Here is a 144,179-nt window from a genome sequence, read left to right as displayed (position 1 = left end):
GATTCGTGGACATAAGCTTCTCAGTCTCAAGAAAGTTTATTATATTCGGACTGGGATTATGTTCAAGGATCCTACGGCAAACAGAATTTAGGGATATTGGTCTGTAATTTTGAGGGCCCATTCTTTTACCTTTCTTATACACGGATCAAAAAAAGTTTTGCATCGCCTCGGTTCCGAGAGTTCTGGAACCTGTACAGAAATTGGAATATAGATCAATATAAACATCATTTCCGCCCTTTTTATTGCTCATGAAAACCACACATAGCATGTTGTACCACCATACATCGAGACCTTCAGAGGTGGTGGTCCAGATTGCTGTATACACTGATACCTCTAATATCCAGTAACACGTCCTCTTGTATTGATGCATGCCTTTATTCGTCGTGACATACTATCCACAAGTTCATCAAGGCACTTTTGGTCCAGAATCTTCCACTCCTCAACGGCGATTCAGCGTAGATCCCTCAGAGGGGTTGATGGTTCACGTCGTCCATAAATAGCCCTTTTCAATCTATGCCAAACACGTTCGATAGGGTTCATGTCTGGAGAACGAGCTGGCCGCTGTAGTCGAGCGATGTCGTTATCCTGAAGGAAGTCATTCAGAAGATGTGCATGATGGGTGCGCGAATTGTCGTCCATGAAGACCAATGCCTCGTCAATATGCTGCCGATACGGTTACACTATCGGTCGGAGGATGACATTCACGTATCGTACAGCCGTTACGGCGCCTTCCATTACCACCAGCGGCGTACGTCGGCCTCACATAATGCCACCCCAAAATAGCAGGGAACCTCCACCTAGCTGCACTCGCTGGACAGTGCGTCTAAGGCGTTCATCCTGACCGGGTTGCTTCCAAACACATCTCCGACCATTGTCTGGTTGAAGGCATATGCGACACTCATTGGTAAAGAGAACGTGATGCCGATGCCGATCCTGAATGGTCCATTCGGCATGTTGTTGAGCCCATCTATACCGCACTGTATGGTGTCTTGGTTGCGAAGCTGGACCTCACCATGGACGTCGGGAGTGAAGTTGCGCATCATGCAGCCTATTGCGCACAGTTTGAGTCGTAACACGACATCCTGTGCTGCACGAAAAGCATTATTCAATATGGTGGCGTTACTGTCAGGGTTCCTCTAAGCCATAATACTGTCAGGGTTCCTCTAAGCCATAATCCGTAGGTAGCGGTCATCCACTGCAGTAGTAGCTGTTGGGCGGCCTGAGCGTGGCATGTCATCGACAGTTCCTGTCTCTCTGTATCTCCGCCATGCCCGAACAGCATTTCTTTGGTTCACTCCGAGACGTCTGGACACTTCCCTTGTTGAGAGCCCTTCCTAGCACAAAGTAACAATGCAAACGCTATCGAACCGCAGTGTAGAGGTTGGCCACCAAATCCTGAGCGTTTTTATCAGTGACTAGAATATCGTTCAGACAGTTCACTGCGCTGGTCACATCCCATGTCAGCTGTTCCAAGTACCGATGAAAAATAACCAGAGCACTGGCAGTCCCAAAAGGAAACCTGTCAAACCAGTTATAGCCGAATAATTCAAACAGAGTGTTAATGACCAGAATGCTGTGTGATGCCTCGTCCAGAGGGAGCTGAAAGTAGAGTAAACGTCCTGCAAATCTGTCTTGGCGTAAAACTTGCCTCCTGTGAGACACGCCATACTGTTGTCTGCTTTTAGAATTGAACAGGCGACGATGACAGATTGTGGCCTTAAAATCACCGCGAATTCGAAGGGCCATTCGACTTTTCCGCAATAACGATGGGGGCAAACCACTTACTACTGGTGTTAGTGGTGAGAGTGCCTTCATCTTCGAGGCACTGTGGTTCCACCTGCAACTTATCTCTGAGAGCTGATGGAACGTTTTGTGCTATGAAGAAACGGGGTGTGGCAGTTGGAAGAAGAGTGACATGCACCTCAAAACGAGTGACACTGGTGGTAGTGTGAGAAAAAACTGACTTGTAATTGGAGCACAGGTCGCTTAAGTACGAACTATTCCCTGACGGCTGAATGCTGTTGGTAGAGTCATGTACTTCCGAGCCCAAAGCATTAAAAAATCCAACCCAAAGATGTTTGTTCCTCTTTCATTGTTTATCACTAAGATGCATACCGTGAAGGCAGTAGAAAGATACTGAATGCGAGCCATGAACTGTCCTTTAACTTTGATAGTATTCTTGTTGTAACTATGCAGACACTTGGAGAATTACTATAGCTGAGGTGAGCCCAAATGGCCATAAGTCTCGCAAATCCCAAAAGTCGTGGAAGAACCTGTCTCAGTCTGGAGCTCCACTGGGACTGTGCTGACTTCCACCTTGAGTGGTAAGAGTCTGTCAGATATAGGGACCACAGCATGGGAGCATAAGTGTTGGGTACCTCTTCAGCTGAGGGGAAGAAGGGGCCATGCAGACGTAACCTCCATTCATCTTGAGTGAAGATTGGCTAACTTCCGTCTTGTATCCTGTCTTGTTGCAGGAAAACCATTTTGCGATAATAACACTGTTGCCATGGGTGAGTGATAAAACAGTTGCTGCATGAGAGTAACCATTGTGGATGATGTGTGTTGGTTGAGGGCTTTCCAGCCACAGGCAAATCAAAATGATGCGAAGGCCATGGATGAGGTTGGGGCCAACTACACTCCTGGAAATTGAAATAAGAACACCGTGAATTCATTGTCCCAGGAAGGAGAAACTTTATTGACACATTCCTGGGGTCAGATACATCACATGATCACACTGACAAAACCACAGCCACATAGACACAGGCAACAGAGCATGCACAATGTCGGCACTAGTACAGTGTATATCCACCTTTCGCAGCAATGCAGGCTGCTATTCTCCCATGGAGACGATCGTAGAGATGCTGGATGTAGTCCTGTGGAACGGCTTGCCATGCCATTTCCACCTGGCGCCTCAGTTGGACCAGCGTTCGTGATGGACGTGCAGACCGCGTGAGACGACGCTTCATCCAGTCCCAAACATGCTCAATGGGGGACAGATCCGGAGATCTTGCTGGCCAGGGTAGTTGACTTACACCTTTTAGAGCACGTTGGGTGGCACGGGATACATGCGGACGTGCATTGTCCTTTTGGAACAGCAAGTTTCCTTGCCGGTCTAGGAATGGTAGAACGATGGGTTCGATGACGGTTTGGATGTACCGTGCACTATTCAGTGTCCCCTCGACGATCACCAGTGGTGTACGGACAGTGTAGGAGATCGTTCCCCACACCATGATGCCGGGTGTTGGCCCTGTGTGCCTCGGTCGTATGCAGTCCTGATTGTGGCGCTCACCTGCACGGCGCCAAACACGCATACGACCATCATTGGCACCAAGACAGAAGCGACTCTCATCGCTGAAGACGACACGTCTCCATTCGTCCCTCCATTCACGCCTGTCGCGACACCACTGGAGGCGGGCTGCACGATGTTGGGGCGTGAGCGGAAGACGGCCTAACGGTGTGCGGGACCGTAGCCCAGCTTCATGGAGACGGTTGCGAATGGTCCTCGCCGATACCCCAGGAGCAACAGTGTCCCTAATTTGCTGGGAAGTGGCGGTACGGTCCCCTACGGCACTGCGTAGGATCCTACGGTCTTGGCGTGCATCCGTGCGTCGCTGCGGTCCGGTCCCAGGTCGACGGGCACGTGCACCTTCTGCCGACCACTGGCGACAACATCGATGTACTGTGGAGACCTCACGCCCCATGTGTTGAGCAATTCGGCGGTACGTCCACCCGGCCTCCCGCATGCCCACTATACGCCCTCGCTCAAAGTCCGTCAACTGCACATACGGTTCACGTCCACGCTGTCGCGGCATGCTACCAGTGTTAAAGACTGCGATGGAGCTCCGTATGCCACGGCAAACTGGCTGACACTGACGGCGGCGGTGCACAAATGTTGCGCAGCTAGCGCCATTCGACGGCCAACACCGCGGTTCCTGGTGTGTCCGCTGTGCCGTGCGTGTGATCATTGCTTGTACAGCCCTCTCGCAGTGTCCAGAGCAAGTATGGTGGGTCTGACACACCGGTGTCAATGTGTTCTTTTTTCCATTTCCAGGAGTGTATATGGACGGGCTGTAAACACTTACAAAGGGCCGTGTAATACTGCTGATGACTGTAGTGACTGCTCAGAAGCCCTAATGATAGGGAAGTAAGTCTCTAGCATGAGATCCTAGAGTTTGAGGAGGTGAAGTAAGGAAGTAAGGAAGATTGGGTTTCATGTCCCGTCGACTTCAAGGTCATTAGAGAGAGCACAAACTCCTATTGTGTCAAGAATGGGGAAGGAAATCGGCCGTGCCCTTTCAAAGGAACCATCCCAGCATTTACCTCGAACAATTTTGTGAAATCACGGAATCGGGATGGCAGGACGCAGATTTGAAATATCATTCTCCCAAATGCGAGTCCAGTGTGCTTATCACTGCATCACCTTGCTCGGTAGTGTGACGAGGTCATTATGGACCCCTTCATCTAGTGAATGTACAAGAATCATGTCTCTGACAAGGCAAACAGCGTAGGACAGTTTACATTGAGGGTTAGTACATTCCGAGCGGTCTAACGCGCTGCAGTCATGGAGTGTGCGGCTGATCCCGGCGGAGGTTCGATTCCTCCCTCGGGCATGGGTGTGTGTGTTTGTCCTTAGGATAATTTAGGTTAAGTAGTGTGTAAGCTTAGGGACTGATGACCTTAGGCGTTGAGTCCCATAAGATTTCACACACATTTGAACATTTTGTTAGTACATTGGAATCAATATTCACGGGATAAACCCTGCAATTTAGCTACCTACTCTCTGTAAACTTGTGATAGCTAAAAGACTTATGGCGGGCCACCACAACATGCACTTGAGAGTCGAAATATTTTGGTAAACCAGTCTCTAAGTGATCATATGGGAGGGCATGGGGCTCCACTTCAGGGTTGGGTTCCTGCAGTAAATGATAAATTTCCAGACCTGCACAGGCCAAGAAGAATACTCGCTGCTGGGTGTCACCTATGACAGGCAGTAGAACGTTGTTCCATTACGGCTACATATTTCGCTCAGGGCTCAGTCTTCAGATCAAACAACTGGAACGGCAGCGGCGCCCATCTAAATCCTGTCACCAGTGGATAGATGCGGGACAGCCAGTTGGACAGCTCTGGGTTGGACGTGGTGATAGCCGCCGCCTTGTCGACCATTGCGTGCCTGGCCTGTTGCATGTTCTGGAGTAGTAATAACACCTGAGAAGTAACAGCCGAGGGGTTAGACATGGTGGGGTACAAATTCACTATAAAGGTCTTCGCGACGTAGGAGTCACACGCATGCTGACACTGTCTACCTGGAGTGTAAAACACCTGTAAAAATGTTGGTTCATGAAAAAATTCCTCATGGCCACTTGCTGAGTCCTGCACCGGTTGAGGCGCAATGAGAACACAGTACAGGTAAATAACGTATAACAGTTTTATTGAAAAGTACATAAACCAAAATACTGACCCGCTGGAGAAAAACTTAATCACTTTAATAACTTGTGAAACTCCATGATTAGCACTGAATTTACATTAGTGAGAACTTAGGCTGAAGGCTGTAATGATGAAACAATCAAAGTAAACATTCACTCGGAAGTACGAGGGTCACTCCAAAAGAAATGCACTTTTTTTTGTTAAAATACAGTTTTCATTCTGCATGTGTGAAATTTTTACAGCGTGTACATACATCCTTCCCGCTTGTTTTCAAACTTAGCTCAACATGTTACCGTGAGTGGCGCCGTCACAGCATGTCTTCAAGATGGCTGCTACACTTGACGTTCGTCAGAATCAACGTGCTGTTATAGAATTCCTGTGCTGTGAAAACGAGACAGTGGGAAACATCCACAAGAGGTTGAGAAAGGTGTATGGAGATGCTGCTGTCGATCGCAATTAGTCGGTGGGCAAGCATATTACGTGATGAAAGCGGGCACAGAAATATTGAGGATAGTCCTCGCAGCGGCAGGCCTCATACTGCACACACTACAGACTATGTGCAGAGAGTTAACGAATTGGTGACTGCTGACAGACGCATCACAGTGAACGAATTGTCAAGCTACGTTGGGATAGGGGAAGGAAGTGTTTGCAGAATACTGAAAGTGTTGGCGTTAAAAAAGGTTTGTGCCAGGTCGGTTCCCAGGATGTTGACAGTGGCTCACAAAGAAACAAGAAAAACGGTATGCAGCAAACTTTTGGCACAGTACAAGAATGGCGGAGATGAATTTCTTGGAAGAATTGTCACAGGTGATGAAACATGGCTCTATCATTTTTCACCAGAGACGAAGAGGCAATCAATGGAGTGGCATCATGCAAATTCACCCAAGAAAAAAAAAAAATTCAAAACTACATCCTCTGTTGGAAAAGTTATGGCTACGGTGTTTTTCGATTCCGAAGGACTCTTGCTTGTGGACATCATGTAAGGTGTCAGGCACATCCAACACCTTCCATGAAAACCCTGACATGATAACCAAATCCAGTAGTATGTCACATAGCTCCCAATAAATCGTGACATTAAATTAACCAAAGTAATACGAGTAACGAGTGAGCAAATGGAATACCACAGACTAACACAAGAATGCCTAAATGCATGTCATACCTTCCCACCGTAAGACAGACGCAGTTCCGAGGGGAGAAACGAGAACAGAAGCCGAGAGCAGAACCGTGTTAAGTTAGAAGGCCCTACGATAAGGGACGGACACCCACGTCGCCAGCTAACCGTTAGGACCACCCCCCAGCCCATGTTAAAAGCTAGAGCCTTAGCGTGAGACTTTTTCGCGTCTCTGTTACGTCAGGACCACCCCCAGCCCATGTTAAAAGATAGAGCCCTCCAGAAAAACAGTATAGATCTTACGATAACGCTAAAAGGACCACACCAGCTGCAAGTTTTAGCGTGAGACTTTTTCGCCTCTCTGTTACGTTGCAAACTTTAAAAACATTGCCCCACCATGAAAAGTATAAAGTTTCTCATTGGATAGACAGAATTTTTGTAGGCGGAGCTTAAGGTTAACATTGAGACCCTGATTGGTCAGATGAAAACACAGCCAGATAGATTTTTTAAACCAACTTCGGTAAATTGTAGTAAGGAGAAGTTAGGAGAGAGTTGCTTCCGAGACGGCGAGGTGAGCAGAGCTGTTTTGCCCGCCGCCCCCTGACGAACACCGACAAGGTAATGAACGCACGCGATGCCGCATAACAGCGCATAAAGTTTCACTCAGAACTGCAGAAGTCTCATCTGTTACACCCCCTTTTTGCGTAATACTAGTGTCGATCGTCAATTAAAGCTCATGGTGTTCACATTTGCCACTTGAAGTAAAAAATCTGAAACGCAATGATTTTTCTGTTATATAGTTATTGAGAAGCCACATCAGCCACTGTAATTTACGACAAGTTAGATAAGTAATTAAAGATAATTGAGGGTCACTGTAGACCATTTTGATGGTTTTCTCTCTTGTGAAACTTAATTTAAACCTAGATTATAGATGTGATGTGACATAGGTCAACCTTCGATCCATTGTAGAACTTGGAAACCCACTCAGGGAATATTCGTTCACATTTTTGTTGAACGCCGTTGGTTTTTATCATCCTGTATTAAAACATTTCCTTTTATCAATAGTGCAATTTATAAACAATGTTTTGTGAGTAGAATAAAATTTCCAATGGTAAACTTAACTGCTTTTTCGACGTTATTTTACCATCTAACTAAAAATAGGAAAGCCTTGAACCCCTTCCACTAAATTTAGTTAGTATTAAGATTCTTTTACAGGGAGTGCAGTGGAGCTGACGCTGAAATCATTAAGTATTTGGTTATATCATCGCTAGTCTCACAGAACTCTTCTGAATTCTACATGTCATGTGTGGTCTAGCGTCTCCTTACCAGCAACAGGTCCCAGGTTCAAACTAATCAATTCCCTAAAAAACACGCTCAGAGCGTCGTTGCGCGAAAGTGGTAGGAAGACACGATATAGAACAAACAGACACCACGCAGAATGTTAGAATCATGCCAAGTGGAACCACCATAAATTCTGATGCATATGTGACGACACTGAAGAAACTTCAAGCTCGACTGAGTCTTGTTCGACCATATCGGCAAAAGCAGTATGTTTTGCTGTTGCGCGACAATGCACGGCCACATGTCAGTCAAAAAACCATGGAAGCGATCACAAAACTCGGATGGACAACACTGAAACTCCCGCCTTACAGTCCTGACCTGGCTCCATGTGACTATCATCTCTTTGGGAAACTGAAAGACTCTCTTCGTGGAACAAGGTTTGAAGATGATGACTCCCTTGTGCACGCTCTCAAACAGTGGCTCCGACAGGTTTGCCCAGAATTTTACCGTGCGGGCATACAGGCGCTGGTTCCAAGATGGCGTAAGGCAGTTGAGAGGGATGGAAATTATGTGGAGAAATGAAAATAATGTTCCTAAAGGATGTATCTACACACTGTACAACTTTCAAACATGTAGAATAAAAGATAGATTAAAAAAAATAGTGTGCATTTCTTTTGGAGAGACCCTCGTAGAAGAAAGTAACGTAATGGAGGTCCACGGCCGATAGTAAATTCCTGGTCATCTCTGATCCAGAGACCAAATCCTACTGATAGTGACGGCAGATAATGATAGCTGCCTTACTTACTGGGGACATTGCACAGGTACCCTTCGTGGTCAAATATAACAGCGCAACTTTCATGCTTGATTAGTATCTGCATTTGTGTTCAAGCAAGCTTTCCCCGCAGTGTTTCTAAATTTTTGTCCAGGCCCTGCAGTTTGTAACAGAACAAAGTCGACCGGTGTGAAGGTAATTTGAGCAATACCTCAAGGAAGTGATGTAGGGCCGTTACCCCGAAAGTAAATAAATGCAGCACATTATGCATGAATAGGCGAAGAGATCCAGCACTGTTCGATTACATTATTGGTGAAAAATAGCTACTGTTAAACATCTAAAAGAAACCATCTGGAACGACTGAAAATAAATTGTAGGAAAAGCAGATCCCTAGCTGAAATACACTGGGAAAAATTTTAAGAAACGGTAATTTATCCATGAAAGAAATTGCTTACAAAAAATATGTAAGAGTGATTATTGAGCATCACTCGTATCTATGGGACCCTGTACCAAGTTAAATTAACAGAGAAGACAGAGAAAACCCAACGAAGACCACTGCGTTTCGTCACACGATCGTTTAGTCAGCGTGAGAGCGTTACGGAGATTCTCAGCAAACTCCAGTGGCAGAGGCTACGAGAGAAGTATTGCGCATCACGGAGAGGTTTGCCGGCGCACGTACCAAGAAGAGTCGAGCAATATATTACTTCCTATCACATACGTCTCGTGAAATGACCTTGATTATAAAATCAGTGACGTTAGAGCTCATATCGAGGTTTAGAGTCGATCATTCTTCTCTCGCTCCATTCAGAAATGGAGCAAGGAAAGGGGAAAAAGGTATTGGTACCAGCAGTACACTCGGCCACACACCACCTCCATGTATCAACTCACTGCAATTTCATGATGCACTTCTATTTTATAAAGAAAAAGTTTCGTTCAACTCCGATATAATTTCAACAATGCTTATGAATTTTATGTGTTATTCCAAGCCTTTTTGAAAATTTGAATAAATTTCCTTACAAATACGTTTCATGCATAATGGTCATATATCTCCATACAATCACATCTCTGTGAAGGTATTTAACATAAAACACATATAGTCTAACCTTCGGATCCATATAATTTTTTCAAACATGTTGTCACCTTTACTATACAGTTTAGTTAAGGATTTCTTAGGTGACGTCAGACATTACTTCTGAAGTTCACAGTTCTGCGTAACAGTGCTACGAAATGACTTTTGTACCTAAACTTATTTTAAAAGTTGAGAAACTCAAATAGTGTTGTAAATTTTAAGAAATAGAATAAGAGGTGTGATAATGAATATGCTTCAACTAAGCTACGATATACCGCCTCACACCTACGTCGCTATACCAGTCTAATCACAGCCTTGAATTTGTCGTGCGCCACCTGGGCATAAGAAGTGTTCGTTAACTTTTGAAGATACGTTTGGAGTAGCAAGCTAGTTGAATTTTGTGGCTGGGACACACGTATGAAAAGTTATTTTTTAAGTCAGGTCCACAACTTGCGCGCTATTGTTGATTATTGATTATCAATTTATCGCGTGTAAATATCGATCACAGAGTCGATTGCCAGTATAACTTTTCCGGCTCCGCTATGTGACCTGACTCTACTGTTAGAGCCCTTTATATGAGACAGCAACAGCCAAGTTCAAAATTTGGGATCTAGCATCCATATGAATATTCCCAGCCTAGTACTAGTATCAACAAGGACAAGAACTTCAAGACGCCGCTCCCATATCGGAATCTGTTTTCCGCGATATCGCCGACTCTTACTAGGCGGACTCTGATGTGTAAGTATCACGACCAGATTAGTTGGATTACCTCACGGAAAAAGCCAAATGAAAACCTTTTAAGTACACTATGTGATCAAAAGTATCCGCACGCCCCCAAAGACATACGTTTTTCATATTACGTGCATTGCGCTGCCACATACTGCCAGATACTCCATATTAGTGACCTCAGTAGCCATTAGACATCGTGATAGAGCAGAATAGGGCGCTCCGCGGAACTCACGGACTTCGAACGTGGTCAGGTGACTGGGTGTCACTTGTATCATACGTCTGTACGCGACATTTCCACACTTCTAAACATCCCTAGGTCCACTGTTTCCGATGTGATAGCGAAGCAGAAACGTGAAGCGACACGTATAGCACAAAAGCGTACAGGCCGACCTCGTCTGTTGACTGACAGAGACCGCTGACAGTTGAAGAGGGTCGTAATGTGTAACAGGCAGACATCTATCCAGACCATCACACAGGAATTCCAAACTGCATCAGGAACCACAGCAAGTACTATGACGGTTAGGCGGGTGGTGAGAAAACTTGGATTTCATGGTCGAGCGGCTGTTCAGAAGCCATACATCACGCCGGTAAATGCCAAACGACGCCTCACTTGGTACAAGGAGCATAAACATCGGACGATTGAACAGCGGAAAAACATTGTGTGGAATGACGAATCACAGTACACAATGTGGCGATCCGATGGCAGGGTGTGGGTATGGCGAATGCCCGGTGAACGTCATATGCCAGCGTGTGTAGTGCAATTAGTAAAATTCGGAGGCGGTGGTGTTATGGCGTGGTCGTGTTTTTCATGGAGGGGGCTTGCACCCCTTGTTGTTTTGCGTGGCACTATCACAGCACAGGCCAACACTGATGTTTTAAGCACCTTCTTGCTTCCCACTGTTGAAGAGCAGTTCGGGGATGGCGATTGCATCTTTCAACACGATCGAGCACTTGTTCATAATGCACGGAGTGTGGCGGAGTGGTTATACGACAATAACATCCCTTTAATGGACTGGCCTGCGCAGAGTCAACACCTGAATCCCATAAAATACCTTTGGGATGTTTTGGAACGCCGACTTCGTGCCAGGCCTCACCGATCGACATCGATACCTTTCCTCAGAGCAGCACTTCGTGAAGAATGAACTGCTATTCCCCAAGAAACCTTCTAGCACCTGATTGAACGTATGCCTGCGAGAGTTGAAGCTGTCATCAAGGCAAAGGGTAGGCCAACACCCTATTGAATTCCAGCATTACCGATGGAGGGCGCCACGAACTTATAAATCATTTTCAGCCAGGTGTCCGGATAGTTTTGATCACGTAGTGTAACAGGAAAACCACATCTAGAAGCAATAGGAGCAGTAGGCATTATAATTTCACACGAAGCGTGATCAACAGGCACAACAACAACAGCAGATCCTGGAATAGCCGTCATCTCGCAGCTGTTTCACCATGGATGCTCAAGAATTACTACGTTTTTGGTGAACACTAAAATCTCCTCTGTAAAATTCATAGCGAATTCCGCAACATAGATCTTGAGAAAATCTGCTCTGTTGCTGCGTAAAAAAAAAAAAAAAAAAAAAAAAAAAAAAAAAAAAAAAAAAAAAAAAAAAAAAAAAAGGAAGTATAAGAGGACCGTTATTGTTCACAATGTATATAAATGATCTAGCAGAAAGCGTCGATTTGTTCACGGGTGATGCGGTTGTCTGTAACAAAGTGGTAACGCCAGAAGATAGTATCGATTTGCAGAATGACCTTCAGAGGATTGATGAATGGTGCAGCGTCTGGTAGTTGACGCTGAACGTAAATAAATGTAAGATACACAGGAAAAGAAAGCCATTACTATACAACTAGTATGATGTAGATGTAGATGGATAGCACTGCCCGCACTATGTCGCATTTCTGGCAGTGGGAATACTAGTCGTGTGAACGACGTGGCAGCTCATAACACAGATGACTATCACAGCCCTACTATTGTGTGGATTCGATGTTTTCCAACTGCTGTGGAAAGCGTTCCACAAAAGGATCCCTTCACTTCCATCATGAACTGCCTACTACAGAGAGTGTGGACGCCTACTGTCGATGTGATTTTTGGTGTCCGTCGGCAGACGGTTTGCTATGGCTCTTGATGATTCGGATGTTATCGGTCTGGGGATACTGTTCGAAACAGCTACTCTTCTCTGTGTTCATTGCTAACAGCACGACCACGCAGGCATCTGCGAAACGTGCAACCCAAAATAATCCAACATTATGTGACACTATGACGATGCACTACCACATGTTGAATGCACTCAACCAACTGCTGAGCACAAATAAACAACTACATCTGATTTTTATCAAATGGTTCAAATGGCTCTGAGCACTATGCGACTTAACTTCTGAGGTCATCAGTCGCCTAGAACTTAGAACTAATTAAACCTAACTAACCTAAGGACATCACACACATCCATGCCAGAGGCAGGATTCGAACCTGCGACCGTAGCGGTCGCTCGGCTCCAGACTGTAGCGCCTAGAACCGCACGGCCACTCCGGCCGGCTGATTTTTATCCAATAAACTGAGTGAAGCTGATACATATGGCTGTCATAACGAGTGGGATGCCACAACTGCTTGGCCATACATGCAATTTGACTGTGACTCGAACTGAAACACAAGAGTGTATTCAAGCTAAGAATAAAGAGAACACGCTAATCATTATACATAATTGTACAGTTCTTTCTTGGTTAACATCTTAGTGCAAAACCGATAATCCAGACATTTCCAGACATATCGTTATGTAACATTTCTCCACTTTCTTGATATGATTCTTGCTTGATTAACCTATCGCGAAACTTTGATTGAGTGATTGATTGATCTGGGGAAGGGGACCAAACAGTGAGGTCATAGGTCCCGTCGGATTACGGATGGACGGGGAAGGAAATAGGTGGTTCCCTTTTAAAGAAACCATTCCGGTATTTACCTGGAGTGATTTAGGGAAATTACGGAAAACCTAAATCAGGATTGGCGGAAGCGGGTTTGAACCGTCGTACTCCCGAATGCGAGTCTTCCGCAACAGCTGTTATAATGAACTGATTTTTACATATGATTCTGACTCATTTTGTAGCCGTTCGTGGAGTCGAACTCAACAGTAAGTATAGAGTATGTGTATAATGGACAATCAGTTTTCTGTGTCCTACAGAACATATTTTCTACAGTCAGTTCTCTGTATTCCACAAACATTTTCTACAATTAATGTGTTCTAAGATGCAAATCTTTCAACGTACACAATGTGCACGCAGTGTTAAAATAGAGATATGGAAAGTGATACGACTGCAAGTTATGCTCATGCTTGGTACCGTGAAAAGGAATTCTTTCTGTTTCTCGTTAGCACAGCGGCGTCTGAGTCACCGCCGAGCAACTGACGCATTCCAGCGCAGCTCATGACAAATAGTTGACTGCAAAGCACTTCCGCAGGTCTGACTCATGTCTACGCGGTAGCTTAGTGATTTGCAGAACTCTACCTTTAAAGTAATTTGTAAGCGCTATTTTACGAATGCAACCTCAGCGAGGTGGTTGACAAAACAAACTTATAAAAAAAGTATCTGTTAAAAACACATTTCACACAGTGAAGATTTACTTAGATTGCACGGAACAGACTTACTTAGATTTAGTTCCTCCAATGCTAGGTATCATATCAGGCAACAAGTTTCCTTCAACGATCTCGATCATACGCCAGGTTTTCAACTCTCTCCCAGTTCATGTCCATGCACAGAAGATCTTTTGAAAAAGCGGTCTTCCTCTACTTCTTTATCCGTCCGTTGGTTTCCACAACAGTGATGATTTGGAAATTCTTCCATCTTTCATGCGTAGAACGTGTCCCGCAAGCTTCAGTCTTCTTTCAGCAACAATTCTGCGCAGCGTACGTAGACCACTTCTTCTCAGCACTTCTGTTGAATCATGGATCATTGAGAGAGTTGAAACTCTTAACAGCGCGCAGGCATAGCTCTACCAGATATTCGTCGTGAGGTAACTTAGCTGTCAATGTGAAGAGAACTAATCAGGCTTATCAGGAAAACCATCCATCATTATATGGACACATTCCAGCAGCCCCAAGGTTGTGGGCCAGAAGAAGTTTCAGCAAGGCCACTTCAGCGTTGCAACAACAGCAGTTACAGCATGGAAACAAATGTGGGTTACTCGAATTGAGAAAAACTCGACCTGGCCACACCCTTAGGAAACCATCCAACCTGGTCGTGAACGGAATTGGACCGTGTGGAGATCACTCAATCACTTACTATCTGGAGTTGGAAGACACAGGAGTAACCTCCAGAACTGGCATTTTTCTGTGGATATCACCAATTGTGACTGCAGAGAAGAACGTACCATGGAACACCTACTGATATGTCAACTATACGCAGCATCTTGCACAGAAGAAGATATTCAACTCGCGGCTTCGAGCGCAATTCATGTCGCGAGATGTTGCGCACCAGCAGTGTAGGTTAATAATTCTTTCTCTCTTTTGTTGTTAATAGTAATTACCATGCAGTGTGTTTACTTCTGGCTCGAGTAAATAACAGATAGTAACTTGAATCGTGGTCGCGATAGCTGATACTAAAATTCGCCTCAAGCATCGTCGCTGTAAAATATTGACCGTGTATGTCGATTTTGTTGACATTTTCCATGTCTCACATGCGTGGATGGCCATCGGTAGGATGATAGAGGAATACAGCCGAAGCTTTGCCGACATACTAATTGCTTTGTGGATTGCATTCGTTGGAAGATTTTTCCAATTCAGCTGGTGATGTCTGCATCTACGTCCCACTTATTACAGATAAGTCTGCCGAGATACGGAAATCGGCCAACACCTTGTAGTACCTTCTGTTGCACTGTAATTTGAGTAGATACATTTCCACTTTTTATGCATATTGTTATTGTTTTACCACTGTTTATTTTTATCCCTACACAGCTGGCCATTCCACCCAGCTTGGTAGTCATTGGTCGTAAACTTTGTGCGATTTCTGACAGAAGAACAATGTCATCAGCAAAATCTATATATGTAAGCCTGATTTGCTCATCCAAACGTATGCCCATGTTGGAGTTGTCCACAGTTCTTCTCATTACGAAATCTACGATTAAATGAACAGTCATGTTGATAAAATGTATCCTTGTCTGACGCTTCTCAAAATATAGAGGTGTTCCCATCTTCTGTTCTTATGCAGCAACTCGAATCTAAATACAGGTTTCTGCAAACATCAATGAGATGTTCAGGAATTCCATGTAGGCTTAGAATATTCCAGAATGATTCTCTTTGTATACTGTCAAATGCCATTTTAAAGTCACTACTGGCTCATTTTCGAAGTTTTAAGCAATAACTGGGTTGGACTGGTTAAGGTTCTTTGAAGTATTCAACTCATCGCATGTGATAAAAAATGTAGCACAAGCAAATAATAATAAAATGCCTCTTTTATTCCACAAAATATTTTCGTGCGATTATGTTTTTTCTTCCAAGAAAATGCAACAGATATTCTTATCTTCTCTCTGATCTGAACGTCTTTGTCATTATGGAAGGTATCTGACTCAATTTTTCAGGCAAACAAACAAAGATGGGGTTGACAAGACGGAAAGTAAACATCGTCGCCATGTCAGCTGACAGTGTTTGCAGCCTTAAATTATGGAATAATGTGTGTGTAGTAGCGTGTTTCGTGTGAGTGGTGATAGGTACTGAGAAGTGAATGAACAGCGTGGCACTAACTATTTACATTATTTAACAACATTTTTGGCAAAATGGTACCTGTGCACTAGAGCTCAAATCGATTAAATTGAATTGTTTTAAACCCTGTCCTTCTAATCCGGAGGAAGAAGGCGCCTATCTCCATTTTGCCATCGTGATTTAGGTTTTCCGTGGTTTCCCTAAATTACTTCACGCAAATACCACGAGGGTACTTACTAAACGGTCCATTTACATTAATGTGACCTCCGCCTACGTTCGAGTCAACGTGCAATACCATTCACAGACGGCAGGTGGCATCTCAAGCAGTGGAGATTATACAGGGTGATTCAAAAAGAATACCACAACTTTAAAAATGTGTATTTAATGAAAGAAACATAATATAACCTTCTGTTATACATCATTACAAAGAGTATTTAAAAAGGTTTTTTTCACTCAAAAACAAGTTCAGAGATGTTCAATATGGCCCCCTCCAGACACACGAGCAATATCAACCCGATACTCCAACTCGTTCCACACTCTCTGTAGCATATCAGGCGTAACAGTTTGGATAGCTGCTGTTATTTCTCGTTTCAAATCATCAATGGTGGCTGGGAGAGGTGGCCGAAACCCCATATCCTTAACATACCCCCATAAGAAAAAATCGCAGGGGGTAAGATCAGGGCTTCTTGGAGCTTCTTCCTGTCGGTTAAATTTCGCGTCTGTAGCACGTCATCTTCGTGGTGTAGCAATTTTAATGGCCAGTAGTGTATGTAGCGCCAGCAGCGAAGTATGGAGCAGCAGGTGTTACGGTACGGGTTTTTTTTTTTTTTCCTGGTTAGGATGTGATCCCCTCATTGCGCTTAAGAAACCGCGACATGCCGAAGGATATGACCACATTTTACAGCATTGTGCACTGCATACAGCAGAGGAATATTTGCATTAGTCTGACAGTGCACCCTGTCATAAAACAGCATCTATGAGGCAATGGTTTCCATACAATAACATTCCTGAAATGGACTAGTCTGCCCAGAGTCCCGACCTGAACCCAGTGACCGCCTTTGGCATGATTATAACGTCGACTTCGCTCCAGACTCCAGCGTCCAAAATCACCAACTTCTCTGGTTTCATTCTTGAGGAAGAATGGGCTCCCATTCTTCCACAGACATTCAGACACTTCTCTGAATATGTCCCCAGCAGAATTCAAGCCATCATATATGCGCAGGGTATACACACCCCATAGTAATATCTAGTAATAGGTGCCCAGATACTTTTGACCAAACAGTGTACATCCACATCTACAATTCAGTTATATCCACATCTGTTCTCAGCCAATCACCGTGAGGTGTGTGGAGAAGGGAACATAATATATCAGTATAATTTCTGTCATTATTATTCTATCCGTGGACCTTGTACGTGGAGAAAGAGTGTTGGTACGGCTACCTATAGGCTCGAAACGCTATTTTACCGTCAGGCTTATTACGCAAGTTATATATGCCAAGTAAATATTGTTTCCTTCACTCGACTTGGAACGTGCGCGCTTGAAACTTGAAGCATAAACTTTTCCGTGATGTTCAACATCTTAAAAACAAAAGAAAAAAAGGAGTGAACCACTTACCCGCGCAGCCCACTTATGTGGAAGTTTTAGGCATTTTTGGAAAGAACTCATTAATGTTAATTGCACGTCTTGCTTGTCATATCTCCATATCTAAGTCTTTGACCATTTCCAAAACGCTCTCGGGCCGACAAAAAGTAATAATAATGAAATGAAATAAAAAATACAGCTTTACGAATCTTCGCCACCTCATCACTAAGTACGTCTTCGTAAGGGTCCCAGATCGGCAAATCAATGAAGAATCTGTTGGGCGAATGTATACCTCCATCGTGATCAAATTGTATCCCTAGGACTGTTGTACAGGCTGGCCAAAATACAAATAGCCCCGAAAATAATTATAAGACTGACGCCGAACTGCCCTTCAGAGAAAATGCTGGAAACTGTGATTATCGACGTACCAGTCGGATGCCGTCGAATGTGTGTGCATGGTATTTCGCATAGGCTCAGTCCCGTCTACCTCACTGTGTCATTACGTTTGAGTGACTGAGAGAAGCAGACGTGTTTAGTCACCAGTTGAATGCAACACAAAATGGTACTGATGATAAAAACAGTCGAGCATTTCTGGAAAACGTGTGCAGAACTGTCTGCTTAAGAGTTTAAAAACTGGAAGTGTTTTGGTAAAACCTCCAGCAGAACCAGCAGTGAAAGACTGAGTGCCAAAATGGTGCCAATAAAATTGTAGCTATCTGAAAAGAGTTCTGACATCGTATCAACAAATATTTTCTGGGGAAGTTTCATTTAGTCCACCCTGTTTTTTTCTCTCTCTCTCTTTTCACTGGTGCCATGTCCCGCACTGACGCAGGGTCGGCATTGTTAGGAACGGATTTAGCAAGATTAAGATGAAGGGGTGGCCGGATGCCCTTCCTGCCGCCACCCCATACCCCCCGGGACAGAATTAGTGAACCCCAGCTGTCTGCGTCTAGTGTAATTCATGGAATAGTGCGAACATGTTCAGATGTCGGCGAGTCGTGTAACTGAGGCGGAATATAGGGACAAGCCCGCTATTCACCTAGCGGAATGTGGAAAACCGCCTAAAAACCACATCCACGCTAGCCGGCACACCGGCCTCTTTCATTAATCCGCCGGCCGGATTCGATCCGGGGCCGGCGCGCCTACCCGAGTCCAGCAAGCAGCGCGTTAGCGCTCTCGGCTATCCTGGCGATAGACCACCCCGTTCTTTCCCAGCAAATAAAATAATGCGGTCGTTCCCCCTTATATCACTTTTAATTGATACCGTTTCACTCGGCGGTTGTTATTGATTCCAGTGGTTGCTCAGCTTGGTGTAGTTATACAGAGTATCGTAATTTTGCTCCTATTTAAAGGGATTTTAATACGTTGAGGGAGTGCTCGCAATTGAGTAATCTGCGAACATCATTACATAACTATCTACTTATCGCGATTGTCGATAGTTGTCTAAAATATCTCTAATAAGTTTTCGTGCCGCGCTTGCAGGAGATAGACAGAAACATTGAAACACCAAAGATACAAAACACTACCGTGGCTAATACGGTGTAGCAAAACCGTTGGTATTCAAAACGACTTCCAATCGTCTCGGAGTGGATAAACACAGGTCCTGCATGGTTTTCAAGAGAATCTTATAACATCCCTCCTGCAAAATAGTGGCAAGGTCAAGCAACGATGATGGAGGTGGCTAGAGATCACGTACCGTTCTCTCCAAAGTAAACAACAGAGGTTGTATGGTATTGAGATCTGGCTACTGTGCTGGACGGGGGAGATGCGACAGTTCATCCTCGGGCTCACAAAATCAGGCCTCTGCGTTTGTGTTCAAACACGCATTTATCGCAGTGTTTCCATATTTTTGACCAACCGCTTTATTTTCTGTAGAAAATGGACGTCACAGAAAGGTAATTCAGCGACACTGTAATCAGATGTCCGACAAGTATCATCACTCAGTACTGTGTAGCGCTCATGCCCGGGCAGTGCAGTAGGCAGTGTTTTGGTCAGAATACTAAACTTCGAGCGTTCGATTCCAGGTCTACAAGTAACTTGTTTCATTTACTAATTTTGATCTGTGCAATAATTTTGTATCAAATGGCTCTGAGCACTATGGGACTTAACATCTATGGTCATCAGTCCCCTAGAACTTAGAACTACTTAAACCTAACTAACCTAAGGACAGCACACAACACCCAGTCATCACGAGGCAGAGAAAATCCCTGACCCCGCCGGGAATCGAACCCAGGAACCCGGGCGTGGGAAGCGAGAACGCTACCGCACGACCACGAGCTGCGGACTAATTTTGTATCACACACCGTTTGTTAAACAGTACATACCTTACATCATTACTTTTTTAACGTTGAAAATGACAATTACTGACCAGAAATTTCAAAAAGTATTAATAATTCATCGATCAAAAATAAATCATCTGCCATAGAGCAATGCTACGCTCCAAGTGGGCACCAAAAATTCGTCCAAATTCTACTTTGGCTGTTCCCGGAAGCCGAACAACCTGTGTCAATGACCAATAGATCGTCAGCTAGAGGGAAATGCTGAGCAAGTTGCTGCAAACGCGGAAGCTATCGCAGCATGGAACGACCGAGAGCCGAAGTCTGCGAGCGAAGTATAATTATGTCATGTAAACCGGGGGATACCGTCACTTTAGCGACAAAGCAGAGTGTCATAAGGGACGCTAGGTACAACGCGACAATAATTTTTCATGCGCTGAACCAGTAGAAAATAGCCTCTGAAATGTGAAGCTGTGGAAGTCTGAAGTCTCTAGGATAGCTGACAGCGAGGGAAAACCAGTATACATCATGTTAAAGCCATCCCCACCGCCGCAGAGCTCTCTGGAAGCGCCAACATAAATATCCCACCCTTCTTAACAAATGTCTCATTACTGAGTGCTGATTGCCGACTACCCAGAGCGTAGTCTCAACCCTTGTTTCAGTTGCAGCTATTCAGTGAAAGAGGAAGTTATGGAGGTCAACCCTGAGCACAGCTATAGCTACCTGAGATCGTCTACAGAAACACGAATATTGCTAGAAGAACTCTGCGGCACTGCCAACTTCCGAGGCAACACTGATGGGGCACGGAGGTCGCCATCAGCCTGGAAACCTGCTGTGTGACCTGGATGCTGTCCGCCATCCGCCTTCGAGGGGGGGAAGGGGGGGGGGGAGCACCGTCACCGATGTTCTAAACAGGGAAAGGAAGAAAGATTGGGTTTACTGTCCCATAGACATCGAGGTCATTAGAGACAGAGCACAAACTTGGATTGTACCAAGGGAAGGGAATCAGCCGTGCCCTTTCGAAGGAACCATCCTGGCATTTTCCTGGAACGATTTAAGTAAATCACAGAAAACCTAAATCTGGGTTGTCAGACATGAGTCAGAACCTCTGAAATGTGAAGCTGCAGAAGTCTGAAGTCTCTAGGATAACTGACAGCGAGGGAAAACCAGTATACATCATGTTAAAGCCATCCCCACCGCCGCAGAGCTCTCTGGAAGCGCCAACATAAATATCCCACCCTTCTTAACAAATGTCTCATTACTGAGTGCTGATTGCCGACTACCCAGAGCGTAGTCTCAACCCTTGTTTCAGTTGCAGCTATTCAGTGAAAGAGGAAGTTATGGAGGTCAACCCGGAGCACACCTAGCTACCTGCGATCGTCTACAGAAACACGAATATTGCTAGAAGGACTCTGCGGCACTGCCAACTTCTGAGGCAACACTGATGGGGCACGGAGGTCACCATCAGCCTGGAAACCTGCTGTGTGACCTGGATGCTGTCCGCCATCCGCCTTCGAGGGGGCGGGGGGGGGGGAGGGGAAGGGGGGGGGGGGGACAGCCACCGATGTTCTAAACAGGGAAAGGAAGGAAGATTGGGTTTACCGTCCCATAGACGTCGAGGCCATTAGAGACAGAGCACAAACTTGGATTGTACCAAGGGAAGGGAATCGGCCGTGCCCTTTCGAAGGAACCATCCTGGCAATTTCCTGGAACGATTTAAGCAAATCACAGAAAACCTAAATCTGGGTTGTCAGACACGAGTCGGAACCGTCGTTCTTTCGAATGCGAGTCCAGTGTGTTAACTACTGCGCCATCCGACCTAAACAGGGGCTGAGACCCGACCCCTGCGAGCCAGCGAGTACTTCGGCTGGACCTGGGGCGAGACTCCTGTGTGCAAATCTTCGACATCAACGAGAGCACTCTGGGAATTGATAAGAAGAGCTGGAGGCCGTCGGACTGCATGGGTCGACGACCGCCCAATGACGCAACAGAGACCAATCGACGCTCTGTGTTGGCAGCACTGCAAGTCGAGCTCACGCCGCCCTTTGCTGATGACAAGGCGCTGCTCAGTTGGCACGGCTGTGGCGCAGCGCTTTGGAAGACAGTCCTGTATTACTACCTAATACACTGAAGCGCCAAAAAGCTGGTATAGGCATGCGTATTCAAATACAGAGATATGTAATCAGGCATAACACGGCGCTGCGGTAGGCAACCCCTATATAGGAGAACAAGTGTCTGGCGTAGTTGTTAGATTGGTTACTGCTGCTACAATGGCAGGTTATCAAGATTTAAGTGAGTTAAAACGTGATGTTATAATCGGCACGCGAGCGATGGGACACAGCATCTCCGGGGTAGCGATGAAGTAGAGATTTTCCCGCACGACCATTTCACGAGTGTACCCTGAATATCAGGGATCCAGTGAAACATCAAATCTTCGACACCGCTGCGGCCGGAAAAAGATCCTGCATGAACGGGACCAATGATGTCTGAAGAGAATCGTTCAACGTGACAGAAGTGTAATCCTGCCGCAAATTGCTGCAGATTTCAATACTGGGCCATCAACAAGCGTCAGTGTGCGAACCATTCAATGAAACATCATCGATATGGGCTTTCGGAGTTGTCTTTACTGCTTGCTCAGGGACTCATCAGCAGATCACCTACAGAATTCGCCATGTTACTTGCACAATACTTTACATGCAACTTCAAAGAAAAATACTGACTGGTGCTGTGATCAACGTAGCACCCTTAGGAGCAGCAGAGATGAAGTCACATCAGAGCATGCACAGTCGAATACACACAGCTGCCTCCCTTATCTGATTTGATCGTACGGCGACTGACCGTCATGTCAGCACTCATCACTGGTTTCTAGCTATCGCTGAGAGGACGCTACAAAACATGTTTTCGTCCTTTTTCTTTGCATACCAAACACATTCTAAGAGAAATGGCGTAATTTTAGTGCGATTTCTGTTTCGCATTTGAAGAGAAATGGCATTATTTTAGTGTGATGTTCACAGTGTGCTGCAGCACATTAGCACATGATCACAGGGAGCCACTGGTGCCAATACTAGATATCACCATCTCCCTTCTCTCTTCATCATACAACAAAAATATTACGCCAAAGTACCACCTTAAAATAGCACACTAGTCGGTTCGGAGCTCTGTAGATAGTCAAGAAGTGATATCAGGCAGTCATGTAACTCCCTATGGCTGACATATGTTATGACAGTAAAATGGTGTGTAAGTGACCATCAGTTATACTGAATTAGAGCAACAAGAAAGGTCGACTTGGAGACATGACCAAATGGCAGAAAGCAGCGATCACGTTTGGGTGTGCCCATGACCACACTGTTAATGAAGCTGACACATAACAATGTGGTCTATCCAGTGTGTCTACAAGGAATGGTGTACCACTTGTAGCCTTGTAACATGGCGTAAGAACAGTGGTCATAGAAAGATCCCAACCGACAGGGACCAAAGACGAGAGTCATGCATTGTCGATGGCTGTTGGTTTCAAACCCTACAGGGATTCATGCTGACCGTGAATGCTGATCCGTCTTAATCAGTTTTTGGGCGAACATTGTGACAGGAACTGCATGCAAATGACGTCTAATTGGGTACCTCACAAAAGGCCATTGCTTGTGGCGGCACAGACAAGTTGCATGTCTTTGTTGGGTCAGATAAAACAATTCTGGACAGTAGCTGGCTGGAAGCGAGTTGTGTGATCCACCGAATCTCGATTTTACCTTTTTTCAAATGATGGAAAGGTTGAGTGCACCTATACATGCTCTCTAAGTGCGCCAACCGTCCAATGAGACGGTTAACCCGAAAAATGTGAGTGTCCAAAGTACACTGTCCTTAGGCATGAAGTATTACACATCATAGTTAATACTTTAGGCCATAGCATACTGTGTCAATTCTTTTTCTTGTAGTGCCTTCCAGATAGTATAAGCAGGTCTTGAAATCAAACAGATTTGGTCCAGAAGATTAAAGTCACAACTGAAGGAACTCAAACACATTCTTCAAGAAGTTCCCATTAGTACACATTGTAGGAGGTGAATTGTATAGTAAACAGCGCAAAGCAGATTTATAAAATTACTCCATATAGAAGAGGAAATCTAAAATTTGTCACTAAAATTTAGTCAGGTGTCATTTGAACTTCGTATTTATCTCTAGTAAAATTCTGGGGAATGGACTTATATGCAAAATAATTTGTATTTTGTTCACTGTAGCTGATAACAATGTGGCATGTTATTTTAAAAGTTATAAACGATCTTTTATATGCAGAGAAATTATTTATGCAATAACATTCCATAAGTGCACATTAAAAGCCTCTATACTATATTTGTAGCATAGATTTACAAACATATGATTAGTCAGTGCAGTTAGTGTCATTGCTATCCAGATTGTAATGTCTATTTCAGGCTTTAAATTAAATGTTAAGAGGAGATTTAGAACATCAATATCTTGTCTTGGTTGTTTTAATAGTTAATACTGAAATATCCATTAGGTTTCTTGATTTTTTTGTTAATTTGTAAAGACAAGATTGAATATTTTTTAAGAGGATATCCATATAGCCTATATTTTCCCTTACTAATTTGATTCTTCATGTACTAAGTCTCTTTCAATGCATATATCATTTATGAAATTAATAGGTACAAATTTTACACTACTTTTGTACCAAAACACCAGCCTCTGGGCATCCGCACAACTCTGTGGAAATTATTATTTCACACAATATTTTGAAAACATAATATTTATTTTTGTTCTTCAAGACACTGTCTAGTAAGATATAACATAGCACAATTTAATAGTTCACCTTGTGACAACGCACGCTGGAATAATTTTAATTCCCTCTTGTTTTGCCATCTGCCTCCTTAAATTCTTTTTGTTACTTTTAACTAATTATCATTTACATACGTGAATATAATCTGCATTTCCATAAAACAGAAAGATTGGCCCTCAGTTTTAAAGAATATAACACCAGATCTAATTTTATGCTTAGTGTTAAGTATGTAATTGATTTTCTAATTTATTTTGACTGTTACTAATTAGTATCTTTCATTATAGGGTGAAATCAGTGATAGTTCTGCAACTTAAATTCTATTGTTGACATATAAACAAGGATAAATTCTGTAATAACTGTAAACATTTGGAAGACAAAGTACTAGTAATCTTAAAGTACCTATTAAGCTCTATTCAAAAACGTGTTAGCAAAGGCAGCCCCTCGTTAATTCCAAAGTAATTAACAGTTTTGTCAAAAGTATTGTTTACATAAATATATTTCTTAATTTGACGATTTAGACAAATAATTTGACATAAGCCTCATAGTAGAAGAAACTACTACAAAGAACCAATTTTTCGATGTATTCAGTTAATTTAATGACTTAAGTTTTAATTGTAATTTCTGTAAATTTTACTTCGAATAATGTGTGGTTTCAGTACTGATTATAGTGATGATATATAAGAGCCCGATTTTTGGTCACGAGACAGTCAGTCCACAGCCGAGTTTAGGACGAGGAATCTGTGTTGCGTAGAACGACAACAATGCTTCAATTTAACTCTGAAATAAGTCTTAAACAATTAGGCCGTGTGTAAAAACCAATGACAGTGACTGCTCCATATGTACCTGATTATTCTTCAAGAACTGTGAACTTTGTGGTTAGGTTTTACTGCTTGTAGATGTTCAACAAGAAACTATTGTAGCACTATGTGTAGTTTCACCTGCAAACTATTAATGAGGTTTGTGGAAAGTTTAAACAGTAGTGCACTGGTCATACACATATAACTGTGTATTATTAGAGGGTTGTGCAAAGTGCAAAGTACTGTAAAATGTAACTGTGCATATATCAGCTACATCATTTAAAGTAGTCAGTGTCGGAATCCACAACCCATTTTTTGCCAGTGTAGCAACACAGTACAAAGACACCAAGGACAATCAACAAACATCAATCAACGAATAAATAAAAGCAGGTGGGACCGCCACAAACTTGAAATAAATTCTAAGATTTTTTATTTCTTTGTAGCTGATTCCGCATTTTGGTGAAACATTATCAATTTTAAAGATGCTACATTATTTGAAACTAGCTTGTTATGCTGCTTTATAGTTCTATTTCTGTGTAACGTGTTTGCCAAGAAAAATAAAACATGACTTCTGTTTTCTCTTCTGGTTTTTCCTCATATTCTGTCTCTTAGTTTACTATCTCACAGTACTTATTTTCAACATTTCCAGCACATGGCTCATGTTAAATAAAAAATTTAGCGGTGTTCTGCATCAAGTAAACAGTGGCTGAAGTAGGTGGACATAGACTTGTATTCTCCTGATGGATAAACCATGCTAAAGAACGAGTAGAAATCGTGGTGGTTATGCGATCTACCTAAAAAAAGAGAATTAATTTTGAAACTGTGGAGGAGGTGAGTGCTTTTTCAGTGGAAATGTTACGTGAAGTATCAGCAGTGAGTACATGAGATTTAAGTGTCATATTTTTAGCTCTTTATTCAGCAGAAACACAAGGCAGTGCAGCAGATGAGATTATTAATATAGTAATATCTGTATTAATGTCTGTATGTGAAAGTACTTGCAAATACAGGGTGTAATGGGTAAAAGTGCAGATATTTCTATTGGTGACTGAGGATTGTGTACTGAACAAATTTGCATAAGTGTTTATGTTATTTGCAGACTAATAATTACAGCCATTACGAGTCATATGTTTTTAGGTTGGTTAGTACCTCTAAGTACATGTGGCAAGCCATTAGTGATTATTTTCTCCTGGGCAGCAGGTCTGTAGTTGAACTGTCATTGCAAGAACACATAACGGCTATTCCATATGGGCAGGTGTAGTCTGCATAGTGCTGCAGCATGACAGTGCAGAAAAAATCAGGTTTTAAAGTTTGTGACATGTTTGAGGGAGGAATATTCAACACAGAGAAAAGAAGCAACCAACTCATTGATGTGTGTAAATTTTGAGGTACCACATATAAAAATATCTGTACTTATACCTGTTACACCCTGTATAGATGTAGGATAATTATTTATAACGATTTAAAATTACATTTCCGGTAGTCTACTAATAATAGCACAGCATATGTCAGGAGCTCATGCAATTCTGTTTTTCTTTGCATAAGAACTACTAAAATGAAGCGACAGCCCAGAGGCTTAGGAAGTTGTATAGATAATATAGTTCCCTCATTTGAATTGTAGCACCTCAAGTCATATATAACTGAGACTTGGGTGTCTGATCACTGGGTGTTAGTTCTTAGAACCAATCTTTCAATAAATGGTAAAACTAACTCAGTACGTTTGTCAGGGCAAATAATGTACATGGCAAATGAACAGACCCTGAAACATCTAACTTTCATTTAAATAATTGTAAGAAGTTGCAACTATACTGAAAATATTCCACTGATAAGTTGATGATCTTCTAGAAACACTGTCCAGAATTGTTAATATGACATTACCCCATAAGAAATTAAGTGAGAAAAAGACAAGTAGATTTAAAAAACGTATAATGAAGAGCTGCTGAAGATTAAGAGAGTGTGAATTTAGTAGTATAATTGGCATTGAATTACAGGCTCTGAGGTAATAAAGAAAATATGCTTAAGAAAAATAAAAGGTATGTCCAGACCTTGAAAGAAGACAAGTGTAAAAAGAATGTTGCAGTAATGCTCACATTTGAAAATAAGATCTGAACCCTGTGGGACGATGATTAATAGTGTAACAACAAAAGGAGTAAACAGAGAGGATGTAGCGATCTGAATGCTACCCATTACAATAATCTTTTTTACTGATGAAGTACAGGAAATAATAAAGAAATTCAACACTCCAACGATAGTATTGCTTTCTGCTTCAGACTGATTGAGATGCAAGATATTTGTAATGCATTGAAAAATATGAGCAACTGCTTCAGTGGTGAAGTTTAGGAATTGAATTCAGCAGTGTTACAATGTAGACCAGTTCACCTACTAGAAGTATTGATGGATGATGTGAGCACATGCATACAGCAATATAACTGAATAAAGGAGAATTTTACAGTGTTATTGGAAATTCTGTTGAATTACTTAAGTCTTATTTTAGTAGTGGAATGTAGAAAGCTGTTATTAATGGTATATAGTCCAGGTTCTTCCCAGTGCATACTGGTGGTCCTCGAAGTTTCATACTGGGTCCATTCATATATACTATTTGCATTAATGACTTGCCATTTAACGATAATGAGACCAGCTACTTGCACATATTTATTTGCCAATGACCTATCTGTCTGCAACGTCAGAAACAATAGAGATGCTGAAATATAAAATGGCTCAGACAGCTTATAATACTGAAGCTTGGTGTAGTTTAAATTCCCTCTGTATGAATTAAGACAAAGCACAAGTTCTAGATAGTAAGTAGAATTATTACACACATTTGGAACAGGAATTAAGAGCTGTTAATTTTCTTGGGATAACAATTGATTTCAAACTGCACAGGGACAGGCACATAGAAAAAATTATAGTTAATATTAGTAAAAGTATACTTGCTCTCAGAAAACTAAACATTTCTGATACTATTCCATTACTGAATTTTATTATATCTTAATACATGAGCTTACAATATGTAACACCATTGTGTGGAATCATCTAAAGAATGCATCTAATGTATTTAATTACAAAAGAAGGAATTGTGGTTAATATACATCATGGCACTTAGAGCTTCTTGTAGACATAGCTTCAGAAATTTAAAAATTCTGCTTCTGCCATATTTCTATATCTTGCAGTGAGTAATGCACATCAAGGGCAACTACTGCAGATAGCAGCAGTATGGCATGTGCCATATGAATAATTTCTGGAATAAACATGATCTGGTAACAAAGAAATGCTTTGTACATAAATCAACCTCTTCATTGTCATACTACAGTGTATCAGGGAGCTACCAGTTCAATGTGCAAAAGGAAAATCACAGAATTTCTATCATAACTGAATTCTTATGCAGCTGATGAATTTTTTATGGAGACCAAGCAAATGATTCAGATTTTGACACGTTTATTATTGTAGTTGTAGAATTAAGAAGTGCTACATCAGTGTGCAGTAGCGTGATGCAGTGTTTTATTGCATTTGAAATGTGTTTTAAATATATGTAATGCTGCAAAAATTAATAATTTGTTATATTATTATTATTATTAGTGGTGTTTTGTCCTTAAAGAGTGCAGTTAGACTAAACGACATGGCCAATTCCTTTTGCTGCCTTCCTTGCTGCCCAAACTTCCCTCATTCACACGCTGCATTTCTGTTTCCAGTCCTCTGTCCATGCTTCTTGTCGGCTTTGTGTCTGCTGCTTCATCTTGGTTGCCCTTTTGGTTGCCCAGGTTTCTTTCATCTTCCAGCTGTGATCTTGTTTGCGTTCTTCTGTCCATTTTACGTCTGTTCGTTTGTCACAGTGTATCTCATGTAGTTTATTATTCTTAATGATGTTTCTGAATTTTGTTCTGTCATTTATTGTGTCTGGTGTGATGTTGAGTTGGTTCAGGTCGTTCTTTACCTCTGCCATCCATTTGTTGTTTCTAGTGGTTACCCAGTCAAAGATCTGTTTGGTCAGTCTGTGTGATGTCCATAGAATTGTAGTCTGTGTTTTCTAAACTTTTCTGTGATTGTCTCCATATGTTTCTATAGTTCATCTTTAGGTTTCTTGATCCATATTCCATTGTTGTTAGTTGCGCCAAATATTTTCCTAAATATTTTCCATTCTACTTTTTCTAGTTGGCTGATACGTGTATGCCCTGGGATTAGTGTGGTCTGTGCTGCATATAGTGCTTTGGGGAGCACCACCATGTCGCAGTGGTATAATTTGGCTTTTTGTGAGATACACTTCTTGTTGTAATGATTCCACACTACTTTGTATGCCTTGTCCACTTTAGTTTTTCTTTCATGGTTTGAGTCTCTGCTATGTCCGTTCATTTGTAGTGTTTCACCAAGGTATTTGAAGTTTTACATTTTGTAAATTGTGCCATACTTGGTGTTCAGAGATGAGAGTGTCTTTGTTCTCATAGGCTGTGTCTTTTCGTAAGAGATCTGTAATCCAGTTTTGGAAGCGATTTCATGTAGTTTTTCAATAGCTTCTTTTGTTTAGTTTGTACCTTTTGTGACGATCGCCAAATCGTCTGCAAAAGCCAAGCATTTAATCTGTAGGTTTCCCAAGGTTATCCCCTGTTGTGATATTTCCCATTCTTTTATTTTTTATATATGTATATGTTGTATGTGTGTGTTCCATACCTCTGTTAATGCTTGTGATGTCTCGAATGATTTCTGAGGTATGTACAGAAATATTAAAATTAAATTCAGTATATACTCACCAGCCAAAATGTGTAACTATGAAAAAATCTGCTATTGTGTTCTCAGCTAGGGATTAATTTGAAAATTTGTTTAAATATAGAGTGAAATTAAACCCCTTAAGTAGAGTTTTAATACAGATGTAATTAATTATAGTAGTTACTGCAGCATGTAGAAGATGAGTAATATTAGTGTATTCCCCTGGAGAAGTTTCGTCTTGATACATTCTTAGTAATTTTTTACTCTGTCACAAACTTATCGAAAATGTTTTAATGCAAAAGTGTGAGATAGTTTTATCATTTAGATATGTAATGCAAAAATAAATTTAAATGGATGTTTTAAATGGTTTGTTCCATTGAAACATCTTCAAAACAAAGGAGATTACTGCATACATGAGCATAAGGCAGAGCATACCAATGAATTCAAATACTTCATCAGAAAATACAAACTTATTTTTAAGAAAGGGTGAAATTAGCCAAGAAAGTCCACAAAGACCTGTTAATGTCAAGCACTTCCTCTAAACATAAAACCATATGGAATATTGTGAATTACATTAGGGGAAGAAAATTCAATATCACCTAAAAAAACTATTTAAATTCTAAAGGTAAAACTATTGGCAGTGTGAATGATGTTCCTAATGATTTCATCTCATACTTTTCATAAATTGCAAATAATTTCATATGCAAAACAGTAAACAAAAGGTCCATATTGTCTCTCAGCAACAACTTGACAATATTATTATGTTTATCTCCAACAATATAAAATGAAATTGAAAAAATTATGAAAGTAAAACTTTGGAAGATAATATCTGCTGGTCGAATTTTACTTCATAAATGCTGTCACCTCATTCATAAACATCTGTCATACATTATCAGTGCTTCATTTACAAAAGGTATACACCCTTAGCCACTAACAAACGGCAACAGTAGCACCTGCATACACAAAAGCTAAATGAAATATGAGAATTAGTTACTGACCGATCGCCATCCTTTCTGTTCTTTTAGAAGTGTTAAAATATGCTGTATTTACTCATAATAGATGTTTCTCGGAAAAATAAAATTATTTTACCTTCCCAGTTTGGATCTGTACAAATAAAACAACAGTTCATTGTTTGATTGCATTTATAGCGAACTGCAAAAATTTAGCACACTAAAACAGCCAGCTGTTGGTCTTTTCCATGATGTGACAAAGGGTTTTGACATGGTTAATCACTCAATTCTACAAATAAATGGATGTGACAATTTATGGGTTTATGAAATTGAATGAACACATCGACTCAATTATAGGAAAGGCACGTGGTAGATTTCATAGCATTGGCAGGATACTGCAAATGCAGTCAGTCCATAAAAAAGACTACTCACAAATCGCTTGTACATCTCATCTTAGAATACTGCTCTTGTATGTGGAATCCATACTAAACAAGAACAACCAAGCATATTGAATTTATTCAAATAAAAGCAGCACAAATAATCAGTTTTGTTTGGCTCAATGTAGAGCATCACAGAAATTCTGAAAAACTTTAATTTGTAAAATATTGAAGATGGATACCTATTATTCCGTGAAAGTCTACCTACAAAATCTCAATAAACACTATGAAGTGAAGATTCTAGAGATACTCTTTTGCCCTCTACGTCTCGCTCCTGTATGGACCACGGAGACAAGGTTAGATTAATTACAGTGTGCACAGAGGCATTTAAGCAGTTGTTCTTTCCCCACTGCAGGCATCAATAGAATTAAAGGAAACCCTTACCTGAAATGCAGAGCAAAGTACCTTCCATGCACTTCTCAGGTGTTTGCAGGATATGTATGTAGATGTAGAAAATCTATTCTAGTATATGATATGTGCTACTGCTCACAGTTGATTTTACAGCTACCCAAATGGGAGATGACGGTTTGTTGAAGTCATAAACTATTCAAAATCTGGTGAAGAGCTACATTCAGAGTCAGTCATAGGCAGAACAGTGAATGGCGTTCCTCAGGGGTCAGTCTTTATTCCAGTTTGGTTCACTGTCCACAGAAATGATCTTCTTGTCTGTTTACATAATGCCAGTTCCTTCCTGTATGCTGGTGATACTAATATATTGACAACTGGCAGCAAAGGTATGTCAACAAGAAACTAAAGTACTTACCATCCGAAATGTTGGTTTGAGGCAAATAGGTTACTTAATAATCTTGATACACAAAACAGTGTGCCTGAACTTCCATACTACACAAAATTTCAATGCAGAAAATCCTTCTGTAGCCTTTTGTGAAAACAAGCAGTTAACAAAATTCCTTCTGCTCTACATTACTGATGTACTTAGCTGAAAACCCCATATTGAAATGACAGCTAGGAAGTTGAGCAACATTTGCTTAATGCTAAGGACAATAAAAGAAGTGGTGAATACAGATACCTTGAAATCGATCTAACATGCATGCTTTGAGTCGCTCAAGTCCTATGGTTTAATTTTTTGGGGCAAAAGCACTGAATCTCAAACCATTTTCAAAATGCAAAAAAGAAGCCATAATGCTAATATTCTTTAAGGGGAAACTTGAGCACTGCAGACCACTCATCACGCAGCACACGATTTTACCACTTCCTTCTCGCTGCAAATCTGAAATAAACTGCTTCGCGTGACAAAATTTAGACAAGTTACGCACAAGTAAATAAGTCATGGTCATAACATAGAACAAAAAGTCAGTTGCAGATAATAATAAGTAAGACAACATCGTGTACTGATAGTGTCAAGTGTATGGCTATAAAGCTTTGAACAGCGTCGCACAAGAAATAAAATTAAGTAAATCAGAGGCAAACTTTAAATCCAATCTAAAACACCTAATATTGGAATAGTGTTTTTATTTTGTTAAGGTGCTTAAGAGAATTCAACTACAGAAGTTTAATAGTGTGTAAGAATTTGATGACGAAGCATGTCTGACATATTAAATTCTAGTGCCCTCGTAGGCCTCACTATGTAGATGTAATATATCTTTGCTTAATTATGTATATGCCTAATGTTAATTTTTAATTACGGAAACCTTCATGATGTAACGTAAATTCTAGTAAAATCATATTATAGCTATTTTGTGTCAGCATAGACTAAAATAGTCTAGAAATGGATTTAAAAAATTGTGCCATCTAAGTTTCAATTATTACTACATCCAAATTTTGTTAGGCTGAGTCTTCTACTCGATTGAAGGGTTTCGTCAAAGAAACTCATAAATTTAATGTCATAGCTTAGTGTACAGCTTAATTATAATTAGCATCGTAATACGTTAAGTTAATGTCATTTAATTGTGTTGCGCACTTAAATGTAGATCCCTGATTTCTTTTCCCATCCCAGCGATCACCTTTCGTAAGATCCATGGTATATGACTAATCTAATCATCTCGTAAATCACGCACTATCACTTCATCACATTGACATGTCTCATTTGCTCTGTACAAGCCTAACATAATCAAGACCCTTCGTACAAATAAAATGTATGAATGAATGAAATGAAATGAATGAATGAATGAATGAGAACTACGGTCTGTGACTGGCACCCAGTAACGCACATAACATTCTTGTCAATATCACAAATTCAGCCCTAGCGATAAAACAAAGAGTGTTCGGAAAAATTGTTGTGATAGTAATCTGTCTGTTCATCGCTTGTCGTCTATGGCAATGATTATGTGGGAATAATAAAAGGTCAATTTCAAAGTGAAAATTTATGCTGTATAAAATCTGTGTTGGGGACAGTGTAAGCGTTTCTCTTTGGTAGACTGGTGGGAACCTGCTTGAGTAGTAAACTAAGGCGATGCTTGTTATTTAAGTGAAGGTTTGCGGATGTGGTAGAGGTGCAAGGGTAAGCCCAGTACATTGAAAATGTTTGTGTAGGGCGATTAAGTTAATTGCCATGACATGCCTGCACTTTCTTCGCAATGGTGGTGTTGCCGCAGCAGCAAATTTTTGCCTGCTGTCAAATTGATCTTCTGAAAACAAGTTTAAAGGAACATTTGTAAATTATGTGTACTTTGTCTTGGCAAATAATCTTTGTTACTTTCCATTGTTCAGTCATTTAAGTAGTTGGCCTCGATTTGTTTAACGCTTGACAGAGAATGTGGATTGGTAACCCCCATTTGACAGTAGGTGTAAGTTATTTATTGAAATCCAGTTGCTTGCTATCCATATTGGCCAGTTGTGTGCACACAAAACTTTATAATACGTCTTCTAATTGTTATTGATTCCGATATCACGTCGGCTACTTAGTCTTGTAATGCTGCTATGAGGTGAGGAGGACAACGGCAATTAAGTCGTTAATTCGTAATGTATCAACGAAGCCAAACTATTTCAGCCAACGAGAGAGTTCTACTTGCTATTTAAAATCTTACACATCATGGGAGGTAAATGTAAGTCAGTTGAGGTGTTCAACCACCGATCACCCATTTCATTTTAGCAAGGTTAGGAATAAGCTCCTAAAGATGTTCTAGTTTTGTCAGTTTCATTAAATGTAATTTGGATAATGCAATGTAGGACATTCAGGATCAAAGGTCACTGTTTGAATACTGAATTGGAAGCTAAAGTAAATTTCAAATATAAATAAGTAGTTTAAATGTATCTTCTACTGCTGAGGTATGAAACAAGATGTAAGTTTTATTGTCAACAAGAAAATGGAAAAAAATTATATCCTGTTTATATTAAGTCCGACTATAAGAATTCACCACCATTATTAGAAAGTAGTGGCTTACATAGTCCTCTCCAGCTATTGATCTAGATTTCTTACTGTGACCCTAAAACACATTTAGGCAGTTAGTGGACTGATTCTCTTACAGGTATGGTAAGTTCATTCCATAAATGAGGTAGTTCTCAGTTTTAAATAATTTATAAAACTGATAGGAAGTTAAAGTACTGTCCATTTTTAGTAGTGATACTGAGTTTGAAATTAACATAGCAGTGAGTGGAATGTATGCATCAGTATCCTTGTAGTAAAATACTCCATTTGCTGTTTATGTAATACAGTTCAGAATTTACCTTGCAGTTTCAGTAGTGGTAATGGTATATACAAGGAATCAAACATAAAATGAAGCTGTACTGCAGATTAGTCTGTTAACACCACCTTTATTTTGGATTTCACATTTCTTGGTTTTTCCTATTTATTCAGATTGGCAACTTCCTACCTAACCAATGTTGGTGCACCACCATAATAAAGACTGTGTATACATTGTCACATGGTTTTAAAGTGATGTTAAATTTGAATGATTAAAATTACACAACTTAACAGAAGTGAAAGTTAAACTTGCTTATATTGAGACACTACAAACTTAGTTGTGTATGAGAAATGATAGAAAAATTATTTGCTGCTACTGAGCAGGGCAAGTAAATTGCACAAAAATATTGGACAAACTGAGCATTAAACATAATAGTAACAGAACTGCAATGAAATTAGTTACAAAAATTCAGAAACGCTACAGAAGTATAAAAGGAATTGGCATTAATTCGATGTGGAACAATGAGAACACAGCTAGGAATGATGGGATGAGAACTTGAGAAATATAGTGGGGGTAGAGGAGAAATTAACACTACCGTGTTCACAGAATTCCTGCACAAGCTATATCCAGCGTTTGAACAGTAATACTTACATGAAAAGTAACAATTAGTGTGGAAAGCCTAGGAGGTCATGTGTCTGTGCTAAAACTCACTTGTGCATGAAGTGTTAGATGAATGCATAACATGTGGTTAAATTTGGTGTCCCTGTACAATTCCTTGCCATAGAGATGTGGATGTAAGTACATACTGGAAGTGGTTGTAAATCTGTCATTTGAAGATGTTTGAAAATTACCCATCCTTTGACCTTTGACATTCTCCAACATTTAAATGACATGAACGGTACAAAAAACTCTTGTTCCTTTGAGTGTCCTGGATGGTGATTGTGCAATTATTAGCCAGTGAAACCTCTGCCACAGTGGACCTGTTGGCAGTACTAATCCCTGAAGCTGTCGTAACAGGCACCTCACAGATGCAGAATCATACAAAAGCTGGAAGAGTGGGAGAGCAAAATCCAAGGAAAATCTTAATGATAAAAGCCTCCACCAAGAAACGGACTGTCACTTCACCTCTCTTGAAGAGAAGATATAGTAGTCTGTCACATCTGTATTGGTCATACCTACCTCTCACAAAGCCAGTTACTACATCAAGAGAACTGCATCTGCAGAACAACCCCAACAGTCCAAAACATCCTTAAAACATGTAAAGTCTCACTTACACTATGGCATAGATCACATCATGATGAATTGTTGCCACATATCCTAGCTAGTACAATCAAAGCATCTACATCTCACTCTTTAAAACCCAAATTGTACCTCCATATACTTTAAGTGTATGTACATTGTCAGTTGCCCATAATACATGGAATGAATTTTCATGATCTCCTCTTGTGGTGATGCAAGGGGATGAAGGAAATAGTCCTGAAATGTTTTTCACACTGGCCATATTCTGGAAGAACCTTTGTTCACCCACTTCCTCCTCCCACCAATCTACCTACACCTGTGCATGTTCTAAATTCTTTTCTTAGTAGTCTCATTACACTGTTTGCCATAATTCTTGACAGCATCACAGCTGTTGACCCAACTATCCATATCGCTCCCAGAATGTGTCTACTGGCACATTATAAGGCTGAAGGGATCATAATCTGCTATTGAGTTCCTCAGATACCCCACTCAAATCAAAGGAGTTGCCCACGTACCTTATCTGCTCAAATCATCAAATATTGGCAGGAGGGCAGTTGGAGAAATTGAAGTTGGGTTTCTCAATTCATTCATTAAAAGATTCCTGATAATGAGATGTAAATGACAAATCACTGTGTATGTAATATGATGTGGGCAAAATTAGTGTGGAGGTATAAAGCTGAAGATATGTGGAGTGTGTCAAGTACGTGATTACAGATTAAATCTGCTCATAATGTAAAGAGAATTGTGAGCTCACAGAACAAATATAAAGCTGTATAGTTGTAGTGAAAGAATGATAGGGAAAAAGTGAGTGCTCAGCATGTTAATTTCTGTGATTCAGAGAGACTGTTATTGTTATACCAGAGTTGGCCGAGATAGGCAGGTCAAAAAAGTTGCATGTTTGTGAAATTGTGTAGGCCTAGACTTGCAGCTGGTAAGGCAGGAATACTCTCTCCCCTTCTTCTTCTTTTCTTTTTTTTGGGGGGGGGGGGGGGGGGTGGAGGAGGAATAGATAGATAGATATACTGTTTGGTGAAATGTTTACATTTGTGAAATCAAAACCATCTGATGTACCATTTGCTAGTGTGTTCTCCTCTCTGTGTGTTATAACTTTCTGGGATCCTCCTTAGTAGGCTGTCAACAAGGTGGCCAAGCTGTTGCTCAATCCTGCCCTACTCTGTAGTGAGAACCATTCTGAGGTCATCCAGTGTGCAGAAGATTCCTCTGACACATTAAGTTTCGGCTAGTCCCAAGCATGTTCAGTCTGGTTCATCTTGGCAGAAAATTCCATTCAGTTGATTCTGGACTTGTGGAGGAAGGTATTCTTCAGGCAGATGCTGAGTGTTCAGGATCCTCTCAAAAGATGAACCCATCGCCAGAATGTTGCCTGTTGGGTTGGAAAATAGGTTGGATTATGCACTCTATTTATTGCACAGTCCTCAAATTACTGTTGTTACTAAAGACAGGTGTCATATATTCATCCATGATACTGGCCCAAAGCATGACTGACAAACCTCCCTAATGAATCTTGGGTGCTACGTGCTGGAGATATGCATTAGTATATATCCTCCACATTATCAACAAGACTTTGTCTGTGAAGGGAGATGCTTGCTAATAATGGTTTCCATAGGGAGATGCTTGCTAATGATGGTTTCCATTTAAACTTTCCGGCCATTCTGATTTAGGTTTTTCTCTGATTTCACTAAATCGCTTATGGCAAATGCTGGATAGTTCCATTGAAGGGGCACCACGGCTGCTTTCCCTCCCCATCCTTCCCTAATCTGATCTGGTGCTCTGTCGCTAATGACCTCATTGTTGATGGGACATTAAACACTAATCTCCTCCTCCTCCTCAAGGCATTTGCATCCTATTTGGGTTAACACAGCTTGGTTGCTCCCCAGAAGACAGCACACAGATATGTTGCATTGGCGTCAGAGTACCTACAAGGCATAATTTATAGGTAGCTATCCCATCAGTATTGTTGATTGTGGGTGTCCCCTATGATGCAGATATTCAAATGTTTCATCTCATGATAGTGGTTGAATGTTCAAATGATGATGCTGTGGTGTAACTTCCAATGCTGACAATCCTTCTTGCTAGAAAGTAACAATATGCACAAAGTCATAGGTCAAACTGACCCTTTGAGCCATACCACTAGACTCAACAGACAAAAAGGCTGTGAAAAACTTCGACCAGTTTGTTAAATAATGACTTAATTAGTAATTGTAAAACTGAATAAGTTTTTATCACTGAAGAACACTCGCTTTGGCACAATGATATATGAAGCAGTCTTGTGGAGATCAGTGGACCATGCATTACTAATACTCAGCTACCTGTTAAACTTTCCTGGGGAGGGGAGAACAAGGTCATGTAGAAAATGGCAGTTTAATGTCTTTATTCAGTTAAAGATTTTTCAAAAATGAGAGCAGCAACACATCTCACTATGCATGCATTTTGTTTTCTCCCTCCTCACAGTTCTGACCCAGACAATGTGGTAACTTGTTCTTACTGGCATTTTATGTAATTTTACTCACAATGTATAAGGGGTGCATTGTGCTGCATCCACTTTTACAGCAAGATTGTTTTGGCCAGTTAAAATGTAACTGTTTTTCTGAGAGGTTGTTGATACTTTGAGTTAATGTTGGGTACAATGTGGCTAAAAGGCTAATAGTGTATGCAGAATTTTTTTTTTTTTTTCTTGTCTGTCTTCTTGTGAGTTCGAGCAATTAAAAGTATTGTGTTAGTTTTGGGAATTTTTTTCTCTGTAGACATCCTTTAAATAATTTGAAAGTTCCTTTCATTTCCAGTAATAACCATTTCTGTTGAAATAGTCATCTCCATGTGTTTCTTTTCATCAGCTGACTAATGGCTTTATTCATCTTTTGGCACTATTTCCACCGATCAGAGTGGCGCAGTGGTTATCACACTGGACTTGCATTTGGGAGGATGACAGTTCAAACCTGCATCTGGCGATCCTGGTTTAGGTTTTCTGTGATTTTCCTAAACTGCTTGAGGCAAATGCCGGGATGGTTCCTCTGAAAGGGAATGTCCAAATTCCTTCCTTAATCCGATGGGACCGATGGCGACACTGTTTGGTCCTCTCCACAAATAAACCAACCAACTTCAGCATTGTTTCCAGAAACTTGTTAAGTATGAGTACTAGTAAGCAGTTGAAAATGTACTTGCATGTGGCAATAGTCATGTTAAGACTTTACTTATCTTACAACAACTGAACTGATTTCAATGTAAACTTTCTAAATTCTGAGAGGAAAAGTGAACTAGAAGTGTTATTAACAACATATAACTTCGAATCAGTGATCAGTTTCCCTACATGTATAGCTCAAGACAATAGCATGCTAATAGATAATGTATTTGTACAGAAAGAGGATGAAAACACACATGCTTTCCCCTAACAGGGTGTACAGTTTATAAACCATTAAGTAAAAGTGTGAGGTGGCTCAACCACGTATCTATAGAGCACTTCAAAGAAAGCTTAAGAAATGTTAATTGGGGAAATGTATATAATGAGCCAAATGCTAATAATAAATGCAACATATTTCTTGATAAATTTATATTCCTTTTTGAACATTGTTTCCCAAAGAAAATTACTAAATGTAACACCACACGCTTTTCAAAGAAACCTTGGATTTCTACAGGTATTAAAGTGTCTCCAGAAAGAAAAAGGAAACTTTTATGATACAGCAAGAACTAGTAAAGATCCAAAAGTAGTTTTACACTATAAAAATTATTGTAAGATACTGAGAAGAGTTGTAAGGAAATCAAGAAATATGTATGTTAGAGAAGAAATTAACAACTCCAGCAATAAAATCAAATCAATATGGAATGTTGTTAGAAGGGAAACAGGAAAAGTAACCTCTGGGGAAGGTAGTATTACTATCAAGGAGAATGAGACCATCCTAACCAACAGTACACAAATGCTAATGTATTTAATAACCATTTCTTAAGTGTAAGAGAAAAAAATTGGTCAGAACAGTTCAAAAGAAAAAGCCAGGCAGTACAGTCAGTTTGAAAAAATTGTTAGATTTTCACCAAACATCCTCTTGTGAAATAAGTAAAATTATTAAATCTTTGAAATATAAATGTTCTGTTGGGGTAGATGACCTCTCTAAGATGATGTTAAAACAATGTGGAGCAATTATAGCTGATGTTATGAGTCATGTATGTAATGCATCACTAACTCAAGGTATTTCCCCAGACAGGTTAAAATATGCCATTGTCAGGCTGCTCTACAAAAAGGGGAACACCACAGATATCAATAATTATCGGCCAGTATCCTTGCTTACAGCATTTTCAAAAATCTTGGAGAAAGTAATGTACTCGAGTGGTTAGCCATCTCAACAGTAATGGGATACTTAGTAAATCACAGTTCAGATTTCAAAAATACTGTTCCACTCAGACAACTATATAAAAGTTCACTGTCCATATAATAGTCTTTAAATAGTAAAATGTCACCAATAGGAATTTTCTGTGACTTGCCTAAAGCATTTGATTGTGTGACTCATGACATTATGTTACAGAAATTACAGTTCTATGGTACAAATGGAATAGCATATGAGTGTTTTAAGTTGTACTTACAGAAGAGGAAGCAAACAGTTTCCTTATATGGGTCAAGTGATTTAAATAAGTTTGCCACTTCATCTAACTGGGGTGAAATTACATTAGAGGTTCCGCAGGGTTCAATCATGGGTTCCCATCTGTTCTTGATATATGTGAACGACCTCCCTTCCTATCTGAAACAGGAAGCTGAACTGTCAATTTTTGCTGGTGATAAAAGCATAATTATTAATCTGGCAAAAGAAACTCCAATTGAGAGATACAAATAAGGTCTTTGGAAAAGTCATTAATTGGTTTTCTGCAAATTGGCTTGCTCTAAACTTTGAAAAAACACAGTACATCAAATTTCCTGCTGCAAAAAGTACAGTTCCTTCAGTAAATATAACACAGCAACAGTAGTCAGTAGACAGGGTAGAGAATACTAAGTTTTTGGGTGTACATGTAGATGAGAATCTTAATTGGAAAAGTCATATTTTGGATCTTCTAAAGCGACTAGTTTCTGCAACTTTTTCAATCAGAATAAGTGCCAATTTTAGAAATTAGTAAGCTGACATACTTTGCATGCTTTCACTCTCTGATGTTGTACGGAATAATATTTTGGGGTAACTCAACATTTAGACAAAGTATTCACTGCTCAAAAGAAAGTGGCTAGAATAATGTCGGGTTCATAGTCACACATCTTGTAGGCATCTTTTTAAAAGCTTGGGAATTCTCACAACAGCCTCACAGTACATTTATTCACTAATGAAATTTGTTCTCAACAATGTGGACCAATTTAAAAACAGTGACATTCATGATTATAATACCAGAAAAAAGAGACTTACACTATTCTTTACTCAACCTGTTTTTGGCACAGAAAGGGGTAAAATATGCTTTTTGTGTGTGTGTGTGTGTGTGTGTGTGTGTGTGTGTGTGTGTGTGTGTGTGTGTGTGTGTGTGTGTGTGTAAGTAAAAAAATCTTGTTTCATATGTGCATTTCTTGTGCACTTGACATGTTCCACATCATAACGGCTACTGTACTATGCGATTGATGAATCACGCAACTAACCAACCAACCAACCAAAATACTATCTTGTTGTCCAAACCTACTGGTAACATGTATAGCAGCCCACCTCTCAATTGTTTTGCCTTCTTCCTTTAATCTGACCAGGTGTGCATCCCAACACTTGTGCAGTACTTGAGAAAAGGTCACACTAGTGTTCCTTATGTGGTCTTCTTTAAAGATAACTTTCCCAAAATTCTCCCAATCAATTGAAGTCAACCATTCACCTTTCCTATCACAGTCCTCACATGCCCCTTCAATTTCATATCACTTTGCAACATTACGCCCAAATATTTAAGTGATGTGACCGTGTCAAGTAGGGCACTATTAATACTGTATCTGAAGTGTATGAGTTCTTTTTCCTACACATCCACATTAACTTAAATTTTCCCATTCCTGACACCAACTAGAAATGTAGTCTGTCATCTTGTATCCTCCTACAGTCACTAAACTAAGACTCCTTCCTGTACACTGCAGCGTCATAAGCCTGCCCACCCTGTCCGACAGATCATTTATGTATATAGAAAGTAAGTGGTCCTATCACACTTCCCTGGGGCACTCCTGCAGGTACTCTTGCCTCTGAACAACTTGCTGTCAAGGACAGTGTACTGGTTTCTATTACTTAAGAAATCCTAGAGTCATTCACATATCTGAGAATCTGTACTATTAGCTTGTACCTTTTAAGTCTGCATTGAGGTACCATGTCAAATGCTTGTCAGAAATGTAGTAATATGGAATCTGACTGTTACCCTTCATCCACAGTTCACAGTACAGCATGTGAGAAAAGGGCGAGCAGAGTTTTGTGCAAGCAATGCTTTTTAAAACCATGCTGGTTCATGAACATGATCTTTTGTTCTCAAGAAAATGTATTATATTTGAACTGAGAATGTTAAGATTCTACAGCAAACCATGTTAGGGATATTGGTCTGTAATTTTGTGGGTCCATTGTTTTGTCCTTCTTATTTACAGGAATCGCATAGGCTTTTGTCGAGTTGCTTGGGACTTTGCACTGGTTGAGATATTTACAATAAATGCAAGATACATAAGGGGGACAGTGCTGCAGAGGTCTGTGTGTAATACTGAATTGGGATTCTATCCACACCTGGTGACATACTTGTTTTAAAGTCTTCCAGTTTATCTACTCCAGGGATGCTTTGTCATCCATATCAGACTGTGATAGATAGTCAAACGATAGTATGTTTGTATGAATTTTCTGTCTGAATGATTCCTTAAATGATAAATTTGAAACTTTGGCTTTCCTTTTGCTATTTTTTTACCCCCACATCAGACTGGTCAACAAATGACTAGATGGAAACCCTAGACCCACTTAGCAATTTTATATAGGACCAGAATATTCTTGGGTACTCGACAAAATCTTTTGCTGAGGTATGATTGTTAGTTGCAGTATGCTTTGCACATAGATCTTTTCACAAGGCGTATGAATCTGTACTAACCTTTGCCTGTCGTCATTTGCACATTCTCTTTTGAACTAAGAGTACAACAGGCTTTGCTTCCTTAGAATTTTCTCAATTACATTGGTAAACCGTGGTGGATCCACTTACAGGGCACATAGTCATCCGTACCACAATTTATAATGTGCTTAAAACTTTTCCCATAATTCTTCTGTCCATCTTACTGGAACTAAGTGATGTCAGTTTGCTGTCTGATAGAGATGCTAGCAATTCTTTCTCTGCTCTTTTTAGCAGAAACACTCTTGTAGCGTTCTTGACTGATTTATCCACTTTTGTAACTGTGATGACCTCATGATCACCACCAGTCCCCATCTCTGTACTGATGGTCTCAACAAGTTCGACCTGTTTGTAGGTACGAGGTCTAAGATATTTCCATTGCGTGTGGGCTACTGAAATAACTCCAAAACAGTTTTCGGAAAAATGTTCAGAATTGCTTTACAAGACTGCCTGTTGTAACCCCTACAGTGAGTCCACCGATGTCCCAGTCTATACTCGATAGATTGAAGTCGCCTCCAACTAGTGTTGCATGATTAGGTATTGATGTGCTACTGACCATTAACTTTTGAATGACTCTAGAACTGTGATAGTGGAATCGGGTGACTGGCAAAAACTTCCAACAGTTAACTTTTTTCACTTAGGCCTGTTATGTGACCAGATAACTTCACTGTCACATTCAACTTTGGCCTCAATAGAGAGAATATTTTTGTCAACTGCAATGAAGACACCCCCCCCCCCCCTTCCTCATTCTTGTGGCACTTAATACATCCCTGATATATGTTCCATGTCTCGCTAAATATCTCGGAGCTTTTCTGCTTCAGGTTTCAGCGAATTTAGTCCCAAGAATAATTGTAATGCATGAGCTTTTGTGAAGAGCAGTAAATTTGGAAACTTTGTTATGAATACTTACACAGTTTACTGATAAAATTTTGACAGTCAGTGTCTTTACCTAAAACGCAGTCTGAATTCACTATCTGTATTTCAGCTGCCAAGTGTTAGTCAAACTACCACCTTACCTAAAAAATAAAATTTAAAAAAACTTTAAAAAAAAGTGCACTCCACAGGTACTATGCTACTAAATTAGCTGCTTCCTTTGTGTAGTGGACCGCAGACCTGTCGAGGGGAGTTCTAAAATTCCCCACCCAATAATGCAAGTCCAGGAATCTGTAGCAAAGACTGTTGATGGAGCTTTTGGTTGAGATCCTCGACTCTGCTCCAAATCGAAGGCCACAATCAGCTCTGGGAACAATGCTGCAAATTTCAAGCTCTGCTTGCATCCGAGATGGGAGGCCAGCAGCAGCCTTTGCCAGCTTGCCAGTGCGAACTAAGAATGGCCTCGGAACAGATGCAACAGCTGTCATTAGTGCTGACATGAGCCACAACTTGCAGATGACTGCACCCTGCATACTGGAGAGCCACCAAAGACCACCTGTACATCTCAGATGAGACCCTCTGGCAGACATACCAAGTGCACATTGGCTTTCTTTTGAGCCCTGAACAATAAACAATTACCTGTATGTCAATTTTCATTCTTTATTAGAGAAGGTTAACAGTTTATCGTTGCTTCAGAAATCGCTCCTTTTGTTGTGCTGAATGTTTCTGTTAATTTTTGTTCTAAAGATAATGTTAATATACATCCACTGATTCTATACATGAAACATATTTAAACCTAATTATCCTATAACATTGCTGACCAGCCACTCCTTTTGTTGTTATAGTAGCAATTGAATTTGTAATAATTAAATTTGAAATGCAATCTTAAATTACTGTTATAAGAAAATTAGTTGCATTTGTTCAGTGACTGTTATTCTTTTCCTCCTCCAGGCATCTTGCAGCTGCACCAATTTTGGTGTTTGTACCGGACACTCAGATGGCTCATGGAGGTCAGTCTGCACCAAATGATGGCTGTGTTGAAGGTGTCAGTGCCTCAACCTCACAAACACCTAATGATGAGTCTCCAGATGAAAAAGATTCTGTGGATGGTGCTACCAGTACTTTTGTGAACTCTCAAGAGGATAGAACAGATGCTACAAACACAGCAAATACAAGCACTGGTGATGCTGCTGTCAATTCGCCCATTGCAGTACCTGGTCAGAAAATAGATTGGTCCATCTATAAATCAGAAGTAGAACGCCTCAAAACATTCCGCAACTGGTCAGTTTCCTTCATGGACAAAGAAAAACTAGCTGCTGCTGGATTTGTGTATTACTGGGGCAGTGATGGTGTGAAGTGTGCTTTTTGTCACGCTGAAATTGGACATTGGGTTAGGGGTGATGATCCATTCCAGGAACATAAGAAATGGTCTCCCACATGTCCTTTTGTATCTGGGTTTGATGTTGGTAATGTACCAATAGATGAATCAACATTACCATTTCGGCCTCAGAAAAATCGTGCTTGTGATACCTGTGGAATATTTGGAATGGATGCTCCTGCACCTGGAGAGCTGATGGGTAAGCAGTTATTGATGTTTGTGCAGGGATCAATTGTGGCCAGAACTACTGATTCATTTTTATTGTCACTGGAATATTAGGGTTGTTCATAGCCGAATCATTTCATAAGAATGGGGGTGGGACATTAGTTTTGTGTGTTTCATGTGGTGGTAAGAAATGAATTTGAGCTACAGAAACATGTGAACCAAAGTTCTAAAATTTGTGTGATATGGATTAATTTTTGTATTGTCATTACTTACATCCTGTTATTTCATAGTTGTAACTTCTGATGCAGTACAGTATGAGAATTTTTCAGTGTGCTAAGGCTTTGAGGATAGGTCTGATGATTTAACATGCATGTGTATTTGCACTAAGATTTATATTTTCTGGGAATAGATATAAATTATTGTTTCAGTACACAACAGTTGTGCTTAGTAACTAAAAAAAAAGATAATTTTGAAACGTAAGTGTAAAATGACACCATTGAGACTTACCTCTAAACAGATGTTGGCAGTACTGTAGTTAAGAGATTGTTCTTTCCTGTATGGTATTAGGTTAGTGCAGAAGTTCATAGTGTTTTCGTGAGACCTTAACTTTTTCCGACGAATTGAATGTTCAAATAATTTACGGGTTTGCTGCCGGGTGACGTCGTCGACCACCGTCGATATTTCAGCAGGAGCACACACTGCCATTCTCAAGGAACAACTGCAAGGAGGAAGCAATGTGCACGGGAAATTAATACCTCAGTTCACAGAGGAGAATCAAGGAAAATACCACACATAGAATAAGTAACCCCAAAGCCAACACACAACCAAAGAAAACCAACATCAGAAATATCGATAGTGACTATTAATCAACAGGTGAGGTAGCACTAATTCTGTCCCTCTGTTTTTTGATGAGAGACAGAGCCAGATTCCAAGCAGCAGTTAGACAAAATCCACCATCTCTGTTTACAAGGTTGCTTGATAGTTTGATTTCAACAGCTTCCTTAATGACACTATCCAAATAGCTTGACATGCAAGCCAGAATCTCCGTGTTGTTTTATTCCATAGTATGACAAGTGTCGGCAATGTTCTGCAATAGTGGATTTGCTCGGATGTTGTAAGCGTGTGCTACGCTTATGTTCAATACACCGGTCTTCCACAGTCCTGATTGACCAATGTATGACATGCCACAACTGCAAGGAATAAAATAGACACCAGCCAACCAAGATCATCTTTTACGGACGCCAACAGGGCCTTAATCTTAGGTGGTCGAAAAACACATTTCACATCATATTTCTGCAAGATATGGCCAATCCTGTTAGAAATGCTTCCTGCGTAAGGCAAAAAGGCTATCATCACTCACCCGTTGCACGGAAGGCTGATAGTGCAACGCACGTTTGATCTGCCTCTCACTATAACCATTCTGACGAAAGGTGACTTCGAGATGTGATAGCTCAGCTGACAAACTTTCAGGGTCTGAGATAATGTGGGCCCTGTTAACCAAGTACTCCTTCACACTTAGCTGGATGGTGCCAACCATCAGCTCGCAGATACAAGGCTTCCTATAAACTGAATGTCCCAGTGTACCATCAGTCTTCCTTCTGACCAGCACATCAAGGAAGGGAAGGCATCCGTTCTTTTCCACCTCCATAGTGAACTGAATATTGGGGTGGATTGAATTCAGGTGTTCCAAAAACGGGTTTAAAGTCTCACTGCTCTTCGTAGTACTGACCATTGAATAAAAAGTAAGTGGAAGTCAGAACATTTCGAAACAAATTTGTTAACTCTACACCACACTTAACCTCAATTAGCTGCAACAAATCATAGGAATGCAAGTGAAAAGAGAAACCATATCAAAACTGACTAAAATATCAGTCATTCAAATGCAATCGCTGCAATTGACGTAAGAAATCTGCAGAGTTCTTAATGTGATGTTCACACCTACCTACTAGTGGGCTGAACAAACTAGCAAGATGTTTAGCTACACAATATGTTGGAGCACCAATATTAGAAACAATGGGCCTCAACGGGACAGCCTCTTTATGGACCTTAGGGAGGCCATATAGTCCAGGTGGTACAGCACAGTAAGAATTAAGACTCTTGATAGTCTCCTGTGACAAAGACTAATAACCTCCTAAAGAAAAGTTCTTTCTCTCAACACTCTTAGTAGGGTCAGCACCAATTTTGCGATACACCGAATCGGAAAGTAGTCACTGCGTCTTTTGAATGTAATCGTGCTTGTTCAACAAAACCGTGGCATTTCCCTTGTCTGCAGGTAAAATAACATCAGGATCGACTCGGAGTAAACGTAAAGCAGCCGCTTCAGCTTCTGATTTGGTGTATCGCAATATTGGTGCTGACCCTACTAAGTGTGTTGAGAGAGACTAATAACCTCCTGAAGAAATATTCTTTGTCACAGGAGACCATCAAGAGTCTTAATTCTTACTGTGCTGTACCAACTAGATTATATGGCCTCCCTAAGGTCCATAAAGAGGCTGTCCCGTTGAGGCCCATTGTTCCTAATATTGATGCTCAGACATATCGTGTAGCTAAGCATCTTGCTAATACGTTGAGGCCACTAATAAGTAGGTGTGAACACCACATTAAGAACTCTGCAGATTTCTTACATCAATTGCAGGGATTGCGTTTGAAAGACTCTGATATTTTAGTCAATTTTGATGTGATTTCTCTATACACTCTCATTCCTCTCTGTGATTCGTTGCAGCTAATTAAGGTTAAGTTTGGTGTAGAGTTAACAAATTTGTTTCGACATGTGCTGACTTCCACTTACTTTTTATTCAATGGTCAGTACTACGAAGAGTAGTGAGACTTTAAACCCGTTTTTGGAACACCTGAATTCAATCCACCCCAATATTCAGTTCACTATGGAGGCCAATTTGTTTATGGAGGACTCTGAGGAATGTGCGTTGGAGTCAGCATCCTTGAACCTGCATGTTTTTTCCAGGTGTGTAGATGATACTTTTGTTTGGCCTCATGGTAGTGAGAATTTAAACCTGTTTTTTTGAACACCTGAATTCAATCCAACTGAATATTCAGTTCACTATGGAGGTGGAAAAGAATGGATGCCTTCCCTTCCCTGATGTGTTGCTCAGAAGGAAGACTGATGGAATGTTGGGACATTCGGTTTATAGGAAGCCTACTCTCACTGACTTGTATCTGCTAGTTGGCACCATCCAGCTCAGTGTGAAGGAGTACATGGTTAACAGGGCCCATGTTACCTCAGACCCTGAAAGTTTGGCAGCTGAGCTATCACATCTCGAAGTCACCTTTCGTCAGAATGGTTATAGTGAGGGGCAGATCAAACATACGTTGAGTTATCAGCCTTCTGTGCAATGGGTGAGTGATGATAGCAACGAAGTGGCACCTAAGTCTATGGCCTTTTTGTCTTACGCAGGAAGCATTTCTAACAGGATTGGCCATATTTTGCAGAAATATGTGAAATGTGTTTTTTGACCACCTTCTAAGATTAAGGCCCTGTTGGTGTCCATAAAAGATGATTTTGGTTTGTGTAAGACTGGTGTCTATTGTATTACTTGCAGTTGTGGCATGTCATATATTGGTCAGACAATCAGGATCCCCCAGGGGTCCACAAATCTTTTGTGGATACGTGCGTAGCGAGCACGGGACCTCGAGCTAATGTGGCCCTCCTTCCTTCCTGGGCTGCATACCTCCCTTTTCCGCATCCTTCCCCATCCCCCATTTTCGCCCCGCCCCCCCCCCCTCCCCCCTCACCTCCGCCTCTTTCTTTCCCTTTCTCCCCCTCTGGGAGTATGTTTTGTGCCTACGTCCGGAGACGGACACTCGAAAGTGTAACGCTTTCTTCGCTTTCTCTGCTTGCAAGTCTTCAGCCTTCCTTTGTCCTTCCCTTTTTCCTTACCTCTTCTCTTTACCCTTTTCTCCACTGTGGCGTTTGAGACCTCTCTTCTTTCCTTTACTTTTCTTTGTTTTACCCTTTCTCTTTTTTCCTCCCTGTGCGTGTCTGAAGGCCGACCCAGGCATTTCCATGCGTAGCCGGTGACGGGGTAACGCGTAATTCCCCACCCCGGGTAGACAGGTAGGACACGTACGTACCCCCTGGTAACGGCCAGGCCCAGGGAGGGGTGATTACCCGAGCTGATACCTTCCGAAAGTGCCGATTGGTCCCTCTGTCCGTTTCTCGGGAGGTGTGACATGAGGCAGGAGTGCCCTCAGAGAGGGCCCCCACAAGGAGGAGCGCGCCATCGGAGACGCCGGTAATCATGGGGATTCTTCCGCAATGGTTTCCTCATCCTCCACTATGTCTGCTCACAAGCGTAAGTTCACTGAGTCTCAGCCCCAGACAGTTCTTCCATCGTTGCCACAGCTCCTTGTTGTTTCTCGGTCTGACGAAAGTCAAGACTTTTCCACGGTCAACCCTTTCATTATTCAGAAAGGTGTCGACGCAATTGCAGGTCCTGTAAGGTCTTGTTCCAGATTACGAAATGGCACCTTGTTGTTAGGAACAGTCAGTGCCCTCCAGGCACAAAAATTGCTGCGTACTTCACTGCTCCACGCCTTCCCTGTCCAGGTGGAAGCACACCACACTTTAAATTCCTCACGTGGAGTCGTTTATACACACTCCCTCGACGGATTGTCGGACGAGGAAATTCAACACTACCTCTCTGACCAGGGCATAACGGCTGTTTATAGTCATGAAAAGGGTTGACACAAACATCGTTCCAACCCGTACTGTCTTCTTGACATTTGACAGAGTTACTCCCATCAAACATAAAAGTGGGCTATGAGAAAATTTCCATTCGCCCCTACGTCCCAAACCCTACGCGTTGCTATCAGTGTCAGCGATTCAATCATACCAGCCAGTCCTGTTCCAACCCGGCCAAATGTGTTAAGTGTGGCAAGGATGCCCATGAGGGTGAATGTCCACCTCCATCTCCTCATTGCATCAACTGTATGGGTGACCACGCTGCTTCCTCTCGAGATTGCCCCATTTTTAAAGACGGAAAGCTCATTCAGGAAATCAGAGTGAAGGAAAAGGTGTCGACCTTTGCTGCTCGAAAATTATTCGCCAGTCGAAAGCCCACTGTGCCTCAGACAGGAAAATACAGCACTGTCCTTGCCTCTCCTTGGCCAACAAAGGAGGCGGCCACACAGACTTGTGATCTCACCTTTAGTGACACGGTCGTCAGATCGGCCAGCGCAAAGATTGCCCGTTCAACCTCCCCACTTTCGCCTGCTCACTCTATGGCTCACCGTTCATCGGGTTCTGCTAAATCTCGATCCCAAAAGTCAGACACCTGGACTTCCAAAAAAGAGCATACTCGTGAAGATTTTTTACGTACCCAAACTTCACAACCATCGGTTCCTCCATCATCTAAACATCATGTTTCCAAGAAGGCTAATAAGAAACCCAGTTCCTCTCCTCCTCCGCCAAGGCGTGTCTCATCTACAGCACCACCTGGCAGTAACCGCCCTCGGCCATCTTCTGTGTCGCCGAGGCGCACTGCTGGCGGCCGATCGCCTGAACAACCTATGGATCAGGATCTTCTGCCTTCGGCTGAGTGCCATTCCACGCTGTCGGTCGCAAGCTCTGAGCAGTCATTGAGTTGAGGGCAACCTTGGTCACATTCTTCCATTTTCTGTCCACCCTATGTCCATTATCCATTGGAATATCCGCAGCATTTGAGCCAATCGGGATGAATTGACGATCCTCTTACGATCCTACTCGCCGGTCATCTTCTGTCTTCAGGAAACAAAGCTGCATCCCCACAACCACTTTGTTTTCCCCCATTTTCAGTCAGTCCGATTTGATCTCCCCTCTGTTGAAGGCACTCCAGCACATGGACTCATGATTCTTCTCCATGATACTCTCAATCACCCAATCCCCTTAAACACTTCCTTCCAAGCAGTCGCTGTCCGTCTTTCCCTTTCTGGATACACCTTCTCTCTTTGTACTGTATACATTCCATTGTCCACACCAATGGCACGAGCTGATCTCCTTCATCTTCTTGGTCAGCTTCCACCCCCCTATTTGCTGGTTGGGGTCTTCAATGCCCACCACCTGCTTTGGGGATCTCCACATCCTCGTCCGCGTGGCTCACTATTGCTAGACATCTTCCACCAAGTGGATCTTGTTTGCCTCAACACTGGGGACCCTACATTTTTGTCTGCCTCCACGACAAATTCTCTCATTTGTACCTTTCAGTCGGTACTGTTCTGCTAGCTCACCGCTTCGAAGTGTTCGCCCTTGCTGATACACACTTGAGTGACCACTTTCCATGTGTCCTTCAATTGCAGCCACAACTGCCATATATGCACCTGAGACGCTGGAAGTTTGCCCAAGCCGATTGGACACTTCTCGTCTCTAGCGACATTCGATGACCGTCACTTTCCTAGCGTCGACGATGAGGTCACTCATATTACAGACATTCTTACAGCTGCGGAACGTTCAATCCCTCGCACCTCCGAATTGCCCCGCTCCCCCCCCACCCCCCCCCAGTTCCTTGGTGGAACGAGGCATGCCGTGACACAATACGTGAGCGGCGACGTGCACCTCGCGTTTTCAGACACCATCCTACTTTGGCCAACTGTACCCGCTATAAGCAGTTCCGTACGCGGTGCCGCCGCGTCATCCACGATAGCAAGAAGGCAAGCTGGGACTTCTTTAGCAGCTCATTTATCACCTTCACTCCCTCCTCTGAAGTTTGGAGTCAGATTCGACGCCTAGTTTCTCCCTGGTCTCTGGGCTCACTGTCGCGCATGATACATTAGTGGACCCCGTCGCAATTTCTAACTCACTGGGTCAACGGTTTGCTGAGATTTCAAGCTCTTCAAATTACCCGCCAGCGTTTCTCCCGAAGAAATGTGCAGCGGAAGTGCGACCTCTTGCTGTCTCCTCTCAAAATCGCGATAGCTACAATACTGTTTTCTCCATGCGGGAACTCAACATGCACTCTCTTCTTCTCGCTCCTCCGCCCCAGGACCGGATGGTATCAACATTCAAATGTTGCTGCATTTATCATACCATAGTCTGCGTTACCTCCTTCGCCTTTATAATCGAATTTGGACCGACAGTACTTTCCCCAGATGATGGCGGGAAGCTATCGTCGTTCCTGTTCCGAAACCTGGAAAGGACAAACATCTCCCCTCTAGCTATCACCCCATTTCTCTCACGAGTAGTGTATGTAAGGTTTTGGAGCGTATGGTGAATTGTCGTTTAGCTTGGTGGCTGGAGTCCTGCAGTTGACCATCTTGTTGCTCTCTCCACTTATATCATGAACTATTTTCTTCAGAAACGCCAAACAGTAGCAATATTTTTTTGATCTGGAGAGAGCATATGATACCTGTTGGAGAACAGGCATCCTCCGCACACTGTTCTCTTGGGGCTTTCGAGGTCGGCTGCCCCTTTTTCTTCATGAGTTTATGGCAGAGCGCACATTTAAAGTGCGCGTGAACACTACTCTCTCCCGTACTTTCTCCCAAGAAAACGGGGTACCCCAGGGCTCTGTGCTAAGTGTTGTACTGTTTGCCATTGCCATAAATCCAATTATGGATTGTCTCCTTCCTGATGTCTCGGGCTCCCTCTTTGTGGACGATTTTGCGATCTACTACAGCTCTCAATTGACCAGCCTTCTTGAACGACGTCTTCAAGGCTGTCTCGATCGCCTCCACTCTTGGAGCATCGAAACAGGCTTCCGCCTTTCTCCCAGTAAGACTGTTTGTGTTAATTTTTGGAGTCGTACGGAGTTTCTTCCACCTTCCTTACATCTAGGACCTGTCAACCTTCCGTTTTTGGACGTCGCTAAATTCTTGGGTCTTATGTTTGACAGGAAACTGTGCTCGTCCTCCCACGTTTCCTATCTTTCGGCTCGCTGTCTGCAATCCATCAACACCCTCCGTGTCCTGAATGGTACCTCCTGGGGAGTGGACAGAGTGGTCCTGCTCTGCCTCTATTGCGCCTTAGTGCACTCGAAATTGGACTATGGAAGCATAGTTTACTCCTCTGCTCGTCCGTCTATTCTTCGGCATATCGACTATCCACCACCGTGGATTACATTTAGTGTCTGGAGCTTTTTACACCAGCCCTGTGGAAAGCCTTTATGCTGAGACTGCTGAACCTCCGCTGTCCAATCGGCGAGCAGTCCTTCTGAGTCGTTATGCTAGCCATCTGTCTTCCATGCCTGCTAATCCGGCCCATGACATTTTTTTCGACGCCTCCTTGGATTTAGGGTACTCCCTACTACCACCGGGAGTCCGCTTCCGTCAACTGCTCCATTCTTTCCTTCCGCTTTCCTAAAACCCTCGTGATAACTTGGGATACAGCACCGCCTTGGCTCCGTCCCCGGACATGCCTGCTCCGTGACCTTCGTCAATTTCCCAAGGATGGTACCTCTTCACTTGTTCATCGTCGGGCATTTGCTGCTCTATGTGCACAAATGAAGGAAGCCACATTTATTTACACTGATGGCTCGAAAACATCGTTAGGTGTAGGGAGTGCCTATATTGTTGGCGACACCCCAAATCGATTTCGGCTTCCCGTCCAGTGTTCGGTTTATACTGTGGAGCTTTACGCTGTTCTCCAGGCTGTCCAATACATCCGTCGCCATCAGCGGATACAGTATATTACCTGTTCAGATTCTCTCAGCTCTCTCCTCAGTCTCCAAGCTCTCTACCCTGTCCACCCTCTGGTCCACCGGATTCAGGACTGCCACCACTTGCTCCACTTGGGGGGCATCTCTGTGGCGTTCCTCTGGATCCCAGGATGCATTGGTATCTGTGGAAATGAGGCGGCCGATATAGCGGCCAAGGCTGCAGTCTCTCTTCTTCAGCCAGCTATTCGCACGATTCCCTTCGCCGATCTACGGAGTGTTTTATGTCGTCGTGTTACTCTTTTATGGCATGTACATTGGTTGACACTTCCCAATAATAAATTGTGGGACGTGAAAGCTCTTCCCTGTGCGTGGACCTCTTCCTCCCGAACGTGTCATTGGGAGGAGGTAATTTTAACTAGACTCCGGATAGGGCACTGTCTTTTTAGCCATCAACATCTTTTAAGTGGTGATTCTCCCCCACTCTGTCCCCACTGCTCTCAGCTGTGGATGGTAAGACACATTTTACTTGAGTGCCCCTTTTTTACTCCGTTACGTGTCCGTCTCCAGCTGTCGCCTGATATATCTTCAATTTTAGCAGATGACGCACTCAGCCGATCGCGTTCTCGAGTTTATTAGTGCCAGTGAGATGACGTCAGTCATTTGAAGCTCTTTTTGGGGACAACCAACCCCCTTCTATAGTGGTTTTTTAAGCTTTCCTTCTATTTTTAGTTTCTCCAATTTTTTGAGTTTCGTTCCCATTTCTGCCTTTTCCTAAGTCACAGACTGGGCGCTAATGACCGTAGCAGTTTTGTGCCCTAAAACCACAACAACAAAAAAGACAATCAGGACTGTGGAAGACCGGTGTATTGAACATAAGTGTCACACATGCTTAAAACAGCCGAGCAAATCCGCTATTGCAGAACATTGCCTTGACACTAGTCATCCTATGGAATAAAACAACTCTGAGATTCTGTCTTGCACGTTCAGCTATTGGGATAGTGTCATTAAGGAAGCTGCTGAAATCAAACTATCAAGCAACCTTATAAACAGAGATGGTGGATTTTGTCTAACTGCTGCTTGGAATCTGGCTCTGTCTCTTATCAAAAAACACAGGGACAGATTTAGGGCTACCTCACCTGTTAAGTCACTATTGATATTTCTGATGTTGGTTATCTTTGGTTGTGTGTTGACTTTGGGGTTACTTGTTCTACGTGTGGTATTTTCCTTGTTTCTCCTCTGTGGACCGAGGTATTAAATTCCCTTGCACATTGCTTCCTCCTTGCAGTTGTTCCTTGAGAATGGCAGGGTGTGACAGCGGCAGTGATCGACGATGTCACCCGGCAGCAAACCCATAAATTATTTGATCGTAGAATTTTCGTTTTGCGTGTTCATATTCCAGTTGCTATAGGTTTATTTACTGTCTTTTTTTGTTCATACGATAGTTCACTGTTGCTATTTGATTTTACATGTTGTCATTTGGAGGTAGTGAGTGGAACTGTGGATGCTAGTAAATGGAATGTCAAGTAATGAAATCGGAACATTTCCAACTTTCTTCTGTTAATTCAATAGAGGGCTGACTGCAGAGCCCTCCAGAAACATATGCACCAGGTATGGGGATAGTGCCATTGGACAGAGCACAGCAAAAGAATAGTTTATTCATTTTGAAGAGGATCGTTTTGCCATTAGTGACTCCCAAAGTTCAAGAAGACCTTCTGTGTTTGATGAAAATAGTTTACACACATGAATCTAAAATGATCAAAGATAAGCCAAAATCACGAAAACCAACAGGTGGCCATATGTGCATCTCTGCTTGTCATAAATTGGCTTGGAACAATGTTGACCATCCTGCATTATTACTGATGACCAGAAATGGTATTTTCATGCTAACATAAGGGAAAGAAAGGAATGGTTGAACCCAAACAAAGCAACAACTCCCTGTACAAAGACTTGTACACATCCGCAAAAGATAATGTTACGCATCTGGTGGAACAGTGACAGTGTGGTGTACTAGGAATTGCTTGCTGAGGTGTAATCATCACAGTTGACATTTGTCAGCACACACAGTCCTAAGACAATGACAAAGAAGACTGTGTGAAGTGATGCTAATCAAAGATAATGCCTGCCAGCATTCTGCTAGACTGACAAACTTAATGATACCAGAGTTTGGTCTGGGAAGTCATTTGCCACCCACCTTATTCAACTCATCTTGTGCCCTCAGATTTTCACATTTTCCACTCTAGCAAACAACCTTCAAGGAACTTCCTTTCCAGCATCAGTTGAGGATATTAAACTAAATTAAGATTACAGGTACTTTCTGTGAGTCGCGTGCCAAGAAGAGACAAACCTGTAATTCAGAATTTTAAGATTATTTTCCTTAAATTTAGTGAACTGTGAAATTGCCCATAGACCAGGCTAAACTTAAAATAACTGCCACTGCACCTTTGTTTTGGTCAGAAGAATAATTTCACTACAGGAAATATAGTTGAGGTCATGGTTTAATAGAAATTAATAACATTGCTTCTTCCCACAGTGCCATTCATAGTCTGCAGAGAGAGGTGGCAACAAGGGACACTTACTCCCTTACAACCCCCCCCCCCCCCCCCCCTTTTCCCTCTTGGAATCTCGAGTACAGAGTTTTTGTTAATTACAGAATTCTCATACACTTCTATAAGTGATTTCCCGTGATTCCTTTATACACCTCATTTTACCAGTTATGTCATTATGTGGCTGATGCGAGACAGTTCTGTGGCATTAGCCATCTACAGCTATACTACACAAATCATAGGGAAGTGTATGGCAGAGGGTATGTCCCATTCTACCAGTTACTAGGGTTTCTTTCCATTCTGTTCACGTATGGAGTGCAGGAAGAAGGATTGTTTGAAGATGCTGTGCCTGCAGTAATTATTCTGATCTTATATTCACGATCCCTATGTGAGTGATACGTAGGAGGTTGTAATATATTCCTAGAGTAGTCCTTTAAAGCCGGTTCATGGTACTTCGTTGATAGACATACTTGGGATGGTTTATGTCTATCTTGAAGAGTCTTTGAATACATTCTCTGCAGTATCTCTGACTCTCCCATGGATCAAACAGACCTGTGACCATTTGTGCTGCCCTTCTCTGTATACATTCTGTATCCCCTTGTTAGTCCTATTTGGGATGGGTCCCACACACTTGAGCAATATTCTAGAACTGGCTGCATGAGTCATTTGTAAGCAATGTCCTTCGTAGTCTGATTGCAGTTCCCCAGTATTCTACTAATAAACTGAAATCTACCACCTGCTTTACCCACGACTGAGACTACGTGATCATTCCATTTCATGTGTAACATACTGAAAATGGCAATTGTAGATTCCTGGATAAATTTGTGGGGACACCCATGGCGCCATTATACGAATAAGGAACTTTAAATGAAGCATTTTAACAACTTTTTGTAATTGCTGTGTAAATGGGAATTTACATTGCTTGAAATTTAGCTAAACTGTTTTGTATAACCGTACTCTTAACAGCTTTTAACTTTATTGGTAATGTGAATAATGAAATCGGGCAGTTTTGTAAGACAGGTACATTGAAAATGAATACCTTGATCAGAGATAACTATTTTGATGGACTATGTGTAATCAGTTTCTCTGAAAGTGCAGCAATAGAGGATGCCATTCCATTAATAGGTAAATTAGTTCTAATGGAAATCCATGGGGACAGCTTTTGTACACAACAGAAGTGTTAGTTTTATTGATTCCAAGAAGATACTTAGTATGCATAACATTTCAGGTTTCTCCGTAGTGTTCCATATGCAGAGTGAGACAGTTTCTTTATGTAAATACATTGAAGTCACTTAATCAGAGTTGATAAGAGGAAAGTTTTTATCTTGGGTTCACTGTGTTCTAAATAAAACAACATAGCGGTGAGTGAAAAAGAGTGGTTAACTATATTAAGTTATAAAAACATTTATTGTCTTTATCCCGAGAGGTACTACATTAATGGGTGCAATTTATGGACAGTGACAACTGTAGTGGACTGCAGGGAATAGTTTCATTACCATCTCAATATTTTGATCGTAGTGAATAAAGGATGGCAGCATTCCCTTGAACCAACCTTACACTGTATTTGTAGTGCCTTTTTCTGAATCAGTTGTGCATCCCTGACATGAAAAGGGTGACCCCATAGCAACAGCCCATCAGGTATGAAACTGAAGTAGTTCAAAGTAAGCTATCCTAAGATATTTCTCACCAGATCAGCTAATTTCTGTACGAGATAAGACTCCTGTGGTATCTTTGTGTGGACATGGTTAATGTGAGATTCCCAGTTTAGCTTGGAATCAGTATGTTTTCTGAGCAGCTTCACAGAATTTGATTTTACATCTTTAGCTTGTCCCAGCTGCAAATCCCTGAGTTTCTCGTGGTGTTTTCTCGTGATGACACAGTAATTTGTTAGATTAGAACCAGTTACGTGTTAAGGAGAGATTGTCCTGTGGTTTCTGGTGTAACCTTGACATATGTAGATATGCTGTTATTAAAGCTGTATTGTCCACATAGCAGATAGCTGACTGAAGCACAAGATAATGTGGTAAATCATTGATTGCAACAATGAAGAATGGTTGAAGGGCAGAGCCCTGAGGCACATGAGATGTGACATTCCGCAAGGAAGAATGGCTGTTTATAATTGACGCATCTTCTCCTGTTTAGATAAGAATCTGTTACCTCTGCTGTTATGTTTATTCCACAATACTGTAGTTTGGCTAAGAAGCACTCAAATAGCACAGCTCAACGGACTGTATTATTTTCAAGTACAGTTGGTGTGTGATTAACAACTTAAAGGACTGCGGAAGTGGTTACTAAGATGTATGTGAAAAACTGCTTCAGATATTTTGGAATAAGTAGCAACAGTAGACACTGGTGTGAAGTTCTCAGGGAAATACTTCCCTCCTTTTTGCATATAGGTATAACTTTGAAATTTTTGTCTGGTCAGAGAAAACACAAAATTGTAGGCATTTATTCATAATAAAAGCAAGCAGTTTGCTAATAAAGTGTATTGTCCTTTTTCATCATGTTAAGTAGTCAGTAGCAGTAAATGCTTTTATTAGTCTGAAAATTTTGAAATGAAATTTATAAAATTTGTGGGTGTAAAACGGTCACAATGTATATCATGCCCTGCAGGAAGCTGATCAGAAAGTCTCTCAGTTGCTGATGTTTGGCTGGATAATTTTTGATGTTAAATCGTGTACTGCAGTAGTAAATCATTGACCGAGCTGTTCTGGCTCAATCAGAATGTCTCGAGTTTGGATAGAAGTGAATTCTTATGTAATAATATCCCAAGCAGCCTTGCATATGTTTGGAGCTCCTTCTATGTAATCTTCATAGGCAACTTGCTTTGACAAGTTTAATTTGGCTTTTATATACATATTTTTTTCTGTGTCAGATTTGCAGATTTGCTATTACTTTTATACGTTCTGTACAGTGAAAGAAATTTTCCCTGATACCAGCAAGGTCATCAGTGTACCATTTAAGCTTTTGAACTTTACAGTCATGAGCAAGAGTACCATTCCTCAATATAGGTCTTAAAAAAATTATTTAAAAAATTTCAACATATGATTTATCTGTAATATTTATAAATGAAGTCCCAGTTTACATTTCTAAGGCAGTCTGTGGATAACTTCCTCTTTCTGAACTTTAACCCAGGTCATGCATGTCTTCTTATTTGCAGCCACATAATCAGGAGACAGAAGCTGTAGTTTCTTAAATCAGTATGTCTTCAAATGGCTATTTGTATCTGATCTGGCATAATTTATTGTGGAAATTTGTCTAGGGTTTTATTTATACACAGCTGCACTTATTGGCCTTGTATCTACACTGCCAAATTTTAATAGAATGAAGTTTATTTTTGTAGTACTTAATTTGATAGAAAAATGTAGTGACAAGTAATCTGAAAAGTCGGACATTAATAAATGGAAAGTAGAAATCTTGGCTGTTCAGCTTTTAATGTTGAGCAGCTCATATAACTGTTAACATTTGTATCATTATTTGTTTCTGGATTGATGGTTAATATCATGACAGTTTAAATTAAAATGCCATGGAAGTGTGCAATGGAATTAAAACAAATCTTTCATTTTCTTAAATACTTCAAAATAAAACCCTTGCTAATTGTGTTTGTATGGGTGCTGAGGGCTGAATTTTCAGGAAATCCAATCCAAATTGGCCATTTGTTACTTCCCTTTCTATGTTGTCTCCATGAGACTTGTGCAGATAAACTGTAAGCAGTAAACCATATTTGTTATTAGCTAAAATAAATGCGTGTCAGCAGCACTAGGTTAAAAGGTCAGAGTCTGACACTTTGTAGTCAGTTAGGTAGGAAAGTGACTCTGTATCATCTGCATTACTAGCCATAAAGTGTTATCAGTACCATAAAATATTATCAGTAGTAGAAATTTTAGACTTAGATTTCAAAACAAAGAGACTACTTTTTGTGTAGTGAATTGTAACTGCCTAGTAAGATAAGTGCTTAGTCTTCTCATGAAAATGTTCGAACCTATCTTAAACGTAATTTTAGCAAGTTGACTGCCTGCATCAATCAGTTTGGAAATGTTTTTACTTTTTAGTTTAATGAAAGTGCAATAAAATCCAGTCAAGGAGGAAAGAATTCAGCAATTTGAAGGGCAGTTTGTGCACCAGTACCACAGTGGTTATTATTAGGCAGTTCACATTATCTGATACTACACAGCTCACCAACCAATCAAGGCAGACTTGGAATTAAACATTGGATTCAGACAGAGGACACGCAGTGTAATTTACATATTGTGATTCAGGCCACAGAAAACTTAAGTGATTGCTAATTGTCTGTAGCTATTGATGGGAAAAACTCGTAAAATGCATAAATTGAAGGAAGAAGGTTTACTATTAATAAAACATTATTAGGTTATTCTTGACATGTCCTTTTAGTAATGTCTTTACTTGTCTGTGCAGGTAGCTAGCAGCTATCCAACACACTAAACTGCTTTACATGGTGCTATTTAATGCTCAGTTTGAATGTGTAGGACTTGGTTGAGGATGTTTACATGTGGGACCTGCCTTGTATTATTTTATTACAGTTTTTACTCAGACTAGTTATTTTTTCCAGGTGGTTTGTCAGAAACTATGGAGAAGCTTGGAATTGCATATAGTTCCAAGCCCTTGTGGCCAGAGTTTGTCACAATTGATTCAAGACTGAAAACCTATGAGAATTGGCCTATTTCCATGAAACAAAAGCCTGAAACACTAAGTGAAGCTGGCTTTTTTTATACAGGCAAGTAAATATGTGCAGCAGACTATACACACTTCCATGTGCACTTTACATAAATGTGCAGAAAATTGGAACCAGTGTTTGAATAATTCAGTTTCAACTAATATTACTGCCACAATATGCAGTACACTGTCTGGGATTTACTGCAAATGTTGAGTCATTTCTGTACACTCAGCATGTCAGTGTTTTTTAGAGGAAAGAATGTATGTAGTTAATCAGCAGTTATCATACTTTATAGTGCTGACTCTGTTTCGTGTTGCCTCCTGATACAGAGCATTAAATTTTTTTGCAGCTTTTGTTAGGTATGATGTGAAAAAAATTATTGTGGACTGATTTTAAAGGTATAAATATTGTTCCTAGTCATTTGTGTGTTATTTTTAAGGGATGTAAAATTTGGTGAAAATAGTGTTAAAAAATACCTAGAAGTGCTATTTTGTAAGGGAAGGTCTGTGAGTAAGCAAGGTGTGTGCTGTTCATTGGACATTATGAATTTTTGCTTACATATAATTATTTAAAATATCTTCTAAGCTGCATGGAGTCACTAGTCACTCCAGCTGTAACTGCCTTCTGATCTCTGTTTCCTACATGTATGGTGATCAAATTACAAAGTGCAGTGTTTGGGCAGAAGGTGGTCTTTTAGCCAATCTTCCTAAATCTTTCTGGTGTTGGTGCACAAATTTTTCACAACTACAATAACAGTAAGCAGTTGTGGAACTCCACTATTTGAGACAGATTGGTTACCAGTCAAAATTTTGTGGCAGGATGCCATTGTTCTTAGGTACAATCCTAAATCTTCATGGAATATTAAGAATACTTTGATGTAATGGAAAGTTACAGTATTGTTAGTCTGGAACTTGCTTAACTATACAACTATATGTCATGAGTTGTGTAACAAATAGTAATTGTGTTCTGTCAGAATTTTCATATTTCTGTAAATCATTTGACTGAAGAAAATTATCCTATTATTGAGTGGCTTACCATTGCTAGTGTCACTTTTAAATAATTACTGTTTCAAAGGCTTGCTTTAGTATAGTGTGAAGTTTCTGCCATGAATAAGTTTAATAAATAATTATCTTTTCTTTTTTGAGCTCGAGCTCTGGAGAGGTAAACACACAATAGAAGGATGCAGTGAATTTTTAATACAGGCAATCTTACCTGTGTACAGCTGAGGATTTGTTTGACAAACTCCTATTTGCAGGTATCACCTTGCAATGGTTACAGAATTTTCAGGATAAACTGTTAGCAGGTGTACTGTGCAGCAAGACCACTGGGTCAAGATTGCTTGGAGCTGTGTTGGCCTTGACCTGTGGTACAAATATATCCGTAGAGGACAGCTTTGAATTATTAGTCAGTTCTTCCATGGGGGTATAGTTCCACCAGAGGTAAATATCTTGTCACACTACCATATTTGGGCAGATCTACCACCAAAGACTGAAAAGTATAAAATTATTTACGATAGCCATCAACAGCAACTCTTCAGGGATGATTTTGTGATGTTTTGCAGCTATACAAATGTAACAGGGCAGCTGCAGTTAATCAGCAGAAGTCTGGAAGAATAGGCTGAAAACTGGTTTTAGGTTTTTAGTGTGAAAGTTCTACATTTTAATGAGACATGTTTTGCTGTTAACCAACTGCAGTATAGTGGTGGCACTATTTCAAATCTTATCGAATATGAGAGATTTCTGGGCCTTGTCTGTGACAAGATGTTAATATAGTTAAAACACCTAAAAGACATGAAGACAAAGTGCATAAAATTGCTGAAAATTGTGAAAAATCTCAGCACAAACATGGGACACTAACAGGTCTTCATATTGTTGTTCAGTTTACTATATCATCTTTACCTGTCCCAAAAATGCTGCTAGATGTCATTGCATTAAGTTGCCTGACTCAGTAAATTCTTTTTTAATTGTGTTATTGCAGGTTTGTAATGGCAGAATAAGGGTGGTTCAATCTATTTGCACATCCTTACTCGTAAAATTTATGAATGAGTGTCGTGGAGTGACCAGAACTTAATGCTGTGTGTGTTCATTCTGAGAGATGAGACGTTTACAGGATTAATCAGTGAGAGATAACATGTGCGCAAAAAACACTAAGTGAAAGATATAAATCCAGGTGATTCAGACACAGATCAATAATTTCCAAGATGTTATGTAAGAGCTATGAGAAAATTGAACACATCATAGTTGGTTAGGATTTCAGGGTAAAGCTTCCCATCTCTTTTGTGTTCTTGCTGTACTAAATTTTACTGACCAACCATCTGATCAGTGATCATTGTGGTTAATTTTCTAGCTAGTGCTTTATTTGTGAACAATGCTTCCTGCATGTTACATGACTTGTTTCATAAACAGTTTTGGTGTCTAGAAATAAAGAAGCACAGCATCACAGTCTCAGTTGACACCTCTTGGCAATGGTTATCTAGTTTAGCTGAAATACCATAAAATTAAATTTGTTTCAAATGTACTCGTGAAACATAGAATGTGTTTTTCATAAGATGAATAGTGTATTGCATGCCAGTTAGGAAGCCTTCAAAGCAAAGGCAGGTTACTTTCACCATCCTTCACAAAATGAAAAGGTGCTCATTTGACAATGATCAGCTGCTAAGCATCAAAAGAATTTATATTGGTTGGTTGGTAAGTTGGTGGAAATATTTGAATTCTTCATTGCAGTAAAAATTTTCAACCAATGAGATTCCATCAGGTGAAGCCAATGGCCAAGATTTGTTTCTTGCGTGTTTTTTCAGGCAATAAACATTAGGTGGCAGCATTTACTGGATTCTGTATTGCTGAAAATGTTGTAGCAGTGCTAATTTAAATTGGTCATAATTGATAAACCTTATTGTTTCAAAACTATGAAATACTCATAAACAAGAATGAAACTTGACATTTCCAATTTTTAGTGAGTGAGGGTGACTCAGCAATTTCTAAGTGGTGGTCTGAAATGCATTGATACCACATAAGTATGGTGGTGGTGTACATAATCTCCATATATTAAGTGGTTGGAGAGTGAGGCATAATATCCATTGTGCAAAGCTTACTATAAACAAAGGACTTACATTTACTCAGTGAATACATAAAATGTGCAGACTTCATACAAATAAAATATTGATGACTTTCTCATGCTAATTTAGTCAATGAATCCCAAAAAGTTTAACAGAATTAGTCATTGGCATCATTTAAACAAGAGGAAATATTTACACTTACGATTAACAGGCAATTCATAGATTCTTATGTGCTAGCTATTTGAAGAAGATTACTGATTTGCTTTTATGTTCATTATCTCCATAGTGTGTGCGCGCGCGCGTGCTAATCGTGAGTCAAGTCATTCATGCATATTATGACGAGTAAAGGACCGAATGTGGAATGTCGTGGCATACCCAGTGATACATTCATACAGAACATTTGATCTCGTCGTCGAACTGAAGAGCTAATGTATCACTCATGTATGATCTGATTAGAGTTGTGAGCCTGTATCTGGCTGACAAATGTGTTACCAAGTTCCACAACATAGCATTAACAGATAATCTCTCTTCAGATGAGGGTGGTGTGAATGTACTGTTTTTGATTTTCACTGACAGATTGGGCCTGAAAGCTTACTGATAGTCGGTTAGAATGATGTTTAGATGTTGGCAGATTTAGAGCTGCAATCAGCATTATACTAATTTTGAAAGAGTGCGTATGAGATAAGTTGGGCGGTAATTAAAAGCATGTGATGGTCACATTTTTGGGTAGAGGTGTAACAGCTGTCATTTCCAAAGATGAAGGGGAATGACCTCTAGCAAATTCCCAATTAATCCATGACTTAGTAGTGATGGTATATAGCCACATCTTTATAAAAGAAAAGATGGAGAAACTATAAATACCCTCTATTTTTGAGTGATATAATTTGCTGTTGGAATATCACTTATTATGCATGACCTCCATTTTACTGCAGAAACTAATTGCTCAGTGTTGGAAGTTCTTAGCATGATTTGAGCACTAAATTTGATCATTTATGGCATTGTTCAGTTGCAACATTATTCTGAATGTGACAAGCATATGGGGTAGTAAAAAGGTTTTAATTATTTTTTTGGAAAATCATTCGCCACGAAATTTGGTGTTGTTACTTGCAAGGATGAGTATGTGAAGGTCCAACATATTTCATAGAACCCCTTTCCCCATAGCTTTGCATTTGTCTCCATAATCCAATAACTAATTAAATTCCAAGTGGCACATACAAATTTACAGATGCAGGGGAGGGAGGCTCCTGTGTCCTTGAAGCCAAAAATTTTTTAGACTTCAAAGTATTTGTCCATGCTTTGCAGAAAAGCTAAACAAATTCCCATTTATATGGTGTTCTCAGATTACTTCTGTGCCATTGAATTAAATCGATACTCAAACTGTCTTTGAATGCATTAAAGCTATGCTATACTAGAAGTTACAGCTGGCCAGTTGTGTCATAGCAGTTTCATGACAGCAACTTTCTCGTTCTTTTTTAATTACTGTGCTATCTAAATGACTGAGGTGACCATCCAACAAGAAAAGTAAAGGCCTCTTTTTGCAGTAATACAGAAGTGACTGAAGTAGCCTGAAAATTTTGATATCATGAAATCTTTAACTTCATTTGAATAATATGTGTCGCTTAAATAAAGGATCTGCCAAAAATAAGTCTTGTCCGAAGTCCATATGTTCATTCATCTCTTTGATGTCCACCTCTTCCAATACACTATTTCTCCTAGTTTATTGTAAAAATTCATAAATGATAAAGGGATCACCTGTAGTTCTTTTACCATTCAGTTAAAGACCTTCAGATTTCAACATCAGTGAATCGTGCAAACAGAAATTTCTGAACCATTTTGCAGAAAGATTGCCATATTAAGAAAGAATGGTCAAACCATTTCGTTAGACAGTCCTGAAGAATGACCATAACTTCAGCTCTTGTCAGTGGAAATACCCATTTAGCAAGTGTCTTAATGTGGGCACACATAGTTATTTTCTCTTGGTAAGTTGTCAAGTCTGTCTTACTGCCATGCACACCTGAGTGGGTCTGCCCCAGGCAGCTCGCCACTCTTTGGCAGGTTTGTGCTTGGCTACAATGGGGCCCCAGCCTTTGCAGCATTTTTTCCCTTCTGTGCTGCATGTCTATCATCTTGCTATCTCCCCCCACCCCCCCACCCTCCCTTGGGGAACATGTCTGGGGTGTTCTTCAGAATGTTCTGCATTCTGTTGCTGAAATATGAACAGTCTCACCTTTGTTTTTCATGCCCTTTCCCTTTCTTTGTTTCCCTTCTCCTCTCATTCCTACACTTCAGCATTTGAGGATCCTCTCTCCCCCCCCCCCCCCCCCCCCCTCCCGTGCACTCCTGAAGGCCGGCCCATGTGTCTTGAAACGCAACAGATGACTTGGTAACGTATAATTCCCAGCCCCAGGTTTACAGATAGTGTTTGCATGTACCCCCTGGTGCAGACCAGGCCCAGGGAGGGGTGACTGCCTGAGCTGTAACCTTCCTAAATTGCCGATTGGTCCCTCCAGCAGGTGTTCAGGAGGTGTGAACAATTACCTAAGGTGTGTGGGTCCCCTTGTGAAGGGGCCTCCAGTTGGAAGGAGCATGCTATAGGAGACACTGGTAGTTATGGGGGATTTCCTCACAATGTGTCAATCATCTTCCCACTCAACTTCTACAAAACGTAAGTGGAACAAAGCTAATGATTCAAAGTCCCTTCCTGCTGCACCATGGTTCCTCGTGGTTTCACGTACTGAAGACGGTCAGTCCTTCGCCACGGTAAATCAGTTTATTATTAAGAAAGGTGTAGATGCAGTTGCTGGCCCTGTGAAATCGTGCTCACATTTACAGAATGCCACTTTGCTTTTGGAGGCCATTTCTGATTCTCAAGTGCAACAACTGTTTGCTGCCTCGCTTCTCCATGGTTACCCTATTTGTGTCAATGCCCACAGAACTTTGAACTCGTCCCGTGGTGTAATTTACACCAGGCTGCTCGATAGCCTACCTGAGACTGAAATACAATCTTACCTCTCTGATCAGGGTGTCATTGCTGTTCATTGTGTAATGAAAAAGGTAGATTCCTCCTTAGTGCCCATCCGTACTCTCTCACCTTCGATAGAGCAGGCTATGAAATTATCACCATCTGGCCATACATTCTGAACCCGATGTGCTGCTGCTAGTGTCATCTTTTTAACCACACTAGAACGTCTTGTCGACACCCAGCCAACTATCACCTGTGGTAGGAAATGCGTACGAGGGCAATTATCCCACTCCTTCGCCCCACTGTATCAACTGCAATGGCAGCCATGCTGCTGCCTCTTAGGAGTGTCCTGTTAAAGAGATCTCGGTAAAGGAAAAGGTGCTTTATCCAGTTGCTCGTAAGTCGCTGGCTAGTCTCAAACCTTGTGTTCTCCCGTCTGGTACCTATAGTTCTGTTCTTGCTACCCCTCGCTCCGTAATGGACATGGTCACGCAGACATGTGACCTCCAATTCAGCTCTGAGGTCGCAAAATCACCCAGTGTCAAGGTAGCATCAGCATCCCCCATCTGTCCAGCAGTGCAACAAGCCATCAAACTCCTGCCTCAACGGGTGAAACCACCAGCTACACAACTGGTAGGCCAGAAAGGGCAGGAGTAGTACTCCCGTGAAGACTTTCTCCGTCCCTCCAGCGAAACAACACAAGAGTCTTCATCTGCCGGAAAGGCTCAAAGAAGTCCTCCAAAGACAAACAGTCTTCTACTTCGCCACCTCAGAGATCCTCTTGGATGGTGTTGGCATGTGATACCTTAGCCCGGCCTGCCTCCGTGTCGCCGGTGCACACCGACCGTTTTTCGGCGCTGGACTCCACATACCGACCGCACAAACAAGCAGATGCTTCTGTGGACCCCATGGAGCAGGATCCTCCTGCTTCTGTGCCCTGTAGTAGTGCCTCTTCCCCAGCTGTCACTCGGCAGCCGCCGAGGTGACGTCCCCACGTCTCTTCAATATGACTCTCCTCCAATGGAATGTTAGTGGCCTTCGGTCCCATAAAGAGGATTTACGGCTGCTTTTAGTGTTGCAGCATCCCCTTGTACTCTGCCTTCAGGAAACAAAATTGCGCCATCACGACCACTTTGAGCTTTCACAATTCTTACTGATTCGTTTTGACGTTTCCCCTGAGATCGGCATTCCCTCTCAAGGAGTCGTCATGCTGCTCATACGAGATGACAATCATAGTCAAGCCATTTTGCTGACTACAAATTTTAAAGCTGTGGCAGTTTGCCTTTTCCTTCCCTGCTTAACTTTTTCCCTCTGTACTATGTCCCTACATCATTTGCTGTCACAAGGGCAGACTTCCTTAAAGTTACTGGGCAGCTACCTCACCCACTTTTGCTACTTGGTGACTTTAATGCACATCATCCCATTTGGGGTTCCCCCAGGACGTGTCAGAGGTGCCCTCTTGGCTGGCCTTAACCAGCTTAACCTCTTCTGCCTTAACACTGGAGCACCCACTTTACTTTCAGACTCCTCGAACGCTTATTCCCATGTGGACCTATCCTTTTGTACTGCCCAACTTGCCCATAATCTAGAGTGGTCTGTTCTTTCTGACAACTACTCAAGCGGCCATTTCCCATGTGCTCTCTGTATGCTGACTCCTACCCCATCTGCATGCGCACTGAAATGGCAGCTTACTAAGACTGAGTGGCAGCTTTACTTCTCCCTGGCGAACTTCGAAGGACAAGAATTCCCCAGTTGTGATGACCAGGTGGACAGTCACCAACAATATCCTTACAGCTGCAGAATGTTACATTCCTCACACTTTCTCTTTACCATGTTGTCTCCCAGTCCCTAGGTGGACGAGGCATGCCATGATGCAATTCGTGCACGGAGACGTGCTCTCCATGTTTTTAACCAACACCCTATGCTGAAAAACTGCATTCATTATAAACAGATGCATGCAAAATGTCAGTGTTCTTTGGCATTGGAGAAGGGCTAGCTGGATTTCATTCACTACTTCTTGTAACAGTTCCACACCTTCCTCTATCTCGTGGGCCAACCTCCAATGGCTCTCTGGAACCACGATCCATTCCCCAATTTCCGGCCTGACAGTAACTGACAACGCCATCTCCAACACCTTGGGCTGCAATTGTGCAGAAGTTTCAAGCTCTTCCCATTATCATCCTGCGTTCATTCATCGGAAACAAATGGAGGCAGCTTGGGCGATACCCTTCTCTTCTCAGAATCGTGAGTGCTACAGTGCTGCCTTAACTATGAGGGAGCTTGGTCACACTCTGTTCATCCTGATCCTCCGCCTCAGGGCAAAATGCCATCCATATTGCAATGTTGCAACACCTTTCTCCTGTGGGCAAGCACTTTCTTTTCTGCTTCACATGTACAACCGCATCTGGGCTGAGGGCACCTTTCCTGGATGCTGGTGTGAAGCCACAGTCATACCCATACTTCAGCCCGGTAAGGACAGAAACCTTGCTTCTAGCTACTGCCTTCTCTCTTACCAGCTGCGTTTGCAAGGTGATGGAACGTATGATTCATGCCCGGCTGGTGTGGTGGCTCGAGTCTCGCCATTTACTAACCAATGCACAGTGTGAATTTTGAGCGCGGCATTCTGCAGTTGGATCGTCTCTCTGCTTTGTCCACCCATGTTGTGAATGGTTTTCTGCAGAAATCGCATATTGGGGCTGTATTTTTCGATTTGGAGAAGGCCTAAGACACCTGCTGGAGAACTGGTACCCTCTGTACTCCTTCAGGGTGTATATGACCCGGGAAATCTGGGAAAAACCCGGGAATTTTTTCATCCGGGAGAAAACCAGGAAAAACCCGGGAATTTTTCAGAATTCTGGGAATTTTTCATTGTTTTAGCTTTCAGTTAAATTTTTGTAATTTTGACTGCGGAATTAATTCTCTAGTAAAGAATGTTATTGTATCCTGCTACTGGAAAATGATACTTCAGCAATAAAATATAAATGAGAGGGAAAAAATAAAACTTTAGTGGCAAGGGAAGTGTGCAATTTAAAACAACAAAAAACCGTACACGCACAAGCGTCTGCAAATAGCAAAAATATGTCAAAGGCCGTAGGACGCAGATTGTAATTCTTCGTAACATTGAACTGCTTGCTATGAGTACGACGTCACAACTGTTCACATTAGGTTCATTTGACCAGTTGCCAGCAGTCTGTTGCGCATGCGCATTTGACTCGCGTATAAGCTGTACCTTCTCCCGCTACTTGAAGTTTGGCTGTTAGCTGTGTCGGTAGTAGCAGCAAGCAGCCAGGTGCAAATGAGAAAAATTTTTCTCGCGCACCCTGGCTGCCAGATTCACGCTTGCAGAGTTGTCTGAGTTGTAGTGGGGAGGGGGTTAACCTCCACGTGACCTGTGTTTACGTGAAGTGATTTCACTGCTTCTCTTCGTGTACAGCTCCCACGTCAAATGAAAACAAAACGGATTTCTGTGGCCGGGAGCTATTAAGTGAATTAAAGTACATTCACATAATTATGGAGGCCAAAAATATATGATTAATTTCAGTTTTCTGATTTTATTTTATTTCCAAGTTAGTAGCAGTCAAGCATTAATCGCCTTGCAGAACAGTGAAGTTATTTTTGCAAGTTTGCTAAAGAAATTTGGCTTTATTAATCTTTCTGCTGAGGCAATCATTTTATCTGAAACGAAGTGTTTCATTCTACAGTATTAGCTAGTTCCAACTGTTCGCTGAATTTAAAATGCCCGTTATCATCTGCCATACATGGCATTACGCCATAATAAAGAACCAAAAATGAGATCGTAGAGTACTGGTACTCCAAGAAAATTTACATCCCAAAAACCAACCTGAAAAGCTTAATATCAGATGGGACCTACTTCATTGTGAATCTGGAAAAAGCCAATTTGCACTTAAAGCCGAATTATGCATTTTAGTATGGTTTACGAAATTCCGATGCTCTTTGGAGTATCCTCTGATGCCCTGTTTCTTTTATGGTGTAATGTAATCTCTCTTAGTGCTTTATACACACGAACATATGGGCTTCCTACACCACTACAGTTGCACACGCACAATAATGCTTGTTTTCTGGCACTCTCTGGCAACTGTTAAATCGAACCTATTTCTAACAGTCTCCGGACAGTATTGCGAACGGTGGTTAGAAAAGCATTACTTTCAAAGTAAATTTCTTTTTACGCAAGATGAATTATGTTACGTGTGAGAAAGGGGAATGGATATCTAAATCACAGATCGTTCGAAACTGAACAGTTTGAGGACCAGCCACTTACAAGAATTTTGAGCCGAGACATTTATGTCATAATTTTAAATTTACTGGCACATTTGTGTGATGTATCTTAAAGTATAACACATGCAAAAAAAGTTCAATATTACATGTGAAAGCTTAATCTTAGAGACTAATATTATATGTGAAAGCTTAGCTTTTCTTGTAGATATACGGTACTGTGTACATTAATGTAAACCGTTAACTTTTCCTCTTGTGTGTTCGCGCTATGTAACCAGTGATCTTGCTGTTGGCTGACTATAACATGTGTCCTATGCTCTGAATAGCTGCTGTATCGGCTCACGAGATATCGTGGCTTGAGATATGACTCGCTTACAAAAGGACATCGAAACCTTGGTTTCAACGCTCCAGAAACTAACGCGCTGTGTTTGGTGCAATTCGAATTTATACTTTCGTAATACGAAAATATGCAGCGTATATGTTGCTGCAAATCAAAGGTCTCTCCAAAACTTCTCTGCCCCGTTTCCCCCCCCCCCCCCCCCCAGGAAGTTCTACGCGGTTGTATAAAACGTTAACCATTCAAAGGAATGATAAGTTTAACAGTTCCGAGGGAAAAATCTACGGAAAACCTACTGTCGTTTAGCACAGAAAAAGTGTATTTTCGCTCGGGAAAAAGCATATTTTTAAACGGGATATCCGGGAATTTTTTTCCTAGTCCCCGTATACACCCTGTCCTTACACGTGGGGCTTCCGTGGGCATCTGCCCTGTTTTCTTCGGGCATTTTTACAAGACTGGGTCAATTTTACGAGACTGGGTTTTCAAGTTGGTTCTCTCTCTCTCTCTCTCTCTCTCTCTCTCTCTCTCTCTCTCTCTCTCTCTCTCTCTGTGTGTGTGTGTGTGTGTGTGTGTGTGTGTGTGTGTGTGTGTGTGTGTGTGTGTGTGTGTTTTCTGCCTTGTCAGACACCATTTAGGAAAATGGTGTGCTTAGGGTTCTGTTCTGAGCGCTACCCTCTTTATCACCATTAACCCTATAATGGCCTGTCTCCTGCTGAACATCTTTGGCTCTGTTTTTTGTAGACAATTTTGCCATCTATTGAAGTTCTCCACAGACCCATCTCGCTGATTGCTGTCTTCAGCGCTGTCTTGATCGTCTTTACTCCTGGAGCATCGACAATGGCTTTCGCTTACCCCCAACCCCACCCCACCCCCACCCACCCCAGATTTCTCCCACCATCTCTACATCTTGGGCCTTATGCCCTTCCAGTCGTTGAAACTACGAAATTTCTGGGGCTCATGCTCGATAGGAAACTTAGGAAACTCTTGGTCCTCCCATGTGTCTTACCTGGCAGCCCGCTGTACACAGTCCTTCAATCTCTTAAGTGTCCTCAATGGTACTTCATGACATCCGTTGGACCATGGGCACCTTTTACACCAGCCAGGTTGAGACCTTGTATGCTGAAGCTGCTGAACTACCACTGTCCTACTGCCGTGACTTCCTCCTCAGCAGGTATGCATGCTATTTGTCTGCCATGCGTGGCCACCCCTTCTATGCCCCCTTCTTTGATGATTCCTTTGATTGTCAGTATGGGGCTCGTCCCTCTTCTGTTACCTCCTGGAGTCCGCTTTCGGCAGCTTAAACTTCACACTACTTGCAACTTTACCAGTTGGTGTGAACCCTTCACCACCTTTGCTTCGTGAAGTGGCCCATGTTAACCTTGGCCTTCGTTCGCTTCCTAAGGACACTTCTCCAGCCTCAGTCTATCGCCTCCAGTTTCGTGACGTTCGCATGGAACTTTGCGATAGTACCTTTGTATATACTGATGGCTCTAGGACTGATTGTGGGGTCGGGTGCGCCTTCATCATTGGCACCTGCATCTTTCAATATCAGCTTGCGGCACACTCCTGAGTATTTACAGCTGAGCTCTTTGCCTTGTAGCAGGCCATGGAGTAAATCCGGCATCACAGCCTTTCCAATTGTGTCCTCTGCTCAGACTCACTCAGTGCCCTCCAAAGTCTATTTGCGCTGTACACTGCTCATTCCTTAGTGCAGCAGGTCCAGGAAAATAGTCACTTGCTCACTCTTCATGGAGCCAGTGTCATGTTTCTGTGGGTCCCTGGTGATGTCAGCATGCCAGAAAACGAAGCTGTTGACGCTGCTGCCAAGGCTGCAGTCCTCCTACCTCAGCCCACGAGTACCTATATTTGATGTTGCCGTTTTTTCAGGTGGTGGTGTCCCTTTGACATTGCCAATGGTCCTCCCTTCATGGGAATAAGGTTTCGTGTATTAAGCCTCTCCCAGCACCTTGGACGACCTCCTCTCGGCCCTCCTGCTGTGATGAGATTATTTTAACTCGACCGCGTATTGGGCACTGTCTTTTTAGCCATCGTCATTTGCTAAATGATGCTCCCCCACCACTTTGTACACATTGACCCCAATTTTTAAATGTCCTTCACTTCCTGCTAGAATGTCGCTTTTTTAACAATCTACATTCCATCTTGGGTTTTGCCATTTGATTTATCAGCTGCTCTAGTGAATGACACGTGGGAACCAAAGCTATACGGCAAAGGCCATTTAATTTTTAGTTTTGGACTTCAATTTCTGTATGGTGTTTTTGGCCATTTTCCATGTGCCTGGTTTTAGCTGTCTCCTAGTCCCTCCATTGGGACTGACATGTCATTTAAATCCACTCTGTTATTGTGCCATAGTTTTGACTTGGATGTGAATAACTCCAGTTGTTTTCTGAGCCGAAAAGAAAAGAAGTAAGAAAAACAATCTGACTGGGTTTGTCCATTTTGTATTTCAGTGCTACCTGACAAAGTGAAGCTTGGTATTTCACCTGTTTTTATTTCTGCAGCAATATCTTCTTCAATGTTTGACGTATAATTTTTCTCATATGAAGGTGTCATAGTATGCCTGTAACCAATACATACCTATAAAAGAGATTAAAGAGGAATAACACTCAAAACTTCATGGTGTGTCCTCGGTGGCTGATGCACTTCGTGTGGACGGTGCAAGTCTCAGACTGTACTGTAGATTCAGTGAAGGGGCTCTGAGTTATAAACTGCCAGGTGGTATCTGCCTGCCCCCCTCCCCCCTACCATCCTGCCCCCCTCCCCCCTACCATCCTGCCCCCCTCCCCCCTACCGTCCTGCCCCCCTCCCCCCTACCGTCCTGCCCCCCTCCCCCCTACCGTCCTGCCCCCCTCCCCCCCTACCGTCCTGCCCCCCTCCCCCCCTACCGTCCTGCCCCCCTCCCCCCCTACCATCCTGCCCCCCTCCCCCCCTACCATCCTGCCCCCCCTCCCCCCTACCCCCCCAGGGGGTCCACAACTCTTTCGTGGATACGTGCGTGGCGAGCACGGGGCCCCGAGCCATTGCAGCCTTCTTTCTCTCCCGGGCTGCATTTCCTTTCCCTTCCCCTCCTTTCCCCTCCATACCCCTTTCCCCTCGCCCTCTCCTCTCCCTCTATTGGTGTCCTTGCTTATGTTGGCCCCCGCTATCCTCCTGGTTCTGTTGGTTTTACACTCTGGCTTTGTTGCGTAATCATCTCCTCCTTTTGGCATTCCTTGGTCCCCCTCTGGGGTTTGACCTCCATTCCAAAATTTCTCTTCCGTAGTGTGAGCTATTTGGGGAAGAGCACCTTACCTAGTGTCTCCGACGTGTGCCCTCCTAGTTTATTCCACCTTTTCTTCTACGTCGTTGTCTGATGCTAGGGTGCATAGCCAGCACGGCAGCCAGCCCGTGTGGTGGGGTCGCTATGTACCCTTTTGGTTGAGCCCCCTGAACACACAGGGATCACACTTCTGATACCTGAGCTGTGACCTCCTCATGCATGCCTTGGAGTGGTTGCTCGTCATCCCGGAGCATCGGAACTCCCGGCAATGGCCGCCGTGCCAGACGGCCCTTGCTGTGGCTGGGTGGCGCCCGTGAGGAGAGCCCCTGATCGGAGTGGGTGGTATCAGGGCGGACGCTATGCAGATGAAACGCATAAGGGTCCAAACCTCTGGCCGCTCTTCTGCGGCCGTCTCTCTGCGTGGTACTGATTCCTCAAGTGCTGCTTCTCTTGCCCCTTCGGCCTTCCCTTCCGTGGCTACCCCCTGGGAGGAGGGTCAGGCCCGTCGTCTAGGGGCAAAACCTTTCCCCCGTTATCTAGTTTGCACCAGGACTGATGGAGATACTTTCACCAGTGTCAAACCTTTATTCTTTGTGGAACACATTGAAGACAAGTTCGGCGAAGTGGACTCCCTGAGCAAGATGCGGTCGGGTTCGTTACTGATAAAAACTGCTTCGGCTGCCCAATCTGCGGCCCTTCGTGCCTGTACCCATCTTGGCACAATTCCCGTGTCCATTACCCCTCACCAGTCTCTAAATATGGTACAAGGTGTGATTTTTCACAGAGACCTCATCCTTCAAACTGATGAGGAACTTCGGGACAATCTCGGACGGCGGGGTGTTCACTTTGTTCGGCGTGTTCAGAAGGGTCCTAAAGATAATCATATTGATACTGGTGCCTTTATCCTGGCCTTTGAAGGGGATACCCTTCCTGAGAAAGTTAAGATTATGGTCTATCGCTGTGATGTGAAGCCGTTCATCCCACCTCCTATGCGGTGTTTTAAGTGCTTGCGTTTTGGCCACATGTCTTCTCGCTGTACCCAGGACCCTCTCTGTGGTGACTGTGGACGTCCACTCCATGAGGGGAGTCCCTGTGTTCCCCCTCCTGTATGTGTAAATTGTCATGGTAGTCATTCTCCACGTTCAGCAGATTGCCCAGTCTATAAGAAAGAAAAAAAGATACAGGAGTATAAGTCTCTTGATCGTTTAAGCTACACAGAGGCCCGTAAGAAATATGCACGATTGCACCCTGTGTCCATGACATCTAGTTACGCCTTGGTTACATCTTCATCCCTTCCTCCCCCTTCCTTACCCCCGTCCCGGACCCCTCTCCTTCCCCCCTCCCCTGTGGCTCCCACACCTTCTCCTCTGGGTGCCGCTCCCCCTCCCCAGCCGGAGAAGTGTCCCACTCCTTCTGCGTCTGCCGGTCAAGGGCGCCTCTCCCGGGATGCCCCTTCCCGGCACCTTCCAGGTCAAAGGTCTGCTGCAGCGCGGCGACCGCGAGAGCCGCGGTCTATCGGCCCCCAGGTCGCCCGGTCTCTTTCTGTTCCTGATCTTGCTGCAGCTGGCTCCATTATGCCACACAGCCCTCCTCGATCTCAGCCTGAAAAGAAGAAGAAACATAAGTCCCGGGACAAAGAGCCTCTGGTGTCACCGGAGGTCCCTTCCCCGGCTTCACAACCGGATTCTGACCTGTCGTTTATGGATGTTGCCCCCTCCTTGTCGGTGACGGGTGGGGACCCGGCGGTATGACTGGATTTAGCGTGTTCAGCCCTCATTTAAACCATCGTTCTGTGGTTCTCCAGTGGAATTGTAATGGCTACTATCGTCACCTTCCGGAATTGAAATCCCTTCTTTCGTCCTACTCAGCAGCTTGTGTGGTTCTCCAGGAATCTCATTTTACTGATGCTCACTCACCGACCCTCCGTGGGTTCCGTGTTTTCTGTCGAAATCGGGTCGGACCCTTGCGGGCTTCTGGTGGCGTTTGTACGTTGGTCCGTACAGACATTGCTAGCACGTGGATTCCTCTCCAAACTACATTGGAAGCAGTTGCTGTTAGGGTCCACTTAGACTCTGCAGTCACAGTATGCAATCTTTATCTCCCTCCTGACAGGACTCTTACACCTGCTGCCTTAACCACCCTTCTTCAGCAACTTCCTCCTCCCTTCCTCCTCCTTGGGGATTTTAATGCTCATCATCCTTTGTGGGGCAGTGCCTTTCCATCTAGACGAGGTCTTCTTATCGACCAATTTATTGCAGACCACGACCTGTACCTTCTTAATGATGGCTCCCCTACTCATTTCAGTGCTGGTCATGGTACCGTTTCTGCCATTGATCTTTCTCTTTCTTCTCCCTCTCTCCTCCCTTCATTACACTGGTCGCCACACGACGACCTTTGTGATAGTGACCATTTCCCGTTGATTATCACGCTCCCTTCCCGCTCCCCGATGGAGAGGTTACCTCGTTGGTCTTTCCACCGCGCCGATTGGCCTCTATATACTGCACAGGTCGAGTTTTCTCCCTCTTTGTCGGGTTGTATTGATGACGTCCTACGTGACGTGTCTGACGCGATTGTTCGCGCTGCTAACCTTGCTGTCCCGCGCTCATCTGGACAATTTCGTCGTCGGCAAGTCCCGTGGTGGAGTACGGCCATTGCCATTGCCATCCGTGATCGCCGTCGAGCTTTGCAACACTTTGAGGCACCCATCTGTAGCCAGCCTTTCTACCTTTAAGCGCCTTCGCGCTAAAGCCCGTTATTTAATCAAACAGAGCAAGCGGATATGTTGGGAACGATTCGTTTCTTCCCTTGGTTCCACTGTCCCTCTGTCACGGGTATGGGCTACACTTCGCTCTCTCCAAGGTTGCCATCGGCAGTCCACCCTCCCAGGCCTTCACCTCCCAGATGGCATTTGTACGGACCCATTAGTTCTTGCAGAACATCTTGCGACCCATTTTGCAGTGGCATCAGCGTCGGCCTCCTATCCAGCTGCTTTCCTTCATCAAAAACAGCAGGCTGAAGCTGTCACCTTATGTTTCACCACTTGTGAGTCAGAATCTTACAACGAACCTTTCACTGAATGGGAATTTCTTTCTGCTCTATCTGCTTCTCATGATACGGCTCCTGGCCCAGATTCCATTCATAACCAGCTGCTTCAACATCTCAGTGCTCCACAACGGCACCATCTTCTTTGGGTGTTTAACCGTATCTGGCTCCAGGGTGACTTCCCTTCTCAGTGGAGGGATAGCATTGTGGTTCCTGTCCTTAAGCCTGGTCAGAACCCCCTATCTGTTGACAGCTATCGGCCAATTAGTTTGACCAATGTTGGTTGTAAGTTACTTGAACGGCTGGTAGCCCGTCGGCTCACTTGGGTCCTCGAATCTCGGGATCTATTGTCCCCTTACCAGTGTGGCTTTCGAGAGGGACAATCTCCAATCGATCATTTGCTTCGCTTGGAATCCGCAGTTCGGCAGGCTTTTTCCCAGCGCCGCCATTTGGTTGCAGTGTTTTTTGACCTTCGCAAGGCCTATGACACGGCCTGGCGCCATCACATCTTACTAACCCTTCATCAGTGGGGTTTTCGGGGCCCACTCCCGATTTTTATCCGCCAGTTCCTGATCCATCGGTCATTCAGAGTTCGAGTTGGTACTGCTGTTAGTTCTCCACGGACCCAGGAGACGGGCATCCCACAGGGTTCTGTCTTGAGTGTCCTTCTTTTCCTCATTGCTATCGATGGACTTGTGGCCTCTGTCGGTCCCTTGGTCGCCCCTGCCCTGTATGTGGATGATTTCTGCATTTGGGTTAGTTCCTCCTCGATGCCATCTCCAGGTGGCTATACGGCGTGCCTCTGCATGGACCCTCTCCCACGGGTTTCAATTCTCTCCTTTAAAATCGCGGGTGGTCCACTTCTGTCGCCGTACTACGGTCCACCCTGATCCAGAGCTCTATCTCGCTGCACAAAGATTGCCTGTGGTTCCACAGTTTCGTTTCCTAGGTCTTCTTTTCGACAACAAGCTCACTTGGCTGCCCCATATCAGACTCCTGAAGGTAGGATGTTTCCGTAAACTCAATGTCCTTCGCTTCCTTGCCCACTCCTCCTGGGGTGCGGACCGTTCCCTCCTCCTCCATCTTTATCGTGCTCTAGTTCTGTCACGTTTGAACTATGGTTGTCAAGTTTATGGTTCAGCTGCTCCTTCCACGCTGCACGTGCTGGATCCAGTCCACCATCGTGGTATCCGTTTGGCCACCGGTGCCTTCCCTACTAGCCCTGTTGATAGTCTCCTGGTTGAAGCTGGGATCCCCCCCCCTTTCTGTTCGGCGGTCCCAGCTTCTGGTGTCTTATGCCCTTACTATCCGTTCTTCTCCCGCTCATCCTTCCTATTCTATCCTATTCCCAGACCATGGACGTCGCCCGCCTGACTCCCGCCCTCGGGCGGGTTTACCGGTTGGGCTGCGCCTTGCGTCTCTTACCCGTGATTTTCGGCTTCCTTCTTTGTCCTGTCTTCCTCGCTCCCTCCCCTCCACCCCTCCTTGGTTAGTTCCTCGGCCTCGACTTCGGATGGATCTCCGCCGCGGACCGAAAGATTCCATCCCCCCGGTGGTGTTCCGTACCTTTTTCCGCCAAATTTTATGGGAGTTTCGGGATGCTGTTATTTTTTACACTGATGGCTCTAAATCTGCTGATCATGTTGGGTATGCCTTCACGTCCTCTGTTGGAACGGAAAATCATCTGCTGCCACCTACATGTGGGGTGTTTACTGCGGAATTGATGGCAATTTCCCGGGCCCTTACCTTTATTAAACAATCCCAACACAACCGTGTTTTGTTATGTACGGACTCGATGAGTGGCCTTCTTGCTATTGACCAGTGTTTTTCGCGCCATCCCTTGGTCTCTGCCATCCATGACCATCTCGCTGATCTTCACCGTGCTGCTTGTTCCATTGACTTCTTATGGGTCCCGGGCCATGTGGGTATCCCGGGTAATGAGTTCGCTGATCGTTTGGCTGGGGGAGCAGTTACTTACCCCCCGTTTTCCGTAACCCCTCCTGCAGCGGATTTACGGCTTCACATCAAATCCCACTTTGCACAGTCATGGGCCAATTCTTGGGAGGCTACTCCACTGTCTAATAAACTTCGTGCCATTAAGGTGAATACAGGCCCATGGCGTTCTTCCTTTAGCCTCTCCCGCAAGGACTCGACCACACTGTGTCGTCTCCGCATTGGCCATACCAGGCTGACCCATGGTTTCCTTTTGCGTGATGAGCCACCCCCGCTATGTGGTTGTGGAGCCTTCCAGTCAGTGGCCCACATTTTGGTTGAATGCCCCCTTCTTTTGGCTCTGCGTGCTAAGTACAGACTCCCCCACACTTTACCTTTGATGTTGGCTGACGATTCCCGGATGGTCTCTCTGGTTCTAGGTTTCTTCCGGGAGAGTGGTTTTTATTCTCAGTTTTAAAGTTTTTAATCTCCCTCTGGTGTTGGGGCAGGGCGGTGAGTGTTTGGGTGTCTCCCACTGTAGGCAGTGTTCAGAGATTCCCGATTCACCTCCCTGACCGGAATCCTCTTTTCTTTCCCTTTTACTCTGTTTTTACCCCTTCTTTTTAAGGCTTGGTTAGTTTTTCTATTCCCATACGTACTTTCTGCATTATAGCAGTTGTACCTTTTAAGTCACAGGTGGTCTTGCCTATGCTGTTTCAGCATAGTGTTGGGTTTGTTCTCTTGCCAACTTCCCTCATTTGTTTTTACTAATGACAACGTGACTGCCCTTTTACGTTTCCCCTTTATCCGTTTTATTTTTCTGACTATACTGAGATGTCCCGTTAGCAGAATGGAGTCTATTTGAAACAAGGGACTGATGACCTTGCTGTTTGGTCCCTTTAACCTCAAACAACCAACCAACCCTCCCCCCTACCATCCTGCCCCCCTCCCCCCCCCTACCATCCTGCCCCCCTCCCCCCTACCATCCTGCCCCCCTCCCCCCCTACCATCCTGTTATTACTTTTTTCCCTTAGCTGCTTGTCAACAAGTTTTTGAAAATTCTCATATCCACTAGACCACGTATATCTTGTTACTTTTGGGAAACACAGAAGTGTCTCAATTAGAGGTTCTTTCACACAGTTGAAAATGGCATTTCTGGGATAAAATATCTGTGCTAAAGCTGCTGCCCACCCCCCCACCACACACACACACACACACACACACACACACACACACACACACACACACTTAAGATTGGTGTCCTTTCGTTTGAATACTGTAATAAGTACTGAATGTATTTATATTTGCACTTCCTGGTGTTTAAGAAAGCAGACTTAACCACTCACAGCTTCATTTAAATCAGACATAGCTGTTACCCAGCACTTGCTAATCAAACTGAGCTTATGTGACCAACAGTGCCCATGGAATAGATGATCACCAATGACTACCTTTAAAGTTTCATAACATAGGTAGCAACTAGACAGCAATACCATTAAATATATTTAAGAGGAAATGCTGAAAAGAAATGCTTGTGAATTTTTTCTGCGAAAAAAACTTAAACCTTCATAAAGAAAACAAATGTTAACATTATGCATCTTCATTTTTCATGTCTGCATATTTATTTCTCTGCATAGTCACCCTGGTAACGAACATCTTTCTCCCAACAAGAGACCAGTTTGTTGATACTGTCACTATAGAATCTTCGACTTTGTTGATGGAGCCGTAACTTCACCTCTGCTAGCACCACTTCATCACAAAGTGAAGTCCTAGGTGTTCATTATGTTTTGTAAACAGATGGAAGAAAGATAGAGGCAAATCAGGACTGTATGGAGGATGATGGGGACAGTGAATGCAAGGCGTCAGGTTGTTGCAAATGTCGCAACACTCGTTTGTGGTCTAGCATTGTTGTGCTGAAGGAGAGGGTGCTCCATATGTGAACGAACTCTTAAAATTTGATTACAGTATGCTGTTTCTCCCCCCACTGACGTAGTTCAGTAACACATGGCCATGTTGCATGCCACAATTCAGAGCCCTCCGTTGACAGGGGGGCTGCAAATAGGTAGATGTGAAGAATAAAGCTGTAGAACATTAATAACATTTGTTTTATTTAAAAAGCTGTAAGAGTTTACTTAAATTCAGAGGCAGTACTTTCCAGCATGTCCTTGTAGATTTCTATAGGTTCTGTTGTTCACATCAGGTACCTTGTCAACAGTCTTGTTTGTGTATGTCTTTGTTCTTCAAAACTGTCTCATTGTCATGTTTTTCCACATGGGACATATGTCTTGTGAATACCATAATGTCGCCTGCCTGTTTGTCGACCTGGTACCACTGCATAACTCGTTAGGGCACTGAAACTTTTATGCACAATTGTGCCTTTCCTTTTCAAACACTTTGTTACACATATTCTCTTTCCAAATTGGGCATTGCCAGATATTGAAAAATACCAGTACCCAAAAATGGGTTACTTTGTAGATATTTATAGGCAGAAAATAAAAATATCAGTAATTATTGCTGATCAAATAGTTAACCTGGATAAAATTTCCTTCAGAATAATATTTATTAGGTAATTTTGCAATCTGTGCGAGAATTCACATTTATCGCAAATGTTAATTTTTCTGGTAATTAGTTGTGGGGCATAATTTACAGTCGGTGTAGTGTGTTCTCATGTTTGTTTAGGTATGGTTCTGTTCTCGTACTTAAATTCTAGTAGATGAGTCATATCTGTTGTTTCCTGACAACATAGTTATCATGGTAGCCAGTCATTTTCCATGTACACATAGTAATGATAGCTGGTTCTGTATTGTTTGAATATCCATTTTACTGTAGGGCATGTAAAATGTTTTTTCACAGTTGATATTTCTTAAAGCTAACACTAGACACATAGACATATACACTATGTTGAGTTCAGTTACTTGCATCTGTTTTGGTTGGGAAAAAAGGAACAGAAATCTGGAAACAACAAAATTTCTATGAAATATAATTGTAAATGGTGCCAAATTTGTACAGGTAAAGGTGATCAGACTGTTTGCTTCCACTGCGGAAAGGGTTTGAGGTACTGGGAAGAGCATGATGACCCATGGATTCAGCATGCAGTTTGGTTCCCACGGTGTGGCTATCTTGTAATGGCAAAAGGAAAATCATTTGTGGATCACATTCAGCAGAACAAAGCAAAACTAACTACAGCTGAGGTAAGAAAACTTTGTAAATGAATTAGTCAGTCCCCTCTGAATAACTTATTTGTGTAGAACTAACAGAATTTTCTGTGTAAGGAATGAGAAGTGACAAGTTAGTGTCTGAATTTTTAAAACAGAGACAATGTTTTTAAACATTATATTTATAATGAAAAAGTGTAACGTGTTGTATGTAATTGTAGCTTTAGCAGTATTCTTCTTTTTTATTCCATTAAATCCAGTGATTTTTGGTAATTTTAATGGAGTGATGAAAAGTAAAACTAGTGTAATTATTTATGAAAGTGTCTCAAAAGACATGTACTTACATCTGTTCCGTCACTAGAGGTAGAGCACACCTGCCTCAGTGCAGTAATACTCATATTTTAATTCTGTAATTGAAATTCAGTAAGTTAGTGCAACCAGTATACGTGATACACACACAATTTGAACCATTTCAATAGGATATGATTACCATACGCAGTGGATCCACTTAAATATGAGAAAACTGCCAAATCTTGAAGGTAGTGCAATTAAAATGTAGGCCACATATGAACTAAATTTGTGTCTGAATATTTGAGTACAAACTGGTAGTTTTATCTTAGTCATATTTTCTTCTGTCATATATAAAACATTGTCAGAAATGAATCACAACATTTTGAATTTAACTGTAGACTTTACGTCCTTCTAAAATTGGCTATGTGAACCAGTTCAGCTTGAAGGCTCTAGCATACCACCTACAAATAGGATTGCCTTGCAAATTAAGGTTAAATCAACCTGTGCATTGATTGCATGACTGTTATTAACTAAAGAAAGCAAATGATGTAAGTGTGCAGAACTGTGAAATAATATTGCTTACCCAAAGTCAGTATTTTATGTTAAACACACTGGGGGAGGAATGGGGGTGCTGGCCTATGAATCACAGGTTTCAAATGTGCCCTGCAAATGGTCTTTCAGGTAGTTGGAAAGCTACATAATTTTATTTCTGTACTAGAGTAAGAATCTTGAAAATGCTGTGCAATATAAGTTGCACCTGATCCGAGCTGCCAGAATCTGTTATGGAAAGGGTAACTCTTTGAGCTATGTAAATTTCATGGTCTAATGGTTGTTGAGTGCCTACGTGGTGGTGGTGGTGGTGGTGGTGGTGGTGGTGGTGGTGGTGGTATTAATTCTGAAGACTGGTTTTATACAGCTTTCCATGATAGTCTGTTGGTTGCAAGCGTCTTCATCCTTGCATAACTACTGCAACTGACATCCATTTGAACTTGCTTATTGTAAGTGTTCCTTCGTCCCCCATCTACAACTATTGTCTCTCCCTCTCACATTTCCCTTCATTACCAAATTGATGCTACATTGGTGCCTCACAGTGTGTCCTACCAGCTGGTTCCTTTTTCTTTGCAAGTTGCGGCTTAAATGTCTTCTTTTCCCAAATTAGATTCAGCATCACCTCATTAGTAATTAGGTCTAACCATCTAAATCTTCAGCATTCTTCTGTGGCATCACATTTCAGAAGTTTCTCTTCTTGTCAGAGTTGTTTATCCTCCTCTTTTACTTCCCTCCATGACTACACTTCAGATACCTTCAAACAAATCTTCCTAACACAATCTATATTTGATATTAACAAATTTCTATTTTTTCAGAAATGCATTTCTTGCTGATGCAAATCTAAATTTTATATTCTCTGTACCTGAGCCATCACCAGGTATTTTGCTTCCCAAATAATATAACCTTTACTGTTTGATTCTCTAATCTAATTCCCTGAGCATCACCAGATTTAATTAGGCTGCATTCCATTAGCCTTGTTTGGCTTTTGTTGATATCTTATACCCTCTTTTCAAGACACCGGCCATTCCCTTCAACTGCTCTTAAGTCCTTTGCAGTCTCTGATAGAATTACATTGTCATTGGCAAACCTCAAAGTCCTTAGTTCTTCACCCTGAACTTTAATTCCATTTCCAAACTCCTGCTTGGTTTCCTTCATAGTTTGCTTGATGTGCTGGTTGAATGAATAACATTGGATAACCTACAACACTGTCTCAATCTTTTCTGAACTACTACTTCCCTTCCATGTCCTTAAATTCCTACAGCTACAATCTGGTTTTGATAAGAGTTCTTACATTCTGCTTGGAGTCTGATGGTATTGCTCCTTTCTAATATACAAGAGTGGTCTGGAAAGTAACCTCCATTTGGCTGTAATTAAAAAACTTGTCTAGAAATTTTTTTATCATATACTACTTGAAACTAACAGGTTTTTTCCCCATCTTTCAGCATAGTCACCATTTAATTTAAAGCATTTGTCATAATGTTTCACTAATTCAGATTCCTTCTTCGTAAAATGCTTCTGCCTGGAACCATAACCAATCTTTCATGGCATTTTGAAGTTTGTCGTTATCACCGGAGTGCTGTAATGCAAACAACTTCATGTGAGTGAAGAGATGAAAAGAGAGATGATTAATCTTCAATTTTCATGGACTGTTTCAATAGTTTTCTTGATGGGATCATTAGTTAAAACAGAAGGCCTTAGACTCCTCTCTTCATCATGAATGTTGGTTCTGCTACTTATAGAAAATCAGAACCATTGCCGCTCATCGCCTCTACTAATGACGTTCGGACCATACACAGTACACATTTGACAATGAAAGTGTGCTGTTGAAACGTTTGGTGCCAAAAGAATTCTTATTACTGCTCGCACTTGGATTTGTGCAGGATTTTTTATTATAGTGCTCATATTTGAAGATTATAACACGTGATTACTTGAAAGAAAGAGGTTCATACTTTCACAGCTGGATTCTTACTGAATCAGTGTGCAGATGTTAAAACAGTGGCACTCTGCACAGAAACACTAGCACCATTCTGGAACAGCAGTTACTTCCAGAACCATCCTCATCTTACACACTAAGTGGAATAGTTTTGTCATGGTTGGATCTCCAAAGGGTCTCAATAATCATGAAAGAATGTCATCGACTCCAGGGGCCTTGTTTTGAATTTGGGCTCCTGGTGCTCTGGAAAATTCTTCTTGCAATGTCATATCCCCCAATCTAATCTTTTACAGTTTCCTCTTTCCTTCCAATTATATTATCTTCATGTTCATTTCCCTTGTTTACTCAACTTTCTATATATTCTTTCTTCCATTGATCTTTCTGTTCTTAACTTTCTTCTGGTTTGCCATCTGAGTGTTTGATACTCTTAAAACTGCTTCTCTTTCCTCCATTGTACTCTGTGAAATCACAGATATTGTGCCAGGTGTTTTCTGGAAATGATAGCATGTTTTACATCTCTTTCCTAGTACTTAAACATCTGTGTCATCCATATTGAAAGGCATTCGTTACACAAGATAACTTGTTACTATGCTTTTGTAGCAAAAGGAAGCTTCAGTTTGGCATATTCGAGGAAATTTGTGCATGGTCCACAAGACAGCAGATACAGTTGAACAGGGGTTGAGCAACAGAGCATTATTGCAAACATTTCAGTTCTGGTAGACAGATACTCTGTATTTCCTCACTGATGTGGAAACAAGTGGGTACTTTTTATTGATACCCACTATTGGGAGTCAGGACACACACACACACACACACACACACACACACACACACACTGTGTGTCTCTCTCTCTCTCTCTCTCCTCTCTCTCTCTCTCTCTCTCTCTCTCTCTCTCTCTCTCTCACCATTTACTGGGTAAATGTTGAACTTAAATGTCATTTGCATTACTCAGTTGAAAGGTTGAAAGGAGTGTGTGTGGTGTATGAGTGTGACTTAATTCTGTGATAATGCTTTAATTCTCATTTTTAATTTGTTTCAGGGCCAAGCTAACCTTGGGAGGCAGATGTCTGATATTTCAGCCAACAGGTACTCATTAGCATAGGCACAATGCCTGTTTAAGCAAGTTTATTTTATAAATACTGTAGTACTTTGTACAACACAAGTTGAATTAAAGATTTTTCTTGTAATCTTGAATCTGGATTACAAAAATGAAAAATCCCTGGAAATGGAGACAGTCGAGGACACCCCATTCCATATTATGTTTATAATCAGTTTCAGGAAGAGTATAATAGTGAACTGTTCTAGATCTGAAAAAAAGATATTAACTTGATGTTACATTTAGCAACTGTTTACTCTTTTAGTTTGTATTTAACAGTGATGACAGTTGGAGTGAATCAATGTCTGTTAAGTTTACAGGATTGTTTCTTTTTTTCTTTCCTCCAAATAAAGCTTGTGTTGTAAGCATTTGTGTTATACTTTCTCCAGCCTTGCTTGAGCTGATTCCCTGTCCACCCCTTCATTGCATCATCTTAGAAAATTCAATTAATATTTTGACATTAATTTTAATATTAATTTCCTTAGCTGCCAGTTGTCTTGAAATACTTTATTACTTTACTCTACCTGAGTAACTGTTGGTTTTGAAGTAATCACAATGTATGATGATGCCAGTGCCCCTTCCATATTTTAGAAATGTTTGCACAATATTTCATTTATTTGTAATGTACACTTCTCCAACTAGTGCTTGTTTAATGTATACAATATTTTAATACACTGCAGCAGGCTAACTAGTGAAACAGCAAGTGAATGCATTGAGTTTTATAGATGGATTCCATATCTTGCAGACAGTTGTTTAAGCAAGTAGTTATGTGCACAGGCAAATTGTGCTGAGGTAACTATAACTGATCAGTCAGAACATTGACACATGCCCGGTGCATGTAGTATCAGTGAGTGTGCTGTCCACGTATAGAATGGAGGAACATGTAATCTATCAGTGTAAGACTGAGGGCAGATTGTGATGGCCCAGACTTGGCATGAACATTTTGGAAACTGCTCAACTTGCCAGGTATTAGAAGAGTGCTGTGGTGAATGTCTTCAACACATGGCAGGACCAAGGTGAAACCACGTCCAGATGTCATGGGGTTGGGTGGCCACCCCGCATTGCAGATGTTGGACATCATAGGCTGGGCAGACTGGTAAAACAGGACAGGCAGTGAACTGTGGCAGAACTAACAGAGACTTTATTGGTGGGCTAGGTAGAAGTGTGTGAACACACAGTGCACTGAACCCTCCTATCAATGGGCCTCCACAGCCAATGATCCATGCATGTGCCAACTTCTGCTACTAAGACCAAAATGGGAATGTGAACATCGGCACTAGACATGGCGCAGTGACAGAGCATTGCATGGTCTGATGAATCCTGATACGTTCATCATGCCAATGGGAGGTCATGAATCTGTTTCCTTCCAGGGGAACAGCTCCTTGACACCTGTACTGTGAGACAGACAAGCTGGCAGCGGCTCCATTATGCTCTGGGGGTCATTCACAGGCGTATCTATGGGCCCAATGGAACTAGTGCAAGGCACCATGACAGCCAAGGAATATCACGCACTGGTTGCGGACCATGTACACCCCTCAATGACAATCATGTTTCCTGAAGCAGTGGCGTTTTTTGACAATATAATGTGAAATGTCACAAGGCCAGGAGTGTAATGAAGTGGTTAGAGAAACACAGTGGCGAGTTCAAATTGATGTGCTGGCCCCCCAACTCACCAGATCTGAACCCAAGCAAACACATCTTGAATGTGATAGAACATGGTGTCAGAGCTCATCGCGCACCCCCTCCCTGGAATTTATGGGAATTAAGTAACATTTGTGTTACTTAATTACTTGCATGCCATGGTGAGTTTCTGATGTTGTGTGTCAAACGTGGACATACCAGCTATTAGGTAGGTGGCATAATGCTCTGCCTGATAAGTGTATACTTGGACATTTAGGTCATCTGTTGAATGAGTCCCAAAACTTTTAAGTAGTTCATAAAATTCCTTTCATGGACTGTAGAAAAGCAGATGTGGTTAGTTGTGCTGCCTGTGAAAGACATCTGACATTCCGTAACACTCGTTCTTAACTTTTCGTGGTTTACACCAGTGCTTCTCTGTATTGAATTTTTGCTCAAAATTTGAGTAACATTTTTAAACATAGACGATACAGTGCCGAGGAAATGGAATAAAGATATTCAGCACATAAGAAACATTTTCCACACTGAAGTTAATATATATGCCCAAACTTGTTACCCCCCCCCCCCCCCAAATAGTCAAATTACTTTACTTGTACCCCTCTAGCACTACTTCAGAATGTTAATCCCAATTTTCCAATTGTCCAGAGTGGAAAAATGTAGTCCACAAGATGAATAGTAAATACCTGGGAGAATCAAGAGTGCAGTGCCTAACTGGGGAGTGGTTAGCCGCCATTAAACAAAGTGTGGCTTTGCCGGGCAGTGTTCAAAAATCATTTCAATGAAAATTCTGTTACACAGTCTGTTCAAAAAGTGTGAAATAGTAGTGCCCAAAGAATGGAATATGGGCATCTTGGTAAATCTTAACAAAGAAGGGAAACTTGACAAGTGGCAAAAAGTGTAGGGTGATCGTGTTTTTATTCTTAACTTGTAAAGTGTTGTCATGGATCTTCTTAAATAAAATGAACTACCTTGAAACCCACCTGCAAAGAGAACCAACTGGTTTTGTAAGAACCAAACCTGTGTAGACTAGATTAATGTACTTTGAATAGTTATTGAACATTTTATGGAATTTATTTAGTGTTAAGAGTTTGACAGTTGCTCGATTCAAGAAGCGGCATGTGGAAAACCATGTCATGGTGTAAGTGGTAAGATTCTGAATATAAAGCAGGAAATGTGTAGTGGATACGCCTGCAAAGTAATACACAAAGGAAAACTGATAACTATTAGCATGAAGTCAGGGGTAAAACAGGGTTCTGTTGTCCTGCCATTTTTCTTCTTAAGTATGATGGAGAAAGTGATGAGAGACAAACGAGGACAAGAGAAGGATAAGCTGGAGTGTCAAAGACTAATTACAGAGCATTGGTTTTGTACACATTGTCTGATCGAAAGTATCTGGACACTTACTAGTGGACTTCAAGCAGTCATAAAGGCAAAGGGTGAAGACGGTCTATATTGAACTTTGCTGTGTGCAATGTCAATAGGTTGTGTGAATGTCTGTGGTGGAATGACAACCCATTCTTCCTCAAGGAGCTGAAACCAATGAACATAGTGATGATGGAAGCTGGGACCTAGAGTGAAGTCAACATTTTAACTTGTCCTAAAGGTGTTCCATGGTCAGGACTCTTGGTGGGCCAGATCATTTCAGGAATTTTCTTGTCCACAAACAATTGCCTTACAGATGCTGCTTCATGACAAAGTGCACTGTCATGCTGATACAATCACTTGTCTCCAAACTGTTCTTGTACTGTATGCAGAATACAGTGCTGTAAAATGAGTTCATACCCCTCAACAGTTAGCATTTTCCTAAGCACAATAAAGGGGCCACATCCTAACTGTGGAAAAACACTCCCATACCATCACACCACCTTCTCCATACTTCATTTTGGCACTACATCTGATAGTGGCTAATGTTCTCCAGGCATTTGGCAAACCCCAATCCTTCCACCAGATTGCCCCCGAGGGTTAGCTTAACTGTAAATGTGGGAAAGACCAAATCTACAGCTAAATGCGACTGATGGGAAGTTCCAAATAAATGGAAGTAATGTAGAGGATGTTAGACTTTAAGTATCCTGGAAGCATTGTGGCCAAAACTGGAGGAGCCAAGGAGAATGTCTGAAGCAAATGCACCCTTCATCCAAGTGCATCCCATCTGGGAAAGCAATGAGATTTCCCTGTGAACAAAACTTCGAAATGTTAATGGCAATGCAAAATCAGTGCTGCTGTATGGGTACAAAACCCAGATGATGACAAAATCATTCACCAAGAAAATAGACTTTTATAAACTGGTGCTTACAAAGAGTCTTGAGAGTATTTTGGCTGAATGTAATATCCAGTGAAGAGTTGGAGAATCATAAATAAGAAGCCTTTGGATTTACTAATAACGGCAAGCAAATGGAAGTGGGTTGGACATATGCTGTGCAAAAATCAGATGGCAGTAAAATCACAAGCCCTGAATTGAAAGTCCCAGGGCCATTTCAGAAGAGGAAAACAGGTTAATCTGAAGGTGGTCAGTGAACAGAGAAGCAACAAAAGCAGCAACACCGTGGGGAGAGCTGAAGGCAACAGCACACAACTGAATCCACTTGTGATGCTTTGTCAAAGCCCTCTGTTCCAGCAAATGATACAAGAGGACAAGTCATAGTAAACACAAATTTAATGGGTGTTCTTCTCATATTATTGTGATAATTAATTTTTATGCCTTTGGTTGGCCATGGAAAGATGGAAATTCAGGTTCCTTATTCATTGGTTGTTTTTAGAAAGATCTCAATGCCAGCAACAATGTGCGGGTACCGAGGCTAAATCAGAAAGACTGCACCAAGAAATGCCTCTTAAACAGGAAGGCCCCTAAGGAAGCCTTTTCAGTTCACTAATGGTGATAAAAAGCCTTCAGAAGTAGTGTGCCCTTGGTTTTAGGTGTTGCCTGGGTTACACAGGAAAAATATTAAAACCAGTACCTTGCTTAGTGGTGCCATTTGCAGTGTTTGTGGAGCTTTATATCATGTTGCCACATCACTGCTCAGATATGACCATACTCCAATGCTGCCACAGCTGTTACTGGCAATGCAGTATCATATAAAGTATGTGACAGAAATGAGTACATCCTACTGCCTGTGTGGGAGTAAATATACACATTTGAAGCCACCTGGTAGATAAGCAGCAGGAATCTAAAAAGTGAAGTGATACAGAAACCTAAGAAGGTGACACCCAGCCTTTCCACTCGCTGAATACGTGTAGGAATATGCGTTTCTACAGTGTTGTAAAAGCATAGTTGAGATACTTCTAGTATTATACCAACCTGTTAAGAGTGGGGTTGCTGTGATGTAGAGGTGGTAGAGTGGCTGTTGTGGAAGAGATGGTGCCGAGGAGTGGATAGTAAAACTGTGGTACGGGCGATGCCGTTGATGTCAGATGGTTGCAACAGTGGGATGGCTGTTTGATGTTAAAATCCTGCTTTGCTGACACTGTTTACTCCACTCAGTGCATGCATGAGTTAACACTGTGTGACCGTTAGTGAGTAGTGCTAGTGGTGCAAAAGTCCATTTAATTTTCATCCGTGTCCACTGCTACTGGGTTAGACGCAGCCTGCCGTGGTATTGGTGGATGGCTGTGAATTCCTACCCTCCAAGACAGGAGTTCGTTGAGGCTGTGGAGCCTGGGGATGACTCATCTGTCATGTCATTCTAAGTTCACAAGTGCACATTTATAACTGTGAACTGGTCTGCTGTAGATGGCTGGCCAGACCAGTATTGGCTGATGGCTGGCCCATAGCATGCCAGATACTTGGCATGGACTCAGTGTCATGGATAGTGCTTCCAAACTGCAAATAACAGTGCTAGAATTGGAGGGTATTTGTAGTGATGAATAGCGTGCTTTGTGTGCCGATACATTGCTTCCAGGCATGTACTGATCAACTACTTCGTATCACAGTGGTGTGTAAATACTCAGCAGGCCAGTTCATACTTCTGCAGTGGAGCTACTGCTCACCCAGGAAAACGCAAAATTACAGATGGCATTAATTACTTCCCCTCTTTGGGAAGACCTAGATCTGCGGTCTTAATCCCTGACCATTCTGCAACAGAAGACTTCACATGCATGGTTATGACAAAGATTAACAATTTTCTGCTTATATTAAGCAGGGAAGCTCAGAAGTTCCACATTCCCTCTGCATTCTAGGTTCCTTGTCTTCAAAATCACAATTATATAAAACTACTCTTTATTAGTATACCCACTTTCTTGCACACCTCATGTACGAACAGCTAACCAGTTCAGCAGCATCTGATGTACTGGAGGATTGCATTGACAAAATGCCCTCCACCGAAGGTAGACAAAGGCTTTGCAGATCAGTCAAAACAAACACGGTGTCTGTGGCCGTGGCTGTGATACTTATGGCCTTGATCGTGTGCTGCTGCTCCTCACGATATTGCTGTACATGTGAAAGCATTTGATGTACTGAAAAACATCCCTTTTGCATGCCTATTAGCTGGTGTAAGGTTAGGAACCAACATTTCATTCAAGTAGGTCAGATTTCTTACTGGAATGATAGCTTATGGCCTCTGACCAGTAGAAATGTGTCTGCTTAATGTTAAACCGTTTCCCCTGTAACATAGGCTGGCAGGTGAAGGGTCTGCCCTGTTGTGTTCATCTGCCCCATTAATAATTTTACTCCCATTCAGTTTCAAACACTTGGCACCTGAAAGCCTACCTTGGTCATAGCAGTTCACAACTACTACTTTGGTAATGTTTACAGAATAATCCCAATGTAAACCTGCTTGCTAGGATTAGGGTTGCAGCTCCAGGATGTCACTTGGACATCTTGGAGCTAAGTTCAGTTGCATCTCGCATGTGCCAGTACCCATATACGTAATTTATCTTGGGCAGGTGGTAATGCTCTCCCTCTGACAATGTTAGTTTAGTTAGCAACACCACTGCATGACTAAATTCCACTTCTGCAATCAGCAGTATCTCCTGTGTCTTTACCAGGACAAACTCCCCCCTCCCCCACCTCCCCAAGGTTCCCTAGGTTGATGGGAATGCATGTAAGGTGAAACATTTGAACCTATCACTTGTTGCTAATTGCAAATTGTATTAATACAATCATACTGGATCTGTCCTAATCTCCACTGCTGCTTGTAGTAATACACTGGTAGACTTGACTTGTGTAGTTAAACTAACCTCGTTAGTTGAACCTTCTGGGAGGGGCATAGTTATGAGCTCCCACTTTGCCTGCTTGTAGTGTGGGTAGGCATCTATCACACCCTAAAATTGTAGGTGCCACTGCAGCCATGTTTTTGAAATATTGCCAGTTAAAGTTTGGGCAGCTCTTTATATACAGAAAAGTTTAATTATTGTGGCAAGTGAGCAAGTAGTGGAGTGGCAAGCGAGCGAGACTCCAGTCCAGGCGACCCTGGTGTTAGAGACCCATCTATGCTACTTCTCCCCCAAGTGCCTGTTTTAATTTATAATTAATCATGAAAATTCCGCAAGGAATTGATTAAAAAGAATTACAAGCCTCTATAAATCAAAATTACACATTGAATGTCAAATTTTGTTTCAATCTTTTGCGGTTTTTTATTTTAACAGGAAATTAACTGTAATGTAATTTCTTGAAATATTTTATTATTGTTCAGTTTTTTCGTTGTATTTTTACTTTTGTTCCGTTGAGGCAGGGAATATTTTAAAAAAATACAAACGAATGGTGGATTAAAAATGTTTCGTTTAATGTAAACTTAATCGATATTTCCTATATTTTGACAAGTACTTTCCGACGGATGATACTTGTTATAAAAACAATCAAAACATTTGTACTTTCGACACCACGAACATTGTACAAATGCATATTCATTTTCGTCGCAATCGCGTCTGTATTTTCTCAAGTCCGCAGGAAACGTCACTGCATTGACGTTACGAAATACTTCTTTTTGCGATGGATCTAGCTTCACGGCACGCCAGGCATATGCGTAACAGTATTAACGATGAAATTGTAGGTATATCTGAAAATCCAAGCAAGCTATCCGAAAATTGAAAATAATGCTTTTATTCACGTACCTTACCATGTTTTTATATATCGGAGCCAACAGTTGATCATGTACCAGCGAATGGATTTTTACCATGTCCTCCCTGGATGTAATTTCTACATTGTGTTGCAATAGGTACGGAGTGTTTTGGAAGTGGTGAATGTAATTCTTTACTTGGTGTTAAAAATATACATTGCATGGCTGACAAAACGGTGTACATGGCGGTGGTATCACTGATAGAGTAAAAGTTGCTAGGCCATCTTCGTCATTGAATTTCATTTGATGCAAGTCCATGGAGGTTTGCCCACTCACGAGTCTTTTGTGTAGAGGAACTGATTATTTTCCATGTATGGTTGAATTACTTCATCCAGAAACTCTCTGTACGTTTGTTTATGCAGTTTCTGGACTTTGTCGACATGATGTGAACATTCTGGTATTTCTCCATACATGTCTTTTCGGACTCGTGGGGGCCGAACATTCCAGTCACTTCTTGCAGGCAAACAAATACTATAGGCAGCTGTTTTCCAGACAATATGATTGCATATTGCGCAGTATATGAGTGCGTCAATTCAGTTATTTGTCCCACAGCAATTTCGATGACTTTTTCACCTTTGTGGGACAAAGTGCGCCAGCTGCTTATTTTATATTCACATCCGGTTTGATCTGTATTTCTGATATAATCAGGGTTGAATCTCATGATTATATTGCTTGTTTGCTGCTGATATTTTGTAGCGATTTCCAGAAGCTCGCCCAAAGCTCTTGTCTTTCTCAGACATATTTTGTTTCATGCCATTGAGATATCCCATGCATCAATTTGAAGTGATGAACCCAAGATTCTGACGCTTTGAAGTCAAAATTTCCATCCAGAAACTGAAAAGCAGCAGCCATTGCCTACTGTTGGAGCATCCATGTTGTTACGAGGCCTGCTCTCTGGTCTCTCGCCTCAATAAACTTGTCATAAACATACAAATTGATTACTTCCAGTTTATCATTTCACGTCCCTCCTACTGCGATTTGGAATTTCCACTTTGACAACTGAATTTTGCTTTTCAATAATCTCGTTGAATGTTTTTGTAATGTTTTCAATGACCAAGTTGGATGAAGTTCTGCCATCTCCACTGCCTTGACTTTCACTGCATATGGGATTCTAGTCCACTCATCTCTATCATCTTCTTCATTAGAACCTGAAGAAATAGGTGTTATTTCTATTTTTTGTTTTTTCCGTGAGTCACTTTCATTGTGGCTTGCGTCGGTTGGACTCGCAACCTCTTCATTGTCAGAAAATAACACTTCTTGGTCCATGAATGTCATAGTCCCGAAATCATTTGAACATTTCTCTGCTGATTAATGAAGATTGTTCGCTGATGTTGGAGCTCATGGATTCCAATATAAAGTTGTTTTTGATAAGTAACTGCCGTATACAGTGTATTGCGTCTATTAACTCCTGCCGTTCTTCAGTGTTGGATGGAGCCCACAAAAGACCTCCTTGGTCTTCCACCAAATGTTAAATATTGTCAAAATTGCACTCACTGACAACTCATGAACAACTTGCACTGTCCTCCATTTTAAAGGATAAACGTCTGCCCACTTCAAAGCCAAGCTGTCAACTGGCGAGAAACGGGCGAGAAACGTTTATTCAGCAGTTATAACTGTTCCAACACACACACACACACACACACACACACACACACACACACACACACACACAGTAGAGTCCCTTTATTCAAGGAATATCAGGTGCAAATAGGGGAACGCCAATGGCCACAGACCATAAACAGGATTAGGCGCGGCGACGCATCAACGATCAACAGGTATAAAATTTTCTAGGACCCTGTCCCAACATTTGTATCACTGGTTTGACTATTTTTGAAGAAGTTTAACAACTTCTCTCAATTTTCAGGTAAGTAGGCAAATTTATGTATGCCAACGTTTTAGTTACGGTTAAGATTGAAACAAAATGTGACATTCAATTTGTAATTTTGATTTATAGAGGCTTTTAATTCTTTTTAATAAATTCCCTGCAAAATTTTAATGAGTAATTATAAATTAAAACAAGCATTTGAAAAAAACAAAAAGGAAACAAAAGTAGCATAGACGGGTCTCGAACCAGGGTTGCCTGGATGGGAGTCTTGCTCGCGTGCCACTCAACTACTCACTCACTTGCCACAATAGTGAAACTTTTCTGTATATAAAGAGCTGCCCAAACTTTAACAGACAATATTTCAAAAACATGGCTACATTGGCACCTACAATTTTAGGGTGTGATAGGTGCCTACCCACACCATAAGCAGGCAAAGTGGGAACTCATAACTCGATGCACCTCCCAGAAGGTCCCCTTGTACAATTTCAAATACTGGTGGCAATTGCTTCTGCACTTTCAGCAGACCTACCAGGAACTTGTCAGAGCTGGACTTAGCTGACACTGTGCTGCACGTTAGATTGATTCCTGCACCTGGCAAGGTGGCACAGTGGTTAGCACACAGGACTCACATTCAGGAGGACAAGGATTCGAACCCACATCAGGCAATCCTGATTTAGGTTTTCCGTCTGTAGATCACTTCAGGCAGATGCTGGGATGGTCCCTCTGAAACGGTATGGTCAATTTACTTCCCTACTCTCAGCTTCTGCTCCATCTCTAATGGCCTCCTCAATGTGACATTTAATACTAATCTCCTCCACCTCCTCCTCTGCTTTCTGCACTCAGTTACCAGTTCCCAAGCAGCCAACAAGCGATCAGCTAAAGGCTGCAACAATCTTGCTGGTGCCTTTCTGTTATCGAAAGTATCCACCCAAGCCTGTAAAACTTTCATATCCCAGTTCACAGTAGTTACTTTCATCCTTAGCCTGAAATAAGTTGTGCAGAAATTTTTACGAAGTCTGACGGTGTTCAGGAAAGATAGATTAGACAGAGTTGGTGGTGGAATGTTTGTGTCTGTCAGTAGTGGTTTATCTTGTAGTGAAGTCGAAGTAGATACTCCGTGCGAATTGGTATGGGTGGAGGTTATGCTTAACAGCCGAACTAAGTTAATAATTGGCCCCTTCTACTGACCCCCAGACTCCGATGATATAGTTGCTGAACAGTTCAGAGAAAATTTGAGTCTCGTAACAAGTAAATACCCCACTCATACAGTTATAGTTGGTGGGGACTTCAACCTTCCCTTGATATGTTGGCAAAAATACTTGTTCAAAACCGGTGGTAGGCAGAAAACATCTTCCGAGATTGTCCTAAATGTTTTCTCCAAAAATTATTTCAAGCAGTTAGTCTACGAACCCACGCAAATTGTATATGGTTGCGAAAACACACTTGACCTCTTAGCCACAAACAATCCAGAGCTAATAGAGAGCATCATGACTGATACAGGCAATAGTGATCACAATGTCGTACCTAGGCTCAATACCGTTTCTTCCAAATCCACCAGAAACAAACGCAAAATAATTTTATTTAAAAAAGCAGATAAAGTGTCACTAGAAGCCTTCCTAAGAGACAATCTCCATTCTTTCCGAACTGACTGTGCAAATGTAGACGATATGTGGCTCAAATTCAGAGATATAGTAGCAACAGCAATTGAGAGATTCATACCTCATAAATTGGTAAGAGATGGGACTGATCCCCCATGGTACACAAAACAGTTCCGAACGCTGTTGCAGAGGCAACGGAAGAAGCATGCGAATTTCAGAAGAACGCGAAATCCCGAAGATTGGCTAAAATTTACAGACGTGCGAAATTTGGCACGGACTTCAATGCGAGATGCCTTTAATAGGTTCCACAATGAAACATTGTCTCGAAATTTGGTAGAAAATCCGAAGAAATTCTGGTCGTATGTGAAGTACACAAGCGGCAAGACGCAGTCAATACCTTCGCCGCGCAGTGCCGATGGCACTGTTATCGACGACTGTGCCGCTAAAGTGGAGTTATTGAACGCAGTTTTCTGAAATTCCTTCACCAGGGAAGACAAATGGAATATTCCGGAATTTGAAACACGATTAGCTGCTAGCATGAGTTTCTTAGAAGTAGATGCATTAGGGGTTGCAAAGCAACTCAAATCGCTTGATACGGGCAAGTCTTCAGGTCCAGATTTTATAACGGTTAGGTTCCTTTCAGATTACGCTGATACAATAGCTCCCTACTTAGCAATCATATACAACCACTCGCTCACCGATAGATCTGTACCTACAGATTGGAAAATTGCGCAGGTTGCACCAGTGTTTAAGAAGGGTATTAGGAGTAATCCATCGAACTACAGACCTATATCATTGACGTCGGTTTGCAGTAGGGTTTTGGAGCATATACTGTATTCAAACATTATGAATAATCTCAAAGGGAACGATCTATTGATATGTAATCAGCATGGTTTCAGAAAACATAGTTTTTGGGCAACGCAGCTAGCTCTTTATTCACACGAATTAATGGCCGCTATCGACAGGCTATCTCAAGTTGATTCTGTATTTCTAGATTTCCGGAAAGCTTTTGACGCCGTTCCTCACAAGCGACTTCTAATCAAGCTGCAGGCCTATGGGGGGATCGTCTCAGTTGTGCGACTGGATTCATGATTTCCTGTAAGGAAGGACGCAGTTCGTAGTAGTAGAAGGCAAATCATCGAGTAAAACTGAAGTGATATCAGGTGTTCTCCAGGGGAGCGTCCTGGGACCTCTGCTGTTCCTGATCTATATAAATGACCTGGGTGACAATCTGAGCAGTTCTCTTAGGTTGTTCGCAGATGATGCTGTAATTTACCGTCTAGTAAGGTCATCCAAAGACCAGTATCAGTTGCAAAGTGGTTTAGAAAAGATTGCTGTATGGGGTGGCAGGTGGCAGTTGACGCTAAATGATGAAAAGTTTGAGGTGATCCACATGATTTCCAAAAGAAATCCGTTGGAATTCGATTACTCGATAAATAGTACAATTCTCAAGGCTGTCAATTCAACTAAGTACCTGGGTGTTAAAATTACGAACAACTTCAGTTGGAAAGACCACATAGATAATATTGTGGGGAAGGCGAGGCAAAGTTTGCGTTTCATTGGCAGGACACTTAGAAGATGCAACAAGTCCACTAAAGAGACAGCTTACACTACACTCGTTCGTCCTCTGTTAGAATATTGCTCCGCGGTGTGGGATCTTTACCAGGTGGGATTGACGGAGGACATCGAAAGGGTGCAAAAAAGGGCAGCTCGTTTTGTATTATCACGTAATAGGGGAGAGAGAGTGGCAGATATGATACGCGAGTTGTGATGGAAGTCATTAAAGCAAAGACGTTTTTCGTTGCGGCGAGATCTATTTGCGAAATTTCAGTCACCAACTTTCTCTTCCGAATGCGAAAATATTTTGTTGAGCCCAACCTACATAGGTAGGAATGATCATCAAAATAAAATAAGAGAAATCAGAGCTCGAACAGAAAGGTTTAGGTGTTCGTTTTTCCCGCGCGCTGTTCAGGAGTGGAATGGTAAAGAGATAGTATGATTGTGGTTCGATGAACCCTCTGCCAAGCACTTAAATGTGAATTGCAGAGTAATCATGTAGATGTAGATGTTACTTAGATTGCTAACCTTCATAATGCCAGTGTGTTGTTCAGTACCCTCTTGTTCCAAACTGGTTAACTATGTAGTGTGCCTGTCCATAGTGGCCTTGTTCCTCCTTGCTAAATCACTTGCTGTATCATACCATTCAGTTCCCAGATGCCACAAACATCCACAGTCCCAGAAACCATTTTCAGTAGGGTGCTGCTACAATGGAATGGACCTCCTGTAAACTACCTCATATGGTGATAGTTCCTTAGGAGAATGGATTTCTGAATTATACGTGCTTACAACAAAAGATAAATACCTGTCCCAATCATTGTGATGTGCATCTACATAATGACAGAACATCCTTTAGGCTGTGTGATGTACCCTCTCCATCCTACCATTAGCCTGAGGGTGCAGTAGACTTTAGCACATTACACAGCTGCTTTAACAACTCAGACATAAACTTTGTCCCTTGATTTGTAATCAAACTTTTTGGTGTTCCAGCTGTATGCTACCATTGCTGGCTGTTGGTTAGGGATTTCAACCATTTCCAAATATTAAAAAAATAAGTAATAGTCAGCACAAATATAGTCCCAGCTGGAGTTGTGTTCATTGGCTCGAGGGTGTAGAACTCAATCAATTCCATCACTTTTGGCAACCTCTGCAAATGTATTGACTTATGTCTCATGCCTGTTGTGTACAACACATAAAATCCTTTTCGTACCGGTCCACATCTTCCTTCCATGACTTCCACTAGTAGTATTCTGCCACTTGCCTATTCATTGTTCTACAACCTCATTACCTGACAATACCTGGTCATGAGCTGCTTCTTCTTTTAGCTACACTGCCGCTATCACCTGCAGCCCCAAATTTGTCATCTCACACAACAATCCGTCGTACACCAGTGAATTGTGGCTGCAATGCATACCATTTACTTTCCACCTCAGCTCGTTGTGGCGATTTCTTTATTTCCATTTTGGCACTTCCTTTCTTTCTGTTGTGCCCCTTTCGTTCCGTTGGACAAAGTCATGACCCAATGTTTGTGCTACTGTTTGGCTTAAACCATCTACATTTGTATGTTTCTTACCAGGATTGTGTAAGACTCCATACTCGAATTCACTAAACTCAGTGACCATCTGCTCAGTCTACTGAAATGATCCTTAAGCCACAACAACCACTTCAGAGCTGCAGGTTACCACTTAAAAATTCTTTCCATATAAATAATATCGGAAATACGTGATTCCATAAATCACACTAAGCGTGTCTTATCTCTTGGGGAGCAATTCTTCTTTGCTATGTTCTGCTGCCTAGAGGCTTATGCTAATGTTTACGACTTTACTGAGAATACATCCTATAGCACAATTAGAAATGTCGATTGACAAACTCTTTTTCCCGTAGTTGAGAAAAATTAGTATCGGACTTGGTGTTGATGTTTTCTTAAACTCTTCACACACATCTTGGCATTCCTTTATCCACTAAAACTCGACAACCTATTTTAAGTCACATAAGTGGTCACACTATATCTCTAAATCATTGTATGAATTTTCAATAATAATTCTCTATCCAAAGAAAGATTTTTAACTCCTTGACATTACTAGGAATTGAAGCTCCTGTACTGCCTGTATCAACCTGGAATCCATCTTTGACCCCCTTCACTGCTAATAACCTCTTGTAGATATGTAACTACTTCAAATGTGCAGTTTCATTTTTCTGTGCTTAATGTTAAGTTCACTGATCATAATCTTCTAAAACCCTCTTGCAAATGTTGTGTATGCTCTGGTGTGCACGGGCGAAGTTTCAACAGTCCATCCCGCAAACACCAAAACGTTAGAGTATTTGTTAACCCAGACTAAATACTTTGATACTGAAAATGGCCACAGAGGTCCATGAATGCTGTTTTTGGACAATCCTTTGGGAATACCTTTCTCTGATGGTACCTCCTCCTCAGAGCTAAGGTAGTGAAGAATTTGCACTGTCCAAAATTATCAGTAGTTTCAATGATGTTAAGGAATGTATATGCATGCACTCCATGGACTAATGCTGTCTGCTATTACTCCATTCACCAGCTTCAGGTCAATGAATTCTAATACTGAAAAAAAAGCTACTTTCACACGTTGCATTATCAGAAAGTGTAATCTGAGATCATGCGGTAACAATCACTTACCTGGGGCTAGACTTCTGTGCATTGCTAAAAATGCTGTTTCTAACCCTGAAAATCTAATATAGCTGAACCCAAGAACTCCACATCACCATCTCCAACTCCATGTAAATTACAGTGTGGAGTTGTTTGATCGCTTCTGACTCGAGATCTTTACTTGCTGCAAACTTGTGCCCCTATTTCGAATAAAAACTTTTGCTTTCTACCCTTTAATATTTTTCACTATACTAAATTCTGCCTCTGTATCCGTATTAGGTGCCTCGAACTTTAGCGGGAGCTCTGCACAGTGGACCTAGATTTTCGTTTTGCATTTAACATGTGCTTCCTCTGCTTATTCATGCTCTGTTCCTGCTTAAAATTTCTACAATCAGGTTGTAGTGTTGTTGAACACCACCACATCCACCACGCTGAGGTTGGTGACATTACCTCTGCACGTGTCCCATCCTCCCACTTCTATAGCACCTCACAGTAGTGGAGGATACTCCTCTCTTACCCCACATTCCTGTTACTACATGAATTTCCTCAAACTTTATGGCTAATTCTTCAAGGTGTCCATTCTCATCCTCCTTGCTGTATTGGGGATGAGCCTCTTAAAAATGCATCCAGTGCACTCTGTTTTTCTTCATGGAGTAAAATTCTATTTGCCTAATCTCCCCCCTAATTCATGTCAGCACATTCACTGTCCGTATTCTGTCCACAAAATTATCTACGGACTCATTATGCTTCTGTGACAGACTGCCCAACTGCTCGCAAAAATTCATGTCAGCACATTCACTGTCCGTATTCTGTCCACAAAATTATCTACGGACTCATTATGCTTCTGTGACAGACTGCCCAACTGCTCGCAAAAAACCTTGTGCTGTTCTGCTTTGTGTACGTTTGTAGCAAGCCCTTCTTCAGTTCGTCAAATGTCTGCATGCCTCAGCTGTAAGAACTGATCCTGGTCAGGGTGGATGGGGGACAGAGATGATTTGGGATGTTGTGAAGCTCATAGTTTCCAACATTCTCCAGAACTGATCATGGCCCCTTGGTTGTGAACTGAGTATGACTGAACCATATACTTTGAAGGTTCTGTTACGAGCTAGGCTGAGATTTCCTGCACTTGCACCCTGGGGTTAAGAACTGTCAGGAGTGCACTACACACCAGCAGCTGCTTTCCATGTAGCTGAATGTGTGTGGGATGCACACAAGGTTTTTTTTTTTTTTAGGTTAGGCAACTCCATCCAGTCCAGATAACCCCATAACTGTAGGAAACCCAGAAGTATCAGTGTAAGATTGGAACAAGTGCCTCACACAGGTGGGAGTATTAAAATCCTAGTGGTTAACTGCTGAAGTATTTGCAGCAAAGTGCTAATATTTGAAGTGCTACTGAATAGCAGTGAAGTTCACATAATACCATGTTAGAAAGCAGGTTGAAACCTGAAATTGATTTTTGGGGAAAATTTGTGTATCAAAAGGATAGTCTAATGGGAAATGGAGGTGGTGTATTTGTTGCAGTAGACAAACTCAAAACCACAGCGGTAGGAATTGAAGCTGTATGTGACACTGTTTGGCTGAGACTCAGTATCAGATGTGGGCATAAAATGGTAATTGGATCCATCCACTGCCCACCAGACTCCTCCCCTGATGTAACTGAAGACTTTTTAGAAAACCTGAGTTCATTTATATGTAAGTACCTCAATCGTGCTGTAATCATTGGAGGAGACTTTAATCATCTGATAATCAGTTGGAAATACTGTGGTTTTATTAGTGGTGGGCATGAAACATTACTAAATGCTTTCTCTGAAACTAGCTAGAACAGATAGTTTAGAATCCCACTTATGACTGAAATACATTGGACCTAATGGCAACAAATAGACATGATGTCTTTGAGGTTGTCCACATCAAAACTGGTATCAGTGACCATGATGCAGTTGTGGCAACAATGATTACCAGAGTGCAAAGGACAAGTAAGACAAGCAGAAAAATATATATGTTCAGTAAACTAAATAAAAAAAATCAGTGCCATATCTCGGTGAGGAACTTGAAACTTTCAGAAGAGGGCAGGGTAAGTAGATGAACAGTGGCTAAAGTTTAAAGAATAGCTGACCATGCACTGCAACTTAAAATACTACTGCATGATGGGTGTAAAATGAAGCATAGATAGATGATTACTGAAATGTATTTGGTTGTTGAGACCAATGTGTGAAGCCTTCAATGACTACCATGGCAGAATATTGTCAAATAATCTTTCACAAAACCCAAGAAATTCTGGTCATGTGTAAAGGCTGTTTGTGGCACCAAAGTTAGTGTCCAGTCTTTTGCGAATGAGACAGGAACTGAAATTGAGGATAGCAAACAAAAGCTGAAATTCTTTTAACTCTTTTCAAATGTAAGCCCATGAGAATTGCCTCAATTTAATTCTTGTACCATTGAAAAGATGAGTGAAATAAATTTTAGTCTCAGTGGTGTTAAGAAACAACTGAAATTGTTAAAATTGAACAAAGCTCCAGGGCTTGTCTGAATTCCTATCAGTCCCTATACTGAATCTGTGGCAGGGTTCTCCCCTCTACCAAATATAATGTATCGTAAATACCTCGAACACACAATGGTGCCCAGTAGTTGGAAGACAGCATAGGTCACACTCATCTACAATAAGGATAGCAAAAGTGATCTAAAAAACTGCCGTCCTGTATCCTTGACGTAAATTTGTTGTAGAATGTTAGAAAATGTTCTGAGCTCAAACATAATGAGGTTGAGCAAAATGACCCACCTTGATGCCAACCAGTGCGTATTCGGAATACACTGATCATGTGAAGCCAAACTCGCACTTTTCTCACATGACATACTGAAAGCTTTCGATGAAGGCAGTCAGGTAAATGCAATATTTATTGATTTCCGAAAAGCATTTGACTTGGTACCACAGCCACGCTTATTGTCAAAACTGCAATCATATGAGGTATCAAGTGAAATTTGGGACTGGATTGAGGACTTTTTGATAGGGAGGATGCAGCATGTTTTGGATATAGTCATTGTCAGATGTAGAAGTAACTTTGGGTGTACCCCAGGGAAATGTGTTGGGACCCTTGCTGTTGTATATTAATGACTTTGCTGACAATATTAATAGTAACATCAGCCTTTTTGCAGATGATGTAGTTATCTGTAATGAAGTACTGTCTGAAAGAAGCTGATAGGTCTTCAGTCAGATCTTAAAAGATTTCAAAGTGCTGCAACTTGTCAACTTGCTTTAAATGTTAAGAAATGTAAACTTGTAACACTTCATACAGATATGAAATGGAATGATCACATAGGCTCAGTCGAGGGTAAAGCAGGTGGTAGACTTCAGTTTATTGGTGGAACACTGGGTTCTCTTCAGTCATCGTTGGTCTCGTTCTTACAGAATCTTTTTCCGGCCACAGCAGTGTCAGAGATTTGATGTTTTACCAGATTCTTGATATTCATAGTACACTCGTGAAATGGTAGTGTGGGAAAATCCTCACTAAAACACTATCTGAGATGCTGTGTCCCATTGCTCGTGTGCCGACTATAACACCATGTTCAAACTCACTTAAATCTTGATAACCTGTTAAACATGTGTGCCAGACACTTGTCTTGTATACACATTGCCAACCGCAGCACTGTATTCTGCCTGTTTACATATCTGTGTATTACAATATGCGTGCCTATACCAGTTTCTTTGGTGCTTCAGTGTATATGTTATTGGAAAATTACTGTAGCAGTTAAGGTACTTTGTTTCTTTGAACTGATGAGGGCATGGAAATGTGTGTGTGTGTGTGTGTGTAGAGAGAGAGAGAGAGAGAGAGAGAGAGAGAGAGAGAGAGAGAGAGAGCGTTTTCCAGCCCATATAACATGTACATTATTAGGGTTCATACAATTTGCTGCTGGAAGCAGTGACTGCAAAACAGATAAAATCGGTGATTATTCTGAACATCTTGATTCCATAGAATGAACATAGTAATTAAAGATGTAAATAGTTAATGAAGATATTTTTAGGGAAAATGTTATTTTTTATTTAAATTTAGTGTGTCCACTGCATTGGTATTCATGTTTTCATATATTTCAAGTAAATCTAAATTTATTAATGTCTGTGGGATTAGTGCTTTTCAGAGAACGGATTACATTGCTAGGTATGAATAATTTCTTTTTCCAAATTAATCCCAAAGAAAACAATTTTTCATTGTAAGCCAAAGAATAGTCACTTTATTTTTGCAGATTATAAGGATTACAGCCCTGTGTTTCAATGATATTAGGTTTCTGTCCAGAATATTATATACACTCAGTTATTATTTATTGCCGGATTAACATCTTGGGATTTAGTAGACAGGATTATGAGAAGGCTGAATTTGTCATTGTCATATCCTTAATCGTAGAGGTGCTGTGGTGCTTTTAAGAATTTAACTTAATATCTGAGTGTGTAATCTCATTATATTTTCAACATCTTACTCAGTTTTTTGTGGTGCGTATTGTTATATTTCAAAAAATGGTCAGTGATCTTACTTTGATCAAGAGGGTCAACCTTAAAATTTGCTCTCCTTATTGGTGTAATCTTCCTGTGTATTTTAAATTTATTAAAAGTATCTTTGTTCTGGCTGCCTGCATACATCTTGAAATTGTTGTCATAAATGTTTACCCTGATAACAAAACAATGTAACTCATTCTTGGATATAGTAATTGAAACATGTTTTATATCGCATATGTCTCTATTCATTAAGTTTTGAACCTTAAACATTTAACACAGGTAATACTCTTCAACATTTAAATCAGTTCATCATGTGCAACTCTGTTAACTTGCAAAATATCAAGTCAGTATTAAGACTCTTGTCACACATTCTGCAACATGTGTGATGTGATTGTGCCGTTGGTATATCTGACTTCTTGTTGTAATTTCACAATATTAGGAACTGCTGTTCAATTCACAAACATGTCTAGGTAAACATATCACTTACAGTGCTTTCAAGGAAGAAAAATTAGTCACTCACACATTAATCCACACCACACTAACTTTTGGACTGTCCTGAATGTGTTCCTGTTAGACATGAGGATTTTCTGAGCCCTAGATCTGGACACTATGGCAGTTAACTTAGTCACAAACATGAAATGTTGCCTCATCAGAAAAACAAACATTTCAAGAAATCATCGTCCTCATTCAAACAATTCAGCATGTCCATTGAAAATTGTTCACATTTTGGACAATCATCTGGTTGTAATGCCTGGACAATTTGGACCTGATACACATAAAATTAGTCATTTGCAAACCACGTTATGCACTATACTCTTTGACACTTGAAGCTCCTGCGGAGCGTATCTAATACATTTGTGGCAAACTCGTGAATGTGGTTTGAACTGCTTGCAGTCTCCTCTGAAACAGACAGTCTACCACTGTGTGTCTGTTTCTGAACTGACCCTGTCACTAAAAAAGTTTCCATGTTCCGATTGACTTGACATAAAGTACTTTCTTTCCATAATGAGACATGAACTTTCGCTACACAATAGTCAGTGATCTGGTTTCTGTTAGTGACACAAGACACTGAGCTTTCTTCTGAAGGGAAACCATTTTTCCAATATAGCTCACACAGTGCTTCTTCTGGCCAAAGTGTTGAATGAGACAGCTGTGCGAAGACTTCATGGGTTCCATAGTAGAGGTGTGTGTAAAAAAAAAAAATCATTAGTCATGAATGTAATTAACATTCAGTATGGAAATCATGGTAAATGGGTATTAACACACAGTAAAACACAAAGAATAAAAAGTACACCAGCAGTAACTAAGCAGTGCTGCTGCAGGATGATAGCAGTCAGCGTGGGCCATGGTGATGCTGTCACTGCCGGAGTACTGATCGTTCTTCATGTTTTACTGTCTCTGTTAATACAGGTAAATAAAACGGACTAATCTGGGGCCACTCAATCGAAGGGGCAACATAAAATTCCTCTTTAAAAATTAGTTTGTTTGCAACGAGAAATAGACATTTACAATCAACACTGTCACATGAAACAAATGAGCAGTATTTGTTAGGGCTGTCTCCATGTACATACTGCTAACGTATGCAGAGGCACAAGGGAAAATGTGCCTGTCAACTCATAGGAGAGAGAACCCTGTAAAATGCTGCTTTTTTTAAAATTACATCTAATTTGTATGGAACATTATCAAAGAAGGGGGAAATATTATGGAAATAAAAATTTGCTACAATTGGCAGATGAATCTTAATAGACCAGCTATAGTGTGAGTTGCACATTAAACCATTTGTACTGTGCAGTATGCATGACTGCACAAGTTTGGCATTCAACTGTTGGGGCACTGTTTGTTTGGTAAGCCCATTTGCCACAGTAAGGTTGGATGGGAAATCCAGTTTTCAGTTGTCCTGAGGAAAAAAAAAAAAAAAATTTTTTTAACTGTCATGACACCAGTTTAGTATCTGAGGGCAGCGTGCAGGGTAAAAATCGCAGAGGGACACAGATGAATACATTAAGCAGATTCAGAAGGATGTAGGTTGTAGTAGGGACTGGGACATGAAGTTTGCACAGGATAGAGTAGCAGGGAGAGCTGCATCAAACCAGTCTCTGGACTGAAGACAGCAACAACATGACGTGTGCAAGATGTGTTTAATGTTGTGTCCAATGTTTTCTACCACAAGTCGAAATTGAGAAACAGCATGTTCCACAACAGATAGTGTCTCAGGGGGCACATTCAGAATGCAATGTGCAGTTAAGCTATTTTTGTAAACAGCACCAAACATGGCATCTTTCCGATTTTCTAGGTTCGGGTCCCGGAACATTGACAAATTTGGCATTTTTTAAAATCCAGTTTCCTTCTATTGCAATTTTGACTGTAGTACTTGTTGGTTTCGTTGCTAATATAATCGAATAGATCATTCCCAATACACAATTCTATGATATCCTTGATGCTCTGTGTATCTTTGGGAAATATGTTTGGACTGGGAGATCTTTCAAGTTTATTATTGGTCCTCAGTAGATCAAAGTCTGACCACTGACAACTGTGCACTGTCATCTTCCTCTGATTCATCTGAATCAGTTGGCAACCGTAGCATTCGCCAAATTCTTCTTGGATGTATTTCACTATCTTCCGACGATTCTGCTTCACTTTTAATTTTTTTGATAGTCAGTGTCTTCTTCCCACTCGGCCAAGTCTACTGAAAAGTCAGACAAGATGTCCACGCATTATTCATAAATAATCCTATAGTCTTTCATTTGCCATGATGAAAGGGCACATATTTGATGTGTGTAACTTATTGTTACCTAAACAAAACACAAACAGAATGCAAAAGATACTAAAGTGCTGTCGCTGGCAACTGCGCGGTACTATGCTCATGACACCACGGTATTGTTGCCAGCCACTGAGCGATACTATGCATATGACACCACTGTGGTGTTGCCGGACGGCATAGTGCTAAGAGTATGTGCAACTACCAACAGATGGCATGTGTCAGACATTATTGTGAGGGAGTCATGGGAGTGTTTAAAAGCAATATTAGAGAAACTATTTTTTAAAAAAAGCAGAGGAAGCTTCAACAGAATAAAAGCAATAGCCTTGTTGACAAATCAAAGCAGAAGGTGGGAAAATGCATGCAAGGAGAGCAGTGGAAGAATTGAATGAATTTCGTGTGTTGACTTACATAATGTAAAATGAAACTGCTTGGGAGCTTTTGTCAGTTAAGTTAGTTACGGCTTTGTCATCTAGACATACTGCTGTCAATCCTGCTTGCACTGAAACAGAACGACACAATGTCATATCCTGAATGGTTTTTTAAAATAGTTGCTCTGAAAATCATGCCACTAAAGTAGCAACTCAGTATGAATACTGAAATGACAGAACTAATTGACTGATTGAAAATAAACTTAAACTACTAAATAGAGGAAAGCCACAAGAGCTGATGGGATGCCAATTAGATTCTGGCTCAGGGCACTTGCTTTTTGAAATTACGTTTCTGCCATGAGTCCATAGTAAGACGAAGCGACATGTTGTGTTGGCTTTCTATGACCTTCTGATTGCCATAATCTTCTCAGTAGGAATTAATTGTGTATTCTGTGAGAAATGTTCAGGATGAACTTGGCTAACATGGTTCATAGTCACGGAAGGCATGGTTTTGTAAAGACGTTACAGTTTAGCAGTGTCACTTCATGAATGGATTAAGAGTGTGTGAAATATTGAAGCACTTTTCCAACTTGATTGAAGACCTTCCTTGTAATTAAAATCCTCTTGGTAAGTATCGATGAACAGTGTTAAATTTGTTCTGGATGGATCTCAAGAAAGTGTAACATGCCATTACTTGTATAAGGCTGGAAACTCAACGAGGTTGCTAATGGATATTGGTGCTGTATCTAAAGAACTAGCAACACCACATTATTTTATCAAAATGCAGGAAGATGCTGAGGATCATAAATTGGTGCAAGGTCTGACAGTTATCCCACACGGTAAACAAATGTAATATTGTATACAATAATTAAGCCAAGATAGATACGAAGCCGACGCCTACCACAGTAGTAAAAGTTTCTATGCCAACTAGCTCCGCAGATGACGAAGAGATTGATGAAATGTATGATGAGATAAAAGAAATTATTCAGATAGTGAAGGGAGACGAAAATTTAATAGTCATGGGTGACTGGAATTCGAGAGTAGGAAAAGGAAGAGAAGGAAACGTAGTAGGTAAATATGGAATGGGAGGAAGGAATGAAAGAGGAAGCCACCTGGTAGAATTTTGCACAGAGCATAACTTAATCATAGCTAACACTTGGTTCAAGACTCATGAAAGAAGGTTGTATACATGGAAGAATCCTGGAGATACTAGTAGGTATCAGGTAGATTATATAATGGTAAGACAGAGATTTAGGAATCAGGTTTTAAATTGTAAGACATTTCCAGGGGCAGATGTGGACTCTGACCACAATCTACTGGTTATGAACTGCAGATTCAAACTGAAGAAACTTCAAAAGTGTGGGAAATTGAGGAGATGGGACCTGGATAAACTGAAAGAAACAGAGGTTGTAGAGAGCTTCAGGGAGAGCATTAGGGAATGATTGACAAGAATGGGGGAAAGAAACACAGTAGAAGAAGAATGGGTAGCTTTGAGATATGAAATAGTGAAGGTAGCAGAGGATGAAGTAGGTAAAAAGACAAGGGCTGCTAGAAATCCTTGGGTAACAGAAGAAATATTGAATTTAATTGATGAAAGGAGAAAATATAAAAATGCAGTAAATGAAGCAAGCAAAAAGGAATAGAAATGTCTCAAAAATGAGACTTACAGGAAGTGAAAAATGGCTAAGCAGGGATGGCTAGAGGATAAATATAGGGATGTAGAAGCAAGTATCATTAGGGTTAAGACAGATACTTCCTACAGGAAAATTAGAGAGACCTTTGGAGAAAACAGAACCACTTGCATGAATATCAAGAGCTCAGATGGAAAATCAGTTCTAAGCAAAGAAGGGAAAGCAGAAAGGTGGAAGGAGTATATAGAGGGTCTATACAAGGGCGATGTTCTTGAGGACAATATTATGGAAATGGAAGAGAATGTAGATGAAGGTGAAATGGGAGACACGATACTGCGTGAAGAGTTTGATAGAGCACTGAAAGACCTGAGTCGAAACAAGGCCCCGGGAGTAGACAACATTCCATTAGAACTACTGATGGCCTTGGGAGAGCCAGTCATGACAAAACTCTACCATCTGGTGAGCAAGATGTATCAGACAGGCGAAATACCCTCAGACTTCAAGAAGAATATAATAATTCCAATCCAAAAGAAAGCAGGTGTTGACAGATGTGAAAATTATTAAACTATCAGTTTAATAAGCCACAGCTGCAAAATACTAACACGAATTCTTTACAGACAAATGGAAAAACTGGTAGAAGCCAACCTCGGGGAAGGTCAGTTTGGATTCCTTAGAAATGTTGGAACACGTGAGGCAATACTAACCCTACGACTTATCTTAGAAAATAGATTAAGGAAAGGCAAACCTAAGTTTCTAGCATTTGTAGACTTAGAGAAAGCTTTTGACAATGTTGACTGGAGTACTCTCTTTCAAATTCTGAAGGCGGCAGGGGTAAAATACAGGGAGCGAAAGGCTATTTACAATTTGTACAGAAACCAGATGGCAGTTATGAGCCGAGGGGCATGAAAGGGAAGCAGTGGTTGGGAAGGGAGTGAGACAGGTTTGTAGCCTATCCCCGATGTTATTCAATCTGTATATTGAGCGAAGAGTAAAGGAAACAAAAGAAAAATTTGGAGTAGGAATTAAAATCCATGGAGAAGAAATAAAAACTTTGAGGTTCGCCAATGACATTGTAATTCTTTCAGAGACAGCAAAGGACCTGGAAGAGCAGCTGAACGGAATGGACTGGAGGATATAAGATGAACATCAACAAAAGCAAAATGAGGATAATGGACTGCAGCCAAATTAAATTGGGTGATGCTGCGGGAATTAGGTTAGGAAATGCGACACTTAGTCGTAAAGGAGTTTTGCTATTTGGGGAGCAAAATAACTGATGATGGTCGAAGTAGAGAGGATGTAAAATGTAGGCTGGCAATGGCAAGGAAAGCGTTTCTGAAGAAGAGAAATTTGTTAACATCGAGTATAGATTTCAGTGTCAGGAAGTCATTTCTGAAAGTATTTGTATGGAGTGTAGCGATATATGGAAGTGAAACATGGACGATAAATAGTTTGGACAAGAAAAGAATAGAAGCTTTTGAAATGTGGTGCTACAGAAGAATGCTGAAGATTAGATGGGTAGATCACATAACTAATGGGGAGGTATTGAATAGAATTGGGGAGAAGAGGAGCTTGTGACACAACTTGCCTAGGAGGAGGGATCAGTTGGTAGGGCATATTCTGAGGCATCAAGGGATCACCAATTTAGTATTGGAGGGCAGCGTGGAGGGTAAAAATCGTAGAGGGAGACCAAGAGATGAATACACGAAACATATTCAGAAGGATGTAGGTTGCAGTAAGTACTGGGAGATGAAGAAGCTCGCACAGGATAAAGTAGCATGGAGAGCTGCATCAAACCAGTCTCTGGACTGGAGACCACAACAGCAACAACAACAACAACAACAACAATGACAATTAGGCTGACAGATTATTGTTTGATTATGTCACTGACGATCTGTTGCTAGAATTCGTGACAACTGTGGAATATTTAAGTTTGAAGAGCAAATGTAACTCTGTATTATTCCACAAGAATGTATTATGAACCGGTTTTCAACTTATAGAGCTATCCTGAAGTGAATAAAAATAGTTAATAAGCCGTGTAATACATAAGTGTGCTTAGTCATTTAAAGTGGAAAAACCTCATCAAACTAGTTGGCTACAAAGAGGAAATTGAGCTTGAGAATACTACATTGATGGCTGAGAAAATAAAGTGCAAAATTGCATTTGATCTCGGAAAATTTTTGAAAGCCGATGTATAACAGGTGTCAGTTAGTATAAGGGCAATCAAAAAGTTACCATTTAAGGGCATTGCTGCAGTATATATATATATATATATATATATATATATATATATATATATAGACACACACACACACACACCATAGTGAGACCACGCTGCAGGTATATAAGCCCTGACAGACTATTATGGCACTCGTGCCCTTCAGACATGTGTGCAGTAAATGCATAAACTTGAACTATGGTCACATTATTATCAAATGTGTCCAAACAGGCCCAATGTGCAAGTATTCTTCTTTTGACTGCCGAAGGACACGCACCGGTTAGGCATCCATCAAGAATGAAGAATGTGTCCAGGGCGGCATGTGTGTCAAAAAGCACCATTGTTGTATGGTGTATCTGCTGATGCTGCCACCTCATAGCACCCTATATCGCAAATGTTGCAACGTGGAAATTTTGCTAGCTCAAGTGGGAGACAGTCAAGCACCTGCCCTAAAGTCCAGATTTCTTCCCATGCAATTGTCACACCTTCGGTCCCTTAAAGTCCTTGAGAGGTTGGATATTTCTGTCAGATAAGGATGTGCAGCAGGCAGTTACAGACCTCTTCATATACACTACTGGCCATTAAAATTGCTACACCACAAAGATGATGTACTACAGACGCGAAATTTAACCGACAGGAAGAAGATGCTGTGATATGCAAATGATTAATTTTTCAGAGCATTCACACAACGTTGGTGCCGGTGGCGACACCTACAACGTGCTGACATAAGGAAAGTTTCCAACAGATTTCTCATTCTCAAACAGCAGTTGACCGGCGTTGCCTGGTGAGATGTCATTGTGATGCCTCATGTGAGGAGGAGAAATGCGTACCATCACGTTTCCGACTTTGATAAACGTCGGATTGTAGCCTATCGCGATTGCGGTTTATTGTATCGCGACATTGCTGCTCGCGTTGGTTGAGATCCGATGACTGTTAGCAGAATATGGAATCGGTGGGTTCAGGAGGGTAATACGGAATGCCGTGCTGGATCCCAATGGCCTCGCATCACTAGCATTTGAGATGACGGGCATCTTATCCGCATTGCTGTAACGGATTGTGCAGCCATGTCTCGATCCCTGAGTCAACAGATGGGCACGTTTGCAAGACAACAACCATCTGCACGAACAGTTCGACGATGTTTGCAGCAGTATGGACTATCAGCTCGGAGCCATGGCTGCGGTTACCTTTGACGCTGCGTCACAGACAGGAGCACCTGCGATGGTGTACTCAATGACGAACCTGGGTGCACGAATAGCAAAACATCATTTTTTCGGATGAATCCAGGTTCTATTTACAGCATCATGATGGTCACATGCGTGTTTGGAGACATCGTGGTGAACGCACACTGGAAGAGCGTGTATTCGTCATCACCATACTGACATATCAGCTGGCATTATGGTATGGGGTGCCATTGGTTACACGTCTTGGTCACCTCTTGTTCACATTGATGGCACTTTGAACAGTGGACCTTACATTTCAGATTTGTTATGACCCGTGGCTCTAGCCTTCATTCGATCCCTGCGAAACCCTACATTTCAGCAGGATAATGCACGACCGCATGTTGCAGGTCCTGCACGGGCCTTTCTCGATACAGAAAATGTTCGACTGCTACCCTGGCCAGCATTCTCCAGATCTCCCACCAATTCGAAACGTCTGGTCAATAGTGGCCGAGCAACTGGCTCGTCACAATATGCCAGTCACTACTCTTGATGGACTGTGGTATCGTGTTGAAGCTGCATGGGCAGCTGTACATGTACACGCCATCCACACTCTGTTTGACTCAACGCCCAGGCGTTTCAAGGCCATTATTACGGCCAGAAGTGGTGGTTCTGGGTACTGATTTTTCAGGATCGATGCACCCAAATTGCGTGAAATTGTAATCACATGTCAGTTCTAGTATAATATATTTGTCCAATGAATACCTGTTTATCATCTGCATTTCTTCTTGGTGTTGCAATTTTAATAGCCAGTAGTGTACGTAGCAGGACACAATGTTTTACGAAATAGGTATTTCCAACCTGGTGCATTGGTGCGTTGATCACTTAAGTGCTCACGGCGATATTGTCTGATTGGTATACCGGGCGAGGTGACGCCGTGGTTAGCACACTGGACTCACATCCGGTAGGACAACAGTTTAATCCCGCATCCGGCCATCCTGATTTAGGTTTTCTGTGATTTCCCTAAATCAGCTCCAGGCACATGCTGGGATGGTTCCTTTGAAAGGGCAAGGCCGACTTCCTTCCACATCCTTTCCAAATCTGATGAGACTGATGACCTTGCTGTTTGGTCTCTTCTCCCAAACAATCCAATCCAATCGAATCAATCTGATTGGTATACAATTTCTGGACTGTACGGCTTTGGAATGGAAACTTCTTGATTGCACCATATGGCTCTCCTTCTTTGCAGATTACTAGATAAAGTATGACTAACAGTGACAGACTCACTCATTTTCTTGGGTAAAAAGTACTTTTAGATCTACATTACAGATAAACCTGGTATTGTCATCATAAGTAGCGATGTATATTAAATTGGGTTTCTTTCTTGTAGTGTTATCTAATTGAAGCCTTGGTTATCCACCTCTGATACATCTTCATTTACACTAAGTGTGAAATGTATTTCAACACACAGATATTTTGGCTTTGGGGTTAGTTTAGGAGAATGTGTTAACAAGAATGTGCAAGTACAGCTGCTGTAGTATGTATTTTACACATGAAAATATGCAAAATAATTGAAATTTAAAAATAACATAAAGTAAAACTTTAGATGTGCAATTATTTAGACACTTAAGGTTTTCTGCTTCTCATGCTGATATGAAGTGACACTATCTGGAAACTTATATTTAAAAAGAGTATTCTGAAATGAAGGTAATTTGATGTTTATGCTTGTATAGGGATGAATTATTGTGACACATAGGGGACACTGAAAATTTGAATTTCTTATTCACAAAAATATTCTCTCAAGACTATAAGGAACATTGTCAGACTAATGCCATTGTAAATGAGGCATATTTATACGGTGTGTTCTGTGGAAGCACACCCTAATTGTACTACTTTAGGTGTTGCAACTTCCAATGCTTCGTTCCAGACTTCTGGAAGTTACTAATTCGGATTACTTTTATTTACATTTTAATTGTTTTTAGTACTAGATTCTCAGATGTCCTTCAGATTTTCAGAATACTTAAATCGTGAGACCATGGTGTGGCTTAAGCCGTTTGTGTTTACGTGATGCACATTTTGTCATGCCTTGTAAAACTGTCCTGTTGGTAGATAAAATTTTCATCTACATCTGTACTCTGCAAGCCGCCTTTTTTAATACAATCAAAACTGATTTGTTCATGGTCATTTTTTGTAGTATTATAAATTTCTTGCATTAAAAATGTTTTCTTTGTAAAGAAACAGTGTTTCTGATTTGGCCAGCTTAAGTCTCATAGGATCTGCCTCAAAAACTGTGAATTACTGCTGATCCCCAATGAACAAATTAAATGCTTATTTCAAAGTGTTTCTTCATGGTAGCTGTATGGAGAAATACAGAAATGAGAACACAATGAACAACAGAGGAAATTGATAACTTTTTATTTCATTGTAATGACGAAAAAATGCTACAGCTGTGGGAAGGCATGTCAAACTGATGTCCAGTTTTCTTCTAACATTTGAACTAAGCCTGATCATAAATTTGCTGTCAATACCTCAGTGTCTTAAAAAGTGAAATCTGTGGCTTCCCACTCTCCTGTGCCAGTAAAGTCAATGCAGAAGCACAACCCATTTTGACAAACTCTTGTCAGATATCAGTTTTAAAATCTGTAGTTATTAACTAGCATTTAACAAGCTTGTTTCCTTCTTATTGGAAAATAATATAGCAGGAAATGTGTTGTGAAAGTTCTGAGGTAGGTGGCTAGAGATGTGTAGTAGGCAGAGGAAGTACACTATGCACAGTGTCAGTGAACTGTTACTTCTGGAATATCTCAAAGTTTTATAATATACTTTATTTTTATTGCAAGTTAGGAGCCAGGGTTCTTGTTATTGTAGTTGGTACTACTGCTTCTGTGAGTAAAATTTGCACACTTCATTGTGTTCATTCAGTAGTATATGTCTACAGTTCAGATGTACCTAATGAATGAACAAAAAGTGTACATATATCACTTCTAAAAGTAGTAGTACCACCAGTAATACAAGTAATTGAGTAATTGGTTAGTAATAGTTTTATAGTGGTAGAAAGTAGTTTCCTTTTTCGTTTTTCCTTTTTCCTCTTTCCTCATTTTGACGTTAGGTTTTTTCTTTGTAGTTTCTGACTGTGCCAGGTAGTAATAATTACACACACTTATTATACACAGGACTGGGAGTTGTATGGCTTTATTTTATCTCCCCAGACAATAGGTTGTAGCTGTCAAGAAGTAATAAACAAGTAAATAATTAACAAGTAAGTAAATATTTACTCGCATGTCTGGATGAACAGACATTGGCGATTGACAGCCATCGGAAATAAATTTGCTGAATGCAAATACCTTAGAATCAGCTGTGTTACGTATAGATATACTACCTATTGCTGATGGGTGAAAATTTGTGCCAGAGACTTGAACCCGAATTTCGTGCTGGTCACAACTGATTACTTTAACAACTATCCGTACACACTTCCCGGACTGATCCAAACTTCCATGTGTCACACTGTCAACATCTCTGTATTGTAGCCCATACATTAATCACTCAAAGCTCACACCTTTACTCTGTATTCCATTCACCAGTGAGGATGAGACTGAGGGTTCAAGACCCATGATATTATCATTTTGTGCCCACCCTGACACATTATTTACTTGCATGTTTGGATGAACGGACATTAATGGTGATCGACAACTGCCCGAAATCAATTGAAAATAAATTCGCTATTACCCATAGTCTTGTTCTCACTGGTGTGGTAATGCAGAGTAAAAGCTGTGAGCATTAAGTAATGAATGTAGGACCTATTGTGCACACTCTCCTGCCATTGTTCCCATCTACTAGTACCTGTAATCATCCTAGCTACTTTCATATCTGTAACCTCAACCTTATTGATAAGGTCACCTGAATCCACCCAGCTTTCGCTCCCATACAACAAAGTTGGTCGAAAGATTGAACGGTGCACAGAAAAACTGGGAATGAACTCTATAGACGTAGCAGCTGTCTAGTGTGTCCATAACTGGGCCCTGAACCACAGATATCAATTTTCCCCTGCAAAATCGAGAGTTATGCATTTTTTGATGACTCAGGACTGTGCACCCACACCTAGAAATTGATCTTGGTGAGCAGTTACTTGAAGTCATTGGCACTTGACAATTCTTAGGTATTTTATTTTACCACAAGCTAACTTGGGTGCCCCATGTCCACCGGCTCAAGGTCACTTTCATGAAGAAGCAGAATGCTCTGTCGTCTTAGTCACTGCTTGTGGGATGTGGACCTCACAGTTCTTCTGAGCAGTGATTTTATCCCCACTTGGCCTGTGAATGGGTTAGCAGCACTGTCCTTACAGAGCCTGCTGGAAACTGTTCACCACACTGGCATTTGGTTGGCAACGGGTGCATTCCATACGAGCCCTGTTGACAGCCTCCTGGCAGAAGCCGGTGTCCCACCACAGCAGGTTAGTCTGTTAGTCTACAACTCAGTCTGTCAGATGCCTACCCATCCATGTCACTCAACTTTGTTCCACTGGGATCCGACTCTATATTCTACTGAAGGACCTCCAACAGCCTCCGTTAGTCTTGTGTTCCTAGAGCCCTCTTGACATCTGCCATGTACTGTGATACAGATGGATCTGTTTCATGGCCCGAAGGAGGATGCTGAGCCTATCCTTCTGACACCTGTTTCTTTCAATCCTCCACAATTATTAGAATTCGGTATGCATCTACAAAGAAGGATCAAAAGTAAACAGCACGGTCGGTTACACTTTTGCACATTCATGGGGACATGAGCAACACACTCTGCCAAGCACCTGCAGTGTATACACTGCACAGTTTGTTGCCATCTTTCAGGCTTTGTGGTACGTCAAATCCCAGGCCACGATGAACTTTATGATCTGTAGTGATTCCATTAGTTGCTTAAAAGGTATAACCCTGTGCTATCCCAAAACTCTTTTGGTCGCAAACATCGGGGAGCTACTGGCTAACCTCTGCAACTCTCCAGAGATAGTGACCTTCATCTGGACACTGAGCCATATAAGTATTCCAGGAAATGAACTCGTCAACCGTCTACCTAAAGACGCAACTACAGGAAATAAACTTGACGTCAGGATACTGGGTCCAGACTTAAGGTTAAAAATGCGACGCAATATTTTGAGGCTCTATAAATTGGAATGGCAGGCTGCTACGATCCAAAAAAAGTTGAGCCATTAAATTGTCCACTAAGGTGTGGCATTCATCTTTCCAGGCCTTTCAGAAAGATGGCATTGTACCGATTGTGGGTTGGCCACACGACTCGTCCACAGGTTCCTGCTGTGTCTGGAGGATCCTCCTCACTGCAGCTGTGGTGGTCTGATGATAGTGTATGTTCATGTTGAGTGTGCCCTGCTGGCCAATTTGCAGCATGCTTTCAGCTTACCTACCTCAGGTGCTTGTGGATGACGTGACAGCCACTACCAAAGTGTTGCATTTTCTGAGGGAGAATGGATTTTACTGTAATCTGTAACACACTTCCATTTCCAGTGTTAGGGGCAGTTGTGGGGGGCGAGAGCCCTGCCCCTACCCCTCCCCCCCTACCCCCCCCTCCCGTCCCCTCCACTCCATGGTAAGTACCCACAAAGCAACTGAATATTCCTTTCTTCCCCCCCTCACCTTGGGCTTTTAGCTCCCCTTGTACAAGATGCTGCCTCATTTATCTCTTTTCTTTTGCCTGTTGTTGTGCAACTACTGTCATGCCCTTTTAAACTCCTTGACTTGTTTACATAGTTTGAGCAGCCTACTATTCATTGTTTTAACTTTTTACATTTTGACATGTTTCTCTCGTAAGGAGGAACTGATGACCCCATTGTTTAATCCCTTAAACACACAGTCGTCATTGTCATCACGGCGTTTGTGGAGACGACCATCGACCTAGGTGTAGCAAAAAATGTGATTTACCCAAAGAGCAAACAGATTTCCATTGATTGACGGTCAAATCTCGTGCCCATTGCAATCATAATTGACAGTGTCATTGGGTAAACATGTGAACATGTAGTGGTGGTGTGCTGTGAGGTCCACGACAATGTATGGTAAATGCTGTGCTCCAAAACGCTTGTGCGTGCACCAACATTGTGCTATTTCGGCAGAGATGCCACAGGTCACTATCTATCTTACTTTACAGAGCAGACAAGCCTCAGAGCCCCACATTCTGTGAAGAGTCATGGTTGTCCAACCATTTAGTGCCTGGTGGTAGTTTCATTGCCCTTCTACCTTTTTCTCTGTATATGCTCATGGTAGCACATGAACGTTTTACCACCTTTGTCATTTTCAAGACACTCGATCACACGCTCTGCATAATTAAAATTTCTCTTGTTGTCCAAGTCGCTTATCTCCATGGATTTTTCCATTTGCAGCCCATACCTTCACTAGTGATCCCCTGTCTGTGTATGCTGTGCTTACATACTTTTGTCACGTGCCCACAGTGCCACCAGGTGGCATGCAGCATGGTGGACAGTAGTCAGTTTTGGCTTATCAGTGTACATTAAGATTCTGGAATTGCTAAATATGTGGTATCAAAAATAAAGGCAATCCAGAAATTGTACTGATTGTGATTTTCTGCCATACAATTTTAAGTGTTGTGAAAATTCATACCAAGACATGTTGACACCTCAGGAAGCTCACTCTTCCATAAACATATGCGTGGCGAGCATGGGCCCCAAGCTATTGCATCACCCACTTTCTTTCCTATACGGCAATCTCTCATCTCAGATTATCATTCCATCTTCTTCTCTTTCTCATGGTGGCAGCCTTTGATGTCAACCTGGCTATTCCCTAGCTTCTACCTTCCTTTCTTGGAATAGTCTTCATGAAGTACTTTAGTGGTCCCCTTCTGGGTTTGACCTTCATTTTCCAAATTTTTCTGTTGTGTAGACCAACTGGGAAAGAACAGCTTAAACAGCACCTACTGTGTGCATTGTTAAACGTCATGTGTGCATAGTACCTGCATAGGCTCTTACTTGCACTTCAACGCCAGCGTGGTAGCCAATCTGACATAGTGGGGTCATTGCATACCCTTCAGTTGAGCCCCAACCTCACAAGGATCGCATTGCCTATGCCTGAGCTGCTAGCCCCCATGCATGCAAAAGATTAGATGTCCATCATCCTGGGGCATCAGCACTCTAGGCAATAGCCATTGTGCCATATGGCCTTTGCTGCGGTTGGATGGCACCCTTCAGATGACTGGAGTAGGTGACATCAGGGTAGACTTTGTGCATATGAATAATATTAAATTACACCAGAACGATGGCCATTTTGACCTTGCAGTCTCTTTAGACTGGAGACAAAATTTCAATGCTTACAGTTACAGTCCTAGTGCTTTCTCAACCCGGCTACATTATGGGAAAAGGGACAAGCCAGACATCTAGGAGCAAAACAATTTATCCAGTACTTACTATGTACTCAAACTGTGACAAAGACATTATTTTTTGTGAAACATATTGAAGATAAATTTGGAGAATTTGTAAATATGTCATCCTAATTAATAGTCCAGCAAAGGCTGCTTCATGGCAGTATTTTATTTCACCAGACAAGTCTCAGGCATTGCCAATCATCAGCGGTATCTTAAATGTAATACTCTCTAGTGTATCCAAATGATAATATTTCACAATGTTCATTTAATATTATATTTACACGATTTATATATACAGATACATAATCAGCACGAGGAATTTTTTACAGCTGTATGTTGTTGTTGTTGTTGTTGTTGTTGTGGTCTTCAGTCCTGAGACTGGTTTGATGCAGCTCTCCATGCTACTCTATCCTGTGCAAGCTTCATCATCTCCCAGTACCCACTGCAACCTACATCCTTCTGAATCTGATTAGTGTATTGATCTCTTGGTCTCCCTCTACGATTTTTACCCTCCACGCTGCCCTCCAATGCTAAATTTGTGATCCCTTGATGCCTCAAAACATGTCCTACCAACCGATCCCTTCTTCTAGTCAAGTTGTGCCGCAAACTTCTCTTCTCCCCAATCCTATTCAATACCTCCTCATTAGTTATGTGATCTACCCACCTTATCTTCAGCATTCTTCTGTAGCACCACATTTCGAAAGCTTCTATTCTCTTCCTGTCCAAACTGGTTATCGTCCATGTTTCACTTCCATACATGGCTACACTCCATACAAATACTTTCAGAAACGACTTCCTGACACTTAAATCTATACTCGATGTTAACAAATTTCTCTTCTTCAGAAACGATTTCTTTGCCATTGCCAGTCTACATTTTATATCCTCTCTACTTCGACCATCATCAGTTATTTTGCTCCCTAAATAGCAAAACTCCTTTACTACTTTAAGTGTCTCATTTCCTAATCTAATCCCCTCAGCATCATCAGATTTAATTTGACTACATTCCATTATCCTCGTTTTGCTTTGGTTGATGTTCATCTTATATCCTCCTTTCAAGACACTGTCCATTCCGTTCAACTGCTCTTCCAAGTCCTTTGCTGTCTCTGACAGAATTACAATGTCATCGGCGAACCTCAAAGTTTTTACTTCTTCTCCATGAATTTTAATACCTACTCTGAATTTTTCTTTTGTTTCCTTTACTGCTTGCTCAATATACAGATTGAATAAAATCGGGGAGAGGCTACAACCGTGTCTCACTCCTTTCCCAACCACTGCTTCCCTTTCATGCCCCTCTACTCTTATAACTGCCCTCTGGTTTCTGTACAAATTGTAAATAGCCTTTCGCTCCCTGTATTTTACCCCTGCCACCTTCAGAATTTGAAAGAGAGTATTCCAGTTAACGTTGTCAAAAGCTTTCTCTAAGTCTACAAATGCTAGAAACGTTGGTTTGCCTTTTCTTAATCTTTCTTCTAAGATAAGTCGTAAGGTTAGTATTGCCTCACGTGTTCCAACATTTCTACGGAATCCAAACTGATCTTCCCCGAGGTCCACTTCTACCAGTTTTTCCATTCGTCTGTAAAGAATTCGCGTTAGTATTTTGCAGCTGTGACTTATTAAACTGATAGTTCGGTAATTTTCTTATCTGCCAACACCTGCTTTCTTTGGGATTGGAATTATTATATTCTTCTTGAAGTCTGAGGGTGTTTCGCCTGTCTCATACATCTTGCTCACCAGATGGTAGAGTTTTGTCATGACTGGCTCTCCCAAGGCCATCAGTAGTTCTAATGGAATGTTGTCTACTCCCGGGGCCTTGTTTCGACTCAGGTCTTTCAGTGTTCTGTCAAACTCTTCACGCAGTATCTTATCTCCCATTTCATCTTCATCTACATCCTCTTCCATTTCCATAATATTGTCCTCAAGTACATCGCCCTTGTATAAACCCTCTATATACTCCTTCCACCTTTCTGCCTTCCCTTCTTTGCTTAGAACTGGGTTGCCATCTGAGCTCTTGTTATTCATACAAGTGGTTCTCTTCTCTCCAAAGGTCTCTTTAATTTTCCTGTAGGCAGTATCTATCTTACCCCTAGTGAGACAAGCCTCTACATCCTTACATTTGTCCTCTAGCCATCCCTGCTTAGCCATTTTGCACTTCCTGTCGATCTCATTTTTGAGACGTCTGTATTCCTTTTTGCCTGCTTCATTTACTGCATTTTTATATTTTCTCCGTTCATCAATTAATTTCAATATTTCTTCTGTTACCCAAGGATTTCTACTAGCCCTCGTCTTTTTACCTACTTGATCCTCTGCTGCCTTCACTACTTCATCCCTCAGAGCTACCCATTCTTCTTCTACTGTATTTCTTTCCCCCATTCCTGTCAATTGTTCCCTTATGCTCTCCCTGGAACTCTCTACAACCTCTGTTTCTTTCAGGTTATCCAGGTCCCATCTCCTTAAATTCCCACCTTTTTGCAGTTTCTTCGGTTTCAATCAGCAGTTCATAACAAATAGATTGTGGTCAGAATCCACATCTGCCCCTGGAAATGTCTTACAATTTAAAACCTGGTTCCTAAATCTCTGTCTTACCATTATATAATCTATCTGATACCTTTTAGTATCTCCAGGATTCTTCCAGGTATATATTTCATAAAAAATGCTTATGCTGATTACATATATGGGTATATAAATTGTGTAATCGTATTACTACATGAATATTACAAAATCTTGTCATTGCGATACCCCAAACAAAGTACATCACATATAAGATACTGCTGATGATGGGCAAGACCCATAACAAGTCCAGTGAAATAAATTATTACCACATAGCAGCTTTGTTGAACAATTAATTAATGACATATTTAAAATTTCTGTAAGCTGCAGAACACTAAACATACAAAAAAATCTGGAGAAGTTGAGTCATTAGGAAAAATGCACTGTGGACTGTGCCAGCTTCGAGAACCACTTCCAGCTTCCTCCTCTGGTGTATACTGGTGACAGGGCTCTCTCTCAGGAGTCCTCTCCCCAGAAACCCACATATCAGTGGCCCACTGAAAGCCAGTTGCTAAAGAACAGCCAGTTGCTGCCTTCACATGCTCATCATGAATAGGTCCTCAGAAGAATCCGGCTACAATAGGCTGAAGAAGAAGAAGAAGAAGAAGAAGAAGAAGAAGAAGAAGAAGAAGAATCGGGACAATGACACCAATGCTCATTGATACGGTTCCACCCCATCGGGGAGAGGCAGTGATCCTGGGGCATGACCGGTTCTCCCAGTCCCTTCACACCTAACCTAGGCACTGGTAATGTGATCATTCAAGAGTACTGTAACTTCAGTACTGTGGAACCTTTTCAGCTGTTGATCTAATAATCTCTTCCCAATACTCTTGTGACTTCACTGCGTTTGTCACTACATGACAATCTTCATGACAGTGATGACTTTCTGTTGATCCTGTTACTTCCTTGTCATCTCCAAACCAGCTATCGCATTGTGCTTTGAAGAACCAGTTGGCAGTTCTCTAATTGCATTGATGAGGTTGTGCAAGATATCTCAGATGTGATCAACCATGCTGCCAAAAGTGCTAGTCCCCTTCCTATAGATCCCCTCCACAGCCAGCCAGTGCCATGTTGGATCAATGACATTGCAGTAGCTGTTTAGGATTGCCAAAGAGCCATGCAGTCTTTAAAGTGACATCCTTTGCACATCAGTTCACCACTTTTAACTGACATCATGCTAAGGATAGCCATCTATTTAAACATAGTAAGAAAGAGTGCCGGGAGTGCTATGTCTCCTCCCTCTTCATCTCAGGTGTGGGCTAAGCTCAGTATAAGATTGTTCTGGGCCTTGTCCTTCAGGATGGTATTTGTACTGATGCATCAGTTCTTACTGAACACCTTGTGATCACATTTTGCAGCAGCATCAGCATCTTCTCCTTACCTGACTACCTTTCTATTGCAGAAACAACAGATTGAAAACCTCCCCTTGTATTTCAGTCCACTATGCTTAATCATATAATGAACTTTTCACTGACAGGGAACTGCTTCAGCCTCTTGCCTTATCTCACGATATGCTCCCAGGCCCTGATTAAGTTTGTAATCAGATAATCCAGCAGTTGATTATTATACAAAGATATCTGCTCACAGTCTTCAGCCATATTTGGCTTAAAGGAGTCTCCCATATGGTTGCCTGCAGATAACGCTGATTTCTCTATTCTAGGTGACTTTTGTCCCCCTGTAACTGTGGTTTCTGGAAGGGACAATCCACAGCCAACTATGCTAAATGCCAGCACCTCAGGGCAGTCTTTTCTGATGTACATATGGTATAGGACACGTTGTGTTGCCATGACATTAAACTTACTTTCCGTAACTGGGGATTTTGTGGCTCCCTATCAATTTTTATTTCAAGGCACCATCTGATAGGCCTCTGTGTGGGCCCTTCCTCGTAGTTTCTAATTCTCTCCTCCAAAAATGCAGGTCATGCATTTCTGCCATCATACCAGGGTTGTTCCTGACCCCGAAATCTATTTGGGTACCCAACACTAGGAAGAGCTGTTGCACATTTCAATTTTTTGGTCCTACTTTTTGATAAAAAGCTGACTTGGCCGTGCCACTGTCATCAACTAGACTAGTTGCACATAGAAGCTTAATGCACAGATTTCTTACCCACACCTGTTATGGTGCAAATCGTGTTACTCTTCTCAGTATGTACCAGGCTCAAATCTTCTATAGAGTCCAGATTTGTGGCTCAGTGGCACCTTCGGTATTGAAATACTTAGACTAAGTCTATCATCATGGAGTTCATCTGGCCACTAGTGCCTTCCAGATGACTCCTGTAGACTTCTTGATGAAGCGAGGATCTTTACTCATCAGTTCCAGTGATACCAATTCTTGGTCTCCCATGCAACTGCCACTCACCAACTCCCTGATCATCCAGCATATCCCACTCTTCTTACATATAAGGGACATCGACTGCCTGATATCTGCTCTTGGGTGGCATTACCAGTTGGAAGGCACCTTGCAACCTGCTGCAAAAATCTTTGCCTCTCCTACATAGATTGTGATCCCCATGTTTTCTTGCACAACCTTCTTGATTGGTGCCCAAGCCATGAATTGGGGCCAATCTTCTTCAGGGTCCTAAAATCTGTTGTCCCATGACCTGTCGGCATCTATTACATTTAGTTCTTCATGGATTTCAGGGTGCTACCATCTATGTCACTGATGGCTCTGAAACTGTGGAGAAGAAAGGATATGCTTTTACATCCCGTGTTGGGGACCTTCATTGTCAGGAACATTTAGTGTTTCTTCTGTGGAGCTGGCTGATCCATTAACAGGCCCTCCACTTTCTTTAATGGGGCCTCCCTTGACCACATTTTAATATGTAGTGACTCAATGAGCAGTCTGCAGGCAACTGACTGACACTCTTCTCACCGTGTGGGATCTGCTATTCATGACCTTCTCATTGAACTTAGTCATAATGACTGCTTGGTTGTCTTTCTGTGTGTCCCAAGTCATGTTGGTACCTTGGGGAATAAATTGGCTGAACATTTGACTGGAAGGGGCAGGGGCAGAGTGATTGGGGCGTCCCATGCTGGATGGTTGATTTTGGGGATCTCTAACCCTAACTGTATTACTGTTTTAATTGATTTAAGATGTAGTTTGTCTCTGTTTCTGCCATACCCTATTTTCTATTTCAGAGGTGTCCGCCCCTGGTAGCTTAGTGGTCAGCATGGCGGAATGTCATACCTAACAGCCCGGGTTCGATTCCCAGCGAGGTCGGAGATTTTCTCTGCTTAGGGACTGGGTGTTGTCCTTATCATTGTCATTTCATCCCCATCGATACGCAAGTTGGTGAAGTGGTGTCAACTCGAAAGACTTGCACCAGGTGAACGGTCTACCCGATGGGAGGCTTTCTATGGCTAGGTCTTACCATTCCTTTGTGTTTCCATCGTCATAACATGTGCTTCATGGATGTCACTAATAATGAATGAACTGTGACCTTACTGTTTAGTCCCTTATTCCTCAACCAACCAACCAATCAGGCATAAACAGCCCTCATCTGAAGAAACAGAGAAACTGACGATCCCAACATCCCAGTACCTCTTCATATAGAAACAATCAGTCAAACTCAAAATACAGATTAGCCTGGAAGCTTTAACTTGTGCTCAGAACATTGTGAAGTGTCAAACTTTTAGTTCCTTCTTGTACAGCTAACTGGTATAATGATTTTGTCCGACTTCTGAAAGCTATCATTCACTTGGGCAATGTTTTTTAAGTCCATGCTGGTTTTGTGTAGTTTTCTTATTCTCTTTGATGTTTGATTTGTCATGAAGTGCCAACTATTTTTGGGTCAGTTTTATTTTGACCAACCCTTATATGGTTAATGGGTTTGAATCATCAGATTAGCAGCTACGAGCAAAATTGAAAAGGTATGGAATAGTTTATGCCCTGTCGGTACACTGGAAGTTAAATGAAACTACTATACAATGGAAATGCTGTGTGGCTAGGGCCTCCCGTCGGGTAGGACATCGAAAGGGTGCAAAAAAGGGCAGCTCGTTTTGTATCATCACGTAATAGGGGAGAGAGTGTGGCAGATATGATACGCGAGTTGGGATGGAAGTCATTAAAGCAAAGACGTTTTTCGTCGCGGCGAGATCTATTTACGAAATTTCAGTCACCAACTTTCTCTTCCGAATGCGAAAATATTTTGTTGAGCCCAACCTACATAGGTAGGAATGATCATCAAAATAAAATAAGAGAAATCAGAGCTCGAACAGAAAGGTTTAGGTGTTCGTTTTTCCTGCACGCTGTTCGGGAGTGGAATGGTAGAGATATAGTATGATTGTGGTTCGATGAACCCTCTGCCAAGCACTTAAATGTGAATTGCAGAGTTGTCATGTAGATGTAGATGTAGGCCGTTCACCTGGTGCAGGTCTTTAGAGTTGATACCACTTCGGTGAGTTGCGTGTTGATGGGGGTGAAATGATGATGGTAAGGATAACATAACACCCAGTCCCTGAGCGGAGAAAATCTCCGACCTAGCCGGGAATCGAACCCGGGTCATTAGGTATGACATTCTGTCACGCTGACTACTCTGCCACCATGGGCGGACATTACACAATAATGATAAAAATAGAGAACCATTAAAATTGAAAAACCTGTTTAAGAGACTGAAGGGAGGGAAATGAAGAAAAAGTGCAGTTACAATATAAGAGGGAAACAAAGATACAATAGCTGTAAGTTCATCTAAAGTGATTGAAAGTAGAAATTTTTGTGCCGATAAGCTCTTTCCCATTTCCACAACTGAAACGTAATGACTAGTTTCAAGAAAATAGCTAAAATAGCCAAATGATGCCGTCAAGTTCCTGAAATTGTACCGTAGAGCTTGTTCTAAAAGTCTGTATTTGGTTAATTCCTGGAGGAAGTTTGCCACTGAATGTTGTTGAGTTTCCAAGCAGAACTAATGTTATTAAGAATTGTTGGTGATCATCCAAGTGACTGACTGAATGCTTGCATAAGTCCTCACAAGTGGAAACCTGTCAAATTCCGGTTATGGTGGTAAGAATGTACATAGAGATAACAGTACAATGTCATTGTTTATGTAGTCAGTGAGGCCGGCCGGTGTGGCCGTGCGGTTCTAGGCGCTTCAGTCTGGAACCGCGTGATCGCTACGGTCACAGGTTTGAATCCTGCCTCGGGCATGGATGTGTGTGATGTCCTTAGGTTAGTTAGGTTTAAGTAGTTCTAAGTTCTAGGGGACTGATGACCACAGATGTTAAGTCCTATAGTGCTCGGAGCCATTTTATGTAGTCAGTGACTTTAAATGGAAGAAAGAAAATCAGAACGGGTGACGGTTGTCACATTGTTTCTAATTTATTGTTGTTGCTAGTGAGATTTTTGGTTTGTCTGTGTGTCTGTTTCAAAGTGCCTTCAAAATTGTAAAGCCTTACCATCCACAACAGGTGGCAAAATACACTTGTCTCTCTGTGTGCGCGTGCTCAACTCTAAAATTTAAGTGTGTGGTTAAAGGGTGTCCTATATTAAGGTCTGACTTGTTTTAAATGTAGAAGTGCAAGTAGCACTAATGGTGTGTGTATGTAATTCTTTGTTGCAGAAAACAAGTAGAAGAAAATGCCATTATTGGTTCATCCAAGGAATCTCACATACATTTCTGTAAAATCTGTGCTGAAAGAGAACGTGGACTGGTGTTTCTTCCATGTGGCCATGTGATTGCATGTGTGGAATGTGGCCCCTCCCTTTCTGTGTGCCCTGACTGCAACACAGAAATATCAGCAAAAATGCGTGCTCACATTGCATGAAGTCAAAGGAATGTTTGTGACAGTCTCCCAGTGCAGGATTTTCACGAATTTGCATAAGTTATTACTTGTGAAGAGAGAGACATTTTTCTAACAGCCTGCAACAAATTTTGCAGCACTAACTTTTTAGTATTTACAGCTAGATTTTGAAGGCTGTACTGATGTTCCTTGGTTTGATAAAATTGTGTTTTTACTGAGTTTGTGTGTTTGTGTGTGTGTGTGTGTGTGTGTGTGTGTGTGTGTGTAGCAAACTTTGGACTGGTAGTTACAGCAGTCAGTTTTACCAGCCAGCTACTTTCATATAGTTGACTTGGAACTGGTACAGTATTTGGAAAAAAATGTATTTTTTGAATAAAATTAATAAAAACGTGTGTGTGCAACCAGTATACTGACTTTTACTGTTTAACAGCTTATCACAAAAATGAATTTGCAGTTGGTGAAGTGTGTTGATATTAAGAAATTTCATTAGAGTGTACTACTTGTGGGTCAAGCTTTCCAAACAAACATTAAAATAATTAGATGATAGTGAGGTTCAGAGTACTAGAAGTTTACTGTTTTTTTTTTCCTATTATCTCCCAGTAATTTATTTTCAGTCTCTTGTCTTTTAATTTATTACTAATAATTGGACAACATATATTGATTTCCAGTTATTGTGCTATAAACCTACATTATTAGCAGTAAATATTGTAATTTTTTGATTACATACAAACAATGGGATTTTTCTCATGTTTTAAGAGACCACAGTTGCAGAAAATGCAGAAAGTTACTTTTTATATCCTCTCTGTTTATTGATTACTTCTTGCTAGCTATTGACTGGTTGTGCAGAAAAAAGAATTACATAATAATACTGTGAGTAAATAATTTGCCATTATTGGCCTACTTTGTTGTCTAGAAAACTTAATCTCTTTTTAGATCACTGTATAAAAACAGTATCATCTGCTGACACAGCTGCAATAAAAGGGGACACAATAGCATTCAATCCTAGTAGTGGAGTTAGTGAGTGAAGTTTATTTCATACAGTGTAGCAGAATAAAACAGAGAAAATGAAAGCAAACTATGGCATATTCTTCAAAGATGTTATGATGAATGAAGCTTTAGACATTATTTATAATGATAATTTTGAAGGACTGAGTGAAGACAGTAAAAATGTTGAAGTGGCTGTTGTTCCTCTGGATGCTGCTGCTTTGACAGATGAAGATGAGACAGATGATGGTGCAAGAGGTAATGCGAATGTTCTGGATGTTCCTGGATTGGTGGAAGTTCATTTTCAAAGTTCTGAAAATACTTGTTTCAAGACTGGATAATGTAGTGGGTGCTTGGGATACACTCAAGGAGTCGGATGAAACTTTGCAGCCAACTTACAGTAAAATGAAGCCAGTATATACTGCAACTCCTAAAAATGTTTCAGCTGATGCAATACTAGAAGAAATGAAAAACAAAATAATCTCATGCCATTTGAAGTTGGAGAAGATATCTTGAAATATTTTGTTTCCTGAAATCTAACATTCACACTGGTAAAGGGTTATATTTTTTAAAAGTGTCTATACCAGACCAGTGTACTTCATACTGTTCCAATTGTAATTGGGTGTTCATGGAACTGCATCAAAGCAAATTGTTAGTTAGAATAAATTTTAGATGGCATATATATAAATCACTGTAAAGAAAAAGATGCTTATAGTAATTTTAGAGAAGGGAGAGGGAGAAAATTGTGGTAGGGGCACATAAATTTTCAAAAGGTGCAGATAGTGAAATTATTGGGAAAGGTCTATATTTAGAGTTTGATTTCAAGTAAACTGCAGACAATACACTTCATGCTCTTAGCATAAATTGGGTGTTTTAAAACTCTTGGGAAGTCGCCGTAAGTGCTATTGTCACTAAATAGTAAGACATCCGTTTTTACAAGAAGTGTGGCACACTAATAAACATGCATTTGAAATAAATGCAGAATGCCACTGAGTAGTTTCTAAATAGCTTTTTTTTTTTAATTGAATAAATCCAACTTACGTTGTGATTAACTGCAACTGGTAAAAATTTTGAAAATGCTGTGTTTTCTATCTGGCTAAAAGTAAGAATTTTGTGCTGTTTACGACTTCTGTAAGCATAGCTTATGGTCCTTAGTCTCAGAATACGTTATGAAGCCAGGTGTTTTCTCTGATCTGAAAGATTTATATTTCTTGCAAGAAGTTTTCTAACTTCAATGTGGAGTATTTGAAATGGCAGTACTCAGGTGGGCATTACTTCATTGTTCTGAAAAATGAGAACATGGCAAGGTGTGCAAAAATGGCTGTAAAATTTAAGCAAACTTTTGATATTGCAGTTCCACACATTTGGTGAGAGCAAGGACAATAGGCTCTCTCACGTGGAATGAGTCCAGTAGGCTGTCATACTTGGAGGCCTTGCTTCCTATTCACAGGAAATAGCAACACCAAAAGACACAATAAGATACTGGAGTCATTTCATTTGAGCTGCATTGTTTGTTTGGTGAGAGTAGAAAAGAGCTGCATTACATGAAATACCTTTAATAAATATTTATAGCAAACAAAGAGGAAATCATGGGCATGAAAGTATTTCATGGATTTCATTGAAAAATAAAATACAGTGTCATATAGTTATATCCAGTACATTAGCTGATAAAGGTGAAATACAGTGGGAGTGATACACAATTTGAAGAACTAAAATAAGTTTTTTGTATGTACGCAAAGGATAGCTTTTGTTTCCCTAAGTATGTAGTGTATTAGATAAGTTTTCTTTGCAGCAGCATTATGTAATTACATCCTTCCTTATCTACCTGTGCTCTATAGTGATATAAATTAGATTGGAATTGTATTCAAATACTTAGCTATTTTGCCTTCAGTGTGTGTTTAGGGGACAAATTAATGTGTGCTGCAGACTATAATCTATAATATTTACAACTGATGTATGCAAAGTAATTAATACTTCAAATAAAATAAAGTAACATCAAACTACAAGCAGTTGCTAACTTTAGGCATGCAAAATGCTTTGGACAAACAGGCTTTCTTTAATAGTTGCTGTGATCAATTTTTTTATTTAACTTTGTTTCCAGATACATTCAATCTGACATTGAATCGTGTTTGGGAATGAATTATTGTGGCAATATCAACATACAAGAAAGTCTGAAAATTCCAAATTGACTTACATTTACAAAAACTGTAAATGGACATCTTTTTTCTGTTGTCTAAGCATTCTTTGGAACTATTTGTCAGTTGATTCCATCATTGTCAGTGACACACTCCCAGATTTTTTTAATTATTTTTTTTTTCCTCTCAGGCCTTTGTAAATTTCTTATTCATCACTTGGGTTTGCAATGTGATCACTTTTTAATCTGAGATTCTTAAATACAACACCAATTTTCAATTTATGTAAATTCGAAGTCTGCAGTCTTCTACAGGAACCATATTACAGGGTCTGTGTAGTAACCTGAGTACTACTCTTCTGTTGGAAGATAAAATTGTTTTTATTTACTACATTTATACTTAAAACTCCAGATACAATATGGAGATCTGCTGTGTCAGTCCTTTGTGTAAGTAAACTATCGTTTCTGAATTAACTTAGAGCAGATATTGCAGGTCATCATACAAAAAATTGTTCCTATTGCAGCATCTTGACTGCCTTAGAGCCATCAGTGGCCGTTGCATCCCATGCATGACATCATGTGCAGACTGGCCTGGTGGTGAAACACCCACCACTATGCGTGTGACAATCTGTGTGTTAAAAGCTGCATATTAATACAACTGCGTTTTATGCGTGTGACAACCACAGTCATAACAACCACATTTGAGAGCTATACAAGCACTACCCTACATGTAGCTTAACCCAATAGCTGCAGTTGTGGACTAGTTCTTACACTAACAGTACATAAATTGCGTATCCAGTCAAGAGGGTAGCACAGTTCCAACATTTCTCGAGATTTTAAAAGAGCTTGTTGAGAGTTTGGCTATTTTCTTGAGGCACTTCAAGTGAGACATATGTTCATTCCTAGTTACTATTCTGTTGTAAAATGTTGAATATTTTTGGATTTTTAATTGTTTACTCACTGTCTGATGACTGAATAAACTGTGGAGATGAAATTGGAGTATTGTCAAAATATTTGCTCTGAAATGCCATTTGTGACACAGTAAATTACCCACTTTCATATATTGTCACCATATGTGTTGTTAACAACTTCGAGATTCTGGTTTCCCACAAATAACTTTTTTTAGATTTTTATTTATTTATTTTTTTTTCTTGTAATATTGAACCATTTGCTGATCAATGCTCAGGCTGTCAGAAAAAAAATTAAACGTGAAAGTTCATTCAATTCCTATTCAACAATCCATCAACTCACAAGTTTTGAAAAGTTCATCCCTTTCTTCAACTGGGATTCTGTTCAGGTGTGTTTTGTCATTGAAGTGTATGATCACTGAAGTGAAGGTGCTGCTTGATTTCTGGGTATCTGTTGTGGCTCATACATTGCTGTATGCACCTTATATCAAAGTCCTTATTTTCATTCCAAAACAACCATTCCAGCGGGAGAGCATGCTATTCACTGAAGAGCAGTGTACCTAAGAACATTTTTATGCATTTATTTGATAACTCATAGCTGAAATTACTCTTTGTATTGCATACCAGACACTTTAACTGGCAATAAAGCGCAGTACTCGTTCATCAAAAAATTCTTCAAATTGCTCAACTGCAGACTTTCCTTTTAGTGCTGCTACCAAACCACATAAGCCCTATTCAGTTTCTGCTGGAACGGTGTAGGTATTGGTGTAAGTTACTTGTTCTGTTGTGCAATTAGAAATATTAGCTTTCATTTTCTACACACAATGGCCTTTCTAGACAACAATGCAATATAATAAATACGAAATTTGTTACAAAGACAATTACCTAGACGGGGTTTATGGCAGTTAATGCGTAAATGAAAATGGAGATAATGAATCATATTATTGCAAACAAGAATTCACTTCAGATCTCTGACGTGTCTGCTTTTTACAGCACTACAACTACAGGTCCTTACAGATTCAGTTTTGTCAGACTAACAAATTTTTAGGTGTATCTTAAACTTGCGTAAATAGTCTTACATGGACTGTTGTGATGCGTGCTGTCATATATTAAAAGGTGATGAACAGAAATAGAAGTTAATTATGTATTTGTAGCAAGTTTCATACATTTTTTTGTTAGCAAATACATTTGTCCACTATCAGCTAACACTCCACCCACTCACTTTGTCCCTGGCTTGTAATCCCCCCTTGGTGTTTTCAGCTTTTTCAAGTCTGTCCTCAACCAAAATGGAGATAGTATTATATATACTGGGCTAAGGAGATATGTAAATCTATATTTTTTTGCAGTTGGGTTTTTACTTTGTCTGGCCATATCAGCACTGTTTTTGGCAACTGCAATAAGTTCACAAGAATTCCAATTCAGTTGACTGTTGTTCTCTTGGGAAAATGTGCTGCATTACTTGTTTTGGTGTATTTTTGTATTTCTTTACATTGGCTACAGTGTTTATGCATATTAGCAGTTTGTTTTCTACACTTACATCTTCATCCTGTCCTAGAAATGAAAACAGAATGGTGTTAGGTGCGGAGATCTTTGTGCTCGGTGATTAGAGAAAGTGAAGTTGAGGTGGTGCCCTATATGTATGATAGTATGTGAACTAGCTCAATGGTGCTGAAAGTATGTTACTTTCCATGTGGCCAATGTAACATCAAGTGATTGCTCATTGTGTCTTAAGACCAATGGGACTTCACACCTGTCTTCCTTGCTTGCTTGGTTGCTTCCTTCCTTCCTTTTCTAGGTCTTCAAGTAACACAGAAAAAGACCTATGTATTCATTCTTCAAAATAAATGGTACTAGTTTAACAAGAAGGGATGGTGAAGGGACAGATGGAGAAGGGAGGGGAGGGTGATTTTGACAGGAACCCTTGTATGAGCAGTAGTGTGCTTAAGTATATTTTCCAGGAAGTGTGGTTTTTTCATGTTCAACTTTTTTCCTCCTCAAAATAAGTGTTGAAATGTATAATAAGTTATCAACTAATTCAAACTGATGTATGTCATGTATCTGTAAATGTAAACAGTTTTCTGATTGTGTTCATTGGTCTAAAGTTTGTACATTATCTATCTGAAGTATGAAAGATGGAAGAAGCCAGACATTTGTGCGCAACACTGTTGCGAGAGCACCTAAAAGCTACACCAGTGTATTCACCACTGCACATCATACTAACTCTTGTATTTACTTTTGCTGATGGATTAGGGAATACAGAGTGCCATTTTGGATGATGCTTTTACAGATCACAGTACAATGTACATAAGAAGCTCCACTATTGCTAATGATTTGATAATATTTAAGAAACTGTTATTAACTAGTTGAAATTATGTAGATAAAAAGGATAAAGTATAACTTGCGTGGAAACCAGACCACAGTTATGAACTGGACATAAAAGGAAAAACGGTAATTGAGAACGCAGTGTCACAGGGTTGTGCTATAGTGTAATTCATTTATTCTGTACATTTAGCAAGCTGTGAAGGAAACAAAGGAGAACTCTGGAAAGGGAATTGGAGTTCAGAGAGAAGAAATAAAAACTTTTGTGTTTGTTGATGGCATTGTAATTTTGTCAGATGGAAAGGGATTTAGAGGTCCATTGAAGAGAATGGCAGAATCAGGGTGTATACGCCACGGGGCAACCGGGAAAAACCTGGGAATTTTTCATTGTTTTAGTTTTTAGTTTTCAGTTTTCAGTTAAATTCTTGTAATTTTGACTGGTAGGAACTGATGCTCTGAAAAAGAATATTACTATATCCCACTACAGCAGAATAATACTGCAGCAGTCAAACATAAACAAGAGGAAAAAAAAAAAACTTCAGTTGCAAAGGAAATGCGCCATTTACAACAACAAAACACCGTGCACATATAAGTGCCCGCCAACAGCAAAATATGTCAAAGGCCTTATGATGAAGACTATGCAATACTTCGTAAGAATAAACTGCTTTCTACGAGCATGACGTCAGAAATGTTTACATTAGGTTCGTTTGAGCAGTTGCCAGCAGGATCATCCGCATGCACTGTTGAGTCGCGTATGAGCAGTACCTTCTCCTGCTTCCAGCTACTTGAAGTGTGGCTGTTAGTTGTATCGGCAGTAGCAGCAAGCAGCCAGATGCTAACGAGAAAAAATTTTCTGTCGCGTTCTAGCTGCCAGATTCGCGCATGCGCTGAGTTGTAGTGGTTATGGGGGTAGTCTCCATGTGACCCGTATTTACCTTTAGTTATTTCGCTGTTTCCTTTTCATTTACGGCTCCCACATTGTATGAAAAGAAAACTGATTTCTGTGTCCGGGAACTATGAAGTGAATTGAAATACATTCACATAATTAGGGAGGCAAAAATACATTACTAGTTTCAGTTTCCTGATTTTATTTTATTTCCACATTTTTGGCAGTCAAGCATTAATCGCCTTGCAGAACAATGAAGTAATTTTTGTCAGTTTGCTAAAGAAATTTGGCTTTTTTGTCCGCCGAGACGGTCAATTTATTTGAAACGAATTCCACAGTATTGACTAGTTCAAATCGTTCGCTGAATTTCAAGTGAATGTTGTAATCTTCTGGCGTGTATGGTGTTTCCCATAATAATGAGTCAAACATGAGATAGTGCAGTACTAGTACACCAAGAACATTTACATCCAGAAAACCACACTGAAAGGTTAATGTCAGGTGGGGCGTACTTCATTGTGAATCTGGACAAACTAAGGTGCACGAATTATGCATTTTAGTATAATTTACGAAATTCCGATGCTGTTGGAGTATCCTGATGTCCTGTTTCTTTTATGACGTAATTTAAGATCTCTTAATGCTTTATACATACGGGCTTACAACATAATCACAACTGCGCACGCGCAATAATGCCTGTTTTCAGGCGCGGTCTTGCAACGAATCTATTTCTAACAGGTCTCAGGAAAATATTGCGAATGATGGTTTGGGAAGCGTGACTTTCTAAGTAAATTTATTTTTATGCAAGATGAATTATGTTACGTGTGAGAATGTGGGATGAATTTCTTACATCACAGAGCTTTTGACTCTCGTTTAAAACTTAACACTTTGAGGACCAGCCACTTAGAAGAATTTCGAGCCCAGAAATTTGTCATTATTTTACATTTTACGGGCACATTTGTGCGATGTGCCATAAAGTGTAATACACGCAAAACAGACCAATATTACATGTGAAAGCTTAGCTTCTCTTGTAGCTTACTAATCTTTGTGACAAATATTATATGTGAAAGCTTAGCTTTTCTTGTAGCTGCACTATGTATGTTAATGTAAACCATAAACCTTTCCTCTCTGTGTGTTCACGCTACTTAAGTGATCTTGTTATTGGCGGACTACATAATGTATCCTATGCCCTGAATATCTGCAGTCATCGGCTGGCGAGATCACGTGACATGAGCATCATCCACTATGCTGGAATCTGAGGATGAGCACTGGTGTGAAAGAGATGACGATGAAGCCCAAACCTTACGAATGTTGACAGATGATGATGAAGTGGGGTCTGGTGATTTTTTTTTTTTTTTTTGCCACTCAGAAGACTTTCAAATATGTTGGGCAAGTTGTGAATACCGATGGGAAAGAGGAAGTGTATGTTTCCTATCTGCAAAAAAGGATCTAGATTTGTATTCCCTTTTGTCCCAGATGAGTCAGTAGTGGAGAGGTCTGATATTATTTGTCTCGTGCCTTGTGCAAAAGCAACCAGGACACAAAGGCACGGGAGGATGCAGAAGTTTAGTGTTAATTTTGAAAAGTATAATATTTGTTAAAAAAAAGCAAAACAAATATCTTTAGGTTAATATTGTTTTACATTTATCAAGGAATAAACAAAACCTTTATTTGGGAAACTTGGCTTTATTTCATCTCACTCACTCACTCACTGCCGGTGAGAGTGGCTGAGCGGTTCTAGGTGCTACAGTCTGGAACCGCACGACTGCTACGGTCGCAGGTTTGAATCGTGCCTCGGCCATGGATGTGTGTGATGTCCTTAGGTTAGTTAGGTTTAAGTAGTTCTAAGGGGATTGATGACCTCAGAAGTTAAGTCCCATAGTGCTCAGAGCCATTTGAACCTCTCTCTCTCTCTCTCTCTCTCTCTCTCTCTCTCTCTCTCTCTCTCTCTCTCTAAGCTGGTGGTCAAAATGCTGAAGATACAAAGAATTGCTTTGATTCTGGTAGTGTGAAAACTGGTGAATCCAAAGATACAGAATTTAAAAGAATTGCCTCAAATCGTTTTAGGATAAAGCATGAAACAAAAAATGCCAACACTAGGCCCCCCCCCCTCCATATTTGAATATGGCTATACATTCAGAGGACTGTAAATGTTCATAGAAATACAATGAGCACATAGAAAAAAGTTCAAATGGAACATAGTCATATTAGACTCTGAAGGAAGAGCCAAATTAAGCTAAAGAAAACTTTAAAGTAACTCTTTGTTAATGTTTATGGTTTTTGAAAGTTGTAAATTCAGTTGAGACAAACAGTAATATTCGCATTGTAATTGAAACTTATGTTGACATCCAATCCACCATTATGAGCTTAACTGTAGTGGAAACTATTGAAACTTCAAACTGTACTATTGAGACAGAAATAAATGTTCTTGTTGCACAGGAAAATTGTGTGGACACAACCTCACCATCTACGCTTACCTGTAGTGGAATGTAGGAAAACTTCAATTTGCATTTGTAAAACTGCCAGGAGAGTAAGCAGAAGAAAATGTGAATTGAAAGCAGAACTTTTTATTGAAAATGTCTGTGGTACAATTTATTACTATACTTTAATGTGGACTGTAATGTAGTAGGTTTCAGTAAGGATTGTGGCTTTGGCAGGCTTTAGACAAACATTAAAGTTGGAATGTAGATAGGTCTCTGTAAAATTGATTTTGCTAGTAACATGCTTTGGTGCATATTTGCAGAAAACTCAATTAAAAGGAAGTGTAAGTATTTTTCTTGGTAGTGTGTTGCGCATACAATGAACAGAGAACTGGTAAAACTGGGACTCAGTATTCAAACAGAGACAGTGCTTGAAACAAATGGGAACCAGAAAAGTGGTTTAAAAGAATTGTAATAACAGCACCCTCAGGGTCTCAATGCAGTACTATTTCTGAGATTTCAGCAGCTCAGTGCTTGCTTGTGTGAATAAATGTGAGTTTTGTTTCTGATGAAGGCTCTGGCCAAAAGTGTGTCTTTTACTTGTGCCTGTCTGCAGCTTAATGTGTCTTCTTTATGGTAAGTAGCAATCTATATTTTGCTTACATAGATGATATTCTAATCTGGAGTTTCCTGTGTAAACAAAAGTTGAACGTGAGCAGATTTTTCATGCTCTTCTCAAACATAATTTACTTTTTATAAATATTGTATAGAGAAAAAATGGTATGTTGTTTGCTGCTGAAGTAACTGAAGCTAAATGGCGATGAAATTTTAATATTTTGGGAACCTTATGCATAATTTAAAAAAGAAATATTTGGTTCTTACATAAGGAGAAGTCAGACTGGAACTGTTTTGCTGTTTTATGATTAAAGTCGACTGTTATTAGCATCATGAAAACATCTAAAGTGTAAGTGAGTGAAAAAGTTGAATAGGAAATTGAGTTATATTTTTTGCAAGTTGGTCACCTCCATGCACTACCATAGAAGATGTGCAGAGCAAAGGGGCCACCAGGTCTCCACAATGCTGAAACAAGTAGGCCACTGCTGACTGCATGTCGAGGGCCACTGGTTTGCCTCAGGCCTTCCTTCAACATTGTAGGGTGCATAGGGGGCAGATACGTCAGCACTGGCCAGGGACAACAGAGAAAGGCGTGTTTGCCTCGCTGAACTGTAACAGTGTTTCCACTGGGGCTACTGGCCTGTCACCACCACCCACTCGCTCCCCCCGAGTGCAACAGCACTCTTCAGAGTGGTATCAGAAGTGGGACAAAGAAGTTTAGACAATGTGAGGAAGTAATGTCACATTAAGAGAGAGCTACAATATGATGCCAGGAATAGAATTTTTGCATCATCATCGTGGGATAATTGACCTTTGATGATGTGTAGTGGAGCTTACTAGGTAGACATCGCAGCTGGGGGAAGCTGTTGTCAACATTGTCCTGTAGTGAGGAGTGTCTTGTATACGAGGCAGTCCAGTTAAACCATGAGCAATGACATTAAGGTTTGATTTGCATGATTGTGTATTGAGTGGCATTGTAAAGTCACTGTGAGTGAATATGGAGCCTTACTTACCAGTTATCATGTATAGTGGAGCTGCTAGAAGATAGTGAAGTGTTGCACACAGTGTGTTGTTTGGTGAAACATAGTATTGTACACATACAAGTGAGGGATGGAGGCAAGATAGTACCCATCAATGTAGACAGTTATGGTGCCAAGGAGGTTAAGTTATTGAAAGGAACATTGTTGCCCAAATTGGAGATTTTAGATGAGGAAGCTTGCTGCACACAAGGTATAGGCTGTAGGAGGACATAGGCTGCTTCTAAGACTGAATTTCGTGAAAAATTCAAGCATTTGAAAGGAATAGACACCGCAGGTGGAGGATGTGGTAATGGAGTAACAAAATCCGTTTTTTCCTCAAAGGCCGTTGCCTCCTACACCACCAGCACAGACAAGATTTCAACAGAGACTGAAGCCCCAATGTATCGGACACTGTACAGAATACCACTGTCACTGCATCCAGTTTTGGAGGAATTTATAAATCAACAGTTGGCTGATTAGATAATAGAAGAAAGCAGTAGCCCACAAGGAGTGGGAATTGTAATACTACCCAAGAATTGTATGGATGGATCAAAGAAGTATCACTTTTGTTGCTATTACTATCATTTGAATAGTAAGACTATGACAGATGCCTACCTGATTCCAAACATCATACAAACAATAGATAAACTAGGTCAATGCCAATACCCCTCAACAATAGACCTGATGAGTGGATACCATCAATTAGAAGCTGCCCCAGAGCATAGACTGAAAATGGAATTTTAAGAACCTCAGGGATGCTATGAATACAGAAGGATGGCGTGGATTAAAAAACACACCGGTCTATTCCAGTTGTTATTGGATGGGATGCTGAAAGGATTAAAACCACATCAATGTCTGTTATATCTCGGTAACATAATTCTCTTTTCAAGGGATACGCAGGAGCATAGGCTATGATTGAGGGAAGTGCTCAAGAGGTTAGGAGCAGCTCATTTGGCACTAGTGACAGAAAAATGTCACTTTTCACTGGAAGAAGTCAACTATTTGGGCCATATCATTGGTAAGGATGGTGTGAGGACTGATCCTAGATTAATACAAACAGTGCAAGATTTTCTGTTACGGGGAACAGCCAAGGGGTTAAAGCTTTCCGGAAACCCACAAATCATTTAGAGCAAGTTTTTGAGATTTGCAGATATAGCATGACCACTTACACAGTTGTTGAAGCAAGATAATAAGTTTATGTGGTCAGAGGAATGCCAAGAAGTGTTTTTCGAGTTGAAAAAGTTGTTAACATCAAGTCTAGTGTTTGTACTTCCAGAAAGAGTTCATATTATCATGTGATGTGTTGATTCATGCTCTTGGGTGTGTTTTAAGTGAAGAGGTCCATGGTCAAGAATATCCTATTGCTTTTGCATTGAGGCAGTTGAATGAAGTGGAAAAGAATTATCCTATAATGGAGAGAGAGAGAGAGAGAGAGAGAGAGAGAGAGAGAGAGATATGCTTCGCTTGGTGTACCTGTGTGGTAGAAAGTTCAAGGTAGTGTCAGACCATGCTACTTTGAAGTGGTTACTAGGTTTGAAGGACTCCACCCAGAACGCAGACAAGGTGAGTAATGACACTTGGGCGACTAAGCCTGATCATATCTCAGGTCGCAAATTTGTGTTAAAAATACCATGCCTGAGTATAGGTTGGAACATGGTTCTCTTGATGCTTGATCCATCTATTGCTAGTAAACTGGACTCATTTTGAATGGGAACAACATACAAACGTCTCTCGACCTCCCCATTGACTGCTGTTGCCTTCTGCTGCCAA

The 144,179-nt window shown here is 41.3% G+C and overlaps 1 protein-coding gene across 2 annotated transcripts; it reads left to right on the top strand.

The window, feature by feature from the left end:
* Positions 1-33,782: 33,782 nt before the first annotated feature.
* LOC124721587 (baculoviral IAP repeat-containing protein 7-like) lies at positions 33,783-131,538 on the top strand. Of its 2 annotated transcripts, none has more exons than XM_047246637.1 (6): positions 33,783-33,894; positions 45,321-45,946; positions 61,611-61,775; positions 83,560-83,741; positions 87,518-87,564; positions 130,953-131,538. In XM_047246637.1, the coding sequence occupies exons 2-6, from the start codon at positions 45,367-45,369 to the stop codon at positions 131,155-131,157; spliced, it is 1,179 nt and encodes a 392-aa protein (XP_047102593.1). In that variant the 5' UTR covers positions 33,783-33,894; positions 45,321-45,366; the 3' UTR covers positions 131,158-131,538. The 2 variants fall into 2 exon arrangements, with proteins under 2 accessions (XP_047102593.1, XP_047102592.1); XM_047246636.1 differs by lacking the exon at positions 33,783-33,894 and adding an exon at positions 33,926-34,051.
* The last annotated feature ends 12,641 nt before the right edge of the window (positions 131,539-144,179 follow it).

The sequence above is a fragment of the Schistocerca piceifrons genome, chromosome X, assembly GCF_021461385.2.
Source record: "Schistocerca piceifrons isolate TAMUIC-IGC-003096 chromosome X, iqSchPice1.1, whole genome shotgun sequence".
Taxonomy (NCBI): Eukaryota; Metazoa; Arthropoda; class Insecta; order Orthoptera; family Acrididae; genus Schistocerca; species Schistocerca piceifrons.
The sequence above is the reverse complement of the archived record's forward strand: the minus strand, read 5'-3'. Positions and strand labels throughout refer to the sequence as shown.

What these genes read in the sequence shown, in the direction of transcription:
- LOC124721587 (XM_047246637.1), top strand. Translation starts at nt 45,367, where the DNA reads ATGGCTCATGGAGGTCAGTCTGCACCAAATGATGGCTGTGTTGAAGGT. An exon ending in AGCTGGCTTTTTTTATACAG is followed by an intron (nt 61,776 to 83,559) that starts GCAAGTAAATAT and finishes AAATTTGTACAG; the next exon opens with GTAAAGGTGATCAGACTGTT. An exon ending in CAAAACTAACTACAGCTGAG is followed by an intron (nt 83,742 to 87,517) that starts GTAAGAAAACTT and finishes AATTTGTTTCAG; the next exon opens with GGCCAAGCTAACCTTGGGAG.